Raw genomic sequence first — 130,480 nt, forward strand, 5'->3', positions numbered from 1 at the left:
ATTGGCATCGTTGTAAACAATAAATTAAAACGACAAAAATTTGAAGCCTTTCTATATAACAATATAATAGCTGCTAAACTTTTTACTTATAAAACGCGGAGTTACCTACAATCACTGCAAGCAAAAGATACATTTTATTGTTTTTAAAAAATTAATGAATTTTGTCCGTGGTAATATAGATTTGTTCTACTACAATTATTATTCAGTAGCATAATATCCACTCGGGATATACTTCTGAAAAAATAAAAATAAAATAGCGGATTGTTAAGATTTTTTGATTTGATATTATTTCGTTTTTACAGATTTTTGAGACAGAAAGATTGTAAATGGTGGATATATTTATCGACTAGAATAATTTAGAATTTAGTTTATTAAAAGACACAAGCAATTCCCCACAGCAAATAAAACGGCAAACAATTAAAATTTACTCAATTTATTAATCATTTTCAATCGCATTTGAATATTCCGCAACCTCTCTTCATTCGACGTCGGCTTCTTTTTCGGTGCATCCTCTTCAAAACTGAGTTTATCGACTGCCTTCTTGTCCCTTTTGATTCTTTGAACCAAAGTTATTTCGAAAAACATTCGCTTACACTTCGCGCACTTATGCCTCACACCCATTTCATGAAGGCTTCCCACGATGACGTATTTCAAATTAATTTTCTTTTTTAAAAATGGCATGCACGTCTGACATATGTTAAAAACTGACTTTGACAGCTGTCTGCCGTTTGGCAGGTTGACGTCTTGCGTTTTGGCGGCAAAGTCTTCGTCGTTTATGACTACGTTTGGGTGATAATTTAACAGATGTCGAATATATTTGTGATATTTTAGTCCGCACATTTTGCAAACTGTTTTTGTGCGTGGCCGGTTAGTGCGGTGCGGATGTTTCTCCTCAACGTGTTTTGTTAGTTGCCAATGATTTCCCGCTATGTACATATCGCAAATCGTACATAGCAATGGGCGGCCTTTTTTGAACCTCATGTGTGTTGCTTCGTGTTCTATTGACTGGAATCTGAAATAAAACAAAAACTTCTTTAGGCGCGTTGAGAGTAAACTTTCAGGATCGCCTCATGGCAAAACCGCCACGTCATGTCATGGAGGCGTATTTTGTTATCTTTGACTCTTGCCAAAGAAGTTTCACTTCTGAAACGTGTGCTCATAATCATCATCATTATCAGCCTACATATTTTGTCCACTGCTGGACATAGGCCTCAGTCATGGCACGCCACTGAGCACTGACATGTGTGCCCAGCACACGTAAATTTCAATGTAATCGGTTCAGTAGTTTTTACATGAAAGAATAACAAACACTCATCAATACATCCATCCATCCTCACAAACTTGCATTTATAATATACTAGCTTAGCGTCCGCGACTTCGCCCGCTTTGTCTATACCCGGCGCGGCGAATGATGATCCCTATGACAGTTCGTCTTAGATATGATGAGTCGTGTCGATACTTTACTATTTTATAGGCAAAGGCGTGGTTTGCATTCAGCCACGTCGGTAAACATGTTTTTACAAATATTATAAAATGAATTTTTAACGTCTATTATGTTGTTGTTTTTTAGCATAGATTAAGTAGGTAAGTAAAACGAAAGTTTTCCAAAACATAAAAAAGTGCCTTATCATTTTTCTAAAAATCTTATACATATTTGATATTATCATAGGTAAGTAAATTAACGCGAACGGTAATTTATTAATTAATTATGCTGCGATCTTCTGTTCCATTCCATAGTGAATGAACTAAAGCTTAAGCATGGAAAAAATGTGAACTCGTTTCCATTATCGAGATTTGTTTATCGATACTTTCCGCACTAGTCGATAAATGCCAACGATGTAAGTTTTGTAGGACGTAAACGTAAAGTCAGATTGATATAATTTCTCGTAAATGATAAGAATTGTTATAATTCCAACGGAATATCATTGTTATGGCATAAAGCTACGTAAAAATTAATAAATGCCATTTTTAGACGCCTCCAATACGTTTCTAATTTAATGGTGACGCCATTACAAGTTTGTCTCTTGAGAATAACTGTCAGTGTCATAGGAATCATCATTCGCCGCGCCGGGTATAAAATCTAATAAATTATATACTAAAACCTTCCTCTTGAATAACTCTAGCTATTAAAAAAAAACTGCATCAAAATCCGTTGCGTAGTTTTAAAAATTTAAGCATACAAAGAGACATAGGGACAAAGAAAGCGACTTTGTTTTATACCATGTTGTGAAGTAGGATGTATTGATAATAATTAATTTAAATGGAATAATCATACTTACTTAGTAACAAATTGCTGTCTACAATATTTACACCTATACAACCCAGGCTGTATCAGCTGATCGTAATGTATTGATAAACTCGGAGGTTCGACAACTTGTAACTGTGTATCACATAGTAAAGGACTAGTTCGTATTGGCACTCTGCACACATCAGGCAATATATATTCATCTTCTTCATATTTAGGCTTAAGCCCATCTATACACGACTCGATTTTAAAAGTAAACGGCAGAAATATATCTCGATATTCTGTTTCTGGTTCTATTTTAATAGACTGTATGTTAATTATATTTTCTTTGTGTTTGTCTTGCTTGTGGTCGTTTAGTTCGTAGATGGATTGAAAGTAAAAGAGACATTCTGGGCATTGGTGGAGATCTTGCTTTATTAGAGGTATGACTATGTGGTATGTGTTGTGGATTATGCTGGCATACCTGAAACATAAATGTAAATTTTTAATATAAAATTCCATCTCCTGGAAATTTACTCAAATAAGTTTGGCAAGTGGTAGACATTTCAATAAAATTGGGAAGATTGGTCTGACAATATACCATAGAGCGGCCGTACACGGGCGGCCCGAGCAGTTAACGGCTGAGCGACGTACACGGACTGCTCAAGTCGTTGACTGCTCGAGCTGTCGACGGTTTGAAGCGGTTGCGACGGCTCGAGCAGTCCGTGTACGGCAGTGAATAAATGTTCATAGTTCACCGCGCGGTCACGGCTTCAAGCCATTGGTCAAGCCAAGCAGTCTGTGTACGGCCGCCGTTAATGTTAATACTACCATGCCTAATATATTATGGCATAGCAAAAGGAGGGTTATTAGATGACTGGGAATAAGGGACATGACAGATTAAACACCAACCCCAAAACAGTCTTATTGCATAACTGTTGTTTGAGGATGGTGAAGGAGGATGGCATTCTTAAAATAATTTAACCAGATAGAGTAAGGGCCGATTTTTCAATGCTTGGATAAAACATGCATTAAGATATTATATAGATTAACAATGTATATATGTGCATTTGTGATGAGAAAAAAAAATAAATAAATTTAATTTAATTTAAAAACATATCCGTCCAATAAAGTATTACACGATAATATTAAAATGTCACGTAAACTGTCAAATACGGGCAATTAGAATACGTTTTTAAAATGGTAGTTTTGTACATTATTCGACGCATAAGTTTTATCCAAGCATTGAAAAATCGGCCCTGAAATAACTCAAGAGTGGATATTAAATCTTCTATACTAATATTATAAAGCTGAAGAGTTTGTTTGAACGCGCTTATCTCAGGAACTACTGGGCCAATTTGAAAAATTCTTTCGGTGTTAGATAGCCCATTTATCGGGGAAGGCTAAAGGCTATATATGATCACGCTAAGACCAACAGGAGCAGAGCAATGCGGGTGAAACCGCAGAGCACAACAAGTTTTAAGATAATATCATCAACGTTTGATGTCCATGTTTCGATTCTTTTACTTGTATTCTTAAAATAATATGAATAACATATACATACCTATTATCAAATGTTCTATCACAGAATTCACACTGTATCGACAAGCCCTTTTTCCGCAGCACACTATATTCATTATCGTCTAACTTATTTACCCTTACTTGCAACATTGTGATGACCTGAAACATAAAAAACACAACATGAGACATTTTTTAATTTTCTTTGGTTTAATGATTATTCATTTTATTGTTCTGAACGACAAAAGAAAACAAAAATGTATCCCTTACATAATAAGCGTAGTATTAGACATTTTTTAATATACAATAATTTAATAATAGTTTTCTTTTTATTGTTCCGAACCATAAAAGAAAAAAAAACATAAGATCTTTTTTCTCATCAACTGAGACATCAAGCTGACATATTGAATACTCAAGTCTACTGACTCTGGAATCGGTGAAAAATTCAAACTTCTGTCAATGCTATCAATAGTTACAGCTGTTTATGCTGCAAACGTGGCATTCTACAAACTATACATTAGTGACTAAATACTGGTGGAGTTTAATAAATAAATAAATAAATGAATATTATAGGACATTATTACACAAATCGACCTAGTCCCACAGTAAGCGCAATTAAGGCTTGTGTTGTGGGTACTAGGCGACGATAAATATAATCTTCTTATATATAAAAATGAATCGCAAAATGTGTTGGTAAGCGCATAACTCGAGAACGGCTGAACCGATTTCGATAATTCTTTTTTTTATTATATTCCTTGAAGTACGAGGATGGTTCTTATGTAGAGAAAACGTAAATATGTACCACGGGCGAAGCCGGGGCGGACCGCTAGTATTTAATAAAAACATACAACCCTGTAACCCTGTATAGATAATAACAACCAGACCCAAGAACAAATAATTGAGTTCATCACACAAATATTTGCCCTGACCGGGGATCGAACTCGGGACCGTCGGCTCAGTAGGCAGTTACTTTACCACTGCGCCAACCGCGTCGTCAAAATAATAATAACTCACAAAAACTTTGCCATAAAGTATATGGTTGTTAATAAGTACATATTAACCAACCATCAAAGGGGGTGTTCAAGAATTATGTAAGTAACGCAATTTGGGGGAGGGGGGTCTCTTAAAACTTTACGATGTATGTACTAGTTCAGAGAGCGTACTACAGTATTCAGGAATATATGGACGATAAAGACCCATGGAGGGTTGTCGCGTAAAAACCACAGGACAGTTCTTTGGCATATTATGTAGTTAGATATAAGTTACATATTATGTAAATTTATTGACATTATTTTAAAAGAGCAACTAAGGAGTTTCTTGCCGATTCTTCTCCATAGATACTGCTTTCCGAATCGGTGGTAAATGTTAAAAATACTATGTAATGACGATTCGAAAGTGCTACTAAATAGTAGTCTAATTGAATAAATGAATGTTTGAGTTTGAGTTTGAGTTTGAGTTTGAGTTTTGAGTTTGATGTGTTACTGGGGTACAGAAAAAATGCTGCATACAAGAAAAAAACAGTGCGTTACAGGGGGGAAGGGGGGTTCAAAAATCTTGAAAAATTATGTTACATAATACTAGAACGCTCCCAAAGAGGAAATATGTAACATTCTTCAGATTTAAAAAAGTACATAATATTAAGAGCGTTTGGCCCCCAGCTTGGTATATTTATAGCCCATAACAACAGCGATCACAGACATACTAAGAGCACGAATTATTTTTTAAATAGATTCAGTAAATCCTGAGATTAGCATGTTCAAACATACAAGCAAAATTTTCAGCTTTATAATATTAGTATAGGTTATTGCTCTGTTTTTATAATGAAATCTAACATGATTGATATCAATCTCATAAATTCTTATAAGCATTTAATATGCATGGAAACTTTTCAGACCTTGAATAAAGATAATATAAATTATCATTGTGAATAATTATTTTTTTTTTTACTGTTAGTTTCTATTATTAGTCTGTGCTATTATTATAAAGCAGCATTCGCTTTGGCATTCGCTATAATAATATTATTTTGTTAAGAAGCTGTATGTATCTACTGGTTTTCTAGTTAGAATAAAAGAAAAGTGTCACGCGCCTAAGATCGTCCAAGCGTGATTAAAGTCGTAAATATTTAATTACAGACCATACAAAATCGATACCTACAACATGTTGCGATATTTAGAGTTTTATACCTCGATGAAGTACTTTTCTTATTAAGAACTTCAAGCTAAGCTATTAACAAAATTTGGTAACAAATAATAATATACTTACTTCGTAATAATTTAATAAATAAATTAATAATTCCACTTTATTACATTATATTACGACATTATTGCTTTCTTCATAATATTTACAATTACTCCATAATTACACAAATTACACAATACACAAAAAACTTACGACGTCATTATTATAATAAATATTGTTTATTCGCATGCGCGCAAAAGCGACGCGATGGCTCAGACAAAAGATGAATTGTCAACCATATTGTCAAGTGTCAAGTCACAACTGTGTAGTGTGTTGAAGTCACAGTCCACCAATCAGTCCACCGCCCCCTGTGACCAGAGATATGTTTATTTACCATATTTGGCCAGAGATATGTTCATCTGTGATGTTCATAATATTTAAAGTTTCTGATAATAAAGTAAAAATCGCGGCGTTTTAATGAAAAACAAATTTTGTTGAAAAATAGCTGATCAACTCAGAATAAATAAGAGATGGCAGGATTACATTATGTATTACCTGTATACTACTCTTTGATATAACGGAACTTGATCGGAACACAACCAGCCAATTTCACTGTCAAAAAACATATTGTAAAATGTCAATTGTCAAACTTTGTTTACGTTGAATGAACCGCAGCAAGAATTAAAAATATTTCCAAATTCCATTATAATTTAGTTATACACCTTTAGATTATAATTATATTTTTATAGCAAAGTATTATTAGATACCTCAAAGAGTTCTAAGTGGTTAAAAATGGTACAAAATATTACTCATGATGTTTTTTCCTAATCACTGAATGTTTTTAACTTTTTTAAACTCAAATTGTTTCCAGGATTTAAAAACATTCGCCGAAAATGACTTTAATCCCAAGGATTGGATTAACCGAGCATGGAATATCAGTGAAAATCAAGAAAAAGAGGTACTTGCACAAAATATAAATCTTATTTGGATTACTTGGCACTGCTTTATTTTACCTCCTATTTTAATGTTCAATCTATAAGTTACTAGAACATGCACTAAAATAACAAATATAAAACACATTTATTTAAACACGACTTAAGGAAGCTACAAATAAAGAAAGATCATCATTATCTGAGACTCTACAGCCACGAGTGGGCCTTGGCCTGGTCCATAATTTTCTTCCAGATCTTTCGATCCTTTGCCCAGGTTCTCCAATTTTTCACACCCATTGTTTTTAACAAAAAAATATACGGCAGAATACAAAAAAATAAATAATAATCTTTGTTAATTGCAGATATTTGTTGCAAACACAGTCACAAGGCTACAACTGTATATGAAACAGCTCAGCAACTCTTTGGATGAAACAACTACACAGGTATTGTTATTAAACATAATATTAGTCGATTATTTGCAACTAGATTTCCGCCCGTGGCTTCGCCTGTATTGTCTAAAACTGAATAAATTATATTCTAATACCTTCCTCTTGAAGAACTTTTCATATAAAAAAACGCATCAAAACCCTTGCGTACCTAGTTTTAAAGATTTAAGCATACATAGGGTCAGAGAAAGTGACTTTGTTTTATACTATGTAGTAGGGCATGCACCCGGGTTTACCCGGTTCCGAAAAACCCGGGTAAACCCGGGTTTTTTGATGATCTTGAGAACCGGGTCTGAATAGTATGAAACCCGGTTCTCCCGGTTCCGACCAGAATATTAAAATATAAAATTTTATTCATATTTTGCTGCATTATTTTAACAAATTTATTCTATCTGGCAACGTCGGACTCACGTGCATCGCGAATTTTCGTACCACGTCTCAAGCTTGGCTCTGATTGGTTGTCTAACCTTAGATGCTATAAGTTTCCTACGGTTGTAAATTACCAAAAAAAAAATTGGCTTCGAAAATTACAAAAATTAGGCTACTGAAATATTTTTATTAGATTTGTCGTGAATTTGAAAAGATTTGATTTTACTGTTTCATATAATGATCCAGTCATGTTTTTGTTTTTGGTATCAAGCTGAAATTAATATCGAGTACTCAAATCTTCGGTCCCTTGATGCTGTGAAAAAGTCAAACTCACCAACGAATCAAAAGATACAGCCGTAAATGCTGAAAATTTTCGAAAATTCCGACATTCGCATTGGACTCAAAACCTACAGGGTACTTCTCATAAACACAGAGCCTTTAAATTTGGTAACAGTAACGTCTTATAACACAGATAAAGGAAAATTTAGAAACATAAATTTTAAAGTTATAACATTATAAAAAATAGTGCCCTCGGAGCGCGAGTCCGACTCGCACTTGGCTGGTTTTTTGCTTTACAGTTTGCAGTAATCTGCCGCGATAACTAAGAATGCAGTAATCGCAAAATGGCGGTTTTGAGATAAACGCGGGAAAGACATTTTTACATATTTGAGGAAGATGTTTATATTTTATAGCCCTTGAAATCTATCAATAAAATTGGAAAAAATACAAGCTTTACAAAGATAATTATCTTATATTTCATAAATTAGTATATCCAATAATAATGCGTATTATTGCGTTTAGTTTTAGCATCAGGCCATGTGAAAATCACAGGACACTAAGTCTAAATACAGTACTTGCGCTCATTACTGCATTATGTTCTAGCACATGTTGATTACTGCGTTATTGTTTAGTATTTGATACAGGTTTTTAATGTCCGGGGCTAAGTAGATGTACACATAATATCTTCTCAGTTTTACACAGATTTAAAAAAAATGCTCTACGGTTGAAACCTACTGCGGGGATATCAAAATTAAACAATTTGTAGAAGAAAATTAAGTTTTATTATGGCAACATTTATTTTAACATCAGTTAAACTGACAAGTATATATTTATTTAATAGTAGGAACAATATTTTATTAATCTCTAAGTAGGAACAATATTTTCTATATTACCTGCTTAATTATAGACATTTTCTCAATTTATAAAATAATAATGCCTCAATCTAGTTCTAATAGTAATCAGTCTTGGGTAACTTAACAGCAAACAATTTGGTGGGTAAATACGGACGTAAACGTAAATCTTAAAAAAATAAATATCAGATACACAATATATTGCTTGAACATAATAGTTATACATTCTCAAAACAAATTACCTACATATTATATTTTTGTGTATCACTCCTAATCATATACTTTACAATACTTTAAGACATAATAGGACATAATAATAATAAAAAATGTGTTTATCTAGAAATAGACTATATGTTGTCCTATACAGTTTCATTATCTGTGTACTATTATTTAATTATCACAGAATAATGCACATTGTTACATAAAGGCATATTCATAATCCAAATATTAAAATATAAAATTTAGGTAATCAATACCCATAAAAAACTAAAATAACTCTTGTAAAAACAATAAATCTTATAAAATTAGAAAATATTCTTATTCTTGAGGCTCTCTAGTTATAGTGAGATCTACAGACTCATCGTTAACAGGGAGGTTTTCCCAAAATAACAGTCTATTAGGAGGTATTATGTTACCTAGTTTTCTTAGTATACCAGTCTTTCTCTCTTGGGTTATTCCCCTTGCGGTCTGATTTCTCTCTGGTTCGGGTATTGCATTATTTTTTATAACTTTGTTCTTCAGAAAATCTATTTCTATCATATTGTTGTCATCATGGCTCGTCCTAGCAAATAGTTTCATGCTGTTTCTGTGTACCTCGACACAAACAATATCTTTTAAATATGTTCTCTCTTCACATTTTTTCAGTTTATATTGTGAAGAGTGATCTTTGTATTTGTAGAAATCACTTATTTCCATGGGTTTAACATTAACTTTTCCTGAGTTTGCTAGCTGTACACAATCTATAAAATCCGAAAAATCATATACCTTCTTGGCTTTTTGAAGCTGGTTTTCGACTTGGTGATGAAAATTGTCTGCAGACATAAATGTATGCCCAGGTTCGAAATATTTTATTGTAATTTTAGTTGCTCTAATTATTTGGCTGTTAATTATTTGTACCAGAAAGGTGAAAAATGCCCAATTTTTATTTTGGCTAGTGCAGTTGTCTGTCCAAACAATGATTTCATCGCAATCACGTTTATTTTCAAAAAAAGACCTGTACGTACTTATAATATCTTCCTGTTTTCTGCCACATACTGCTTCATGCCATACCGCTGCAAAAGGTTTTTCTTTACTAGTCGAGCCCAAAGGCACAAAAGTTTCGTTAAACGCTATAAGTCTCGGACAGAACATTACAACTTTAAACATGTCTAGTCTGGGTAACATAATGACCTTTTGCAAATCAGCGGAGAAGTAACATTTGGAAGATTCCAAACTATTCGTAGATTGTATTACATCTTGTTGGTAATAAGATCGTGCTTTTTCAAATTTTTCACGATGGCTCTGGTAAGTAGTACAATCGGTACAATGTTCTGTATCCTTGCATGAAATTTGATGTAGTTTGAAAGTTTCACATTGTTCACACTCTTCGTTACCTAGCTGAGCAAAAGATATGTTCATATCTTTTTTTAAGAATTTCCTGTAGAGATCATATGATACCTTAAAATTAGGATTTTTTTCCATAAAATCAGCATGCATCATGGTCGCATTCAAATCACTCGGGAGGTATCTTCTATTTGGGGCATGTGCTCGCCTATAATGTGCAATAGCTGGTTTAAAACTCTCGATATGCTGTTTAATCGTTGCTCTGTCCAATTGTTTTGAATTATCATGTTTCCCGCGTCGATCCCCTTGAGCTTCAGGTAACTTTTTCAAAATGTCAAGCACACGTCTATCATTATTTTTGTGGTATCCCAGAGTCGTGAGAAAGAATATTTTACAAACCTCCTTCTTCTTATTCTCTTTTTCAAAAAAATACATATACGTGTGCTTCCGCATCATCTGGCTGTCTTTGATACGTCTTTGTACTTCTTTTTCAGTAACCAACGACTTTACATATAAACCTTGTGCTTCATAATTAAAATTCCAAAATGTTTCATTTATGCGTATGCGTTCTAATTCCGTAAAAGAAGACATGCATTTCTTAGTACAGGTTTCGTTGCATCCAGGTTTTACCGCCATTTTATCTAGCTTTTTCTTTTTCTTGTCTTTTAATCTTGTTTCTAACGTTTCCTCAAATTTGCGCCTCATTCTTGGTTTGCCTGATTTAGTTTTTTCCTGTGTAGTAACTTGTTCTGTATTATTTTCGGTCTCTATATTTACGACATGACTTGATTCAGTTGTAGGTGTTTCATAATTCAAATTGTTATTTTGGAGCTCTTCAGTCCTTTCCTGTGGAGTAACTTGTTCTGTATAATTTTCGGTCTCTATATTTTCGACATGACTGGATTCAGTTGTAGGTGTTTCATGATTCAAATTGTTATCTTGGGGCTCTTCAGTTTTTTCCTGTGTAGTAACTTGTTCTATATACTTTTCGAACTCTATATTTACGGCATGACTGGAATCAGTTGTAGGTGTTTCATGATATAAATTGTTATCTTGGGGCCTTTTGTAGAATGGTTCTTCTATTCCAAATGCTAGATCTGTTAGTGATATATCCATCAAAGAACTTGGGAAGGTTTCATCACATAACAGACTAAATGATTCATCTTTCTGATTTGAATTAAATTCTGTAGAAGTAGAAGGTTCTGTTTGACGATCCAGTTTACCCAGCACCATGTCTAACATGCTTCTTCCGCGTGAATTTTTGGCAGACATTATGAAGAGAAATGTTCTGAAATAAATATAATAAATCTACATTGATTAAGCAGGAAATATTTATAGTAATAGTAAAATTTAAGCTATATATCATCATCACACTTAGGAGCTGAGCAATAAGCAAAAATGTGTTAGAATCCGCGGGCGCCACCTAAATATTCTTATGCTTATACGTACTGTAAACTACCTAACTAATGGGAACTAGATTTATCCAATAAATACCTAAAGTTACCTATCGTTGGAAATATTAAGTACAGTCAGCATGAAAATGATCTGAAGAACAAAAATTCAATTTTATCTTAGCACTCATACCTTAGACTCACACTATTCAAATTTTTCTTAGCATTCAAAGTACCAAAAACATCTTAGCGTACGCTGTTTTTGGTACGTTGAATGCTAAGAACAATTTGAATAGTGTGAGTGCTAAGATAAAATTGAATTTTTGTTTTTCAGATCATTTTGACCACTTCGTACGCTCAGATTTTTCTGATGCTGGCTGTACCTACATATTACGATTTTAATATTTCTGTCAGATAGGTAACTTTATGTATCTTTTAGGTATACGAATATGCAAACAAAGTTATTGAAAACCTACAGAGTACCTACATATTTATACTTAGTTAGATGCATTTGTAGTCCTGTATTTTTAGGTTATAAAAAACTAAAATCTGACTTGTCACGTCAGATGATAGCTTTTTTATTTCAAGGTCATAATGCTATGTAATACATAATACAATATATATAAAGATAGACTTTAATTTATAACAACTCACCAAAATTTCGTTCCTTAAAAAAAAACAGCGCGCCGGAGCAGCACACGTGCCGCACGTCTCACTTCACGGAACGACGACGACGCACTGATTTGCTTCAACAAAACGCAGCAATGTATCGTACGGTTACGATCTCGCGAACTTTTACTACACACAAATGCAGTAATGTGGAGAACTGCGTTTTGACGTAGCAATTGGTCTACAGACACTAGAATAAAATGTTACAGTAATGGCTATTACTGCACTTTGTTTTAGGGTATTTTAACAAGAACTGCATTATTTTTTAGCACATGTTTAATACGGCGCTTTTTCTTATCATTGATATAGTTTTCATGTAAGTACTGCAAAAATCGTTAGCTAAAAAACATACTTCCGGGTACTTTTTTCATGAAATTATTTTTTTTTCATGTTAATAAACCCCTTGGGATCCCATTTCTTGCAAAAAGTAAAAATCCCAAAAATGTCGATTACTGCATTCTTTGTTATCAGGGCAGACTGTTAATGAATCAGGTTAAAGTTTATATGTGATATTATGATAACAAGGTACTTTGATAAATACCTAAAGGGAAGTATTGAAATTTTGTTTCTTTATTAATTTAATAAAATAAGACACAAGCCGCGTAAAATAAAATGCCCATTAGGTACTTTAACAGTTACTTTTGTTTAATTTCGTATTTTTTCCGAGGTATTATAAAAGAACCGGGTAACCCGGTTCTACCCGGTTCTGAGGTCGATTTGGAACCGGGTTTCAGAAACTTGGAACCGGACTCGGCTCTGCATGCCCTAGTGACACCCTGTATAAGTATCATACAACATACTTTAGGATCCCATTTAAGAAACACATTCACATGTTTTGAAAATGCTTTCTTTCACCCACTCATTCACTCAACCACCCACTCACTTAACCTACCGACTCACTCAACCCACCCACTCCCTCTACCCACCCACTCACGCTACCCATCCACTCACTCTACCCACCCACTCACACTACCCACTGACTCACACTACATACCCACTATATCTACCCACTCACTCCCTCCCTCTACCCACTCACTCACACTACCCACTCACTCCTCTACCCACTCAGTCCTCTACCCACTCACTCCTCTATCCACTCACTAACACTACCCACCGCTCACACTACCCACTCACTCCCTCTACCCACTCACTCACACTACCCACCCACTCACTCTACCCACTCACTCACACTACCTACCCACTCCCTCCTCTACCCACTCATTCCTCTACCCACCCACTCCCTCTGCCCACTCACTCCTCTACCCACTCACTCACAATACCCACCCACTCTACCCACCCGTTCTCGCTACCCACCCGCTCACACTACCCACTCACTTCCTCTACCCACTCACTCCTCTACCCACCCACTCACTACCCACTGACACACTACATACCCACTATATCTACCCACTCACTCCCTCCCTCTACACACTCACTCACACTACCCACTCACTCACAATACCCAGAGTGGGTGGGTGAGTGAGTGGGTAGTGTGAGTGAGTGGTAAGTGTGAGTGAATTACCCACCCGTTCAGGCTAGCCACCCGCTCACACTACCCACCCGCTCACACTACCCACTCACTCCTCTACCCACTCACTCCTCTACCCACTCACTCCTCTACCCACTCACACCTCTACCCACCCACTCCATCTACCCACTCATTCCTCTACCCACTCACTAGAGCATGCACCCGGGTTTACCCGGTTCCGAAAAACCCGGGTTAACATCGGTTTTTATGTTCTTGAGAACCGGGTCTGAATAGTATGAAACCCGGTTCTCCCGGTTCCGACCAAAATATTAAAATATAAAGTATTATTCATATTTTGCTGCATTATTTTAACAAATTTATTCTATCTGGCAACGTCAGAATGACGTGCATCGCGAATTTTCGTGCCACGCCTCAAGCGTGGCTCTGATTGGTTGTCTAACCTTAGATGCTATAAGTTTCCCACGGGTGTATTACTTTGAAAAGCTGTTGATTTTACTGTTTCATATAATGATCCAGTCATGTTTTTGTTTTTGGTATCAAGCTGAAATTTATATCGAATACTCAAGTCTTCGGTCAAGCATCAAGTGCTGTGAAAAAGTCAAACTCACAAGCCAACGCATCAAAAGATACAGCCGTAAATGCTGAAAATTTCCGCAAATTTCGACATTCGCATGGGACTCAAAACCTACAGGGTACTTCTCATGAACACAGAGCCTTTAAATTTGGTAAAAGTAAAGTCTTATAACACAGATAAAGGAGAAAATGTTAGAAACATAAATTTTAAAGTTACTACATTATAAAAAATAGGTTTGTGCGGAGCCCTCGGAGCGCGAGTCCGACTCGCACTTGGCCGGTTTTTTGCTTAACAGTTTATGAATAAGGAATGAATAAGGTTTAAGTTTATAATATGTGATATTATGATAACAAGGTACTTTTATAAGACTGATAAATAAAAAGAAGTATTGAAATTTTGTTTCTTTATTAATTTAATAAAATAAGACACAAGCCGCGTACAATAAAAGGCCCATCAGGTACTTTTACAGTTACCTTTGTTTAATTTCGTATTTTTTTCCGAGGTATTATAAAAGAACCGGGTAACCCGGTTCTACCCGGTTCTGAGATCAATTTGGAACCGGGTTTCAGAAACTTGGAACCGGACTCTGTTCTGCATGCCCTACTATGTAGTGATAATAAACAGCTTATTCAGATACCATTATTATTATTTTCAGGTAAATCTGTAACACTATTTAACTGCATATTATAAAACAAAGTCGCCTCCGTAGACCATCTATACCTATTGATTAAAAACACGCAATAGTCTGATTTGTAATTTTTAATAATATGTATCTCAATGAATGCTTTAGTATATAATCTGTTAAGTTTTAGACAAACCAGGTGAAGCCGCAATCTTCTATCTATATTCTATACTAATATTATAAAGTGAAAGAGTTTGTTTGAACGCGCTAATCTCAGGAACTACGGGTCCGATTTGAAAATAAAATTTTGGTGTTAGATAGCCCGTTTATCGAGGAAGGTTATAGGCTATATATCATTACGCTAAGACCAACAAACAGGAGCGGAGCCACGCGGGTGAAACCGCGGAGCGCAGCTAGTTTTTAATAGTGTGCATCTCGATGAACGAATTAGTTTATAATTGAAAGAAAATTATAGACAAAGCAGGTGAAGCCTCAGACAATAAGCAACTTAATAAAATAATCTATAAAGTATAATATTGAATTGTAGATCCTCACATCCATCCCTAGAGTGCTGCAAGACGTTCAAGGTCTACAACTCGAGGGTGCGCTACTACAACGCAAGCTGGTGACCCTGGAACAGCAGGTGGAAAGTGTGGAGGAGGAAACGGGACAGTCCATTGAGAGCTTGCAGAGGATCGATCAGTTGAAGAGTCGGTTGGAGGTTGGTGTTCATTTATTTGGGTTGAATTAAACCCTTTTTTTAACTTGTGGCATTAAATGCAATTTATAGATATTTGAAGGTATTAAGAATTGGTAAAGGTGATCATGCGAGATGAATAAAGTCTTTTTAATGGATTTTAAAGACAAATTCATTTTATTCCAGATTAATTCTCATTTCTCATTGTATTTAATAGCCAATTGTGGGTGCAATTTTGCGCTTTATATTACATATTTCTCTAAGTTAACGATTGTTTATCGAATTTATTAATTTCTCTCAACTATGCACATCACCATGGTAAGACGCAGGATGAGGCTTCGAATCCCGCATATACAGCAATTGAATAGCATGTCTGATCAAGTTTTATTGTATGCTTTAAATTCTTCCTACTAATATTATAAATGCGTAAGTTTGTGAGGATGGATGTGTATGTGTATGTTTGTTACTGTTTCACGCAAATACTTCTGAATCGATTACAATGAAATTTAGCACAGGGTAACTTGGATTAACATCAAGGATAGGTTTTATACCGGAAATCTCACAGGAACGCGAACTATGCGGGTTTCTTTTTAAACGCGGGCGAAGTCGTGGGCGGAAAGCTTGTATATTTATGAGTTAATTTTTTCTCTCAGAATGCAGCGTCAGCATTACGCGAAGCGGACAAATGGGCAGCATTAGCGACATCCTTGGAAGACATCTTGGAAGCGGGAATACCTTCGCAATTGGACAAATTGAATGAACTAGCCGATTTAGTTGTGGGCATGACGGAGAGTCTGGAGGTTAGTTATTGTTTAAACTTTTTGCATCTGATTTACCTGGAAAAAGGGTTATGTCACTTGGCAATTTTTGTTGAGTACTGACAGACTGAAAATAGTGCTTGTTTATAATTACAAAAGAAACTGTACATATATTTATTTTATAGTTTATGACCAATATCATAGCTTCTGGATAATTTGTTCTGTGTAGCTAAAATGACAGCTATAGTGACTTTTTCAGCGTTTTGAAACTGGCTCTTAGTCTATAATTTTTATGATAATTTCGAATCGCTATTTCTCTCAATTGAATTACAAGCTAAAAGTTTTTAAGTCCTAAAAACTTGAATGGACTAAAAAGTTAAGTTTATTGTATAAGTTTAATATGGTAATATTTGTTTGTTTTTTTTTTTTGTAATTTCATTTGCCTTATTTATGACTCGCCATTTTGTTACAGGTACTCAGTGATGCGCCAGACTACGAGAAAAAATGTACACAATTGGAATTATTATACAACAGATTGGAGGCGGCCATCAGTCCACCATTTATAGAAGCGCTGACACAAATGGATGCGGGTAGGTGGCAAATTAAAGAAAAAATAGGCGGGTAGTTTTATTTTTTGTGATAAATATTATTTTTTTAGTTTTAAAGGTAGAATGTTGGTGTTGAGAATAATTGTTATTTTCATGGCAATTAGGATGGTAACATAAATAAAATTACTATTGCCAATTTAATTCTAACATTGTTAAGTCAGAACAATGATTGCATTTATTTTAATTTTACACATAAATTATATGTAAAATACCTCTAGAAATTTAAAATACATTTTATTTTTGTTTCAATATATTATCTTTGATTATATTTTATCTGTGTTATCGTAGACAATATCAGTATTTTCAAGAGACATTTTATATGCGAAAAAATTTACTTATTACTGTTATATTATTGCGATTTACCATTGTAACTTATCCCATCCAATTCCTTCTTACTCTTTCCTAAACTCTATAAACAGTTCTTCTAATAAGCATCTAAAATGCTCTTGTTTCTACCCAAAGAGCGCACAACCCCCCGTGTGTGTACCCGCTCTCTATCCGACCACTTACCAATTAATATTGGTTATAATTTCCGCTACTTTCCATTCAATCTGTATTCATTTCATGTTCTATCTCCACTGAACCACAACATACAGATACAACCAGTAGGGAAACTTCATACAAACGGTTGAAAAAGCTCACACATACAAGCAAGCGTGTCTACGAGAATCGAAAGGGCAACAGATAACAAGACAATAAGAATACCCTTACGATTCTCATGAATACGCTTGCTTGTGTGCGTGAGCCATTTCAACCGTTTGTATGAAGTTTCCCTACTGGTTGTATCTCTACAGGGTGTCCCACTGTTGGTATACTAAGCCCAATTGAGGTTATAGATTTGCATACGCTAAGTACGTAAAAAATACTTAAAAAATTCCAGACGCATTTTTTTTTCAAGTAGATGAATTCTTAAAACTCTATGTGTACACCCATAACAAGCAACCCGCCCATCTTTGTCACCAGCACATGAGCTATCGTTTAATATTATGTTTTCATAGACAAAATGCTCACATTAGAGAAGCGGTATATGCCGGCTGCGCGAAGCTAGAGAAGAAAACATGGATTTTCAGGAAAAATTTAGCAAAAAATTTTTGACGTAATTTTGTTGTTTAAGTATTTTTTACGTGATCAGTGTATGCAAAACTACAAGTCTCTTCGCGCTTAGTATACCAATAGTGGGACACCCTGTATATTGTGACTGAACGTAGCATTTTAAGACGTTTTTTCTCAATTATCTTTCTGATATTGTCCCAAAGAGCGCACAACCCCCTACGTGTGCATATACCGCGGTATGTCCCGGTCTCTCTCCGCTCAACGCTGTTGGCGCCGGGCAGCAGCAGCGAGACACGTGGCCGCTTGGAGGCGGTTGGATAGTCACTCGTTGAGTGGGTTGACGAGGATGTTGGTTGGCGATGTTGGGAGACAGGTTAGTATGGGTAATATAAGCCTAAAATGACGCCAAAAAGTCTTTGAGAGATTTCTAGCTAAAAAGGGATGAATTTGCTACTTTCTTCTAGCAATTTGACAGATTTGACCTTTCTAAGTGGAATGGTTGGTAGAAAAGCGTCTGACCAGATCTAAGTAAAGGCCGCGTGGCACGTGGCTGTTTGGAGGCGGTTTGATTCGCATTCTCGGAGTGGGCTCACGAGACTGTTTAGATACAGATTAGTAGGGGATAAATGTGGACTGGGGCAAAGTTTAGGGAGATTTCTAGGTGTTGCTGGTGGGTTAAGCAATTTGACAGACTTCCTAAATAGAAATGGTTAATAGAATAGTGTCTTACCCCGTTTCGGGGACGATTCTTTTCTAGGCAAATGCTTCTGTTACCCGAGTACAAAAAGCAGGTAGAGACGCGTCTCACTGTAGGTAACATTATTATTTTAAAAATTATTATTAAAGTACATAATTTTATTAACATTGTTTGTTGTTTTTTTTTAACTACCGCATACAAAATGTTGTAATTTTAATGGAAACAAACTAATTCAGATTTTTCTAATTTGTGTATAAAAAAAATCAAATAATATAATAGGTACTGAATACTTAGTTAATAAAATAATAATAAATTAAAGTAATTTATACATAAAAGTTTTAATAAAACTGCCAATCTCATTCCAGGTCGAATGGTTAACAACGGTCTTGAAATCTGAAACACCTGTGTCAGAATTGATAAAGCTCTATACAGATTTGCTGCTATCGCTGGATCCATCACCTACTAAGGTATAGTAGTAAAACGTTATAGATCAAAATCATCTGCCTAGCCTTTTGATTCATGATGATCATGTAGTAAAGGGCCTAGGCATTTAATTAAATGGCTGATTAAGCTGATTAGCTGAAACATTGATTATAGTAATTTTTACGTAATCAATTATTCCTAATATTAAAAATGTTTATTACTTAATTTCAGATAGTAACAGCGAATTTTAAGTTATGTCAAAATGCTGAAGAAGGTATAACAATGTTAATAGATTTGAAGTTTGATATAGACGAATTTATAGACTGCATCATGAGGATTATTGACGGGTCTGCTGGGAAAGGTAAATATTATCATTTTAGAATATCCCATACTTACATATCCCATCAGTCAAAAAGTTTATGTTATAAATGATTTCACAATTTATTTTTTCAGAAAAAATATCAAATGCGACATTAAAAGAACTAGGCAAAGTTGCGTACGCGCCGCTCCGTGAACTGATGCCGAACTACACAGAACTGCAAACGCAATTGTTTTTGGCATATTTGAACGATCCGCAGTTGAAACAGGTATAAACAATAAGCTTCTTAAAGAAAAACCCGCATTATTCCCGCTCCCGTGGGATTTCCGATATAAAACTTATCCTATAATTTTTCTCGAGCTTCATCCGAATCGGTACATCAGTTTTTGCGTGAAGTAGGATAATGTATAGAATTTGAAATGTTTTTTATTATTGAAGTGAAACTTCTTTATCGGGGTTGGAAAAAAATTTACTGTAACATTTTTTCGTTACGCGTGACCTTTTTTCGTTACGCTCCATCTTTGATTCGACGTACTTCTGTAAAGTTGCTTATAGTAAAAGCTGTCATAAAGAAGTTTCACTTCTTACGTGTGTAAACTAGTACACGCACACATTTTTATTTTTGTAATAAAACAAAACTCCGACGTCCGACTCGCGCTTGACCGATTTTTTTTTTCTTTTTAGGAGAACCTTCTAGATTATTCTAGAGCGATACAGTTTATAGCCGAAAGAAGTGAAGCGTGGTTGAATTCAGCTTATTTGAGAGGCGAAAAAATTGCTGGAGACGCTATACAAGCATATTATACGCCTGCTATGGAGGTTAGTACCTTATGTACCAGGTTTTGCTTGTAATTATCTTAAATTTATTATTTTGTTTGTATGTCTGAATCTATACTTAAAACTATAAAGCTTGTTTGTTTGAGCGCGCTAATCTCAGGAACTACTGGTCCGATTTAAAAAAAATCTTTTGGTGTTAGATAGCCCATTTATCGAGGAAGGTTATAGGCTATATATCATCACGCTAAGAGCGTAGACGCACTATGCGGGTAGCCGCATTGCGGGTAGCCGTCCGGCTGACCGCAAGCACAATTATGTACGTAATATTCATTTCTATGCGCACTGTGCGGTCTGCGGTTGCGTACATAATTGTGCTTGCGGTCAGCCGGACGGCTACCCGCAATGCGGCTACCCGCATAGTGCGTATAGGCTCTAAGGCCAACAGAAGCGGGGCCATGCGGGTGAAACCGCGGAGCGCAGCTAGCTAGGGTCTTATGGACTGAGTGTAAAGATGTTTTTTGTGTTTGTGAACAATATATTTTGAGGAATTTTTGTTCACTGTTTTCGGTTTTGTTCGGTTTAAGAGTTTTTAAAATTATTTAAATTTTACTATTCCGGTTTATGATTAGTTATGTACTTAAATAAGAAGTTATTTGAACGTTATTAAAAAATAATTGATAGCTGACAAATATAATATACTAGCTTCCGCCTGCGGCTTCGCCCGCGTGGTGTTTTGATAAAAGGTAGCCTATGTTCTTTCTCAGGGTCTAAAGATTGTCTGTGCCAAATATCATCAAAATCGGTTGAGAGGTTTAAGCGGGAAAGCGTAACAGACAGACAGAGAGAGTTTCTTTCGCATTTATAATATTAGTGGGGATTTCATATAAAATAGGTTGTTTTAAAATTTATTAGGACTTCTATAATTATTAATTATTATAAACAAGAAAAGGGAAATTTTTAAACCTTATTATTTTCTTTCAGACGTACATAACAGCAATTTTAAACTTAATAACGACACACACACGGCACATAGAAGCTACATTCCTCAGTTTATCAGCGCGAGGTCAGCATGAGGGAGTTCTCAGCGAGGGTTTCTCAGCATCACTGATACTGGAGACAGCCACTGGGATATTAGTTGATTTGCTGGTGGAAAGGACAGCGGGTGGGATCGGTATGGGATTGTGTTATCAGCATGTGATTGTTTTCAGCGTGGGTTTCTCAGCGTCATTCGATTATCTAAAACTCGGGGAAACTCAGTTTAATGAAAACAATATTACATTATTGAAATTTTAATTGAAAAAGCTAGTCTCCAGCCCCCCTAGTCAAGTGGCTTTCTGTTAGCGTAGCGTTCAATAGAATAGACTACGAATGTATGAGATTGACGTAACCTGTAGATACGTTTATCTACAGCCTACGTCAATCTCATACATTCGTAGTCTATTCTATTGAACGCTACGCTAACAGAAAGCCACTTGACTAGGGGGGCTGATTAGGACTAGATCAAATTTGATTTTGATAAAAGGTCTAAATTATCTATAGGCCCTGGAGGGGAAGTATTTAAAATACTGGAGATTTTTTTTTCTGAAAAAAAGAAAACATTCCCTTATTTTTTTTTTAAATAGAACTGCATTTAAAGTTCATTGCAAATTTATTTACCCTGCCCATTAAAATTTTAATCTAAAAGCATCCAATTATTTCACCACCACACATACATATTCCAATATTCGTTTTTATTTTTAGATAACATTGAATTTTCTTTAACAATTATATTCTAATAATATTTTATTTTTTTCATTCCAGAGAAAGAAGACGCCCACCCACTCTACGATTTGTTCTCTATACTGGACCAAGACCCCCGCGATATTAGCGCTTCGCCCTCACTCGCAGGGCTCCGCAGGGCACGAGACACTTTGAAAGCCCTAGCTAGAACGATTTTGAGACACCCTGTAGATGTGCAATTGGGTGAGTGTATTTTATAGTAGTGAGTTAGTTGTAAAGGTATAAATGAGTTTGTACTAAAGTAGTGAGTTAGTTTTGGTGTATTTTTAATAATGTAATAACTAAGTTATTAAATACTAGATATCCGCTCGCGGCTTCGCCCGCTTTGTCTAAAACCTAATAAATTATACAGGGTGTCCCCTAAGTAGTGGACCAACAATAATAGTGGGTTCAAGTATCGTCTATGATTGGCCAGAAACAATACAAAAGAATTCCAGCGCGCGCCCATAAAGGCAATAATTCTCGGAATAACTTAATGAGTTGACTACCTGATAATTTCTAATTTGAATGTTGTACGCCAATTTAACATTTTTTTAAATACTTTATACCACACAATTATACCTTTTTGTAATTTGTATGAGATGTAGAAGTTTTTAAAATAAAGTTCCACAGTGTAACCATACATTTTTTTTACACCAGCTTTGTTCAAACTTCAGTCCGTAAATTTGTAAAACGTAAAATTTTACCTATTTTTTGGTCTAATTATGTTGTTGTTGTTAATTATGCTTGAGTATCATTTTAATTAGGAAGACTTATGTATTCTTAACAACCTTGAACAAAAAAATAAGAATAAAATAAAAACAGAAATGGTAAAAGTTCATATTAAGCTTATGTGGATGATATTTTTATCAAATTTTGAAAATAATGCATAAATCAAAAACTTTATGATTTAGGACAATAAATTTTAGTATTTTTGTTAGATAATAAGTCCCTCTACTCCCCATAACCCGTTGGTCCACTACTTACGGGACACCCTGTATACTAAAACCTTCCTCGAGAATCACTCTATCTATTAAAAAAGAGCATGTGTGCCGAGCACACGTGTCAGAAGTGAAATTTTTGCAAGATTCAAAGATACCAAAATCGTTACCTTACTCCATGACGTGACGGTATAGCCATGACGCGACCTTGTAATTTCTTACTCTACGCGCCTAAAGAAGTTTCATTTTAATAAATATAATTTTGAACACCCTCTATTATTCTGTAGATGTGTAACCTAATTGAAGTTAATGTGTTTCTTGTTAATAAGTAAATTTTATAGTTAGAGGATTTTTACTAGGGATGTAACGATACATGATTTTGCCGATACGATACCGATACCGATATTTGTAATCAAATATCGGCGATACCGATACCGATATCGATGGCTTGGTAGAAAAATAAATAGTGAATTATGCATAAATGTTACCAACATTTAACAGAGACTCAACTGTAAATCGTTATCTTTTAAATAACAATGCCAAATCAAAAAACAAGAAAACCATTTATTTTAGTATTATTATTTTGCAAAGTCAGATAAACTTTAAGTTATACACATACAATCAGTTCCTAATAAAAGTTTACTATTGGTAGAGTTTTTTCAAAAAACAAAGTGCGCACGCGCGGGCGGCCTCCCGCATCGTTCATTGGGCGCGGTTTTTTGAATTGTTTGATATCGGTATCGGTTGTTTTATAATCGGTGATACCGATATATCGGCTTGCCGATTATATCGGCCGATATATTGGTATCGGTATCGTTACATCCCTAATTTTTACACAACCTGTAGATGTGCAATTACAATTAGGTCAGTATGTTTTAAAGCTTTATACTATTTAATGAATTAGCTTCATAGATAAAGCCTTTTTACAGCCTCTAGTTTATTTCATATAAAAAAAAACATGTGAAAAGTGTGTGTTAAGTTTTCACTTTTTATACATGTGCTAGTTTAAGAGATAATGAATTTTAAACACCCTGTAGATAGGCAATTGGATGACTGTCCTAAACGCTGTATAACGTAGTAAGTATGTAGTTTAAACAGTAAAAATCGTTTTAATATTAAATGTATTATGTTCACAGATAAAATACCACAACTAACAGTGTGGTATAACAACGACGCTCTTTCCACTGATCTGCCAGATTTCGCGTTGTCACCACAAGAATATATTACTGAGGTAAGTTTTAATACAGATTTTCTATAGAATAATCGTAAATTTAGTAAAAAAAACGTGTGTGCTAAGCACACGTGTCAGAAGTGAAACTTCTTTGGCAAGTTTAAAAAACATCAAAATCGTCGCCATACTCCATGACGTGACGGTATTGCTATCACGCCACCTTGAAATTTTACTCTCCAAAAAAACGCTATAATCATAGAATCAACTAAAAGAAAAATTTTTTTTTTATTTATACAGGACAATAAGACAAACTTTACTACAACAATTATTATATTGTCACCGATCCTTGATAAGTGTACAAAGTTTGAATTAAATCTGTCCGTTTAAAGTTCAGTTTCGCTAATAAAAGCGTGTTGATAAAAAATTAAAAATGTTTATTTATATTTATTAGAAAACGATATTTTTATATTGACTGTTTTTATATCGACTTTTTCGAAGTGAAACTTCTAGGCGCGTTGAGAATAAAAGTTCAAAGTCATGGCAATACCGTCACGTCATGGAGTAAAGCGACGATTTTGGTATCTTTGAATCTTGCCAAAGAAGTTTCACTTCTGACACGTGTGCTCGGCACACACTCTCTTTTTTTAATCTATGAATTTGTAAAATTAAAATGTGTTTTATTTATTTTTAGATTGGACAATATTTGATGACTCTACCTCAACATTTGGAATTACATTTGTCGGAGAAGCAAGCACCGTGGCATTTCTTATCTGAGGTTTGTATGTTGTTAATTATAATAATAAATTATTTATTTAATGTATATCTTTGTTGTTTTCAGTTTGGTACGATAAATTGAAAAGCTATAGACTGTGATTTTAAAAGATTTTTTAAGAAATTATCACAAATATTACTGCTTGAAAACTTATAAAAAAATCTTTGTTATTTTATATCCACATCTGTCATAATTATTATTCAAATAAACAAAGATATTTTATTTCTCTTTAAAAGCCATTGGTTGACAAAAGAAAAACTAATTGCAAAAAAAAAAGACGGGTTGCACTCCGGGAGTGCCGGCAGAAGTGAAAACTTGATTATTAACGTTCAGCATGTTTATATATTTTGGAATGGTATCCGTCTTACGCCTTTTCGATCAGGTCACGTGTCCTGACGCGAGTTTAAGATTTTATACCCATTACAGAAAAAGTGCTCAACGCCGGTAAAGAAGTTTTCACTTCAACAACGAAAGACGTTTCTTATTTTTTAAGATATTTGTATATTGTTAAAAATGTTTTTTTTTACCAACTACCCTCATATCTATCAGGTATGCACGCACACATGTGAAATGTATGCTGAGAAAATCATCAACATTCGCAACATGGACCCTCTTGGTACCAAACGGTGTTTAACAGATATAGGTATGTATTTTTGTTTGTTTGTATATTTGTATATCTAAACTAATATGTGTTACTAGATTTCCGTGTTTTCAAAGAAAAACCCGCATAGTTCCCGTTCCCGTGGGATTTCCGGGATAAAACCTATCCTATGTGTTAATCCAAGTAGCCCTCTATATGTGTGCTAAATTTCATTGTAATCGGTTCGGTAGTATTTGCGTGAAAGAGTAACAAAGATATGCACACACACATCCATATATAATATTAGTAGGCTAGATTTTCGTCCGCGGCTTCGCCCGCTTTGTCTAAAACCTAAATTATATACTAAAACCTTCCTCTTGAATCATCTCTATCTATTAAAAAACTGCATCAAAATCCGGGACATAGGGACAGAGAAAGCGACTTTGTTTTATACTATGTAGTGATTATAGTGGGGACTACGAACACAAAATCATCAACCAATTAAAAAAAAACAGTACAAAATAGGATTTTTTAAATATGTTTTAATTTATTTTATTTACAGTATACTTATCGAGTGTAGTAGAAGATTTGGGTACAAATGTGACGCCGGCTTTGAAGAATTTAGAGAAATCCTTGCGAGCAGCTACTAGCGGTCAACATTAAATATTATTATTATACAAAACTGCTGTGGTGATTTCGATGGAACTTTGTGGACTGATAGCTGGTTTAAAATAATGTGACTTGTATATGATCTAAGAGAAGTATTCGAACGTTATTGTAATTAAAGAATTATGTTATTAATTTAATTATGTACAATTGTTTTATTTGTTTGTTAAAATAAGTACATAATAAATAATTCATATTTATTATTGTTTTTTTTTAATTGATCCTATTTTTTCCTTCTAGATTACTAGCTAGCAGTTTATGCCAATTTCACCTATTTTCCTGGAAGGAACCAATAAAAACCAATACATTTTTTTTCTTTTCTATTTTCGAAGTGAAATTTCGTGTCCCTTCGTCCAGCATACTCACCATGGAATCCTGATATTTCATGAATGTCAAATAACTGTTCTGAAATAGTGCTAAATAGTGCCCAAAGGAAAAAAATAGTGCTCTTGTACTTGCGAAGTTATAGCCATAGTTCGATGAGTATGCTGGACGAAGGTTTCGCCCAGCATACTCACCTCCGTCCGGAGAATCTGTATACGCTTCAAACATAATTCATACTTCAAAAAATAGTTCCCAAATAGTGCCAAACGGTGCCCAAAAAGAAAAAACAGTGCTCGAATAACTTCGGAGTTACAGGCTTCGTTCAGTGAGTATGCGCCCAGCATACTCACCTCAGTGCGCGAATATCGAACGAGCTATAGGTACAATTTACGTCTCAAAAAATTGTGCTTGAAATAGTGCCCAATATCAGTCCAATTTTTGCTTGACTTTTGACCTAGAAAACCATTAAATTTGATTGTAAACTTCTACACACACGAAGGGACACGAAATTTCTTAAGCGTGTTGAGTAATTGAATTTTTACTCAACACGCTTAAGAAATTTCAATCGCGTCATGGAAATACCGTCACGTGACTCACGTCATGATTTTGTTATCTTTGAATCTTGCCAAAACAGTTTCACTTCTGACACGTGTGCTCGGCCACACGCAATTTTTTTGGGCCTATGACTTATGTTATTTAGGATCCAAGGGATATTTATGATTCAGGTTAAAATAAAAAAAAAAATTTGGTTTAAAATTTTTAATATCACAAGGATAACTAAATTTATTTCCTTATATCTTAAAACAAAATAATATATACTGTAATTATTAATTTGTCAAATCACATTGTAACATTTAATTTTAAAAATCACTTTTGATCAAACAGTTTGAGAGAAAAACCGTAATGTAAGACTGATTTACATCAAACGAGCAAATGCTCATTCTAACCCCACTATGTCAAATTTAAGTGTAAACAGGCGTAGAGCATTATTTCGTTGTTCTTAGTGCGTTCAAAAAGATTCTATGTAACATTCTAATACTGAACAACACTGAATATGAGTTTTCGTTTACCGAGACCAACAGGAGTGGAGCACTGCAGGTAAAACCGCAGGGCACAGCTAGTTGGTTATACACCAACACTCGTAAAAGTTTACATGGATAAATTTTGAGTTTGATTCTAACTTCTAAGTACATAATAAAAGGCAACTTAATATCTATTAAATCTTATCTTTATCTTATTATAATAAAAGTAACAATTATCTGTATGTCATACTACAGAACTGTGTAACTATAGCTTGATTGCAGTGGCTGTACCGCGCCATAGGTATGTGCGCAGCGAGGCGAGAGAGAAAGAAAATACATTTATTTGTACCGATGCACATTAAAACATCTATACTAATATTATAAAGCTGAAGAGATGGTTTGTTTGTTTTAATGCGCTAATCTTAAGAACTAATGGTCCAATTTGATAAATTCTTTCAGTGTTGGATAGCCCATTTATCGAAGAAGGCTAAAGGCTATATATCATCACGTTAAGACCAACAGAAGTGGAGCCACACGGGTGAAACCATAGAGCGCAGCTAATAAAATATAAAATAACTAGTTACATGGTACAAAATGTATAATATCCACTCAGTGGTTTGAGAATCTAAGGACATATAAGACACTTAGATTCTTCACTGATTTTCTGTGAATACCACATTGACACCCTAGAGAGTACTGACTGTTCCGTTTCTTTCTAACTTCTAACTTGTGCTCTTTCTTACCTGGTCCTGCTTCAACGCACATACCTAGGGCATGACACAGCCACTGTGGTCAAGCTATGACCGCTTCTAGAGAATTCTTACTTTAATCATCCCAAATCTCATGATTAGGATCCGTCTCTGGCAAGTATTCTCTTTGTAATATCGGTTTAGGAGCCACTATAGTTGAATTTACAACCGGAGGCTTATTTTCAGGATATATAAGGAATTTTGAAGGGCAGTCTTCAGTGTGTTTGAGTATATCTTTAGTAGGCAAGATGTGAGTAGCGTTGTAGGGACAAAAACTAAAATCTGGACTTTTGTCTGGACATTTTACTATGTGCCGCTGTATTCGAGATCTCGGGATTCTGTGCATCTTGTTATATGGACAGGTGACGAACGGATCCTCCATGATTCTGTAATGTATGCATTTTAAATTTTAACACAAACATATTATGAACATGTTGCTTATCATCGTGCTTGGATTTTTGTGTTTGGTAATGAAAGTGAATTTTTTCGATGACTAAGAACAGCTGCAGTAGGAGTTAGGACTAATGATATAAAGAACGGCATTAGCAAAAGTTTGCTATGATGTAAATAATTTTTAATAGGGTTTTAGGATAAGGTATTTTCAACTTAATTCAATTAGATTTATTAAAAAAAGGCAATTTTATTTTAACCTACCTAAGTTTGTCAGTTCTTAATAATAAATGATTAGTTTGGTTTTTTTTTAACCTATTTCTTTGTCTTCAAAAAGTGTAGATTGTGGCTCCAATCAAAGTCTTCACAGAACCTCCACCCCCTTTTATTACTTTACTCTTTGACCTCCACAGAGCAAGTAATACCGATAACCGAACCTCTTTCAATTATTTTGTTTATAAAAAATAATAACGAGTCGCCACTCGCCGAGTCGGTGTCTTGGTCGGTGTCATATTCTGCTGTCAAAGTGCTGTCAAACAGTTAAACTTTCAAACTCAGATAAAATAATAATTAGTTATCTGTAGTTTGTGGATAATGCACGGATAATTCAAATTCAAATATTAAACTCAAACTCAAACTAAAAAAAAAATCTTTCCCCTTTTAATAAAAAGAAAGATTATGTAGATTTTTTGCTTATTACGAACTCAAAGTATCATATTATGTAACTGGGCCTACTAGAAAAATACAACAGCTTCAGATACCTACACTTGCCCGCACCTGAAAGAAAAGAGAAGTTACGAAATCTGGTTTTATAAATTATAAAAACGTTAAATTCAAATAACCGATCCGAATGAATAGTAATATGTGGATAGTTTAATATTATAATATTATTGTAGATTTCATCATTAAAAGCTCCAACGGAAACGGGAACTCCGCGGGTTAAATCACTACTCGTTTAAAACAAAGTCGACGACCGCAACCATTACAATATGGTATTATCAGAATACTTATTTATAAGCATTGATGTATTATTACTACGTGATTACTACGTATCACAGACTACGTATAGAGAGGACACCACGAACAAAATCTGTGTGACAAGCGCGGCCGCGGCGGCGCGGCGCGGGGCGGCTAGTAAGTCATACACTTTTTAGATATTCTGCCTCTTATCACTACATAGTATAAAACAAAGTCGATTTCCCTGTCCCTATGTCCCTATGTCCTTATGTCCCTATGTCCCTTTGTACGCTTAAATCTTTGAAACTACGCAACGGATTTTGATGCGGTTTTTTTTAATAGATAGAGTGATTCAAGAGGAAGGTTTATATGTATAATAACATCCATTAAATAGTGGAGAAGTACTGTTATTTTTGAGGTTTCTAAAGTGATGTCGTAAAAAATTACATTTTTTCCGCTTACATTGCAAACGCAGGCTGAACCCTACGAGTTTTATCAAAATAATGTACTAAGTATTATACACATTGAAAAGGTCTATAGAAAAGTCCGCGATGGTATATGTCTATCTCTTATGGATAACCCACAATAACATTTTTTTGTCATTTACTTTTTACGAAAAATGATGGCTAATTTTCGATGCGATTTTAACCAATACAGCATTAATCCTTAACCAATTAAATACCTTGAATACATTGTTCGTTTAATATAGATCTATATGGCCCTTTACACCGTATGATTTAAGTGAATATTTTCGAAGATATTACAGATTTAAAAATTGCGGGACGTAGCGTTTGCGGCGGTACCGGCCGGCCGCCAGGCTATCTATACGAAGTCGGAGCGGGCCGCTATGTTTTTATATACAACGTTCACAGTTTTTCTGTAGTGTATTTAGTATCAGCATTGCACCCGTGCGAAGCCGGGGAGGGTCGCTAGTTACTTATAAACTAAAACCAATCAATGAAACAAAAAAAATGTGTGCGTGTACTAGTGTACACACGTAAGAAGTGAAACTTCTTTCGTTTACTATATTCAACTGTACAAAAATAATACGTCGAAATACGTCGAATCACGCGTGTTAGGTATAAGAAAAAAATGGCGCGTAGCGGAAAAATGTCACGCGTAACGAAAAAATGTTACACTACATTTTTTTCCAACTCCGATAAAGAAGTTTCACTTCAAAAAAATTTATGCGTGTACTAGAGTACACACGTAAGAAGTGAAACTTCTTTATGACCTTAAAAATGTCACGAGTATGGCGTAACGCAAAAATGTCACGCGTACGGCGTAACGCAAAAATGTCACGCGTACGGCGTAACGCAAAAATGTTACACTAAATTTTTGTCCAACCCCGTTATAGAAGTTTCACTTCAATTGGTTTATGACGTTTGCCTCTATTTCGTGTTACAAAGAGTGTAGTAGTGACGCCCTCTCTAGTACGTAGTACATAGTAACTCAATGTTTATAAGAATCAATAAATTAATTAATAATTTATTGATTACTAACTGCATATTGACTAGCTGCCCCAGCAGACGTTGTTCTACCATATTTATGATTAACCATTCTCGAGTTTCACTCATTTTTTACAGCACATTTAGTGATTAATTTTTATTATAGATAGAAGATTTACTTTAGTGCTAAAAATATCTACATTGTATGAATCAAATCAATCAAACAAGACGTGTATTTGAAAAGTGGGTGTATCTAGTTACTGATAAAAATCACTATCACTACATACTTAGTCTCAAAGTCCTAATCTTTAAAACTAATGATGCGGTTTCTTTTAATAGATGTGATTGAAAAGGAAGGTTTTAACTTTTATTAAACAGGGTGATTGGGAGATGGATGCAAAGCTTTAAGGCGAAGCTAGTAGAGACAATTACTTACAACCTTTTAAGGCATGGTTGTCTAAGACGAAGTCTGACTGGTTTTTTAAAGTGAAACTTTTATCATCGCATCGTCTCAAACTTTTTGGTCTGTGTAGCGCGTGTCGCGTGTATCGAGGCTGCCGAGTAGGTATACCTACTCGGCAGCCGACCGTCACGCGACATGCGCTACACAAAGCAGTGTTCGGAACCGTTCGAACAGTTTCACTTTTACCGTGGTTTCATAAAACCACACAACATTTTTTTTTTTTAATAATTTTTATGTCTTTTTTACAAAAAAATAGCAATTATTTTACATTTTTCGGCTATTTCGCGGCGCGGCGCTGGTGGAAAGCTAGTATATATTATTAGGTATAATGTTTATACCGTAGTTTGTGGGCACTAATCTCTGGAACTACTGTATCCCGGACTTAAGCATATAATATTACATAGTCTATAATATAATCTGTATAGGGGGGAGAAAAGCGCGGGCCGGAAATTTAAAATAAATTTAAACTTATTGATTGAATATATCTCCTTGATACAATAATTGTAGAAACTATAGTCTGTCCACTATAAGAATTGCTTTTTGACAGCTCGACGGGTGATACCAGAAGTGATGTTCAAAAGATTATCGATTGTGATACCATTTCAATTATAAATTCAAAATATTATCATAAATCGAATCAGGTACGTAAATAATAATTACAACGTAAACGTACTAATAAGATATGTAATAATAAGACCACATATCTATGCATTGTATGTTAAAACTAAACTAAACTAATATTTTATTATTTATTGGTTTGTATCTTACAATTTGGTTGTCTTTACGTTTAAATTATATAACATAATAGAAGAGTTTTTCTGTATCGGATATATTTTACAGAGTATTTCTATCGATTATTATAATCTATCGACCCATCATTGAATAATTCTGTGTAGACATCACTAAGTGGGCGGGACCTGTCCATGAAGAACGATAATTATTTGTATGACATTTTAACATAGACAATACAATCCTTCATAGGCGTGAAGCTGTCAAAAAGCAAATAATATAATGGACAGAGTATAGAAAGTAGAATCGTTGGGTCCTGGTCCCATGAATAAAAATATTTGAATTTGAATTTGAAATGTACTCTACACTTTACTAGATAACCTTTTAAACATTATTATAATAAAATAACAATATTATAAAAAAGTTGTGTGGTTTTATGAAACCACGGTAAAAGTGAAACTTAGGCACAAAATCGTATTTGTACGATAATAATTATTATCGTATGGTTCGATCGTCACGCGACATGCGCTACACAGACCAAAAAGTTTGAGACGATGTAATAAAAGTTTCACTTTAAAAATACTTTAATTTTGAACTTAAATTATTCTAGTTACTTAACACAAACAAAAATCAATAATAATATCTGTGATAATTTAACAGTCATTATTTTAACATTATAAAACCAATAAGTTTCAATAAAATCATTAGATGATGTCACATCTAGTTTAATTATTATTGTCTAATCTAATATCAGTGGGTTGCCATAAGTTTGAAATGTGCTCAGAAGTAGGGACTTTATTATTCACATACCTACCTACATTTGGGAAAAGATAAATAAAAGGAATGCTTGAAATAAATGTGAGGTCACTGAACTCAACTCTGAGGTCACTGAATAGTAAATAATTCTTATTCAGTAACTATAAGCTGTGCACGTGTATGTCAGAATGAATGGGAATTAAATTTTTAAGCTATTGCATAGCTTTTATCTCAGACTTTGAGCGCGGCGACCGAATATAAAAATTCCGTAAAGAAAAAACCTAACACTTCCCACTCCAACCGGCACGACGATGCGATGCTATGCAATAGCTTTACCACGGCAGTCCTCGAGTGCCACACGTATTTTTTTATTAGCGCCATTTAGATAAGATTGGTTTCTCTGTATTTCAGATAAATTTATGATGTTCAAATTTAACATTTGTATTTTCCAATTCAATCAATATTATCAACTCATTGCTCCTGCTTTGCATACTACCATGATACTACTTAGTTAGTTTGTCATAATATATAGGAATACCTTTTACAAAATGTTATGTATTTGCAATGTTTGATAAGTGATTCCATTCTTCTAAACAAACAAAAAATTTGTAACACCTAGATATTATAGTATATCCACTTATTGTAAAAAAATATCTAAGACCTCCCACTTAGGGAAATTTGATTCTGACACTGGCAACATTCACAAACAAGTTGAACCATTATTTTTTTCACTGTCTACTTTTTAGTCTGTGTTCAACCTTTTAACGAGAGACAGTGTCGTTATTCTAAAAGAAAAAGTACCTCCAATGTCAAACAAATAAATTGCGTAGTGTTGTATTAGTTTAAAAAATTTTCAGTGTTAATAAAATATTAGTTTAGTTATGTAATATTAAATAAACAAGGCGTTCATGGTAAGCAACTCTGTGACCTTAAGCTTAATGCTTTTAAAGTTCATTTTCGTGCAAAACTTTTGCAAAGTTTTGATTTTACAAATTATTATGCATAGAATAGAATATAAATAATACGTGAGTACAGCTTTATCACTAATGCATATTCTTAAAATCTTTAATTGGTGAACCACTTAACAAATTTTATTTTTGTGTGTGTTTCTGTGTACTTTCGATTATGATGAATGAATAAAGACCAAAGAGTACATTTCGTAAATAAATAAATATAAATAACTAAATAAAAATTACTTATAGGACATTATTACACAAATCGACCTAGTCCCACAGTAAGCTCAATTAAGGCTTGTGTTGTGGGTAGGTACTAGGCGACGATAAATATAATATAATATTTAATAAATACATATATAGATAATAACACCCAGACCCAAGAACAAATAATTGTGTTCATCACACAAATATTTGCCCTGACCGGGGATCGAACCCGGGACCGTCGGCTCAATAGGCAGTTACTTTACCACTGCGCCAACCGCGTCGTCATAAATAAATCGAGGGTAGACTACCTAGTGTAATATGAGCACTTGTTTTCTATTCAATTACCATAGAATCGCAATATTTTATAAATAATAGAACTGTCAAAAACTTAATAAGTACCTAGTTGTTACCGAAGAGTTCAAGAGCGGATCCAGTTCTAGCCGCGCAAAAATAGCGGAAATTATCGATCTCGAGCCTCCGTTGCAAGAGAAAGAAAAACAAAAACATATTATAATCCTATCCTATCCAATCCTACTAATCCTATCCTACTAATCCTCTCCTACTAGTCCTACTAATACATATTAACTATACTAATATTATAAAGCTGAAGAGTTTGTTTGTTTGTTTGTTTGTTTGAACGCACTAATCTCGAGAACTACTGGTCCGATTTGAAAAATTCTTTCGGTGTTAGATAGCCCATTTATCGAGGAAGGTTATAGGCTATATATCATCACGCTACGACCAACAGGAGTGGAGCCACGGGGGTGAAACCGCGCGGAGCTGCTAGTTGTAAAATAACATTCATTCGTTTAATTCGTTCTTAGCATTAGGCAATAATAGCTGAAATACCTAATTGAGAAGTTAGTAACGATGAGAAGTGAAGAAATGTTTGTTTGATTGTTCGTTTGCATGAACGCGTTAATCTAGGAACCATTAGGAACGGAAAAATGTGGGTAAAACCGAGCGGCACGGCCCGTAAAATATAATATAACACAAAATTTCGGGTCATTTGTAACAGGATGGCGGTTCTACAGGGGTCTTAGTACGCAATGACAAAAAGAAAAATGATGGTCAGAACGCTGATACCGGATACCTTAAGATACTGTAATATAAAATATAACAGTATCTTAAGATAAAATATTATAGTTACATAGTATCTTCATCGTGTGTGACGCGCTTAATACGTCACCATGGTCAGTCAAAATGTAACCGCGTATGAAAAACCCATACTTATTTTAAAATGATTCGTAATCACAGTTATAAAACTATATCCCTTATAATATTGACATTCCCTGTACTAACAGTAGACCGTACATTTATATCTCAACAAGGAAAACCGCGGTCTTTACGCAATATGATTCATACTGTCTGTATATTCATTATTATTTATAACCAGCTGACCTAGCGAACTGTGTTTTACCTTACATTACTTGTTCAGCCGCGCGGTTTTACCCGTATTAATTTATGGGATAACTAGAATTACGCCCGCGGCTTCGCCCGCCTTTTCCAAGAATAACCCGCATAGTTCCCGTTCCCGTGGGATTTCCGAGATAAAATCTATCCTATGTGTTAATCCAAGTTACCCTCTATATGTGTGCTAAATTTCATTGTAATCGGTTCAGTAGTCTTTGCGTGAAAGAGTAACAAACATACATACACATACATCCATCGTCACAAATTTTCGCAATATTAGTAGGTTAGTAGGAAGTAGGATAAAAGGAATAAGAAGTCTTGGCACCCTCATAAATTTTCCGCCCGCGTAGTATAGGAAATCCCCATGGGCATAAAATGTTTCCCCGCGGTAAAAGTAGCCTATGTCACTCTCTAACTTCCTAATTATGTCCAGACACAAGAATCATAAAAAAACGTTTTTATTGTGACGTGAAACAAACATACTTTCAACAATTTTCGCATTTATAATATTAGTATAGATACATATGTCGCAGGAAAATTGTATTATTTCGCTGTTTACAAACGCTCGGCATTTTGTAATATGCTGAGGATTTACTTTTTCTTAACTTCCACAAAAATACAGTTGCCAGCCGACGGAGTGCTGCTTCGGGGGGCTCCTATTTCTGTATGGTTAAAAAAAATATGAACCTTACCTAACCTACCCCCTTATCCAGACAAAAAATTTATGATGAAAATGCCGAACGTTTGTAAACGGCGAAATAATACAATTTGCCTGCGGGCTGCGACAGATAGATAACATACAAACATAAGGTCATAACCGTTTATGCAGTGCATTCAACAGAAGCTAATAAAAAGGAATATATTTTAATTCTTGCAAAATTTTTCATTGCTGCTCCCTTCCTACAGCATAATATTAATAAGTCTATAACACTTCCTTACTCGATAAATGGACTATTCAACACAAAAACTATCAATTAGAACCAGTAGTACCTTTCTTAGACCTAAGTCCTAACGAAAATAAGTACTCCGAATTATTATGTATTAGGTGCTACTCAATTAATTAAAAAAAAAATTATCACCTCTTAAAAAGATCTCGTTAACTCGGTCGACGTTCTCGAGGAAGGAGGTACGACTATTCTAAAATGGGACAAATCAAACACAAAACAGAGTTCAGTACATATTAAAAAAAAAACAGTCGAATCGAGAACCTCCCACGTTTTTTCCAACGTAGGCTATAACGTAGCAAGGATTTGAAAAGCATTAAAGTGACACAATTTACATTTGATTTCAGATGTGGAGATACCAAGCTACTTTTGCGACGCTCCTTTTGGTGGTGTCAGGTTTGAACCTTGACCCATCGCAGCCCAAAGATGGCAATGAGGGTAAGATATTATTACCACTAGCCGCTTGTCCCGGCTTCACCCACTTTTGAAATAGGCTATATCACTCCCAAATACCTTTATGTAAGTGCATTCACGCAAATAGAGAACACAATCACGTTGAAAACTTGTCCTAAGCAAAAGTCTGCCTATACGTGTATTAAGCAGAGTTTTCTTATGAGCGATACAATAGACTTTGAACATTACTACGACGAAATAAGGAGCTAATTTGAATGAATAGTTTAAATAACATCTCGGACATTTTTGTTTTTTTTTTAGGCGATTGTTGGTCTAGTTGTGTATAGAAAGTACGTACGTGTACGGGAAAGTATTTTCTTCATCATATCAAGATTTCCGAAGATTTACCCTTTTTTTTACAAATACGAAAACCTCTTTAAAATATTAGAAACTAGCCGCTCCTTCCGACTCCGCACAGCCCCCCTAGTCAAGTGGCTTTCTGTTAGCGTAGCGTTCAATAGAATAGACTACGAATGTATGAGATTGACGTAAGCTTATCTACAGCTTACGTCAATCTCATACATTTGTAGTCTATTCTATTGAACGCTACGCTAACAGAAAGCCACTTGACTAGGGGGGCTGGTTCGGGATAGACATTACAATAAGCTAGGTACTCGAGAATAATGTAGCATTTTGCTGGCTAAAGTATTTTTTAAATCGATAGAATAGGTACCATTTACATCCAATACTTAAATTTTTAATATCTCTTCCAGTGACGCCGGACACAAAATGTATGACAAAGGACAACGAGCCAGGCGTGTGCGTGGTTTACTATTTGTGTAATGAAAACGGCACGTTGAATACAGATGGCGCTGGTATTATAGATATACGGTAAGAGTATTTAATACATTGAGATATACATAATATGGAGACGACACCGCCTACATCACTTAAGTTCCGCTCAACATACGCCATATGGCGTAACTGCACGCTCATTTTTTATTTGTTTTAAAGTGAAACGCATCAAATATGCCTTCGTGTGTGTTACGATATTGTACAAATAATACGGAAAAGTGCAAAGGAATAACTTTTATCCGTAAGTACCTAACTAGATAATAATTTTTAAAACTTAGTTAGAGCAAAAAAATGGCGCACAGATTTTGTTCGTGGTGTCTCCTCCATACGTAGTAATATTATCTCAATGATTTAATAAGAGTATTTCCAAATAAACTTAGGTTTAATGAAAACTTAAACTGAAATATGACACTCGACCAACCCAAAAAACTAATTTTTCCTTTTTAAATCTTACAGTGTTCTGCATCATTTTTTTATAACCAAGTATATTTATCTTATATTACAAGTATTTATGAAGATTTTATAAAAAAACAAAGAACTAGACACAATATTGCTCAAATATCTCGGAACATAAAGTTTTAGTAATGAGCATGACAATGTTTGATATGAAGAAAAATATAAAAAAAGACGAGTGGCACTCGGGGGACTGCCGCGGTAAAGCTATTGCAATTTTCATGCTATGCCTTCAAGCCACACCTCCGCGCCCGTTGGAGTGGGGAGCGTGAGGTTTTTTCGTTTCGGAATTTCTCGATTCGGTCCCCGCGCTCAAGGCCCGCGATAGAAGCTATGCAATAAATGATATTCAATTATACCTTTCGTTCAAGGTCAGTGAGATGGATATTGCTCTAGAAAGGCTCCATGAAGACTTGCATCGCATATCAGTATGGTCAGAGTCGAATTGCCTTGCTCTTAATTCCAGTAAAACCAAGTATATGGTCATAGGTTCGCCTCATCAAATTGGTTCAATTGTAGCTCAAAAACCTACTATATTTCTTAAGGGAGAACCTATCGAAAGAGTAACTGAAGCGCGTAATCTCGGTGTTATATTCGATGAGGGTCTGAGATTCAACAAGCATATCTTAAACATATCAAAAAATTGTTTCTATCGGCTAAAACTGCTCTATCGTATTAGACATTCATTAAGTGTTACTGTTAGAAAATTGCTATGTGAATCACTTATTTTATCCAAATTTAATTATGCTGATACGGTAGTTGGGCCTAGATTGCTTACATCCACGAAAAAAATTGCGCAACGGGTGCAAAACGCCTGTGCCCGTTTTTGTTACGAAATACCCTACCGTGATCATGTAACACCATTTTTGTCGAATAACAATTCACTAAAAATGGAGTACCGTACCCACGTGCACCTGGCTACGCTCCTATTTAATGTTTTAAAGTACAGAGTGCCTGTGTATTTGTACGATAAACTGAAATGGCTGGCGGATCATAATACAGCCTACCAGACTCGTCACGCAGGTTCTCTATTAGAAATACCTCTTCACAGAACATCCGCATTTAGGGGGAGTTTTAGATTTCAAGCTTCAAAATGCTGGAATGACCTACCGCCGCCTATTCGTTCCCAACAAAGCGTATTCTCTTTTAAAAACAAACTGAAGTCTTATCTTCTCGACATTCAAAAGCGCAATCAGAAATTTTAACCCCATCCAATAGCCTTTTATTGATTAGTTTTTTGTTTCAAAATATGTATACACTCACTTATACAAATTTCATATACAGGGTGTCCCAAAAAGTAGTGATGAACGCAAGTTGGGAGGTAGAGGACCTAGAGGGCTATCCGAATCACCCCCATGTATGTTATGCGATTTTTCGTATTTTCGGAGTTATGACGTTTTTTTCAATTTTTCTGCTATCGCCGAGTACGATGATATTTTCACTCATGGTGACGTCAATTATTGCGGAATATGCTTGATTTTTTTTTGTGTGCTAAGCTGAAAGATAGGCCAATTCAGTATGGTAACATTTACTATAGTTAGAACTTTGAATGGAATAAAAAAAGAATTAAATGCCAAGAAAGATAAAATTACCGAGTATGTTCACCACTTCAAGGGCCCGTAAAAAAATAAAATCACATAAAAAAAGTTTTCCATTTGGCTTTTAAAAACTTGCTCTATCTATCAGGTAGCTACCCTGAAAATTTCATTTTATTATTCAGAAGGCTTCAATAGAAAAATTTAAATCTAAATGAGGCAAGTGAAAAAATTGAATTAACATGATGATTAATAAAAACAAATTAAAACCAATAACAAGGTGTTTAATTACCAGAAATTTTTAAAATAACCCTGCTGTTGCTCAGTGCAAGTGCGACATCACCGTAAAAAGTTGTCTTTTAAATGTCTGAATGCCCTTTTATCATTTTTAATGGTTTCTTCTGCTACTATGAATTTCGGGGTTATTTCGTCCAAATTATGGCAGTATCTCGTCTTTGTAGTATCCCCACGGAAAAAAATTAATAGGGTTTATGTCCGGGGACCGTGGAGGCCAGGCTAAAGGGCAAAGATACCCTGAAAGATAGATTGGTCGTTGCAGCCTGCGCATGCGCCGGTAACGCCTGCCTTAAATCCTGGCCTCCACGGTACCTCGACCTAAGCCCCATTGAATTGTTTCAATGGGGATACTAAAAAGACCTCGGCTACTTGAAAGAATGCCACAATTTGGACGAAATAACCCCGAAATTCATAGTAGCAGAAGAAACCATTAAAAATGATAAAAGGGCATTCAGACATTTAAAATACAACTTTTTAAGGTGATGTCGCACTTGCATTGAGCCACAGCTGGGTTATTTTAAAAATTTCTGGTAATTAAACACCTATTTATTAGTTTTAATGATCATCATGTTAATAAAATATTTGCACTTACCACAATAGATTTCAATTTTTCGATTGAAACCTTCTGAATAATAAAATGAAATTTTTAGGGTAGCTACCCAATAGATAGAGCAAGTTTTTAAAAGCCAAATGGAAAACTTTTTTCATGTGATTTTATTTTTTTATGGGCCCTTGAAGTTTTGAACATACTGGATAATTTTATCTTTCTTGACATTTAACTCTTTTTTTTATTCCATTTGAAGATTTAACGATAATAAATGTTACCATACTGAATTGACCTATCTTTCAGCTTAGCACACAAAAAAAATCAAGCATCTAGCGCAATAATTCACGTCACCATGAGTGAAAATATCATCGTACTCGGCGATAGCAGAAAAATTGAAAAAAACGTCATAACTCCGAAAATACGAAAAATCGCATAACATACATGGGGGTGATTCGGATAGCCCTCTAGGTCCTCTACCTCCCAACTTGCGTTCATCACTACTTTTTGGGACACCCTGTATATATGTATGTATCAATATGTAAAATGTAAGTATATTAAATTTTATGTGCACAAATTTAAATTTAATTTAATACACAATATACGTATATTATTCATATTCATTTACTTATTATATTTATAAAGTATATATATCGATTAAATTATATTTAATACAGTTTGCATACCGAACGGAAATACATCCACTGTCAATAAGACATCCTAAGGCGGCCACTGAAAATCAGTGATGACACACTGAGTGGTTGGCCTAATTATGGCATATGTATTTTTTTTAAGTTCCTTTTTTTTCATCTATATTGTATCTTTTTTTTCATAATATTATGTCCATAATAAAGTTATTTCATTTCATTTCATTTCAATAACTTAAAAAGTCTGAGCAGAGTTGTATGTACACTAATTATGCATTAGTTATTATGCACTAGTTATGTTAAAAAAATTTACTATATAGCTCATTAGAAAACTCTGCCTAATAAACGTATAGGCAGAGTTTTGCTTTGGACAAATTTGGAGCGTGATTGTTAGTCTAATTGTTTATGGTATGCCAATCTGATATTACGAAGAAAAATTATAAATGTTATGCATTTAAATGCTAAAAAATCTAACAATAACAAAAGGGAGATATTTTTCAGAATCGGAGAAAGCGCGTGTCCATCATATTTGGACGTGTGCTGTCGATCTTCTAACATCAGAGATAGTGACGATCCAATCACTCCGAAACCGGAAAATGTAAGTTCAATACTTGTCTTCGTTTTAGTTAAAGTATCCTATCCTACTTCCTATCCTTCTTACTAATCCTACTAATATTATAAATGCGAAAGTTTGCGAGGATGTGTGTGTGTTTGTTACTCTTTCACGCAAATACGTGTTAATATTATATGTGTGCTAAATTTCATTGTAATCGGTTCAGTAGTATTTGCGTGAATGAGTAACAAACACACACACACACATCCCCACAAACTTTCGCATTTAGATCGTTTCTAAATGATACAAAAAGAGCGTGTGTGCCTCACACGCGTTTCAGAAGTGAAACTTATTCGGCCAGATTCAAAGATACCACGTCGTGACCTTGAAATTTTACTCTCAACGCGCCTAATGAAGTTTCATTTCAATAAGTTTTATACATTGAGATATACATATGGAGACGACACCGCCTACATCACATATGTTCCGCTCCGCCATATGGCGTATGTTGAGCGGTTTTCGGTTTCAAATATGCCTTCGTGTGTGTTACGATATTGTACAAATAATACGGAAAAGTGCAAAGGAATACTTTTCATCGGTACGTACCTAACTAGATAATAATTTTTAAAACTTAGTTTGAGCAAAAAAATGGCGCACAGATTTTGTTCGTGGTGTCTCCTCCATACGTAGTAATATTATCTCAATGGTTTTATAATAATGGTTACAGCATGACGGTTGTGGTTGGCGGAACCCAAATGGGGTCGGTTTCGTATCGACCGGTGATCCGAGCGGGGACTACGCGAAATTCGGGGAATTCCCCTGGATGGTGGCTGTTTTAAAGTAATATATGTTTATTTTTGTCGTATAAAAATTACATATATCTAAAGTTCGATAATGAAATCTTCTTCTTCTTCACAAACACAAATATTTTCGACAAACTTTATGTTTCTGTAATGATTTCGACCTCAGTTAAACCATTTCCTACATTTCTTCTTTACCTTACTGATTGAATTGTTTTTCATTTATCACACATCAGAATAACTCCCTTCTATAAATTACTAGCTGTTCGCCCCGACTCCGCCCTAATTATTTTCTTTTTGTTTTTGAAAATCCTTACCCTAGCAAAAAGAGAAGTCCAAACATTAAAACGTGGATTCGAAATCTCGCTTCGTGATCATTTTTTTTTCTATTTAAAAATTTAGTATTTTAACATTTTCAGAGAAGAACCAGTAAACGAGAACGACGCGAACTCCCTACTATTCAACCTATACAAAGGTGGAGGTTCCCTAATCCACCCTAGTGTTGTGCTCACAGCGGCTCATATTGTCGATGAAGAACATCACTATCGAGCTAGAGCGGGAGAATGGGATACACAGACGAAGAAAGAGATATATCCTAATCAAGAGAAGAAAGTGCATAGGGTGGTAATACATGAGGAGTTTAATAAGCGTGAGTATTTCCAGGTGTTCTAGGTATAGTGGTTAAAGGCTATTAAATCTTCCTAGATTAAGCCTAGACTAGCTTTTCGCCTCTGAAGAGAAAGAAAATTACCATTTTAACGAGACTACGTCACTTTATAGCCTCTAAACCAAATACTAAAATCATACCCTAAAATCGTTCTGTTGCGTCACAATAGATAGATAAATAAAAATTTTATGGGACCAATTCGACACCATTCCGCATCAAACAAAAAAAGAATCACGTAAATCGGTACAGAAACCTCGGAGTAATCGGTGTACATACATAAAAAAACATACCGGCCGAATTGATAACCTCCTCCTTTTTTTTGAAGTCGTTTAATAAACAAACACACATTCGTATTTATAATATTAGTGTAGTCTGAGGAACATCACTATAGAGTTTAGCGGGAGAATGGGATACACAAACGACGAAAGAGATATATCCCAAACAAGAGAAGAGAGTGGATAGGGTGGTAGTTCATGAGGGTTTTAATAAGCGTGAGTATTTTAGGGTTAACTAGCTTCTAGGGTCGAAATTAGTATTAAAAAGACTAGATTAGGAATGATGGGAATATAATTCTTCAGGACTTTAATATAAGGTCAGTTTTAGGGGTGTTTTATCGAGTTAAAACTATTATCTAGACTTGATAAGGTATACAGGGTGTAATCGTTAAGTGTGCACAAGCGATTATTACGAATCTATTGCAGATATCAAAAAACTTTAAACTGATATCGAAAGTACTTAACCTAATGAGTAAAATGGCCATAATAAATTTTTAAAGATAAAACGAGAAATATCCAAAAATGTTACATTAAACGCTCCCATACATTTTATTTCCCATACATTTTGTATTCATGTTATAGTCAAAGTCCGATACACAGTCTCTTCGCGGAAGGACTGGTTTATCCTAGGTTTGGCCAAAGCCATCAGGCAATCCCCGAAATACATTTCAATTTCGCCCTTTGCCTGAAGTATTTTTAGTCAAACCCAGGAGCTCCTAACTTTTCAGTCAAACGTCGAAAGTAAATTATTCTGTTTCGGTTTTGGCCTAGTCAATCCTAGAAGCGACTGCAATTCTCGGTCAAACGTTGATCTGAACATGTTTAAACAGGTTCATAATGTCTCTCGCGGACCGCGGTGTTCCTCTTGCTCTTCAAAATTATGCAAATGTAAAAGGTCTAATGTATTGTGCAATTCTAAATGTCATAATGCCTCACCATGCCAGAATAAAGATTAACTTTTCATTTTAATTACCTAAGAAATTATTAAAACAATTAACATTAAAGTTAATGCCTCACCATGTCAGAAAAATGATTAATTTTTCATTTTAATTACTTAAGAAATTATTAAAACAATAAAAATCAAAATTTTAAAAATGTTATTTTTTTATACTTAATCTTAAACAAACTAACCTCCGTATATTCCAAAGCATTTATTTATTTATTTTATACTTTATTGCACATCGTACAAAAGGCGGGCCTAATGCCACACGGCATTCTCTCAAAGCATCTCAAATATAAAAGTGAAAATCACGTAAGCTGACCAATCAGGTGTCAGAACTGGCAGAGTTAAGCGGTTCTTAAGACTTGAAAGCTGCTTAAATGATAAAATGCTTCCAAATATACAAAGATAAGACACTTCATACCTATATCGGAGTTTAACTCGTCAAACCCCGATTTAATAAAATTGTGTTTTGACGTTTGCCTGACCAAATTAGTCTCTCCCAGGTTTGACGAAAATTGTTTAGTCAAAGGCCGAAAATTTACATTTGTTTGGGCTTTGACTAAGTCATTCAGTCTGACCTGAGGATTGACCAGTCCAACCTAGGAGCGCCGGAGCTTCGGAGTTTGCCTATAACATTCATATCAGATTCTCGAAGTGATGTCCTCATTGTGCAATACAATGAGGAGCTCTATTTACGGTTTCTAAATGAACTCCCCTTCAAATTTGCGCAGTAATTAAAGCAGAAAACCAAAAAAAGAAAGAAAAACCTAAAATCTTTCATATTAAATGTACTGGTTAATCCAAAAGTAATGATAATTGGGTATTTCCTGCGCACATAAAAATATAAAATAAATGTTTTTTGCTTGCTCATGTACTCACTAAATTATCACAAAAAAATCATATCAACAGGCCACGTTTCCAAGTACATATTTACATTAGTTTGAATGTGAACCGTGGGTGCCAGAATGTTTCCCGACGAAAAGAAGAAACAACGATTCGACATTTAGAGGGTGAATTTCTAAATTTTTAATGAGATTAGGATAATTTTTGTCACGATTTGTGATAATGGACGTTACCCGGGTTCACCATGTTTATGCTGAAACCAAGAAACAATCAATAGCCTGCGATGGGAGCTTCCAAAGTGACGATGAAAAAATTCAAAGTGAAAATTAGTGAGATAGATTACAGCGGTAGTTTTTTTGGGACGCTGAAGGAATAATTATGGTGGAATATTTTAAGAAGGTAGCCACTAAATATTGGGCTACTACTACACAGACCAAATTAAAAGATTGCGGTAGGTTAGTAAGGAAAAGAGACATGGTAAAATGCGGGCTTGAATGCTGTTTCACCCAGACAACGCACCAGATCACAAAGCGTCAGTTGCAATGGCTGCCATTCAAAAATCGGCATTCCAAATGCTTGAACACCCACCCTATTTGTTAGATCTAGCTCCTAGTTATTTCTATCCCTTTCCTCGGCACAAGAAATACCGTCTTAGCAAGAAATTTTAAGACGACAGCGAAGTGATGGCCGCAGTAGAGGGGTTTTTGTGGATTAAGTCAAAGGTTTTTTTTTAAGTTTAGGAAAAAAAATCGAAGTGTATTATCTAGTTAAAAGACTATCTAGAGAAATACATAATTATTTTAACTGTAATGACCTTGTTTAATATTGATTATCATTACTTTTGGATTTTCTCATACTAAATGTATGGGAGGGTTTCAAGTTATTTTTTTAGATATTTCTCGTTTTATTTTTGAAAATTTATTATGGCCATTTTACACGTTAGGTTAAGTACTTTCGATATCAGTTTAAAGTTTTTTGATATCTGTAATAGTTACGGAATAATCGCCCGTGCACACTTAACGATTACACCCTGTATATCACTTTCTAGCCTCCTAACCATCTTCAGACACAAAAATCATATTATGAAATAGATATTACGACGTGAAAGAAAGACAAACCAACAAACACGTTCGTATTTATACGTTTTTTAGGGTTATTTATTTTATCAAGACTTCAGTAATTTTAACTTCCTGACATTGGTAATTTAGACTTGTATCATTAAGGTACTCAGGTGGTTAAGATTGTATGAATGACGTAATAACATTTTCCTTCTATGCTAATCTATGTTAGGTACTTTTTACTTTTTTTACGGTTACTTGGATACTTCGTTTAACAATTGACCTACATTATTCAGGTACAGGTAAATTAGCTTGGAGAAATTTTTGCGTTTGTAGTAGTGTATGGTCAGCAAATAAAATAAAACAACATTTTATTTTTAGTTTTTATTTTATACAGGGTTACTTGTAAAACACCAGCAACCTCGCAGGACAAGATAGCTAACATCATAAGTAACAACATTTGTTCTACGACTTTTGGCATAACGCAATAAATTATTTTTAAATGATTTTTTAAACTTTTATTGTACTCTCCTTACATTATTTTGTAAGTCTATGTTCTATTAATTATCGGATGGACGACGCGACGCCCCCTTCCCCCTCTCGTTCGCTTTTTGTTTACGTAATTTTTGGGAGGCGTAGAGTTTATAATATTCAGACGGAAAATTAAATGAATATTTATTTTTGTATGAAAATAAAATCTAACAAATTATCAAAAGTCGAAATGTTGTTACTTATGATGTTAGCTATCTTGTCCTGCGAGGTTGCCGGTGTTTTACAAGTAACCCTGTATATATAAGGGATTTTAAATTAAACTATATGTGTTTCTCCTCTGAAAAAGATGAGACTTTATTTTAATATTTGCACATTTAACATACATATAACTTTTACATTAACAATGTTACTAAAATGAAAAATTTACTAACCTGAAAAAGAAACGACATTTAAAGTTTAATTCTTTAGTTTGAGAAGTCAAAGGCTTGCCTCGACCATGTTTTAACACTGGAGCCATATTGAATTAACAATATAAAGTTACAACACTTACACACAAATTAAACACTAGTTATGGCCCTGCCTTCATACAAAACTGCTGAATACGCCGTTCGCACGGGAATAGAATGTGGATGCGATTTCCCTTAGTTAGCATCCAAGCTTACGTCTTTATAATTATTAAACTGTATAAATTCATTCTTTAACTCCGGTCTGCATCGTGCAGACATGGGTGTAAAAGTCTCATTTTAGCTATTAAATGTAGTTTTTAAGTACATCTGAGTTTTCATTTGGGGCCTCCGGCTGCGGGACATGTAATTCACTTCAACAAATATTATAACAATAATAACAAATAATAACAACAATCAACAAATACAAAATTTATCAATTAAACTACGTACATAATAATTATAATTTTTGAATGAAATGTGCTTTATGTTCTAACGCTACCAAACGACTGCACGTGGCACCTGCGGACAGCGTAAACTGGTTTATTCTGGTTTTGTGCGTGTTTCCACTTTCCACTATCAAGTGACGATTTATTTATTTGTTTTGTTTCGTAATTATTATGGTCAAATATTAATTATGAAACAAATTATTATGGACACGATATTTTATTGTTTCACGGTAGTCGCCTTGTCGTTTGCTCAAGAACGTAAATATGGAATGATATATTTTTTTTTATAAAGTCAAAACCATTTTCTTTCAAATAAAAACTTGTTTTTATTGAAAACAAAAGTGTTGCTAGGAATAAGTATAAAATTAAATAGTAATGTTAGGATATCGAAACATTTTTGTATAGGCCAGAACGATATAGTGGAAACGCGCTCTAAGATCTGAGTAATATACACACCACTACATATGCAAAAATTTCTCCAAGCTAATTTACCTTGTAAATGTGTCGTGTCTGATCCCGTAGCATGTCTTGCACATTATTATTTACTGGGAGGAAAAAAAACAGCGCTATAGGTACACGGTCCCCTGGACTTTTTGACTTATAAAGATGGTTAATTAGGTGGTTAAGTGTCCTATTCTATCCTACTTCCTACTTTCTATCCTACTCCTACTAATATTATAAATGCGAAAGTTTGTGAGGATATGTGTGTGTGTGTATTTGTTACTCTTTCACGCAAATACTACAGAACCGATTACAATTAAATTTAGCACACATATAGAGGGTAACTTGGATTAACAGATAGGATGGGTTTTATCCCGGAAATCCCACGGAAACGGGTTTTTCTTTGAAAACGCGGGCGAAGCCGCGGGCGGAAAGCTAGTAATTTATAAGGAAAATTAAACATGCGAATATTGTTTCATCTAGGTCAAAATCGAACTTACAGGGGCGTGTCAGTGTAAAAACCCCTTTTTGACTCTATAAAACACTAGAATTTTCTTTACATTTTGTAGCGTTTTATCACGCTTTTATTAGCTTCACCTGTATGTTTGTACTTTGTATGTAACCGTCTCCTTCAGACTCGATTTTGGCCGACTTTAAACGGACAGATGTAATTCAAACTTTGTACACTTTATCAAGGCTACTACAATACAATAATTCCATGGGCTTATCTTATTAAAGCTTGTTGTATTTAAGATATTTTTTAATTATATTTATTTTTATACAATTATGTAGGCTACATGGGGACATTTTTATATTTTTTTTTACCATACCATAGAGTTTAAGCGTGTTTTTTAGTATATTATTACCCCATACAGGAAACCTTCACAACGACATAGCACTCCTATTCCTAGCGTCCCCAATGCAACGTGCCCCTAACGTGGGTTTGGCCTGTTTGCCCCCACCGGGGTATGTCCCCACTACGGGGGCACCTTGCTTTGCCTCCGGATGGGGTAAGAATGAATTTGGGGAGAATGGACGGTACCAGGTTATATTGAAAAAGGTAAGATATTTTTTCTATTAATTAAAAATCCCTACTAATATTATAAATGCGAAAGTAACTCTGTCTGTCTGTCTGTTACGCTTTCCCGCTTAAATCCTCTCAACCGATTTTGATGAAATTTGGCACAGACAATCCTGACAGAATTTAGACCCTGAGAAAGAACATAGGCTACCTTTTATTGCGAAAAAACACCACGCGGGCGAAGCCGCGGGCGGAAGCTAGTAAAAAATAAAGTCTTAGGAATGATTGCTTTTTTGAAATTGGTTCATTTTTTTGCAAAGTTTTGATTTTTGCTCAATCAACTCATGGCCTCAAATTTTATATTGTAGATATAATGTAGTTCAGTTGTTATAATATAGTTACTATTATTATCTAGCTGTCATTTTTTTCCATTTCTTTTTTTTTAGTTAGGAAATTTTGCATAAGGCTATTTTTTGGATTCAGGAATCAAATGAAAGACCGTAAAAGTAAAAATATATTTATTTAACACTTCAATGTTGTACACTCAAAAACCTTAAAATTAATTACAGAAATAGAAATTAAACTTATTTAACTGCCTTCTCACTTATTAGCGATCTCTTCCAGGCAACTAGGACAAAAGATTCCAAACAATTAATTTATGAATTAAACAAATATTAATATGTATTTTCAGGTAGAAATTCCAGTAGTAGAGCAGGGCGATTGCCAGGAACGACTGCGTCACACAAGATTGGGGAAATTCTTCAAATTGAGCAAATCTTTCATGTGTGCGGGGGGAGTGGAGGGGAAAGATACGTGCAAGGGGGACGGGGGGTCGCCCCTCGTGTGTCCTGTACGGGTAAGTGGGGGGAGGGGGGGAATTACGCTTATTGGTTGATGTACTACCACAGAATACATAATAGTAGCTAAACGCTACAGAACGGACACTCTCCGCCTCCCGCCAAAATTAAACACTTACCTCACCCCGCACGATCAGTCTATTAGATGGCCCGCATTTTTTCGTAAGGACGATACACAACGTGGATTTGTGAATATCGTTTTTCGTAGAAAATGGTTAGATATTGTTCTGTTTACGGATTTCATCAGAAAAACGCGAATTTTTTTTTCGCTAGACACAAATGTGCCAACCATAAAGCGTTAACACACACATTTGCAGTCTCTACAGTGTGACTGTCAAAACGATAATTTTGTATGGAGTGTCCGGGGTGTGGTACTACTACAATGTACTATGACTGAGGCCCGTAAAAAATGGATCGCCAAATGTGTTACTAAGCGCAAGACTTGAGAACGGCTGACCCGATTTCGTTAATTGTAATTCTATAATATTACTTGGTTGTGGTTCTTATGGAGAGAAAAATTAACATATGTAATAATATAAAAAATATACCGGCCAAATTGAGAACCTTCTCCTTTTTTTAAGTCGGTTAAAAATTACATTTATTTTTATTCCAGAATCAAGAAAACCGGTATTACGAAACCGGTATTGTCTCATGGGGTATCGGTTGCGGGCAAGATAGTACTCCCGGGGTCTATGTAAATGTTGCCGTATTTAGAGATTGGATAGATCGAATGATGGTACTCAATGGATATGACACTGCGACGTATTCTTTAGATAATAAATGATTTTAATAAAAATATTGTTGTTTTATTTGTGACTAGTTAACTGTGTTAGTGTGTAAAAACTTTTTTAAACAACTCAACGTACTCTGTAAATTAAGTATTATAAACGACTAGCTATTCCCTGCGGTTTACCCGCAATACTCCGCTCCTATGGGTCTTAGCGTGATGATATACCTAATAATTCTATAAGCCTTCCTCGATAAATGGGCTATATAACACCGAAATAATTTTTCAAATCCTACCAGTAGTTCCTGAGATTAGCGCGTTCAAACAAATGTTAACTATCATAATATTATCTCTGATGGCAGTGCGTCCGCGTCTGCTCAGCTATATACCTAGGAATTAGGATACACGAAGTATACATATAATATATTTCCATGGGATACATATACATAAATCAAAAATATAGCTCATATACCTATATTAAGAAGAGCTGGAACGTCAACACATTTACACATTGCACATGTTAGGCCGGGAGATACTGACACAAAATTTCGGGTCATTTGTAACAGGATGGCGGTCTAGAGGGGTCTTAGTACGCAATGACAAAAAGAAAAATGATGGTCAGAACGCTGGTACCGGTGGACTAGTCGCGTGGGCGTTAGTCACACTCGTCGGATAAATAGCGAAAGTCCAACGATTTGTAACACAAAAATTTTAGAATTTACCGATAGCCCTTAAAAAAGATGTAGGCGGTAGTGTCATGCCATACTTTTACGATGTGACTTACAGTCCGCCTTACCGACGTGAATGCGTTGATTTAAAAAAACAATTCAAACATTTGTACCGCGCTAACTTTTGCACAGGTAACCATCGTCGTGCAGCCATTTACTAAAATCGCCATGCCATACTTTTCGGACGATTCCAAATAGTCGCCATAAAAAAATTTTTTGCAGATTTTCGGCGGTATGGTGGCCATTTGGAAACGTCCGAAAAGTATGGCATGGCGACTAACGCCCGCGCGACTAGTCCGCCGGTACCAGCGTTCTGACCATCATTTTTCTTTTTGTCATTGCGTAATAAGACCCCTGTAGAACCGCCATTCTGTTACAAATGACCCGAAATTTTGTGTCAGTATCTCCCGGCCTATGTGTAGCTTTTATTTTGCAATTGTTTATAAATACAGGGTGATGTAATTGGTGTAGTACGAATATCTAAAAATCTATGAAGAATTTTGTGATACAGTAAATGGAAGAATTATAGACTATTTTACAGTATTTAATGTTAAAACTGTTAAACTGTTATGACGATTCAAAAGTGCTTCTAGAAGAAGTCTAATTGTATAATAATAAATAATAAATAAATAAATGTTTGAGTTTGAGTTTTGAAAACCAATAGTGTGAAAATTATACAATAAACATGTAGGTAACACATATTTGTTAGCGCGTATTGGTAGGTATTACGTACTTACTACAAATATAATATTTCTTAGATATCTTTACTCGACCAAAGTCAGGACAAGACTGCTCCGCAACTGCAGAAGACGTCCGTTATATAAATCAATATCAAAACAACCATCCGTGTGTTGGGAGTGAGCGTACACGTGTTATTTGTATTGTTTTTATGACCTGAAATTTAATTATTATTTGATAATTGAATGATTATTAATACTTTTATCCAATTGATTATTATTAGAATAAATAATTAAGTTCATCAATTGATTTACTTTTAAATTTTAATTTTACAGGTAAATTATGAGAGCTTTCATAATTATATTTGCATATATTTATCTACAACGCACCGTTTTACAATTCAAGTCTAAAATGAAACTAGAGTCGCATTTATTTTTGAACATACTGTAAGTGAAATTGCATAAGTGTGAGTACTGTGAACATGCCAGCTTTCCTTAATTGTGTCCCTTCGTCCAGCATACTCACCATGGAATCCTGATATTTCATGAATGTCAAAAAACTGTTCTGAAATAGTGCTAAATAGTGCCCAAAGGAAAAAAATAGTGCTCTTGTACTTGCGAAGTTATAGCCATAGTTCGATGAGTATGCTGGACGAAGGTTTCGCCCAGCATACTCACCTCCGTCCGGAGAATCTGTATACGCTTCAAACATAATTCATACTTCAAAAAATAGTTCCCAAATAGTGCCAAACGGTGCCCAAAAAGAAAAAACAGTGCTCGAATAACTTCGGAGTTATAGGCTTCGTTCAGTGAGTATGCTGGGCGTAGGTTCTACGCCCAGCATACTCACCTCAGTGCGCGAATATCGAACGAGCTATAGGTATAATTTACGTCTCAAAAAATTGTGCTTGAAATAGTGCCCAATATCAGTCCAATTTTTGCTTGACTTTTGACTTAGAAAACCATTAAATTTTAATGTAAACTTCTACATACTAACGTAAAATGGGGTACAGTCGTCGACACATGTTTTTGGACAAAAATATTAAACTTTCTAATTGTAGACTTCATGTTATTGGAAATAATTATTTTCTCACATGTCAAAAACTTTCGATTAAATGCATTATTATATATTTTATAAATAATAATAAATGAATGAAACTTTAAGCGTAAATGAAGTCTATTACTTCATTGCATTGTGTGTTTGTCTGAATAAAAACAGTCATTTGCAGCGAATAAAATTAATATCTTGAAAAATTGTAAAAAGGAAATTATACAGTTTCCTTTTTACAATTACATATATAAATTATACAGTTTTACAGTGCAATTAATGAATGAGTGTAAAATCAATTTAGTTAAATGCCACTATTATAAATTGAAATATACTTACTGATTTGGGTGCAGCTCCTATATTGATTACGTACTAGATACACAATTTTATATAGGTAAATAATGACATCACCAACACATTGTTTGGTTTTGCAACCCACTATGTAGTCAAACTCAAAAGCCGGCGTTATTATAATGATGTGCGACGAAGTAAACAAACAAAGAAACTGAGAAGCGCTTGTTCGTTTCGATTGCTTTGTGACACAAAATGGACCCTTATCACCTTCAAAATACAGATCAGTCTTGTCTAATAATCGTAAGATGTTAGGGCAGCGCCATCTAGTATTTAAACATAAACATATTCATTTGCGTCGCGGGCGCCGCGCGTCGTAAGCCCCATACCTATTGACCGTACGTGCATCCATTACTGCCACACTATATTGAACTTTATCACATGAGGAATACAGGTCAATTCCGTAAACGTTGTGGTACCGTCCTTGATCCGGAAAATGATTATTTTGAATAATTTTGTCAGTTGTAATGTAAGCATTAATAACAGCAACTTTATTTTTCATGCATGATTTACTTCATTTGATATCTTAATCCTTCAAGCGCCGTGATCTAGACAAAATATATAAAATCATTGTTCCTAGCTACCGGGGTCCCATGCGACGCGCGAAGGCTTAATCATATTATTATAAAGTATTATTAAAATAATGTGTAATTAATAATATTGCGATTCTAAAGTAAATACTCCCTTACATAGACAATTAATAATTTACACAAGACAAAAATTGTTAGAAAGAAAGTTAATAATATTGTATTCGACTGTACTCAATGTAATGTATGTAGAAGTTTACAATCAAATTTCATGGTTTTCTAGGTCAAAAGTCAAGCAAAAATTGGACTGATATTGGGCACTATTTCAAGCACAATTTTTTGAGACGTAAATTGTACCTATAGCTCGTTCGATATTCGCGCACTGAGGTGAGTATGCTGGGCGTAGAACCTACGCCCAGCATACTCACTGAACGAAGCCTGTAACTCCGAAGTTATTCGAGCACTGTTTTTTCTTTTTGGGCACCGTTTGGCACTATTTGGGAACTATTTTTTGAAGTATGAATTATGTTTGAAGCGTATACAGATTCTCCGGACGGAGGTGAGTATGCTGGGCGAAACCTTCGTCCAGCATACTCATCGAACTATGGCTATAACTTCGCAAGTACAAGAGCACTATTTTTTTCCTTTGGGCACTATTTAGCACTATTTCAGAACAGTTTTTTGACATTCATGAAATATCAGGATTCCATGGTGAGTATGCTGGACGAAGGGACACCCTTAATTGACCGCGGATACCGTCATACGGTCTTTCTAATCTAATAATGTAGGTACCTATTAAGGTACCTAACTTGATAGTTATAGTTGATACCTAAGTGAGTTGAGCTGTAAAATAATTTTTGAAATCGGTATACACTATAGTTACCTACTTAGTAGTTTTTGAGACTTCGATAAAAACATTTAAATATATAAAATCTTTCCTCGTTATAATATTAGTATGGAAAAAGCCTTGACGATTTGATCAAATTATGAAAAACTTGATAATTAAGACGAGAATTTTTTGTGTTAGGTAACTACCTAACTAACTAGGTAGTTAGTTAGTTACAAAATTAAATATTGATGTATGATTTTATAACATGGTTATCATACTTTCGTATCTTTTTGTTATATTTATAACTTCAATATAAAGAAATAAAAGATCCTATGTAGTATGTATGTTATTCACACTTCGCACATATTATCATACCTACAGGCTACAAATTAATTTCTTAATAATTATTATGCTCCCGCATATGATGAATTTCTCCCCGGATGAATTTCATCGTAAGCTTTAACTCCTATGATCTATTCGAAATGAGATGAATTTAGAATTTGCATTCAGGCTGTGTGGGGTCAGCCCTCATCATCACTACATACCTAGTATACAAAGTCGCTTTCGCTGCCCGTCCGTCGTTTTATGAAGCGGTTTTTAATAGATACGTAGCTTAGATATGTAGTGATTCCTGTGATTCAAAGTTTTAGATAATGGGCGCTAAGCCACGAGCGGAAGCTATAATAAGTGAAGTCCCGTGTCCCCGTAGTGGGGTAAGGGGCAGATGCATTATTCATACATCTGTTTCACTGATCGATTTTCTTTAGGGACAAGTAGGTGATCAGCCTTCTGTGTCCTGCCAGACCGAGATATTTTTTTTTCTTCGTCTCCACCGGGAATCGAACCCAGGACCCCTCGGTTCTGCGCTCAAGCAATACATAGGTATTAATTAAAAATTAAATAATTGTAACCAAACTCTTCTGAAATACATTGACCGATTACCTAGCCATATACATATGCTTTCTGCCCGCGGTTTCGCCCGCTTTGTCTAAAACCTTATAAATTATATACCTTCCTCTTATCTATTAAAATAAACGCATAAAAATCCGTTGCGTAGTTTTAAAGATTTAAGCATAACTAGGGTCAGAGAAAGCGACTTTGTTTTATACTATGTACCTATGTTCGTGTACCTAACTATATATTTTGGTAGGCCTGAAAATAGGTAGACACTATTTTTATACTTACCACTAAGTGAGGATGTCCTCACACACCAACAGCTTTGAGTAGGTATATTTAAGTACTAGTTTTTTTATGCTTTCGAGCTCAGCAAGATCCCAGATTTTTTTTTTTTGTTAATCAACTTCGATCAGACGTAATTCCCCTTACTAATGTAGCTCAACTCAACATCAATATTAGCTTTTTTCAGGCTTTAGATTTAGCAAATGCGAGGAAAATTAATTGAATGCATTCCAATTTTTTAGGTATTTTAGCGTAGTTTGCTAGGTTTTTGAGTTCATAGATGGCGTCCTTATTATTTTTAAAGAGTTCAAATTGTAGTAAGTACTATGTACTTATGAACATTCAAATTTCAATTCGACCAGTAACCTCAAAGATCTAAATAGGATATCGAGGTCATGTTTAGCGCTATTGCATAACGAGATGACATTGGGAGAATATTCTAATTATTTTCCCTTACTAAAATAACCTTGTAACTATATCGTGTTTGCCTGACTGAATTTTAGATCCTTAACACCTAACAGGAATTTTTCAGTTGGTCTTCTTTTATAAGCAATTTTGAACAATCATACTAATTAGGTAACTACTTAGGCACTTAGTTTTTAATCAATGTTCGGAAAAAATTGAAACTCTTAAACTCTTTAATCCTTAGACCGCCTAACCTTTTTGGTGAAAAATGAAATGTTGAAAACCTAAATGCACCAACACCATATCATGATTTTGCATTTATTTGGTTCTGGATGTTGAACATTCACCATTACCTATAAGTAGGTATGTACTATGTAAGATATTTTCGATCTATTACCGATTCATCCGCAAAACTCATCCGAATTATTTTAGTTCCCGATTCATCCGAAAAAATATTCCCGATTCATCCGAAATCCAAATTATAATTATATAATTACCAATTCATCCGAAAAAATATTCCCTTTTCATCCGGCATGAAAATATCCTTAAATAAGACAAGAAAAAGTATAGATAGCAGAAAAAATATTTTAAAATATATTAACTCATATTTTTAATATACTGTATTAGGTATTACAAATTATATGTATGTATAAATACAAGTACTCACTTTTTTACAATATTTTTTCACTTTTTAACTGACTTCCCAAAAAGGAGGAGGGTCTCAACTGCCGAGTTGTGTTTTTTTGTGTGTTTGTACATCGATAGCGCCCAAACGCGTTGACCGATTGATGTGATTCTTTTTACATTCGACCCGAAATATATTCCGAGTGGGCCCATTTCAAGAATATTTGAAATCGATCCAGTAGTTTCCAGGCGGAGACAATCGGTCGATTTCTCGAACTTGCGAGACGATGTACACTAACTTCTACTGCACGTATCGTGTTGTAACTTTGCATACGAATGTAGATAGAGACTAACCGACTTTTAAAAGAAGAAGAAGTACCTACATACGTAACGAATTCTCGCTTGAAATTTCGTGTTGTACCCTTCTTACAACACTAAAAAGTGAATTGAATATACCTGTCCGACTTCTAAGTACGTGTTAGAAGTCGGGAAGGTTTATTATTTTTACCTTTTGGAAGTCGGTTTTTTTTAAATTTATTTTTATAAGATAAACTGTACGAATCTATTCCTACATTATCTAAAATGCCCAAAAAAAAACTAAAAAGAAAAACATTACCTACTTACTACAAAAATAATATCTTCTAATATTCAAAATCTTTTATTTGTCGTCGGTCAGGTGACACGACCAACCTGTAAAAAAAAAATATATATATATATATAGGTAGATACCATATTTTTATAATACCTTTTCCCTTCTTCCATTATATATTAACAAAAAAATGTTAATAAGTGTGCCTAACCAATTGTTCTTATTACGAGAATTTTGCAGTCGGCAACCGAACAAAAGGGCTACAGAGCGTCAGGTAGGTATTTAAAAATACGAGCTCTATATTGCATAAAAGGGGTTTTATGATGGGATAGATAACACTGGTGAGAGTTTTCGGAATGGATTAGTATTTGTTAAAATATTGTTATTTAAATGTAATTGTTAATTTTAAAAAGACAATGTAAAAAGTTTTTAACTTTGCTTTTGTCGGCATCATAACGCAAAACCACCCTTCTTTTTAAAAATTATGTCACATATTTTGCATAAATGAAAATTTAGTTGACTTTTCGCTCGCGATCAGGAAACATCTCTACTATCACTTACTGTAATCACTTTCTGAACATTTGACCCTTGCTCGTGATCGGATTTGTTGTTTTGCCTACGATTTGGATTAGTTTATCATGGATTCTACTTGTGAACCTAGTAGTTCCAGTCAGACTCAATTAGTTTTTGAGCAATCAGAACGAGGAGGACTTCTTTTATTGCGTGGTGGCTATCAGCATAACAAAAAACGCGAAAACAAAAACGGTACAACTGTTTGGTGTTGTGTGAAGTGGCAAACTCGGAAATGTCGTGGACGTGTAGTCACAAAAAACAATCTAGTTGTGAGTGATGATCCTCATACATGCCAACCAAATTTTGCTGCCAACATAATAAAGAAACAACTGAACCAATGCCGAAAATTAGCTGCAACGAAATCAGACCCAATACCAACGTTATTCAACAATGAGATGTCTTCGCTCGCTGATTTTGGCCTCGACCTAGTAGCAACAATACCGAAGTTTACATCAATAAAGAACAGTTTATACCATTCCAGAAATAAAGCACTGGGAGTGAAAAGAACCACATTTCAAACTGCTTCTGCCGTTGAAATCCCAGATGCATATAAAGACAAAATATTGCTGGCTGACTATACAGACCAAAGGAACAGAATCATAGTATTTGGAACACATAATGCGAAGCACTTACTAGCAACAGTTGAACATATTTTTGCAGATGGTACGTTTAAAATATGTCCTAAGCCCTTCTACCAACTTTACACAATCCATGGAGATTTGGGTAGTTCCGAAGAAACATCTAACGTTGTCCCGCTGGTATACGCGTTATTATTAAATAAGAAACAGGCTACTTATGAAATCCTTTTTCAAATAATAAAGTCGCAAGTGCCGGATTGGAATCCAAAAAAATTTCAATCTGATTACGAGGCAGCAGCTATGAACGCAATGCAAAAAATAATGCCTAATTGTAAAATTGTAGGTTGTTATTTTCATTTTAAAAGTGCTCTAAGAAAAAAAGCAAAAGAATTAAAATTAAATAAAAATCCCGTACATAAAGCTCACGTTGCAATCTGTGGCGCTTTATCACTTCTGCCACAACACTTAATCAGTGATGGTTATTTATATATAATGGAAGATTGTTCCAATAACGGGCAAATATTAGCTTTTAATGACTACTTTGTGAACGCCTGGATTGAATCTAGTTTTTTCGGAAAATGGTCATTCTACGGTGAAAGATTCAGGACCACAAATCATTTAGAAGGGTGGCATTCAAAGTTAAATAAAGGAATATCGAATGCAAAACCGTCATTTATTAAATTTTTAGATCTCCTATTGAAAAATATAAAAGAATTTGATCTCAAAATAAAACAATTTGAACAGGGTATTCCAATTTCATATAGAAACAAAAATGTCATAGATTTTGATAAACGTCTCGCTCATATAATTACGCAGCATCAAAACTGTGAAATTACCTTGGGTCATTGCTTAGAAAAAATTTGCAACTTAACGTAGTTATTAATATTAAAGTCTGAAATTTATACATCATAGGCTTTCGATTTATATGTATCAAACCTATACAGGAAGAATAATAGATAAGTCCTAAAGTTGATTTTTGTGTGTATTACTTAAAAAATATTATTATCCAAATCTGTATGTATCAAACCTATACAAAAAGGGTAATAGGCATTAAAGTTGATTTTGTAACACTTTATTACTAATGTAGTAATTTAAATATTGTATTTGTTACTGTTTACAGCTTAAAAAAGAATTAACAAATAGTTGTATATCCAGATTTATATGTATCAAACCTATGCAGGAAGAATAATAGATAAGTCCTAAAGTTGATTTTTGAGTGTATTAGTTAAAAAATATTATTATCCAAATCTGTATGTATCAAACCTATACTTACAAAAAGGGCAATAGGCATTAAAGTTGATTTTGTAACACTTTATTACTAATGTAGTAATTTAAATATTGTATTTGTTACTGTTTACAGCTTAAAAAAGAATTAACAAATAGTTGTATATCCAGATTTATATGTATCAAACCTATACAGGAAGAATAATAGATAAGTCCTAAAGTTGATTTTTATGGTACTGTATTACTGGTGTTATATTATATGTTACATCTTACTATTTAAAGTTTTACAAAGAAATAATATATATTTACATAATTAAAATATTTGTTTTATTTGTCAACCCTCCATCACTTTTTTTATTAATAACTATCTTTAAAACTCTCGGATGAATCGGACATACCATTTACTCTTCGGATGAATGGGGAAAATATCATAGGTATTTCAATATTTAATCAAATTTATCCGGATGAATCGGGAATAGATCATATTTTCGTATGAAAAAATATAAATAGATAATTAATAAATATACATATAACTATTATTACTTTGCTGTTTCGGAGTTTTTAGACTTCTCGGATTTTGGGTTTGTAATATAATAACCATACCATTGTAATAATAACCATAGGTATTTGGTAATAATAACCATTACATAAAACAAATGTTTCTAAATATAATTAAGCTTTATTTTCACCGAATATAACATGTTTTTCAATACAGTCACTAAGAATACTAGAATATCTTTATAAAATGTTAGTCCTTACATAGGAACACGTAAATCTGAAAGAAAAAAGAAAATAAAAAAAAACAAATTGGTCTCACGATTTAATACTTGTAAAACAACAAAACAATATAGAAACGCTGTAAAATAAACATCGGAAATTATATTTACAAGAAAATAAATCAATAAACCATATAATTATTTGATTTCTGTAATATTTTCGCTTACAACTAAGTTTTGACAGATTACATTACGTCAGCCATGTTTTATTTTTCCCGCGTTATGTCCCCTTTGACGTTAGTTGTTTTTTTTGTAGCCTGAATTTGTTCGAACCATGGCTTACGTAATCCATCTTTACAATAAATTATTTATCAACAATCAATAAATACCATCCATCTGTTACAATTTAGAATTATAGTTTACTTTATTATTGTGAAGGTCACTTAATTACAATTCTTACACATAATACATAGTTTTTAGACGAAATATATGGAATGAAATTGGCACTAGCATGGAGGGCACACATTTCTCGACGTTAAATAAAATCGATTATACGACTATGCGAATACGAAAGCTCGGAATTATTGAAATCGTTGTCTTTGAAAATATTCGGGTATTTAAATTTTAGGCCTAAGCGCTCTAATCATTTCTATGTGCATACATATATACTTTTATACGCTTCAACTATTATATACCTAAGCTACTCTATCACAAATATACAATAGAATAAATGTTTGAAGATAGGCACGTTTTCGGTTTTTATTAGTAACTTTATAATTCAATTATTAATCTGGCAACGCCAGTCTATTCTATACTCCATGGTCAGCACCAAAACAGTTAAAAAATTTATTAATTAATGAATTTTTTGTCTGTTCACTTTAAAGCAATAAAAATAAAACCATATAAAGCGTAATACGACTAAAAAAATATTTTGGTAAGAAATAATTACTGTTTTGGCCCATCAATATTACTCAACGGGAACTGACTTTATAAAAATGCTTTCTACAATCTGTAAGTATTATACTAATACTATTTCACTTGAGCTAAATTTGTTACCTCTTACTGTTAAAATTCCCTTTTGTACCATCACATTTCATCGCAAAAAAAAATCGCGCCAATATCTCCAACACAAATGTCAAAGTGACATTTTAATAAAACGAATCCGTCAAAACAACTTTTTAAAATTTTCGGCCAGCAAAAAAAAATAATGTATGGCACAAAAGAGGTTCTAACCAGCTTATTCTGCGTTGATGGTGATAGTTTTGCCCTTTGGATCGTCGAAGCGGTCCATAGTTCTGATGTCCATCATCATCATGATGCCGTAGAAGGTGATAGCTAGGAGAATGAACACAACAAAGAGACCGGACCAGATCGGGACGGAGAAGAAACCGACGCAGTTGAAAGAATCGCCGAATGGTGGCGCGTCGCTCGAGTTTGTTTCCCTGAAGAATGGTTGTACCTGAAATGAATAAAGACATATTTTGAATGATACGTTATCTTATTTTCTTGTGTTAAATTTCTGCTAGTTTTTTTAAATATTACAATGCCCATTATTAGGTTTTAGGATGATCATAAATTTTGATTGCAGCTATTTGTCGATTCAAAATGAAATTTAAAAAACCTAGGCGCGCCCTAGGTACAGCGGTTGCGGACAAGCTATACTAATAATATTGTATTCGCAGTAAAATCTCTCACTAATAAATGCAAACTGTTACTCCAGTCATTTAAGACATTCAATTCACAATAATTCCAAAAGTTTTCAAACTTGGGTCAAGTGATTGGTACATTGGGACGACAATAAATCTCATTTTGCAACCTTGTCCGCAGTCCGGAACTGCAATTAAATTATTTTTTGCTGTATGGTCGTGAAAAAAATTCCAAAAGTTCTGCAAACTTGGGGAAGTTTTCGAGATAAGAACTTTTGGAATTTTTTTCACGACCATACAGCAAAAAAATCATTTAATTGCAATTTTAACAATGTTCCGGACTGCGGACAAGGTTGCAAAATGAGATTTATTGTCGTCCCAATGAACCATTCAATTGACCGAAGTTTGAAAACTTTTGGAATTATTGTTAAATTTTCGATTTCGAATGTCGATTCTGACTGATGTATGTTTGCATCAGTCTCTTACTAACTACACTAGCCTATACAGGGTCTCCCACCGTTGGTATACTAAGCTCAAAGGAGGTTTTAGTTTTGCATACGCTGAGTACGTAAAAAATACTTATAAAATTCCAGACATGCCTTTTTTTCAAATAGATGAATTCTTAAAACTCTATGTATAGACATCAAGCAGCCCGCCCACCTTTGCCACCCGCACGTGCTCTATCTTTTATTATTATGTTTTCATTGATAAAATGCTCACATTTATGAAGCGGTATATGCTGGCAGCGCGAAGTTGGAGAAGAAAACATGGATTTTAAGGAAAAATTTAGTAATAAAAAATTGGACGTAATTTTTTTGTTTAAGTATTTTTTACGTGATCAGTGTATGCAAAACTACAAGTCTCTTCGCGCTTAGTATACCGATAGTGGGACACCCTGTGGATATAAAACCAACTACAAAAACAGAGGCAATCCTCAATACCCATGCACCATCACATATGTCAACATACCTTCAAATCTTGGAAAGTGAGCGTCATCTGATTGGTATCATTGCCGCTGTTGAAGGTCGCGTTCTGTCCGCAACGGTACGAGAAGCCCATGAGAGCGTACACGTCAGACTGGCCCATCAGTTCCTCGGTAAAGGCGGTGGGTTGGGTCTGGCTGTATGTGATTGTGTCTGTAAATTTGAAAAAAGCGGTTTTAATAATGGTAAACATAAAAGTGTCTGTAATTCATGGAATAAGGGGATTGTGTCTATCCTACTAATATTATAAATGCGAAAGTTTGTGAGGATGTGTATGTGTGTGTTTGTTACTCTTTCACACAAATACTACTGAACCAATTACAATGAAATTTAGCACACATATAGAGGGTAACTTGGATTAACTATTAGATTTTATCCCGGAAATCGCACGGGAATGGGAACTTTGCAGGTTTTTCCTTGAAGACGCGGGCGAATCCGCGGGTGGAAAGCTAGTGCTCTATAAGTTATCTTACGGGTCATTTATAAAGTTGTGTGTGTGATTGTTATTCACGGGATAAATGTTAATTTTAGATAGGCACATAAAACCGAAAGAGTAGAAGAATGCAGGTTCGAATCCTGCTTCATAGTTTTTTCTTTATACAGTGAAAATTGAAATTATAATGTCCATTAGATATTAAATTTGTATAAATTTCTGTGAATAAAAAATTAAGTTACTGGTTAGCTCACTGTATGAAAAACATTACATATAGTTTATGTGAGTTTAACATTTGTTGAGAAAAGCCACAGTCTCCAGTTTGTACTTTAAGAAAAACATTACATATTTCTAACTTCAAAGGAAAACAGAAATATGCCAAGTTTGAAGTAAGGGCTTATAAGCAAAAATAATTGGTGCTTCAAACTACAAGTGTGGTAGTGTCATCTTGACATGTAAAGTTTCTGTTGTCTTAGAAATTAACGATGTGCTACTAAAAATAACTATGAACATCATTAAATTACTTCATTATTTATTAATTTTTAATAAGCTTTCCATTAAATTCAAACATTTTAAAAACTTTTAAAATAAACATATTGTATTTTGTTTGTGAAATTTATTTTTTACTAGCGGTCCGCCCCCGCTTCGCCCGTGGTACATATTTCGCAATAAAAGGTAGCCTATGTCCTTTCTCGGGTATCAAAATATCTCCATACCAAACTTCATGCAAATTGGTTCAGTAGTTATTGAGTAACAGACAGACAGACAGAGTTACTTTCGCATTTATAATATTAGTATGGATTTTTCAATTCAATGTTCATGTCATCTAAATTTTAACTTTATCTCTGTTTTTGGCATTGGAGTTTTTAAATTAAATTAATGAACTCATTTATATTATTTTTTTTAAGCTATTGCATAGCTTTTATCTGACTTTGAGCGCGGCGACCAAATGTAAAAATTCTGTTACGAAAAAACCTAACACCCCCCCACTCCAACCGGCACAGCAATGCAATGCTATGCAATAGCCTTTACCGCGGCAGTCCTCGAGTGCCACACATATTTTTTTTAACATACAAATTATCTTTTTTAGAAAAACAAACTACAACAAATGATATAATGTTCAACTTTAAATATAAAATTCTAATTTATTTTTACATAGCATAAACTTCTACTTTAGCAATTCAAAATAGATTATTATACATGTTCACTGATGCAGAAACAGTCATTGTAATAAATGAAGTAAAAACCAGTATTGGATGTTCATTGTTCAAATCTATGGTTCAACTATAATAGCAATAGCATGGCAAAGTTTTGCCAGCATACCCGCATAATTATTTAGAGCAGGGGCGTAGCTACCGCCGTATCTGCCGTATCAATTATACGGGGCCCCCGCGCCAAGGGGGCCCCCAACGTGCGCTTTTGTAAGAAATCTTTACCCTTCCTAAGGGCCCCCAAACAAATTTTTATACGGGGCCCCGCCAAGGCAGGCTACGCTTCTGATTTAGAGTTATAAAAAGAGTTTTTAAGCTATACTGAGACATAACAAAATTTACATAAAAAAATGGTAAAAAATTAATTTGTAAGATTTTGAGTAGATATGTAGGTATTTGTTGAATGTAATAAATATTATTATACTGAAATATTTGATGTTCTTGATTCTTATAACATCCCATTTATTGACTTGTTGATATCATATTACATTTTAGAATAGATATCAAATACAAAATTTAGTTTCATATTGGATCAAATTTAAAATAAATTATTGTATAGGGATAAAACCTTCAACCACATCAAACTTATTGTTGTGAAAAAACATAGCAAAATTGGAATTTTTTAACTTGTATACAAATGATAATTAATTTTTGTTAAGTATTTCAGTTACAGGAATTTGCTTATAACTACAATTATTTAAATGAAACATACCCATAAACCAGTATCCTTGGTTCTGCTTGAAATACAGAACAATAGATTGATTGCCTCCAAAATCCAAGGTTGTGTTCATTGCTGTAGCGTCAATTACTGAGTTGCTAGCGGTGATTCCATGTAAATGAGTAATGCCAGTCTTGGATGTGATCACAATGTTCTTAGTGTAGAAACGGAGACCGTTAAGCTCAGGGTTTTGGTAGGTAGCTGGTGCAGCTTGACGACGGACGCGGGAGTGGGCTTCGGGAACAGTCCATGAAGGAAAGCGACCAGTGTACACAGACACAACATTGTCATAGTTCTTTTGCAGTTTCATGACCATTTCCTCCATAAAATCGTTGTGGCGGCGCAACATGTCAGCCCTGGATTCACCTTCCCGTGCGTCCTTCAGCGTTATGAAGAGGAATTTGCCGCTGTCCTTCTCGATTTCGGCGGATAAGCCGTTTTCGGTTAACGTCACATGATCAGCTTTGTTGGAGTCGGAGAACTTATTCAGGACGTCCAAAGCGTTCTTTACGGACGGTAAGTACACCGCGGAACCGATGTTAGCGTGCAAATAGGGGAACGGTGTTTCTCCTTCGGAATTTTTGCGAGACAGATCCTCGACGGAAAGGGTCTCGTCGACGAAAACAACCGTGAACGGGTCATTGTTCAACTGGCTCTTCAGCACATCTTCGAATTCGAGTTCGGATACCTCGGATAGGGGGTTGGATTTTATCGAGGGTTTAGCGAGATCCCCCCATAGGATTACGGGCACACTCACCGATGCAAAGCTAGATGCGACACTTAACACTAAAAAAGATAACACTAAACGGCTAAACGCCATTTTTAATGACTAATATGTGGACGTAACGGACTAAAAGTAATGTTTTAGCCCAAAACTGTCATAAAAAGACGAAAAATGGGCGATGACGAGTGACCATGGGTCATGTGAAAAGTGATCATATGATTGATTTGACGCTTGTCTTTGACTTCTGTGTTACTAGATGCAAAAAAAATTATTATCTTTTATTTTCAAAATTTTCCCTAAAAATAAAGGTTACCATACACGCTTGTTAAATAAATAAATAATATTTTTATATCTCTCATTGAAAATATTTTGCGGCTAAATCAGAAATGTAATTTTAGTAATTTTTATTGAAGCAAAGAACATGAAAATAATAATAAATAAGATACAATAGTTCTTAATCTTGAATATTAACTTTTTCTATTGTTTCTTGGTGACACAGAAAAGAAAAGAAGAATACTCGTGTTGTCAAATCGCAGCAAAATACAATAGAGTTAAAATTAATAAAACCTGTGCAAAATGTGGCTCAGACTTCTTATAGGTTTAGGACTACTAAATTATGGTTCTGCTATGGATTCTGTGCCAGTATTCATATTGGATTTTGAATCAGTTCTACCGCATGTTATCGTAGACCCAAATCCATTTTATAAAGTAGACTCTATCGTCTTCTTTGATATCATACACGAAGCGCTAAAAAATGGCAGAATCGTCATAATGTTCATAGAAGAAAAGTTTAGTGTCGAAGATATAAGTATAAAGGACACTCACGGATCCCCGTTTTTTAACTTACGCCAAGGTTTGATTGATGGCAAAGTAAAATATTTTCCTAGCGTTGCAGAGCCATACAAACAGTTAAAACAAGTTTTTCAGCATGAGAGACACAACGTGTTTTACTTACGTAGTACGAGTAGCAAAATTCAAGTACACAAGGACCGTTACAAACATTATTACATTTATTTCATGGATTCTTCGAATGAAACTAGAGCGGAGGCGTTAAGACGTCATGATTTAATAATGCGCGAGGTATATTTTGTTATGAGGCGAATGGCTACGGGTCCCATTGTGGCGTTTTATACTGGAAAAATGAATCCGATTGTTATAGATAAAATTAATTTTATGTCCATAAAGCCGGCCGTTGAAAAACGTGCGCCTGGTGTTACCATAACTAGTACGGGAGGTCTGTTTCGTTTGATTGGTACGTGCTTGTTATTTTAATTCATTCTATGTAGCTTATTTATAAATTACAGAAGCAACAAAATATATTCAGAGCATTCTTCATACTCCTGCTTAATAATAACTCATTTAAAATTTTGTCGCGAACTTTTTAAATGAAACTTCTTTATGAGTGTTGAGAGTAAAATTCCAAAGAAGTTTCACTTCTTATAAGTGTGCTGGGCACACACGCCCTTTTTTTGTTACAAATAGTAAAAAATACAAATATTTCCTCTTTTATAGTAGTTTGGTTAACTGCTATAAGATTATATTGTATCCTGTAGGTGTATATTCAACCTTGGGTACTCGCCGCTCCACATTGAGTCAAATACCACTCGTAGCTGAAGAGACGTGGACGCGCAGACATCTTAACACCAGAATGGCATACACTGACTTCGAATTGGAGTTCACGTTTTCTTTTAAAGATGAAGGATGGATTGTTGGTAGGTTTATTATGCAATTGAAGCTTTTGACTTACCGAACGAATTTTGTTTAAACTTTAGGGTGCTTTTCCACCAGAGATGTGCTATGCAACTATGCTATGAAACTATGTGACCGTTTCCACCATTGCTAAGCTATGTAGCGGTGCGAGTAATATGTGCTATGAAGATGCGCCGCCGCAAAGTAGAGCCGCAAAATAATAAATAATATCTAAGAATCCATTTTCAGAATTTAGTAACACTAAACATCATAAATGCAACATTTTTACATAAAGATCAAACATGATTAATTAATATACAATTGGACATTGCGTTTTATGATTTCAAAAGTCAACGTAACAAGCACTGGTTTTTGCACAGATAATGTAGCCCTTCTCGAATACGGTGAAGAAGTTGGTCGCACGAAGCTCGGTGTCGGTGCACCGTGGCGCTGGTCCTATGTTTGTGGAGAACCGCTCGTTTTGGTCAACACGAGGGATGGTAGCTCTGTCATCATTTCTCAATATCAGGTGAATATAAACTTGTGTTTTTTTACTCGTTCGTTACTATTTCTTTTTGTTATAACTCTGTTTTTTTTTCTCTTTAAACTATTCAAAAATGCGTTTTTTAACTGTTATTTATTTACAGATACAGCCGTTCCACACAGATCTCATTCTCCGAAATGCATCAGATGGCAACGACACACACTGCTTCGGCCCAGCGGTGCACTGCGGGCCATATTTCAATTCGCAAATTCTGGCCGGTTTGATGATAACATTCTTCTGTCTCGGGATATTGACGTACGGTGTTACCAGTCTCTATAATTGTCCAGCGAATGACAGATATGACGACCCTCAAGGAAAGCAGCTGGTAATTGTGTCTGATGGCTCTCATTAAGTTTTGTACTTTTTTTAATTAAAGATAGTTCTAGGGTCGCTTAATTTTGTTTTGTGTAAGAGATAGAGTAAAGATATTTTATGGAAATTGTTATAAGATTGTCTTTAGTTTTAATGTAAGCAGTGACTGATGAATAAAATGGTTTGAATGTGTTTCGTTTCCTTTCAATAAATAAGAACAATCTTTTGTAGCAATGGCAACACTGAAACCATAAACTTGAGACTTTCCCGTTTGCGCCACGAAAGAAGTCTCGTAGATGCGGCGCTGCCAGTGCTTTATATAATATGTTGCCAATATTATTTTATTCAATATCCCTAGTCATAATATAGGGAAAATTCACTGTTCAGCACAGCACTGGAAGTTTTAGGTACTACCTATGGAGGTTTGTTTACTTGTTTTACGCAAGAGTTATAAAAAAAAAAACGTTTTCTATTAGTATTTATCACTCATAGTTGAGTTGGCAATTTTATGAATTTCTTTCGTTAATTCACCCGAGGCCCCATTTTTTGATTTTTCCATAGATTCACCGTTCACAATGTTAAAATTAATCAGTTGGTTGTATGAAGCTGTTAATATTCATCTACTCAATAGTCAATACTCATGTGGGTATATCAAATTAAATTAATGTTTTGAACCAGCAAACTGTTACCTGCATTTCATTAAAAATTTGCTTCATAACAAAAAATCTTTTCACATAATTTTTTTATTGAATTAGAATCGTAGGTTAAAAAAAAGACCAATTTTTTTCATAATAATATATTTCGCTAATCTAATAGTCGGACATACAATTTCCCACGGGTTTGCTCACAAAAACCATCAGATTACAATGTTTATATTTTAATTACAACATTTCATCACTACTATATTACTTATTTATTTTAACAAATATACTTTTAAGTAATAATTTTCACAGATAAAATTAGTATGGATGTTTGCCAACTCCTTTAGTTTAGATACAAAATAATGCCTAAAAGAACATTAGGTATACATATTTATATAATTAATTGTATATTTTCGGCATTCACCTTATTATAATTGTAACATGCTAAAAAATATACCCATTATAATCTTACGCACGTGTGAAATAAACTAAAAAATAACAACAACTTTAATTATTACGAGCGTCTTGTGAATGCATCTCTATATCTATACTAATATTATAAAGCTGAAGAGTTTGTTTGTTTGAACGCGCTAATCTCGGGAACTACTGGTCCGATTTGAAAAATTCTTTCGGTGTTAGATAGCCCATTTATCGAGGAAGGCTATATATCATCACGCTACGACCAACAGGGGTGGAGCCACGGGGGTGAAACCGCGCGGAGCAGCTAGTAGCATATTACTTTATATTAAAACACTTTTATTATCTATGTTTGTATGTAACCGACTCCTTTCGACTCGACTTTGTCCCACTTTAAACGGACAGATTTAATTCAAACTTTGTACACTTATCAAGGATCGGTGACAATACGATATCATGAGTTTATCTTACTCAAGCGTGTTTTTAAAGTGAAACTTTTATTACATCGTCTCAAACTTTTTGGTCTGTGTAGCGCATGTCGCGTGACGGTCGGCTGCCGAGTAGGTATAAAGCAGTGTTCGGAACCGTACGATAATTATTATCGTACAAATACGATAATTTTGTGCCCAAGTTTCACTTTTACCGTGGTTTCATAAAACCACACAACATTTTATAGTTTTTTTAGAACTATATTTAGAGTACTATCGCGTAAATAAGTACTCATATTCATTAATATCATAGATATAATATATTACCTTGTGTCGGAATTAGGCCACAGAGATCAAAATAACGACCTCATCCAACGCCAGTAATATAATTAATTGATTTTTAGAGTTCCGTAACATTTATAGACAGTTGAAATTTTGAGAAATATGTATGCCTGTTGCCGCTATAACAACAAGTAATAAAAATACAGCTTTAATAGCAAAATAAATGCAGATATACGCACGGACGCACTCACAAAACGCAACACACGCACACAATCACAAAATAAACATACATTGCAGTAATATTATATTATATACGATATACAACAACTTAACTACGGGGGATACCAGTCCTTCCTAACATTTTAACAACAAAAAAGAAATTTATGCGCCTAAAATCTTAAATTTTATTCCAAATTCATGTATAGCCAGTTTCACGACCTCTGGATATCTTCCAGTTAGCTTATCAGGGACTTTATCGGCAAGTCTTGAAACTTACACAAAGGAAAAAAGGAAATTTTTCATCATCTACCGTTAAAACTTTCTATCACTACGTGAAAGCGAAATTTGAGATTTACACAATAGAAGAATAAAAATAATTATCAACGAACCGGGCAATAGATTTATTATTATTAAAGAAAAAATACTATTGTCAGTTTTTTTTAATTTTCAAAAATATGTACGCATGTCAAAATCACAAAGTTTTTTATCTGTTTCATTTAAGCCATTGCCTCGGTGCATTAATAAAAATTAAGAAAAAAAAATCATCTATTCGCCAAGTAAAGGAAATTGCATTTTTGGCATAACTACTGTATATACAACTATATTGGAAATGCCGCTACGAATAAACTGAATACACTATAGAGGTTTTTTAATAGTATATACAGGGTGTCCCACTGTTGGTATACTAAGCTCAAAGGAGGTTATAGTTTTGCATACGCTGAGTATGTAAAAAATACTTAAAAAAATCCAGACGCATTTTTTTTTCAAATAGATGAATTCTTAAAACTCTATGTGTACACCCATAACAAGCAACCCGCCCATTTTTGCCACTAGCACGTGAGCTATCGTTTAAGATTATGTTTTCATAGACAAAATGCTCACATTAGAGAAGCGGTATATGACGGCTGCGCGAAGCTAGAGAAGAAAACATGGATTTTCAGGAAAAAAATATCAAAAATTTTTTAACGTAATTTTGTTGTTTATGTATTTTTTACGTGATCAGTGTATGCAAAACTACAAGTTCCTTCGCGCTTAGTATACCAATAGCGGGACACCCTGTATAGAAAAAACAAGAAATCTGTCTGTCTGTAAGTTGAAACATAAATTTAAAATGTCCACCTATATATGTATTTTAATAATATTGGCGTTACCAAATTGAATTAATTTTATAAAAACTCATGTGCGAAAGAGACATATACATATACCTCCATTTTTTCCAACTACTTATAAAAACCTCCAAGTTAGGAAACTAAAATACAATAAAAATTACCACATTCGAATCCAATCGTACATTATTTTTATTATTTTAAGTGATTGTGATACAATTGAAAATATATCACATTTTTTCCATACATTTGACATTCACTGCGCAACTCAAAAGAAGCAATATCTATAATAATTAAGCTTATAAATGGATTTTAATAAAACGTTACTCTGTCCGTCTATACCTGTGCAATGGCTGTGCAATCCAATCCTTATATATATTCAAATAATCTACACACACCATAAAAGCTTCCGCTTTAAAAAAAAACTATTTTGATATATCAAAGATTTCCTTCCTTCAAGTTGCACGAGTGAAGTCAGAAACATCGTAACGGAAACGTTATAACGATAACGTTGCAACGTAACATTATAACGGTTTCGTCACAACGATATCGCCATAACGTATAAATAATAACGGTATCATCGCAACAACGACGTGATATCGGAAAAACGGTTTTGTCGCAACGATAACTTTACAACGGTATCGTCGCAACGATAACGTCATAACTATAACGTCGCATCGGAATTATTATAACGGTATCATTTCAACTAAGAAGTCATAACGAAATCATTACAACTGTATCATAACAGAAACGTTACAACGGTATCATCGAAACGATACCGTCATATCGGAAAAACGGTTTCGTCGCAACGGAAACGTGTGCAAATTAAATATATTTAATTCTTCTTCTCTTCCTTCTTATCGTCTGCTGGCTGTTCGGTTTGTTGCTGGCTCGATTGTTGGCTGTCGCGTTCTGCGGCCATCTGTAAAGAAAAGTATCGATTAACTCGTGTTTTCCGATTCGTAATGTCTGAATGTAAAACCAATACAATTAACTTTTTTCGATTTTAGAGTGGTATTCACATAAAAATGGCGTGTGTGCCGAGAACACGTGTCAGAAGTGTAACTTGTTTGGCAAGATTCAAAGATACCAAAATGGCCCCCGTACTCCATGACGTGACGGCATTGCCATGACGCGATCTTGTAATTTTACTTCAAAAACAGCACTCATATTAGTTGCTTCTTTTTCTCATATTAGACTCAAGGAATGTTCTTATGGAGATAAAAGGTAAAAGCGGCAATAAGGCAGAAGTGCAGAACAATGTCTGCTTTTCTTATTATAAATTGTACTGTTATATTATAATATGTCAACGACTTTTTTATGACTTTTACCACTCATTCTGAAATAAGTGAATTATTTAACATTTCATACTTTTTCTTTAAGAAATATTGCCCTTACAAAAATCTCGTATAGTCACTTGAGATGTAAAATTACAAAGGTTGATTTTAACAAAATTTTACGATTTTTCTTATTGCTAACTTATTTTACAGTTAAATGTAGGAAGCGTGAATCGTCCCCAAATATACGAATAAGCGGGGCTGATAACTGTCTTCCGTTACTATAGCACAATTGCTTGACCAATGTGAACACTTGGCTTACACACTGGCTCAAATATGTGCATACAAAATATGTTATTATTTACTTTATAATTTTTAGGGAGCCTAATTGTGGGTGAAATTTTTTTTTTTTATTTACGTATATCATAAGATTTTTTCTCATAATGATTACCTTCGTATACTACTACGTATTATTACTGAATCGATTACTTTTTCAGCCTGATAAACTAAACTTATTTTTTTTAATTTCGTTTCTTTTTAATCTCTTTTCTCTTACCTTCTTATACGCCTGTTCGAATAGCTTCAAGCTAGCTTGCTGCAGCGTGCTGGTCGCCGTGCGGATAGCTTCCGGGTCGGCGGTGTCCTTTTGCGCTAATAGCTCACGAAGTTTGCCGATTTCGACGCGCAGTTTCTCACACTAGAAACAAAATTATTTGTTAATTGTCGTTTATATAATAACATTAAATCCATACTAATATTATAAATGCGAAAGTAACTCTGTCTGTCTGTCTGTTACTCAATCACGCCTTAACTACTGAACCAATTTTCATGAAATTTGGTATGAAGATATTTTGATACCCGAGAAAGGACAAAGGCTACTTTTTATCCCGGGAAAATGCCGCAATCCCGGAAATCCCACGGGAACAGGAACTATGCGGGTTTTTCTTTGACTGCGCGGTCGAAGCCGCGGGCGGAAACCTAGTCTATTATATGGGAAAATTTCAACTGTCCAACATATAACAGTTCGTGAGATATGGCATGACAAATGGACAGCGAAGTCGCAGTAATAGGGTTCCATTTTTACCGGTTGGGTATGACACGCTTAAGTGGTTATTTTAATAGAATCAAGTAATAATAATTGGAAAAAAATATTGAACGATAGAAATGTTTAATTTATTAGAACATTGGGTTCTCAACAATAAAATTTTAACAATGTGGTGCAAAGAAAACAAATATCAGTCCTTAGAAATAAAAAAAAAAAAAATTTAGTAGTGATTTTAAAAGTCACAGTATAAATATTAAATAGTATAGGTAAAGTTTGAGTGAACATAGTGCAGTGTGAATAATTAAACTGTATCGCAGTATCTAGGAAGGCGGGGGCCATGGAGACCTGAGCCAGCTGGTTCTGCGAGTCGCTCTCGCATCGCTGCAAAACCCGACACGCACTGGCGTGGTAGGTGATCGACGATGCGTATGTTTTTAATACAAATAACAATCCCTACTAATATTATAAATGCGAAAGTAACTCTGTCTGTGTGTCTGTTACGCTTTCCCGCTTAATCTGTCTAGCCCCGGAACCACAGACACAATAGAAAATCTATTGTGTCTGGGACCGATCGGGCCCCTTGGGGCTCAATGGGTTAAACCTCTCAACCGATTTTGATGCAACTTGGCACAGACAATCTTTAGACCCTGAGAAAGAACATAGGCTACCTTTTATTGCGAAATATGTACCACGGGCGAAGCCGGGGCGGACCGCTAGTAATTTAATATTAATTCATTAAATTTTTACATAAGTATTACATAAAATTATTAACGAACACTAAATTTGTTAACATTTTGTTACCAGCATAACCTTTAAATAAATGTGTTGAAAACAATTCTTCAACAGTATGCAATCACGCGAAGCAGACCGCCTCCTCGGTACAGTGGTTGACGCGTGAGCGTAACACCAAGGGGTACTGATTTCGATTCCCGGTGTAAACAAAGAAAAAAAAATATCTTGGTCTGTTAGGACACAGAAGGCTGAAGGAGAACCTTGCTAGCTATCGGAGATAGCTGTCCATCTATAACCGTAGTTTGAATATTGGGAACGGCCATAAAAGATCACGAAAGAATACTCCTGCTCTATGTTCGTTTGGTCTAAATGCACCGTAAGACATGCGACACGTACATATCTGTTTATCTGTCTATCCATCTCACCTCATCCTGCGGCAGCTGCTCCTTGTACTCGTCCATCTTGGTCTCAGTGTCGTGCAGTACTCCCTCAGCCTGGTTGGAAACTTCGACCCTTTCGCGTCTCTGTTTGTCCGCGGCGGCGAATTGTTCCGCTGCTTTCACCATGTTCTCGATTTCGTCTTTGGATAGACCACCGGACGATTGGATCACGACTGTGGAAGGAGAATTAATGTTTTAGTTAAGAAGGGAATAAGTTTATATTCGCTAAAAATTCAATAAAATACCAAAAGTTTGAATTATTTTTGACTTTATTATGGTAAGGTGTAAAAATTCAAATTCAAATTCAAATTCAATTTTATTCAAATTATTGTGTTTTATTAATGTGTGTATGTCTTACTTTTAAGTGTCTTTTAGTGCCACTCACTCACACTGATTAAGTGTTTTGGAGGTTTCTTTGCGGTTTAGTAACTTAAAATGTGTTTTCTTCCACGTTGCGTTCTTAAGCGTCTTGTTCGTGTTTGTTGGTGTAAAAGCGTGTGTTTTGGCTCTTTATCTGTTTTTTAGCGTGTAATTTTGCGACTTCTCGCTAAATATCCGTTTCCCCACCCCCCACTCACTCTGCTGCTCCTTGCCGGTGCCCTTGTCCCTAGCGGACACGTGCACGATGCCGTTCGCGTCGATGTCGAACGTCACTTCAATCTGCGGCACGCCACGTGGCGCTGGCGGGATACCGACGAGAGAGAATTGCCCGAGTAACTTGTTATCGGCGGCCATTTCACGCTCGCCTTGGTGCACTTTGATCTCGACTTGCGTTTGTCCGTCGGCGGCTGGAATGGAGAATCATTGTTTAGGTAAATCAAACTACAAACTATATTAAGAGGCTTAAGTGGAAGATCATTTAATGGGTATAATAATATTGTCTTAAAGTTATAGTACAATAATAATTAGTATATTCAAATTTTGCCCTTGTGTAATTTGGTGTTGTTAAGCGTATAAAGGCGGCAATACACGGGCAGCTCGAGCAGTTAACGGCTGAGCGACGAACACGGACTGCTCGAGCTCTAATGGTGTTAGTTTAAAGCAAATTTAATAATGATCTAATAAATAAACTGTATCGCAGTATCTAGGAAGGCGGGGGCCATGGTGACCTGAGCCAGCTGGTTCTGCGAGTCGCTCTCGCATCGCTGCAAAACCCGACACGCACTAGCGCGGTAGGTGATCGACGATGCGGTTGTTTTAATATGCTATAATATTAAACATAAATAATGGTATTTTAAATTTTTATTGAAGTGTTTACCCTTTAGAAGGGTTAGTTTCCCAAAAAAGATAAAGTAGTATTAAAAAAAAGTTCAAAACTTTAAAAATACATTTACAGGATGTCTGCGACATCACATGAAAGCACCAACGCACCAACTTCTCCAGAAGATTCTGCATCTTTTTCCCTCGCTTGCATACCTACCTTGATACCTACCATCTATTCAACCGCCACAGCGTTCTGCACTGCAAATCGGCAGAATTCTTATTATTATATTATTATTGATACTGCTTGGAGTTGCTATAGTATTTCCATTTTATAACAAAATATATATTAACAATGTCAAGTACCAGAAATAAATGTTCGGCTTGCACTAATACAATAAGTAATAGAGAATATTTGGTATGTTCGTCGTGCAGAAAAAAATACGATCTTCAATGTGCGAATGTGACATCTAAGGCATTCCATAACAACATGAACCTTGATCAGAAAAATAATTGGATATGTCCTGAATGTGTGTGCAAACAGCCAAAATGCGATAATACAAATACGCCGATAAGAATGTCGAAAGCTGAGTCGTTGATTGACACTCAAAATATCACTCAAACTTCTGCATCTGGTGAAGGATTTATAAATATGCGGACGAGAGGCCAGCGTAAAAATTCATTCAACTCTGAAGCTGACAGTAATGACTATGTTACTAAAGGTTGTTTGCGGGATATATTAAAGGAGGAGTTATCCAAATCTCTCAATGTAACTATGGGAAATATGGTATCCGATCAGCTTAAAAGCATTCAACACGAAATCTCATCGTTTAAAGAATCGCTAAATTTTTTCAATGCACAATTTGAGTTACTGAAAACATCGTTGGATGAAAGAAACGTCTTAGTTGATGAATTAAAAAATGAGAATAATAAACTAAAGTCCACCGTTCTTGATCTCGGCACAAGACTGCATATTGTCGAACAGCAGCTTCGTGAAAATAACATCGAAATCAACGGTATTCCTGAAAACAAGGGCGAAATTCTGTCTAACACCCTAGGCCAGCTAGCGAAAACTGTGGGGGCGCCACTCGATGACAGTGATATTCTGCACGTAACCAGAGTTGCTAAGTACAATAAGGATAGCAGCCGTCCTAGGTCTGTTATAGCCAAACTACGTAGCACTCGCATTCGTGATACAGTACTAGCCGCCGTTTCTAAATACAACAAAAATAATCCTGAAAACAAGCTCTCATCGCAGCATCTAGGTATCGCTGGGCGGAAGTCTCCCGTCTTTGTATCAGAGCACCTAACTCCGGCAAATAAACAACTCCATGCCGCTACACGACAAAAGGCTAAGGAGCTCGGATACAGATTTGTGTGGATAAGAAACGCTAAGATATTTGTTCGGAAACACGAGTTTGGCCAGGTCTTAACAATACGTAATGATGACAGTCTTAAAGCTCTTAAATAAGTCCATTTATTAATATTATTAGTTTATTAACCTATGTGAATGTTGTAGAGTTTTAAAATACTATAATGCTTGATATATATTACCAGAATGTAAGAGGGCTTCGAACAAAAACGAACACTGTCTATAGTAACATTCTACTTTGTAATTATGAAGTAATCATATTTACCGAAACCTGGTTAAACGCTAAAATCCATAATGGTGAGTTCATTGATAGTAATAGATACACAGTCTATCGTAACGATCGTAACAGTTCTGTTAGTTCATCTAAATCTGACGGTGGCGGTGTTATGGTGGCTGTTTCAAATGATCTAAACTCCTACCGTGTTTCTAAATGGGAATCAAAAACTTGTGCTGCTGAAGATTTATGGGTGGTTGTAGAAGTTACTAGTAGTGATAACAACAGATCATGTCTAAAAGTTGCAATTTGTGCGGTATATCTGCCACCACCTGTAAATTTACTTACCTTAAGTAATTACTTAGATAACATAAATAACTTGGTATCTGATAATTTTGATGATATAATTATTATTGGTGATTTCAACATGGGATTTGTTAAATGGACTGTACAGGGTGACAATTATTTTCCAACGCCCTCTGACTTTCAAAATTCCTTGGGTTACTGTTTGATTGATTTTATGTCTGTTAATAATTTTAATCAGCTTAATACAATCCCCAATAAGGATGGTAAGATTTTGGATCTTGTTATAACTAACATGTCAAATGCTCACGTATCACAGCCTACTGATATTCTCAGTAAACTTGATCCATTCCATCCTCAATTAGTCGTCACGCTGTCACTTTCAAAAAATAAAAACCTTCACGCTCGTAGTCAGTCACATTTAAATTTTTACAAAGCTGACTATCCGGGAATAATAAGTTATCTAAAGTTGATTAACTGGACTGATGTTTTTAATAATTGTATAGATGTTGACGCAATGGTTGAGAGATTTTATGATGTATTGTATAATGTTATAAATAAATTTGTTCCGAAACGTTGGTCTGTCAAAAGTAAATATCCACCATGGTACAGTCACAGTATTACCATTATTTCCTACAGTAGTGCGACGAATGTACTTGTGCAGAGAAACGGAGGGGAACTGGCGGGGGTCGGGCGACGCGGGCCGCGTAAAGCGAACACGCTTAGTTTGCTTTACCTAGCGCGAAAGGATGACGCAGTCGTATTTTTTGTGTAATAATTTTATTATACATAGGTACTTACATATTCTATTATGGCGCGCACAAACTGTTCGGTTTACGGATGTAAATCTACATTGAAATCCCAGAAGGAAACAATATTTCAGAAAGGTTGTATTAATTGTATCTGTTGAATTAAAATCAAAGCTATGTATATATGTTGTCCTCATTATTTTCTAATCAGATTGTACATCCCAATGCGAATGCATTACTTAGTTAAATGTTATAATATACAATTAAGAACATCCAAAAATAAAGTGTCCACGTAAATAATATTTAGCAGTGCAATATCTGTAATTATATATTTATGAACAAATAATTACATCAGATTTAATAATCGCAATTATTTTGAATGTACATATGAATAAAGATTTCATCATAATATTAATAATCACAATTGTTTTATTTCCCATTTGTTGCAACCCTAGCGTATTTTCGTGTGGCAGCGTCATTACCTACGCTGGCGGCGGCATCGCGCGACATCAAAGGCGATTCCTTACTGTAGGATATAATGGTAATACTGTGGTACAGTCATGCACTTATAAGGCTATTGAAAGAAAAACACAAATTGCGCTTGAAGTTCACAAAATTTAATAATCCCCGAGACAAACTAGAATTTGATATTGTAAGAGAGCGTGCTCACAAACTACTCGATGATTGTCTGAGCAAATATAAACGTAATCTTGAGGAAAATATTCAATCTAACCCTAAACATTTCTGGAAGTTTGAACTCTAAGCGCAAAAATGTATCTAATATTCCTTCTTGTATGTACCTAGATGATCAAATCGCGAAAAGTGGGCCTGATATTTCAAATCTATTCGCGGAGAAGTTTTCCTCAGTTTTTGCTAATTTTTCTCCTACAAATCCAGTATTACCTGTTTCTAGCTGTAATATTCCGATGTTATGTAAGTTGCAATTTACTGAAGCAGAGGTCGCGAAAAAATTGAAACATTTAGACTCATTCAAAGGCGGCGGACCGGATGGTATTCCATCTCTATTTTTCAAACGTTGTTATGTCGTGATGGCCTTACCTATAAGTAAGATTATTAATCGTTCCTTAGACAGTGGTACTTTCCCTTCTGAGTGGAAGAAGGCCAGAATTGTGCCTGTCTATAAGAAAGGCGACACCGACAATGTGCGAAACTATCGACCTATCTCTATTTTATCTTGCTTAGCCAAGTTGTTTGAGTCTCTCCTATGTCCTATAATTACCAGCCACACGTCCTGCTTCATTAACTCAAATCAACATGGGTTCCTTAAGGGACGATCTGTGGAAACTAATCTGGTTGAGTATATCTCACATATATCTAGAGAGATAGATAAAGGTAATGAGGTCCACAGTGTTTACACTGACTTCTCGAGTGCATTCGATAGAGTTAACCACGACCTCCTATTGCTTAAACTCGAATCATATGGAATATATGGTTCTCTGTTATGTTGGTTTGGTTCTTACCTAAAAAATAGAATACAGATCGTTACTGTAAAAGGATATGAGTCTCATCCTTATACCTCATCCTCCGGAGTTCCACAGGGTTCTCATTTAGGACCGATATTGTTCAGCTTGTACATTAACGATATTAGTCGCGTTATCTACCACTGTAGCTTCTCTATATTCGCCGATGACCTCAAGATATTTAAAACGATCAAATCTCAACATGACGTCTCATTAATGCAATCAGATTTGGATAGAATTGTAGAGTGGTGCATTGACAATAATATGGTTCTGAATGCTGAGAAATGTTTCTTAATTATGTTAACCCGGAGAAAGAAACGTACACCAGCAATTTATACTATAAACAAAGATATTGTGTGTGAATGTAATGAAATCCGTGACTTAGGGGTTCTTATTGATAGTGAATTAAAATTTTGTTCTCATGTTAATACAGTTGTAAAAAAATCGTCACAAATGTTAGGCTTTTTAAAAAGAAATACCAAATCATTTAGTGTAAAAACGAAACTGTCTCTTTTTAATTCATTAGTACGATCCCAACTAGAATACGCCAGTGTGGTTTGGAGTCCCCTCTATTCAGTGCATTCTCAACGTATTGAAAATATTCAACGTAAGTTCACCCGGCACATTGCGTTTATCTCTCCAGGTATATCTCATAGAAATCCTTACGACACCCGATTAGCGTTCTTCAATATGATATCTCTTCGTAATCGTAGGCAACAAAGGGATATCTTGTTTTTATACAAAATAATTAGAGGTTTTATTGTATGTCCACAAATATTAGAGCAAATTAGGTTTACAGTGCCTAGTAAAATACCCCGTCTTCCTATTTCTAGAGTTTTTGATCTCCCGCTGTATCGAAACAATGTTGGTAAAAACTCGCCAATAAATAGAATGTGCAGTGAGTTTAATGTTTTGTGTGCATCTCAGCCTAATTTGGTGGATATTTGCTTTGATTCGTATTCAATTTTTTCTAAAAATATTGTTAATTTCTTTAAATATAGTTACGTTAGTCATAAAATAAATTAACATAAGAATCGCTATGTTGATTTAGTTGGTACAATTTAAGTAAGTTTATGATATTCTAAATGAATTGTCCTTACCTATAATTGGTAGATACATCCTTACCATTTATATACTTCTAGATTTAAGCTTGCAATGATTTATATGTATTTACTGTTGGTTTGGCGTAATAAATAAATAAATAAATAAATCTTTTTTTTTTGACAATTTTTACACACGGCACGATCTGATCCCATAATAAGCTTTCGCTTGTGTTATGGAAACCAGATGGTTAAACATACATATATAACTTTAAATAAATAATTATATAGATAATTAACACTCATACACAGAGAAAACATCTATGTTCATCACACAAATATTTATTATCGAAAATCGGGAATGCTTGGAAGGCAGGGTCACTACCAACCAAGCCAACCGGTCAGTCAATACTAAACTCACCAGTAGAGAACACCTGGCTCTTCTTGGTCGGTATGGTCGTGTTCCTCGTGATCAGTTTAGTGAACACCCCCCCCAGGGTCTCTATGCCCAGGGACAAGGGAGTCACGTCGAGGAGCAGGATATCCGTGACGTCACCGGCTAGGACTCCGCCCTGCACTGCGGCTCCGACGGCGACCGCTTCATCGGGGTTCACCGCGCGAGATGGAGCCCTACCGAATATCTCTTGGACCGTTGATTGTACCTAGAAAGAGAGGTTATTGTGAGTTTTAAAAAGAAGTAGCTTTCCGCCCGCTTTGTCTAAAACTTAATTAATTAAAACCTTCCTCTTGCATCACTCTAGCTATTAAAAAAAACCGCAATCAAATTTTTTTTTAAGATTAGTTTGATTTGACTTTTATAAAGACTACCTTATAACTATCCCTGTGTGTAAGTTGAAGGGAAAAACTTATTAGATAAGTACATAACCGTTTACGCAGCCAATGCAATGGAAGCTTTCGAAAAGGTATTTTTGATTTTAAGATCCATGATTTGACATTTATAAAGACTAGCTATGCTTACGTGTAATTTAGGGCCGATTTTTCAATACTTGGATAAAACTTATTCGTCGAATAATGTATAACACTACCATTTTAAAAACGTATTCTAATTGCCCATTTTGACAGTTTACGTGACATTTTAATATTATTGTGTAATACTTTATTGGACGGAGAAGTTTTATCCAATCATTGAAAAATCGGCCCTTAGAGGACAAAAAACTATAAGATAAGTACATGACCGATTATGCAGTGAATGCAATGGAAATTAGAAAGGACGTTTTTTATGAACAATAGTTAAGGATATTGTAATTTCAATTTACTGATAGCGAACTTTTATAGTATAGTATATAAAATTTGTCTGAGAGATTATAATCTGAGTGCACACATAGTGCAGCCAGTGAATATGTCCACAGGTTAATGTAGCACCCGGTCAGAGACCTCGCCCGACCAACGATTGCGTTGGCCGTAGCTTGTGCTAAAGTGCAGGATATTTAACGCCTAAAGCCCGACGCCACTGTGCGTTGATGACGTCACCAACGATATTTCAAGATTTTGTCTAATGTGATTTTTGAAGTGAAAACTTCTTTAGCGGCGTTGAGCACTTTTTCTGTAATGGGTATAAAATAAACTCGCGTCAGGACACGTGACCTGATCGAAAAAGCGTAAGACGGATACCATTCCAAAATATCAAACATGCTCAACGTTAATAATCAAGTTTTCACTTCTGCCGGCACTCCCGGAGTGCAACCCGTCTTTTTTTTACCTATAGCGCCCACGATGACGTCATAAACTAGATATATATGCCATAGAGACTTTTGAGCTTAGATTTCGATTAATACAATTTTAACGTGATTTTTTCAAAATTTTCACATTTTTTGTGATTTTTTTTGCTTTTTTTTTTCAAATTTTCCTTACCTTAGGCATCCTAGTCATTCCACCGACGAGTAAGACTTCGCCCACATCGGTTCTCGCGACCTCCGCGTCTTGCAGGGCCTTCTGACACGGTGCAACCGTACGCTTGATTAGATCACCGACTAGGGACTCTAGCTTCGATCTCGTCATCTGTGAAGAAATTTTAATATTTAGTTACGTCCAATCTATTCAGTTACACTAGCTATGCGGCGCGGTTTTACCCGCATTGCTCCGCTCCTGTTGGTCTTAGCGTAATGATATATAGCCTATAGCCTTCCTCGATAAATGGGCTATCTAACACTCAAATATTTTTTTAAATCAGACCAGTAGTTCCTGAGATTTGCGCACTCAAACAAACATACAAACGAACTCTTCAGCTTTATAATAATAAATTTTCAATGTTTATTAACATATAATACATATAATACTTCTTTAGTTTTTATAGTGTTTATGATGTGCGTGTTATTTACATAAAATTGGTTTAAAACTCAAGAATGTTTGGTTTGTCGATTACTCAGTCCAAGTAGCTTATAAAACAATTACAGATATTCAAGATATTTGTTACAAAATATTTTTGGTCCATCATTCACAGAGAATGGCAGATGGTTTAATTCTGTTTTTATATAGCACTGAAATAAATACTCAAATCACAGTAATTTGAATAGACATAAATTTTCAGTGCAACTCAAGATTTTTATTAATTTCTTTATAAATTTATACTAACAAACACAATATGATGAGCCCCTCGTTTTTACCCATATTGCTGCGCTTTTATTGGTTTTAGTGTGATGATACAAGCTACACTATGATCGTTGCCTTCCTTGATAAATGGACGATCTAACAGTGAAATCAAATTTTAAATAAAACCCATGGTTCTTGTAATTTGCTCTTTCAAACAAACAAACAAAGCTTTTTAATATAGTATTTGTAGAAATTACACGCGAGGACGGATTAAATATTAGTTTGAATGTAATAAAAATGTACTGCGATTCTACACAACTGCCTTATTGATGTAGACAGTTGATAATAAATCACAGCAAGTCAACGACTATTAACAAAGTGAGGGTAGTTGGGTCAAACATCGTATCAACAACGTCTGAGCCCCTAGGCACGATTCGTACGAATGCCCCACGATTCAAAGGAAGCCGGCATTTTATAGTACTAGCTAAGCGTGTTCGGACAGTAAATAGTGACTACTATTCATCCACAAAAATATTAAATCAAAAGTTACGTCTAACAGTATAGATAATCAAATGTACTGTCCTTTACTGTACAACATACCTTCAAATTCATATGTTTAGGTCCGGAAGCGTCCATGGTCAGGTACGGCAGGTTGATGTCAGTTTGCACCGAGCCAGATAGTTCAATCTTTGCCTTCTCCGCGGCTTCCTTGAGACGTTGCATGGCCATCGCGTCCTTGCGAATGTCTATACCTTGCTGCAGAATAAAAATAATAGTTAAAAAAACTAAAAAACACGCTTTTTATAGAAAACCGAACTAAAAAATAGAAAATTTTATCAAATTAGTGTATTGTCATCGGACCTCAATAAATCTACAAAGTTTGAACGAAATCTGGCCGTTTAAAGTGGGTCAAAATCGCGCCCAAAGAAGTCGGTTACAAACAAACATACAGGTGAAGCTAATATAAAGCGTGTAAAAAATAGGTTTTAGATAGATAGACATTTATACACAAAAAAAAAGCGTTGGTGCCGAGGACACGTGTCAGAAGTGAAACTTCTTTGGAAATAATCAAAATCGTCGCCTAACTCCATGACGTGAAGGTATTGCCATGACGGGACCTTGAAATTTTACTCTCAACGCGCCTAAACACGCTTCACTTCAAAAACTATGGTTAAAATGTGAATAGTTTAGAAGGATATTGTGTTAAAATGTCTTTTTCATGTATTGTTTCTAAATTCAATGTACGATTTAGTTTAATTACTGTAAGTACAATGAATAATTCTGTTTAAATAAATAAATAAATAGACACATAAAACTGAAAGAATAGAATAAATTCAATTGCTTTGGCGGATCACGAGTGGCTGAGTTGGTCAGGCATCCGCCCCGGAATGGCGCGAAAGGATGCGGGTTCGATTCCCGCCTCGTGATCGAATTTTTTCTATTCTTTATATTAAAAAGCATTTGAATGCCATAAAACCAATAATATCAATTTCAAATAAAATATTTAGTTTTATTGAGCAAATGTGGCTATTTGAAAAAATTGTGTTCTTGTAAGAAATAGTAATGAACAAATGTGGTGTTGTGAGACATTGTGTTGATTATTTATTTAATATTGAAATAAACTGTATCGCAGTATCTAGGAAGGCTGTGGCCATGGCGACCAGAGCCAGCTGGTTCTGCGAGTCGCTCTCGCATCGCTGCAAAACCCGACACGCACTGGCGTGGTAGGTGATCGACGATGCGTTATATTTGTATTATTTATAGTGTTTTTCAAACTATATATATTTTTTATTTATATTTTTGAAGTATAGTAGGTATCTCAACACAGGTAGCTTTATCCAGGTTCAGCCGGGATAAAGAAAAAAAACTTTAAAATACAGCCTTAAATGTTACTCAGTATATTTTTTTTATGGCAAACAAAAAAATGCAAAAAACAGATTAGATTCAGTGCCATAATAATTGAATCGATTTACTTATTCTTTAAAATTTAATCCAAGCGACTAGCAAAAAAAAAAATGTGTGCGTGTACTAATTAATGTACACACGTAAGATATATACCCCAACTTTCACTGCCCATTTTCCTCATAAATACATACAAAACATAAAACAATACTCACATCCCGTTTAAATTCATCCACGAGGAAGTTAACAATGACATTGTCAAAGTCCTCGCCACCAAGTAAAGTGTCACCGTTGGTCGACTTGACTTCAAACACACCCTTCTGTATTTCGAGTACGGATATATCGAAGGTACCACCGCCGAGATCGTATACCGCTATGCTGTGAACAAATGTATGTGTTAAAAATAGAAAAAAAAAATGTGTGCGTGTGCTAGTGTACACACGTAAGAAGTGAAACTTCTTTATGACCTTTTTATTCAAAAAATAATTTACTATATGCAACTTTACAGAAATACGTCGAATCACGCGTGATAGGGATAAGAAAAAGATGGCGCGTAACGGAAAAACATCACGCGTAACGAAAAAATGTTACACAAAATTTTTTCCAACCCCGATAAAGAAGTTTCACTTCAAAAAATAAAAATAAATAGTTTAAAAAAAAACCCCATTGCCCGGTGTGACGTTTCATCTCTCGGCCACCCGTGATCCCGCTAGAGCAATCGAATACTTTTTATTCTTTCATTTAACGCTTAACGGACACTGTACGTATTATAGTTAAAATTTCAGATATATAACTACTAAATGCCTTTGCTACAAATCTATAAAATACAATGAATCGCAAAATATGTTTGTAAGCGCATAACTCGAGAACGGACTTAAGGGGAGGCTCCCTAACCTAATTTCTGGCACTGAGAGACCGGTTAGACCGCTACGGTGCTAGACGCTAACACAGCCGTAATAAAGTTGAATATCGCGTGCGCTCTTTGATCGCGTTCGAGCTCGAAACTAAATCTCGTAAGTCTCAATTCTCTTATTTCGTTTATAACTAAAGTAATAATTGATCTAGAGAAAAAATATCTTGGGATTGGATAGTAAACTATATTTTCTTACTGTTAACATTTATTTTAGACATAAAGTCCAAGTAAATCTTTAAAAAAATGTAATAATCCTTAAAAAAGGCATAATTTTTGAATAAAAAATGAATTGAGCGATAATGTTACAATTACGTAACTGTCTTGTACATGGAAAGAAAAAGACCTAATAAATCATATACTAAAGTTCCATTTTAATTATATGTGTGACTGTTTCCGAATATTAATGCAAATTCCCATGGCCTAAATTTTAGGGAGCCTCCCCTTAACCGGTAAACATTATACACTCTAAGACCAATAGGAGTGGAGCAATGTGGGTAAAACCGCGGGGCAAAGCTAGTAAAGTATAAATGGGAAACAAATGTCTGAGAGATTATAATCTGAATGCACACATAGTGCAGCCAGTGAATATGTCCACAGGATAATATAGCACCCGGTCAGAGACCTCGCCCGACCAACGATTGCGTTGGCCAAAGCTTGTGCTAAAGTGCATATAATTTAAAACTATATATAAAATAATAAAATCACAATAATATTATACGTGAAAAAGTCTATCTGTTTGTTTTTAAATTAATATCCACTGTAAAGTCAAGAACCTGATCAAATTCAGAATGAAAAGAATTGAGAACTGATATCAAAATCAATCTCTAGAAATGAAAAACATGATGAATGAACGGAAACAGGAACTATGCAGGTTTTTCTTATAGAATGTTGGCCAAGCTGTGGGCAATAAACAGAAAACTAGTTCGCCTATAATAACTAATGGTAAATACACACAGTTTTTTAATAGTGAGCTCATGAATATATAAATTAGCATTTCTAAAAAATATATCTTTTTTAAATAAATTAATGAAACAAACTCACATTTTATCATCAGTCTTGTCCATGCCGTAGGCTAGAGCGGCGGCCGTCGGTTCGTTGATCACACGCAACACGTTCAAACCAGCGATTTGGCCTGGAAATAACATATTTATGTAGTAAATAATATTATTTTTTAACAAGTAGATGGGTAATATAAATCGTGTAATAGTTTAGTCTAGCAGCTAGCTGATTCGGCAAACATTATTTTGATACGCTCACTCACAAATAAAATCTATACTAATATTATAAAGCTGAAGAGTTGGTTTGTTTATTTGAACGCGCTAATATCAGGAACTACTGATCCGATTTGAAAAATTCTTTTGGTGTTAGATAGTCCATTTATCGAGGAAGGCTATATATTATCACGATAAGACCAACAGGAGTGGAACATTGCAGGTAAAACCGCAGGGCACAGCTAGTGTATGAACAAACTATATTACATTACAAATTAACAGAAGAAACATATTATTACGAATTACCATATACAATTTACATGCATTACAAATTAGAATTTTTAGAAAATGTCTTTCCAATATTTTATTAAAACATAATTTAATGAAAACTCTTGTACGAAATGCATGCACTATTAACCATCTCAATAGCCATACTCCTTGAACAACTTGACTGATTTTTATGAACTTTAACTAGCTGCTCCGCGCGGTTTCACCCCCGTGGCTCCACTCCTGTTGGTTGTAGCGGGATGATATATAGCCTATTGCCTTCCTCGATAAATGAGCTATCTAACACTGAAAGAATTTTTCCAATCGGACCAGTAGTTCCCGAGATTAGCGCGTTCAGACAAAAAAACTCTTCAGCTTTATAATATTAGTATAGATATGTAATATGTTTTCTGTAGGTTTGAAAATATGTCATTACTATCTTCAATACCCCAAAGTGACAAGTACATAACTAACAAAAGAATATTTTCCGAGTTAGCTAGTTATAAATACATATAAATAAAGAAACTGTATCGCAGTATCTAGGAAGGCTGTGGCCATGGCGACCAGAGCCAGCTGGTTCTGCGAGTCGCTCTCGCATCGCTGCAAAACCCGACACGCACTGGCGTGGTAGGTGATCGACGATGCGTTTATTATTTTAAAGAAAAATTTACTTTGTGAGCTTGTTTCAATAGTCAGAACCATCCTCGTACTTCAAGGAATATAATAAAAAAAGAATTATCGAAATCGGTCCACCTGTTCACGCGTGATGCCGTGACCAAGGTAAACGGGTTTCATCGGTACATAGTATAAAACAAAGTCGCTTTCTCTGTCCCTATGTATGCTTAAATCTTTAAAACTACGCAACGAATTTTGATGCGGTTTTTTTAAATAGATAGAGTGATTCAAGAGGAAGGTTAGTATATAATTTATTATGTTTTAGACAAAGCGGGCGAAGCCGCGGGCGGAAAGCTAGTACATTATAAAAAAATAGAACTATAATATCAAGTATAAAAGTAAACTGACCAGCATCCTTGGTAGCTTGCCGCTGGGAGTCATTGAAATACGCCGGTACAGTGACCACCGCATTCTTCACGCTCGTGTTCAAATACGCTTCAGCCGTTTCCTTCATTTTGATCAGCACAAACGCACCGATCTGACTGGGCGAGTACACTTTGCCGTCGCTACCTGGAAATTAAAGCAATTATAAGAAAATGTTTTATTTTTATTTATTAAGCTATTGCATAGTTTCTATCGCGGGCCTTGAGCGCGGGGACCGAATCCAGAAATTTAGTAACGAAAAACCTCACGCTCCCCTCTCCGACGGGCTCGGAGGTGTGGCTTGAAGGCATAGCATGCAATAGCTTAATCGCGGCAGTCCCCGAGTGCCACACGTCTTTTTTATTTTTTGTGGCAGAGTGAGCAATGGAACAGGACTTGATTTTAAGATATAACTCTTAAGTGATTAGGCCGCCTCATTATACAATTTTTGGTAGCTGTATGAGTATAGTAAAAAACGTTAAAATAAGTAAGTATAGTTATGTTAAATAAATAGCCTATAAATACTTGAACATTGGTGGTGTTACAGGTGCTCTGCTTTTCATATGACTGAAAAGAAAGCTACTTTTATCATATCTAAACTAAGCACTATCAAATATTGTAAGTCAAGGAATTACATACATTCATCTGCCACTGTTCGTCTTTTTACCTGCCTACTGGTTTCTAAGGCTAATTGCAAGTGTTGTGTGTAATTCTTCGCTGTTTTCCACCACCTTGTGTGGTAGTATTTCATTCCCAACGCTATAAAGCACAAAAAAACAACAAAAAATGCCAAAAAATCTCACCTTGCACCCAAGCATCTCCATTCGACGCCCTTACGACCTTATATGACAGGTTTTTCATGTCTTTCTGCACTTCGGGATCGCCAAAACGTCTGCCAATCAGACGTTTAGTCGCATAGAACGTGTTTCCACTGTATGTGACCGCTTTCCAACTTACCTACTAGCCTTTAACCCTAGAACCGTACCCATATTAAAATTTCATTAACGGTACCCAGGGGTACAAGTGTACCCCAATGAAAAAAACAAGATTACAAAAAGATTATTAACTTTTATTAAATGTTGACTTATTAAGGTCATCTTAACATTCATTTAGGTCCTAATAATTTAATTTATCATGGCATTTTTATATTTTTTCTACAATTTACACACACTTTACGTTGGTGATCAAAATGTATTAAAAGTTTTCACTTCCTGCACTGTGTGCGGGACTGACGGAATTTTAACGTGGATATTCACAGTTACATCTCAGATTTTGAAACAGCAGTGGTCCCTGCAGTTATTGGTAATTGTTGTCCTAAAATATCTCCATTACTTATTTGTAGAGACATTGGCAAAGTTATGTACTGAAATCGTTCTTCTAGGTGAAGTTTTTTATAATAAAAAATTAAAATTTTTTCGTCAAGTTCATATTTTGATGCCTCACCAAGTACCAGCTCTTCTTGTTATTCCACCTCCCACAAAAAATCAAAATTCATCCATCATTTGCCATCAAAAAAAGAAAATGAATAACTCAGGTATTCAAATCATGCAGCAAATCATAAATTTGTTGAAAGTACAAATTCTTACACTATTTAACAATAACAGTATGTATATAACATGAATGTAAAGTAAACTTATAATTGTACATTAAATTTATCAATAAAAAATATAAAATAAAACGACCAAAAGGCGAAAAAATAAAATAAATGAACCTTAAAATACTTACGTTCGTAGTACCCAGGGGTACTGGAGTACCCCGACAGGTTCGTACGACGTGTTCTCAATAGCTTGACCACTGATCGAATACGGTATCTACGTGTCTCCTCATCCCCGACAAATACACGAACGCGCAAAAGAAACCGTTGTTTAGAAAAAAAGATATAGAAGATTTTCTGAATTTTTTTTCATTTGTACCCCAGGGTACGGTTCTAGGGTTAAGGCTAATTGCAAGTGTTGTGTGTAATTCTTCGCTGTTTTCCACCACCTTGTGTGGTAGTATTTCATTCCTAACGCTATAAAGAACAAAAAACAACAAAAAATGCCAAAAAATCTCACCTTGCACCCAAGCATCTCCATTCGAGGCCCTCACAACCTTATACGAAAGGTTTTTCATGTCTTTCTGCACTTCGGGATCTTCAAAACGTCTGCCAATGAGACGTTTAGTCGCGTAGAACGTGTTTCCACTATTTGTGACCGCTTGCCGCTTTGCCGGCATACCGACGAGGCGTTCGCCATCCTTGGAGAACGCCACGTGGGATGGGGTCGTGCGGGAACCTTCGCTGTTTTCTACCACCTAGCAAGATAAGTGATAATTATTTGTATGGATTATATTTGTAGCAATGCAAAGTTGGCTATAAATGATATCGAAAATAATGAAATTATTATTCACTAGCGGTCCGCCCCGGCTTCGCCCGTGGTACATGTTTACTTTTTCTCTACATAAGAACCATCCTCGTAGGTACTTCAAGGAATATAATAAAAAAAGAATTATCGAAATCGGTTCAGCCGTTCTCGAGTTATGCGCTTACCAACACATTTTGCGATTCATTTTTATATATAAGATTTACAAAAAAATCTGTTCAAGTTTTCTAGCTCTCACTATCTGATTTTATAAATTTTAATTTTTTAAACAACCATACGTCATTTATTATCTTAAAATATATGCAAATCTTGTAAATGAATTATGTATTATCTAACTATGCTTGACTTTATAAAATGTATCAAAAAAGTTTCTTAAATCAGTTGAGATGCTTCTATTTATTATTCTAGATAAGATAAGCAAGCTATCTTTGTAAAATTTTTTCTTTTACACAAAATCATTCAATGATGGCCTTTTTACAAGGACCAGTAATATATTACACCTAAAATTGGAAGACCATATCACTATTGCAAGTTTTCTGAGACTAAAATTATGAAAAAAAAATGTATCGCAGTATCTAGGAAGGCTGTGGCCATGGCGACCTGAGCCAGCTGGTTCTGCGAGTTGCTCTAGCATCGCTGCAAAACCCGACACGCACTAGCGTGATAGGTGATCGACGATGCGGTTGTATATATAATAACAATTTAATAATTAATTAAATTGTTACGAATTTAACGTTATAAAGTAATTTTTGAATACCCATAAAAGTAACTACTCAAAAAAATATACAATTTTTTAGCATGACCTTTAAGTAAATGTGTTTAAAAATTGTAAAACTGTTGAACCGTGTAATATGTAAATTGAAGTAAATCCATATAAAAGTAAGTACATATTTAACTACAACATACAAGAGAACTGATAAGTATAATAAAAAACTATCTTTTCTATACCTACTATTAACAAAATATTCAGAAGTTTATAGAAGAAGGGATATTTTGAAGTTGGAAAAAAAATCAGAGACATTAACCTCCATCTTGGTTATCTCAAAATACGATGTGCCTTTTACACAGATACAACTATACACTGAGTTATTTATCTATGAAATAATATCATCATCATCAGCCCATATACGTTCCCACTGCTGGGACACGGGCCTCCTATGAGGGTACAGGCCATAATCCACCACGCTGGCCAAGTGCGGGTTGGCGGATGACACATGTCGTCGAACTTTTGATTCTTCGACATGTCGGTTTCCTCACGATGTTTTCCTTTCGAGTAATATGATTATTTTAATTATAGATCTACCAAATGTATCATGATAGTACAGTAGTGAAGATGACCAATTTTTGACAATCATCGTCAAATATCAATCAGTCATACAAATAACTTTCTGATGGGCAACATTTTAATTTTGATAATGTTTGTGTGCAATTTTCAATACCTTCATGGATAAATTGAATAGAAAGTAATGTCATTTTTACTTCTATACAAACTTGATCCTAAAATTATCTTCCTGTTTGTGTAACATTGATAACCCTAGTAAACATAGCTGACCCAAATTCCTAAAGAAAAGGTACTTTCACTTTTATATTCTTTCCTAGGCAAGAGAACATGTGGGTTGCCTATAATAGGGGAGCATCCACCACATCATTCAACTATTTTGAAGTAGGGCCAATACAATGTATATAGAAGTCATAAAGTAGTCTTAATTCCAGTGTGGACAAAAGACAGCTGCATCACTCTCTCATACTGGAAATACTCCTGCTTCAAAACATCATGATATGTTAGAATGAAAGGAATGACAATGGGAAATTTTTAATAATAATAAAATATAAAGCATTTCAGTGCTAAAAACTAAATAAATATCAAAGGAGAAATAAATCTTACCTTTGGCGTCTTTCCCTCCATGACTGCAACACAAGAGTTTGTGGTTCCCAGATCAATACCAATAACCGCGCCACGGACTCCCTCTGATCTGTTCAAAAGAAAAACGAATAAGAATAAAGCTTAATATTATAGAATTTTATTATAAAAATTTATTGGAGCAGAATAGCTTAATCATATTGTCTTTCGATATATATCCTAGACTTTTTATTATAATTGTAATAATATAGTTGGCTGACTAAGTAGAAAAATATATATGTAACAGCACCATTTAATCAAGAGGCTAGACTTTTAATTGACAACTGAAATAAATATATGTTTAAAAATAAAATATCTACCTTTAATGCAAATCAAGAAACTTTTCAAAGGAAAATTCCAGAGAACTATTTCATTTCACTAAACAAAGACAAAATTAAAAAATTATTCCTGGTCCAAATATCATTTACATTCGTTTTTTAATAGATGATAATGGTAAAATATATACAAGACGAGGCCACAGCTCTGTTATAATTACTCAATTTGTTATTATTATTTAACTATAAGTCTATTGTAATAGTATATTATTTAGTTTCTAGAATTAACCCATTGAGCCCCGAACGGCCAGATCCGACCGCGACACAATAGATTTTCTATTGTGTCTGTGATTCCGGGGCCTGATGGATTAAGCAACCAAACTTTTAAAGCAGTGGTTAGGTTACTTCAATATAAAACCAAATTTTTCAATTAATTTTCCTTAATTCATGTATTTAAGGGTATTTTTAACACACATAGACATTGCATCATGTTCACATTAGTCTATATTATCTTGTTTACAAATAAATTGGTAACTTACTCAATATTTTAGTTAAAGAATTTCGACGCAATAGTCAGTAACGTTTAAGCCACTAGGCTTGCCAATTTTGAATACTGAACATAACCAAAGCTAGTAAATAGTGTATGTTCGGGTAAACATAATACAAATATTTTAGTACTCAAAGAAAAAGTGGTTTAAAGTTAAACCTCTATGCTTACTAAAATTAATCATTGTCTACCAATATTGGGATGTTATTGTACCTATATTGCATAAGATTTTGTGATAAATACTTATTGTAAAGTAACTTAAATTATGGTATTTGAAAGATATGTTGCTTAAAAGGAGAGTTAAACGTTATCTTTCAACGATCTACTTAATTCTAAGCACAGCATTCGGTATCAAAGGTCGATAAGTTAGGTTATGTTACAGAATATTCTGTAGTGAAACTTTACTTACTTGTGTCTGTATTGTACTCCATGTCTCTGATAAATAGGAACTGTGGGTGCTGCGGTCTGAAATTCATTGGGAAAATGATAATTTTAAGGAAATTTATGTCGAAATATCTCACATGTGCCTCCCGGCTAATCGAATTCTTAACTGCGACATTTAATAAATAACAATTAAATACAAAGTAAATCTAGCGAAATACTAATTTTACTGACGTTAAAATAATTTGACAAACGATTTTCATTCGTTTTCTACTATAAAATGGTCACTTACATTTTTGAGAATTGTGGAAAAATTCCTTTGTGTATAAAAGTCTGATCCAATTCCTGAACACTCCAGAGCCTTTCGGCTGATCACTCGCGTCGCCGACAGCATGTTTATTAACGTTACTATCGAACTTATTAATTTAAAAGATATTTCAGCACACTACGAACAGAACCATGTGGATGACGCAACTTCACGAAAGAACAATTTTTTTAACTTTTTCTGGCACTCATCTCAAAGTATTGCCATAAGAAATAATACAAAAAGTCAGGAAATTTGATGTAGAATGTTCTCGTCACCGGGGAGGTTTTTATTGGTTAATATTGTATCTGCAGCAATGTGATTGGTTAGAATTTATTGTTCATGATCAGATAAAAGTATGTTGAACACAGATCTGTGATGTTGAACACAGATCTGTCGGTACCTAGCTATTTTAATGTAACTTTTCTTTTTGAATAAGCTTTGAATAATAAAATTATATTCATTTCTTGGCAATTTATTGTTAAAAATAATAATTGAATAATTTAGTTGATACAATTTTTCACTTAACTATATTATTTCTTTTTTTTTCCAAACTGAACTGTCGTAATTCGTATCATGCATAAAATAATAATTTTTGTTCTAATAAGATTCTAAATTGGACTACTTTTAGTTGGGAGATGATTAGCTTGGATTCACGTAATATTTAAAAAATAACGAAGCTTTGTGCCCCTGCAATTTTAAATTAATTTCGTTCCAAAAACGCACAAACGTATCTAAAATGGCATCGATACACGGCCGATCGGTATGCAAAAAAATAGAGTAAAGTAAAAATATGTATTTGACTTTCAAAGGGGTATTATAGTACCTGTATTAATTATACTAATCTTTGCAAATTATTCTTCGTTATCTCACCGTAATAGCGCTAATGTAGCAAATAGTGGGTTGAAAAATTTAATATTTCTAGGCTGGGAGATACTGACACAAAATATTGGGTCATTTGTAACAGTATGGCGGTCTCTATATTACTATACTCTTTGATGGCGGTTCTACATTATGGCCTGTCGATTTTCGTACATGGCTGCAGGACGATGATTAACTGTACAAAAATTAGCCTGGTACAAATGGTAGAATATATCTCCCGGTCTAGAAATTAATATACACATGGGTAAATAAAACACATAATAAGATACTTTTCTCAAATAATTTATTTCAAATTTTCAACCTTACAAACAACATTGCAATTTGCAACACCATCACCTACTACATATTAAAACCTTAATAAAACAGTTATTTTGAAAAGTGTTGAAATAATTGATGTAAATTAATAATTGGTCTAAAGTCTAAACATTGGAAGAAATTTTTAAAAAAGTTACATGCTCTTAATTTTTTTTTACTGAGAAAAAAAATGCCCGTACTTGAGTTCTATTCAGCGCGGTTATAATCAGTTATTCAAGATGCAAACAAACAAGTATTAATATTCACGTTGGTCATATTTTTTTTCTAATTAGCAAAATGCGCGCAAGGTGGCAACCACAGAGCAAGTAATATAGGTAGTGGCAACTGGCAACCCAAAATAAAAAAAGAAGGACGTTCGAATGTTCAAATTTCGAGCGGGCGACGGGCGTTAATTGTATAAAAAAGGTGCTTAAGGTGATGAATTAATTTTTCTAACATTTACGGCTCTTTTCAAACCTTCGTAATTTTTATATTATTAAAGTTGTCGTGATGAAAATTCTTGACAAGAAAGTTCAATACTTACACAATACGTCTACCGTTTTAGAAACATGATTCCATGATATTTTCTCGATAGAAAAAAAATACAAAGTTCTCATTGTTATTTTTTTATAATCTGTGGCCTCTTCAAAATAACAAACGTAAAGTTACGACTTTTTGGATATTAACTATAAAATATACAACCTATACGTCTACCGATTTAGAATTTTGAAATATGCGATGGTTTTGAAATAAACAAGAAATACTTGAAATTAGCGCGCGACCAGCCAATATAGCGAGAGCCGCCCTGTACCTTCCTACCCCGATCGCTGCACGAGTCATTCCCGCAACGGCCGTCACACGGGGAACTTGTGTCGCTCGCGCAATCGTAAAAAAGGGTGACAACACGATAAGACAAAATGAGACAAATGGGGACAATAAAGAAAATAAGAAGAAGAAACATAAAGGTTGGAGAAAAAAGAATGCTTACAATTGAAACAAATTAATGAAGAAGTTGGTTTTATTTTAAATTTGATGATAATTGTATTATAGACGATGTTTGATATGTACCCCTGTTTTAAGTACATAACGAATGTGTAAGATTTTTTTCATTTATAGCATGGATAATCTTTTCAGAAATCCGGAATCCAGAAGGAAAATAAACCCACTGATTGTTCACAATGTGAACCCACTCCTTCGTAAGTACCTTTATTCAGTCAAAAATGTATGTTATCAACGTTCTACTGGTTTTATCGCATGATTCCATTTTTAGCAAAAAGCAACAAAGTGCAAAGAAATAAAAAATCATGGTGAACTTAGTGGAAGTATGGCGGACGTGATATGGAACAGGAGCTCATTGGAGTAGTATTATATTTAAAAAAAGTACGAAAAAATTTCAAGAATTACATTTCTTAGTAGGTGGTAGATAAGTATGTTGTATAAAGAATTTGATGTTGATATTTATTTCATTTATACTTACTACACCTGTGCGGGAAATTGCTTAGTACTAAAACAGGTTTATATTCATATTTACATAGTAATGTGAGTTTTAATTTCAAAAAATTTTGTGTAAGTATATTAAATTGAGTTCCTGGGTGATCTGGAAACACAATTGGGCCCGGAAGATGGCGCTGCAGTCACTCCTCCTAATCACATGAACCGATTTGGATGAATATTTGTGTGCACATTTCATTGTTGTGGGATGATTGGTTGATTCGTTTTCACATTAGCTAATATTATGTATTTTTGTTGTAAACTTAATTTAATGTTTATAATACATTATTATTGGTATAAATAAGCCAGTGTTCGTCTCACATTGCTGTACCTGCCTACCTACCCTACCAGGGCCTAACTTTGTTCTGGCTATTTTATTTTGGTTATTTGTAATGAATAATTACAATTATAATAGAGTGCAAAAAATAAATACATGCGTCAATATATTTTGTGTTTTTTTTTTTAACCAATTTTTCTATTTAAAAAAATATCATTTCGACCGCGGCTTTGCCCGCTTGGAATTAGGTTATATCGTGAATCCTGTTTTATCCCACAGAAGTGTTCAGTTCGGATAAAAAGTATCCTATGTGTAAATCCAGGCAATTAGCTATATTTTATCAAAATTGGTAATGTAGTCTTGACGTGATTAAGTAACAACTAACAAAAAAATATACAAATTAACATCCAAAGTTTCGCATCAGTTTTACTGTATTAGTGATATCTTCCAATCTTGACTTTGACTGAGAAGAATTAGGGTTTATAACTTCTTTCAGAAATAGTACCTTTCATTTCTGGGCATGATGTAATATCTACGTCAGCATCAAATTCTATCTAAATCAATTCAGTAGTCCGCGTTATTGATTACCATTTCATTTTTTCAGAGTAACAATATTTTTTGTTATTTTAAAGATTATTTATAACCTGTATTATTTTGTAATAAAGTAAACATTACGAAATAATAATAATTATTAATAATGTCTAAGTAGTTGTTGGAAAGAAGATTATTTGTTTATAAGCAAGAAAATAAAACCAATAAATCAACAATTGAAGAAATGTATAACAATATTATAACTGTATGACGACTCCATACATGTTTGTCCCGAGTCGGCCAGCGGCAGCGCGGCGAATTTGCAAGAATGACTTCGCGCACACCCGCGTTCGCGATAGCGAGCTATTAGACTCCGCCCGCCAAGCAGTGGATTTTTTTTTGTGTATCGTCTTAAAATTTACCTAAATATTTACTATTTAGTTTATACGATTGTAGAAGACCGGATAAAAGGAAAATAAATTGTCTTGTGATTGTAAAAATGGTAAGTCCTATTTAGATTATTACCTATTTAGATTAGGTACTCCCGAGTCCCGACATCATAATCATCATAAACATTAGAATATACTGTATAGGTAGGTACTAAACTTTTTAATAGCTGTTACGTATGTTTTTTAAATAAGTAAATTCACAAATAAATGATTCGAGCAAGAATTGTGGACTTCTAATAAACGTATGAACACTGTGTCGTAGGTAGGCTAGGTAGGTATACCGTATACTAGGCAATCTTTGACTATAAGTACCTTTATTATGCACTAAAGTGCTAAATGTATTTCGTATCTTTCACTATAAGACTTAAAAATAAAACTTATAAAAATATAGTGCGTTCTAAATTCTAAGACAATCACGTTTTCATAAAACTACAATAAATATATTTTTATTTACATTAATATAATGCAAGTGCCAAGTACAAATGACTAGATTTAAAACGGACGGATTTAAAACATCACATTATATACTTACATATTATTTTTCAGATACATATGTAAGTATGTACCTTAAAAATTAATAATAGAAATCTGATGCCACGTTTGTGCTCAAAGACTAAAAGTAAACCTATCGAATATAATATAATATAATAAAAGTTATGGAACATAGGTAGGTATACTCCGGTCAAATTAGGTAGAAATTTAAAATAACAATAATTGCAGAAAAGTCAACCTTTGAGGGAGAGCTGCGGTGTCCCATATCAAATAAAGTTTTTAAAATCCCCATACTATGTGCGCAACAAACGTTATTCAGGGTCAAGTCAAGTTCTAGTACCTACTTAAAATTCTCCACAAAACTGTCTTCACGATTTCTTTTCTACGTTTTCTACGAGTAACCGTTACTAGGATATCGCGATTTTATAGCTCCGAGTCCGACCGTACTAGAGGCCTAACTATTACGGATTGGTCTTTGGACGTGGCGCATAGTTACGGTGTCGAGTGCGTTAACTTCAAACAATTTCATAGAAAGGATATTAAGCTGTATCCGCGTCCCCGTCCGACGAGGGCCCTTCCGGCCTCCTCCACTCCAACGGCAGCCCAAGTCGAGGTTAGAGATCCCCGTCAAGGGAGGACGCCCTTGAGCATGTCGATTGTCGCTACACGCGTTTGCGGATGTAGAAGCCTTTCTGGATAACATTGAGAGACACCACACAAAAAAAAAAAAAACAAAAAAAATGTGCCGCGTCGCGTCGCGTCGCTACGCTGCCACGGTGCCTATCGGTCGGATCTACGTCGGACCTATAGTAAAATTAATACCTAATTATACACAATATGACGTATGTTTTTTTAATCCGTCGTGGAAGATGGCACGGGCGCTTCGTCTCTGGCAGCCAATAGAGCGCGTAAAGCCATCGCTTCTTGTCGTAAAGCGGTTATATGGGCCCGTAGTGATGCATTTTCTTGTTCTAGTAGACACGCTCGCCACGCAATCTGTACAATGAGTAAAATTTGTGAGTATAGCAAAACTATGAATTCAGAATTTAATTGACATCTTTATATACAGGGTGTCCCAAAAAGTAGTGATATACTGAAGCTGAATTTGGACGAAATAACCCGGAAATTCATAGTAGCAGAAGAAACCATTAAAAATGATAAAAGGGCATTCAGACATTTAAAAGACAACCTTTTACGGTGATGTCGCACGTGCTTTGAGCAAAAGCGGGATTATTTAAAAAAAAATCTGGTAATTAAACACCTATTTATTGGTTTTAATGATCATCATGTTAATAAAAATTTTGCACTTACCATATTTAGATTTCAATTTTTCGATTGAAGCCTTCTGAATAATAAAATGAAATTTTTAGGGTAGCTACCTGATAGAGCAAGTTTTTAAAAGCCAAATAGAAAACTTTTTTTATGTGACTTTATTTTTTATGGGCCCTTGAAGTTGTGAACATTGGAACACTTGGTAATTTCATCATTCTTGGCATGTAATTCTTTTTTTTATTCCATTCGAAGATCTAACGATAGTTAATGTTACCATACTGAATTGGCCTACATTTCAGCTTAGCACACAAAAAAAAATAAAGCATCTAGCGCAATAATTCACGTCACCATAAATAAAAATCTCATCGTACTCGGCGATAGATGAAAAATTGAAAAAAATGTCATAACTCCAAAAATACGAAAAATCGCATAACATACATGGGGGTGATTCGGATAGCCCTCTAGGTCCTCTACCTCCCAGATTCCGTTTATCACTACTTTTTGGGACACCCTGTATAGAAATGAATCCCTATTTCTCTTTATCACGGCATCACAATATGTGAACGGGTGGACCGATTTCGATAATTCTTTTTTATAATATTCCTCGATGTACGGTTTATATTACATCGATAGTGGACTGTATATAGGTCGCGCTATAAATGCTGCTAATAATGCTATGATATTATGGGACAACTGGGAACAATTTGATTACTGCTAATAATTATATGTATATAATTTACGCGGATTCGAGCGGATAGAATAGCACTCGGGCGCTGCTATGGATGAACTGCGCTTTCCGGCCGGCTCGGCCGTCGCACGATAATGTTGATGCAGCTTGACCTGACTCAATTATTGTAATATGTAATGTAGCTATAGATAATAAGTAATAAATGTTTAAAATAAAATATTTGTTCGCTGCTCGAACACTCGAAGTACGAGGATGATTCTTATGGAGAGAAAATGTGAATATGTACCACGGGCGAAGCTGGGGCGGACCGCTAGTAGGATATATAATACAATAGATTGTAAAGCTAGTAATATTAAATAGTTTACAGCTGTCTACGACGGCAGCTTGTGGCTTGTCATTTTAAGTGTTATGCATTGCCCCCCAATTAAAAGTTTTATAAATTGCTACTAAAGGTGCTTCTCCACCAGAGATGTGCCAGGATGCGTAGCAAGGGATGTGTTTTTAAACAAGCAATCCTGCTTTATTCAACTCGCCTCGGTCAGCACGTCTCTGGTGGAAACGCAGTCTGATTCGTTAGTTTAATGCTTTGCTGTGGCTGCAGCCAGCTGACAGTTTGAGTGTACGTTCTCGCCAAGAAGCTACGATACTTCGAAGTTCGAAAACATTATTATGTTCTTGTTTGGAACGCATTTTTTCTAGATGTTCTTCACTGTCACTACATAGTATAAAACAAAGTCGCTTTCTCTGTCCCTATGTCCTTATGTATGCTTAAATCTTTAAAACTACGCAACGGATTTTGATTAGGTTTTTTTTAATAGAACGAGTGATTCAAGAGGAAGGTTTTAGTATATAATTTATTAGGTTTTAGACAAAGCGGGCGAAGCCGCGGGTGGTAAGCTAGTTGTTAAATTAATCTAGTTAACCTGATCTTCACGCATCCGCCTAGCGTCCCTCGACTTCTTAGCAGCCTGATTGTTCCGACGGCGTCTCTCGAAGTATTTCTCATCTTTCAATTCCGCTGGTATGGGTCGCTTCTCGCCTCTACGACGGTCGGTGTCGCATGCTGGTACTTGAGTGTTGGGGACTACTGGAAATAAGTGTGTATGTAAAACGTATATTATATTTATATTTATGTATTTATAATTTTACTTATATTTTAAAGAGGATTATCCTCTTATTGATTTTACTTATATAGATTTTATTAATACGTTTAAACTTAAGGTACCAAAACATTTTATATTTTACACCGGTGGAGTCTGCAGAAGTTTTACCATAAGTACTATGTACTATAGCTTCCATATTCGTATAGAAAGGCGAATTTACAAATAGGGTGACGCTGAATAGTTTGATGGCAAAAGGTAAATACCTAATATAATTTATTGTCTGTAACTTTTTTCATCAATTATTTGCAAGTGATGTCCCGTATCCTTTACCTAGTGGGGTAAGGGGCAGATGCATGATGCATACATTTGTTTAACTGATCGATTTTCTTTACGGATAGGTAAGTGGCCAGCCTTTTGTGTCCTGCCAGATCGAGTGATATTTCCGTCTCCACCGGGAATCGAACCCAGTACCCCTCAATTTTACGCTCACGCGCTAGAACCCACTTTCCATCGGAGGCGGTCACATACATCTATACTAATATTATAAAGCTGAAGAGTTTGTTTGTTTGAACGCGCTAATCTCAGGAACTACTGGTCCGATTTGAAAAATTCTTTCGGTGTTGGATAGCCCATTTATCGAGGAAGGCAATAGGCTATTATATCATCACGCTAAGACCAACAGGAGCGGAGCAATGAAGGTAAAACCGCGGGGAACAGCTAGTATATTATAATTTTATTACATAAACTTCCTGTGAAACACGTAATTTGGATTTGGTTGTACTACGAGCTAATAGCAAGCATTTTTTTTTAATCAGAGAGAAAAACATGCAGCTTTCGTTCTATTCCATAATAATGGAATGTTTCCCTTGAGTAAAATTATCTATTCCCTACAGATACAAAACACCATCCTGTATATCCGCGTCAGGGAAGTTAACACCACACTTTTATGTTACAAACATGTTCCATGTTATTCTATTTCCGTTGAAGAGTTTATAGGTTCAGTGGGGGCTGCATAAACAACGCAACGAGGCAATAAGCAACGTGAGGAAAAGAATTTGTCCCTTACGTGGTGGTCTCACTGGCAAGATGTGCTGGCAGTATGGTGGTAGACAGGATGGTGATGGTAGCGCCGCTAGCAGTGGTACCATCGGATGAGAATCTGTAACAACACAACATATTATTTATAAACTAAAATAAAGTTTAGTTTTCGGAAGGAAAGATTTCTTTCGAAAACAGAATGAAAATGGATGCAGTAGTTGCTGAGTTTATCGCGAACAGACAGACGCAATGGATGACTTTGTTTTATGAAATTATATTACATAACTTTAATAATTAGAATATAAATATGTAGTCACAATTTTATGGTAGAAGAGACAACGGAGCATCTGATGGTAAGTGACCATTGCGCGTGTGGGTAGCCTTTTAAATAATATAAGCTTTGTCAGTATTATCAGTGAACGTACATTGAAATCAGTTCAGCTATATCAGTAGGTACTGGTGAAATTCCAGTTAACATCGGTCCAGCCATTTCGAAGATTAGTCTTCAGGCAGTGACAATGACATACTTCGTAGGTAAGGATTGTGGCTGCAGGAAGCTGTTTCATTGCAGGCCACTGAGCTAGTGGTACCCCTGATGCTAAGTGAATACCACCACGAACATTTTCTGAAGGTGCAAGGGATAAAGAAAGGATTGATGACGAGAATAAAGAAATTGACATGGAAGTGTAAGAAAAACAAATATGTACCTAGCATAGATATAATAAATATATACACTAAATATATACAAATGATAATATATCTTCAAAGTTCAAACGCACTTAAAAACCGATCATATTGACCTCACAATCCGACATAACAAGTCTATTTAATCTGTATCATTTTTCACATCACCTCGATAAGCATCTGTAACCTTACGATAAATCAAAATAATTTATAACAAAACAGTGTTTATTATAAAGCAAATATTGTTCTGAAACGATTAGCTGTACTAAGGGGTCGCTCGTGCCGGCGATCAGGCGGTCGTCACCTGTATTCATAATTTATTATGTACCGTCAGCAAAAAGCGTCTGTATAATTCCAAATGTTACAATGTACTAATATAACTAGTATAGAATACTGTATAATATTATAGTGACGTACTATAATTATAAATAACTAGTGGTCCGCCCCGGCTTCGCCCGTGGTACCTACATGTTTCAACTATGCTATCTCTCAAGTTGGATCGAACTGCACATGGTGTGCGAATTTTATTATAATCGGTTAAGTGGTTTAGGAGTCCATTGAGGACAAACATTGTGACACGAGATTTATATATATTAAGACTATAACTTAGAAGCATAATCGCGGTTACAAATTGTCGACAGCAAAACTCTGCCTACAATTGTATTAGGCAGACTTTTCTAAAGAGCGATGTAGGCTATTTAAATATTACTCCGTTGAAATAGGGTGCAATTTGAAAAATTTGAATAAATATTCACTCGGACATTTTTTGATGACCTTTTTTTAATCGGTGATAGTGAGTCTATTTGTTTAAAGTATGTCGATTTTTAGTTACTAGAGTCTCAAGTACATAGTGCTTTAATATACATAGTACGTAGTTCATTAATAAAATTTCCTACAACAGTAGATAGAGTTTGATCGTTTGTAAAGTTGACCGATAGGGGAAGGTCTCGACCTCGATATGAGAAAATTTAAATTTACCTTATTTCTATTTTTATTTCAATCTTGTATATCTTAAGTAAATATGTCGTCGATATGTGAAATGTGTATATCTAAAGTAATGAAAAAATGTCGCAAATGAATAAGAAATTTTTTTTTCAGCAAAACTTTTTTTGCTGACTTTACTATTGCGTAGGGGAGATTGCACCTGCCAGTACTGATGTTACGGCTAATTGCTATCAATAATAAGCACTACAGTACCCGTCCCTCTTCGTTTAATGGTTTTTGTAAATATTGAAATTATTTAGTGCAAATGTGCTAGATTTTAGGATAAAGGGTTTTCTAGGATTATTAGGTGTATATTTATGAGGATGGATGGATGGCATCCATTCTCAAAATCTAATGAATGCTAGGCAAATACTTTATTTTTAATTCTAATATTAGTAACTTTGAGTAAAAGAGTTTTAAGCTTTGTCTCTCTTCTTCTTCTTTGTCTATCTTCCGATCATGAATATTATTTCACCAATAGGCGTTATCTTTTATGCCCATAGAAAAACATTATTCAAGGTTTAGCCGGGCCAAGCAGCTCGCCTTACTAACATTATAAATGCGAAAGTTTGTTCGTTTGTTTGCCTTTCTTTCACATCACAATGGAGTGATGTTTTGATGACCCGACAGACGTTGTCGTTTCTTCGCGCGAACTGTCAAACGTGAAGTTTAATGGCCATTAAGTTATCTTAATTAAGGTTTTCTTGCAAAATATCCTTCTCCTGACAATAATGAATACGTGAGTCCAGGAGATCACACGTGATGCCGCACCAAGGGAGATAGGGCTCATTTTTAAATAGAGATTTATTTGTCTGAGAAGATCGGAGGATAGAGAGTTATATAATATATAGGCTGCTATATTCACTTCGTTCTCTCATTTCTATGGAAATTTTCTTTGAATACGCGGGTGAAGTAGGAATACGGCTAGAAGGAAATAAATAAACGATATATGCATAATATTACAAGCAAATAAACCAAGGCAGTGTTACCCTCATACGATATGACAGAATGATCATTAGGCCGTGGGAGAGAACACCTGTAAGTGTAATGTTGGTAACATTTGAACTTAGGGAATTAGTTGTTTAACACTTGTTTTGTTTAACCGACTTTGTGGAAAGAGGACTGTTTTGTTGAGCGTATTTAAGTATGTATGAATGAATTGGCTTTTAGGGCAAACTGCAGTTCCTATATGTAAAAAATGTATTTAAAAATTACGAATTCAAGATATATCCTAATGGGCTAAATATATTGTTATATAATGTATGCCCATAATATGCCCGTTACGGCACGCATTCAATATCATTTTTCAAACGAGAAAAAAATAAATTGTAGTAGCGAGGACTAAGGAGGTTGCGTCAGCACTAGACACCAAAATATCAATTTGCACACCAAATCAATCACATCTAGAAACTAAGATTCTGTATATAGGTAACTAAATATTTTTTTCTTTGTTGTGAATGTGAAATTAAATTAAAATAAAGTTTATATATAGGTTTATTTTTAAGCCCTTTACAGCATAATATTATATGATTAAAAATTACGGGATGTATCATGTAGGCTACATCATGTAGCGTTTGCGGCGGTACACGGTATTTAGTACATATCAGCATTATTGCGCCATGATCGCATCTGTGCGAAGCTATTTTTCGGGACAATTTTTCATGGAAACCAGATGGCTGATAAACATACATAATATATATAATCTACCATATAAAAATAAGTCGGGTTTTCCTTCCTGACGCTATAACTCCAGAACGCACGAACCGATTTCCACGGTTTTGCATTCGTTGGAAAGGTCTCGGATTCCGTGAGGTTTATAGCAAAGAAAAGGTGTCTCTGGTTTGCTAGTTTTAAATAAATACTTACATAGATAATATACATATAAAATAAGCCTATTATTATTAACATTTCATTCAAATGAAGCAACAGAATTAATAACGTCAGGGAACTTCGCAATACACTTTTATGTTATTTTCTTTTCTTGTTCCATGTTATTCTATTTTCGTTGCAGGATTTATAGGTTCAGTGGGGACTGCATGGGCAACGCAACGAGGCAATAACCAACGGGAGGAGGATGAGAGATGGTTGCATCATGCAAGGGTTGCCAACTATTTTAGAAGAAATAGAGTATATCTGACTCTATTTTAGAGTACGGTTGGCAACCCTTCCCCTTGTTGCACCTAAAGTTTGTCGTTGTGAAAAGGAGGATGATATTAAAACAACCGTGTCATCCTGAATACTAATTTTTCGCCCGCGCTTTCGCCGCTGCTTTGTCTAAGATTTAATCCTAGATACTAATAGTATAAACGCGAAAGTTTGTGAGGATGGATGGATTAGACGAATGGATGTTTGTAACTGTTTCACGCAAATACTGAACCGATTACAATAAAATTAGGTATGTAGGTAGCTGAAGACCCAGAATAAGACATATTAGACACTACTTTTTATCCCGGAAATCCTACAGGAACTATGCGGGTTTTTCATTGAAATAGCGGGCGAAGCCGCGGGCGGAAATATAGTAAATTATATAATTAATCCTTCCTCTTGAATCACTCTATCTATAAAAAAACCCATCAACATCCGTTGCGTAGTTTTAAATATTTAAGCATAACATAGGGACAGAGAAAGCGACTTTGTTTTATACTATGTAGGATGATTTAATACTGCATATCCTAAACTAGCTGTTTAGGATATGCAGTATTATATTTTCATTAAATTTTAATAGTAAATTTTCATGGTACAAACTTTCATCCCCTATTTGATCCCCTTGGGGGATGAATTTTCTAAAATCGCCTCGATTACGTTATGACATCTACCTGCATGCCAAATTTCAGCCCGATATGTCCAGTGGTTTGGGCTGTGCGTTGATAGATCACTATATCAGTCACTTTTGAGTTTTAAATATATAGATTACATGCTGTTATGCACTAATAAGCTTATTAATGTTAAATACTACAGAAGCATAAGGCAAGTCAAGTTGACAAAATATGGGTTGAAATTATATTTTTGGTTTTAAGGCATTCAAATGCTTTATAAATATAAATTTTATAAAGAATAGAAAAAATTCGATCACGAGGCGGGACTCGAACCCGCATCCTTCGCGCCATTCCGGGGCGGATGCCTAACCAACTCAGCCACTCGTGACCCGCCAGAGCAATCGAATTTATTCTATTCTTTCAGTTTTATGTGTCTGAAGGGGTTACCTATCTTAATCTCGAATTTTAATATTCCGAATATCATAATCCAGAAAACGTTTGGACATTTTTTCATAACCCCGAATTTTAAAATTTCGAAGTTTTGTTTGCCATATAATCGCAACTCCGAATTTCATTTGCCCATTTCTTTATTTGTACGACGTTTTACAATCCAGACGAATGAGTTCCAGACATACGAAATCTAAATGCACAAAATCCAGATGACCGTAATCCATATGCACGAAAGCCAGATTTTTAAAACACAAATTTTTGAAATACAGTTGATTGATATCCAGATAAACAATGTCCAGATTTTTTAAATTCAAATAAACGATATCCAGCGAAACGAAATCCTCCCAGGGGGTCGCAGCACGAACCTAACCTAACCTACTGAATAGATTTTAACACTTTAACCTTTCTGTAATGGGAAAGTAAAACAATAGCGAGTCGGTTCTGGCACTCGCCGGCCGCTGCCGCGGCACGCTCGCTTCGCTCGCTCGGCTCGTGCGTGAGGGGTCGCAGTTCAAACCTAACCTAACCTACTGAGTCGAATTTGACACTTAAGACGATACACAAAAAAAAATCCACTGCTTGGCGGGCGGAGTCTAATAGCTCGCTATCGCGAACGCGGGTGTGCGCGAAGTCATTCTTGCAAATTCGCCGCGCTGCCGCTGGCCGACTCGGGACAAACATGTATGGAGTCGTCATACAGTTATAATATTGTTATACATTTCTTCAATTGTTGATTTATTGGTTTTATTTTCTTGCTTATAAACAAATAATCTTCTTTCCAACAACTACTTAGACATTATTAATAATTATTATTATTTCGTAATGTTTACTTTATTACAAAATAATACAGGTTATAAATAATCTTTAAAATAACAAAAAATATTGTTACTCTGAAAAAATGAAATGGTAATCAATAACGCGGACTACTGAATTGATTTAGATAGAATTTGATGCTGACGTAGATATTACATCATGCCCAGAAATGAAAGGTACTATTTCTGAAAGAAGTTATAAACCCTAATTCTTCTCAGTCAAAGTCAAGATTGGAAGATATCACTAATACAGTAAAACTGATGCGAAACTTTGGATGTTAATTTGTATATTTTTTTGTTAGTTGTTACTTAATCACGTCAAGACTACATTACCAATTTTGATAAAATATAGCTAATTGCCTGGATTTACACATAGGATACTTTTTATCCGAACTGAACACTTCTGTGGGATAAAACAGGATTCACGATATAACCTAATTCCAAGCGGGCAAAGCCGCGGTCGAAATGATATTTTTTTAAATAGAAAAATTGGTTAAAAAAAAAAACACAAAATATATTGACGCATGTATTTATTTTTTGCACTCTATTATAATTGTAATTATTCATTACAAATAACCAAAATAAAATAGCCAGAACAAAGTTAGGCCCTGGTAGGGTAGGTAGGCAGGTACAGCAATGTGAGACGAACACTGGCTTATTTATACCAATAATAATGTATTATAAACATTAAATTAAGTTTACAACAAAAATACATAATATTAGCTAATGTGAAAACGAATCAACCAATCATCCCACAACAATGAAATGTGCACACAAATATTCATCCAAATCGGTTCATGTGATTAGGAGGAGTGACTGCAGCGCCATCTTCCGGGCCCAATTGTGTTTCCAGATCACCCAGGAACTCAATTTAATATACTTACACAAAATTTTTTGAAATTAAAACTCACATTACTATGTAAATATGAATATAAACCTGTTTTAGTACTAAGCAATTTCCCGCACAGGTGTAGTAAGTATAAATGAAATAAATATCAACATCAAATTCTTTATACAACATACTTATCTACCACCTACTAAGAAATGTAATTCTTGAAATTTTTTCGTACTTTTTTTAAATATAATACTACTCCAATGAGCTCCTGTTCCATATCACGTCCGCCATACTTCCACTAAGTTCACCATGATTTTTTATTTCTTTGCACTTTGTTGCTTTTTGCTAAAAATGGAATCATGCGATAAAACCAGTAGAACGTTGATAACATACATTTTTGACTGAATAAAGGTACTTACGAAGGAGTGGGTTCACATTGTGAACAATCAGTGGGTTTATTTTCCTTCTGGATTCCGGATTTCTGAAAAGATTATCCATGCTATAAATGAAAAAAATCTTACACATTCGTTATGTACTTAAAACAGGGGTACATATCAAACATCGTCTATAATACAATTATCATCAAATTTAAAATAAAACCAACTTCTTCATTAATTTGTTTCAATTGTAAGCATTCTTTTTTCTCCAACCTTTATGTTTCTTCTTCTTATTTTCTTTATTGTCCCCATTTGTCTCATTTTGTCTTATCGTGTTGTCACCCTTTTTTACGATTGCGCGAGCGACACAAGTTCCCCGTGTGACGGCCGTTGCGGGAATGACTCGTGCAGCGATCGGGGTAGGAAGGTACAGGGCGGCTCTCGCTATATTGGCTGGTCGCGCGCTAATTTCAAGTATTTCTTGTTTATTTCAAAACCATCGCATATTTCAAAATTCTAAATCGGTAGACGTATAGGTTGTATATTTTATAGTTAATATCCAAAAAGTCGTAACTTTACGTTTGTTATTTTGAAGAGGCCACAGATTATAAAAAAATAACAATGAGAACTTTGTATTTTTTTTCTATCGAGAAAATATCATGGAATCATGTTTCTAAAACGGTAGACGTATTGTGTAAGTATTGAACTTTCTTGTCAAGAATTTTCATCACGACAACTTTAATAATATAAAAATTACGAAGGTTTGAAAAGAGCCGTAAATGTTAGAAAAATTAATTCATCACCTTAAACCTTTCTGTAATGGGCAAGTAAAACAATAGCGAGTCGGTTCTGGCACTCGCCGGCCGCTGCCGCGGCACGCTCGCTTCGCTCGCTCGGCTCGTGCATCGGGGGTCACAGTTCAAACCTAACCTAACCTACTGAGTCGAATTTGACACTTAAACCTTTCTGTAATGGACAAGTAAAACAATAAATTTACTTACTGACATGTTTATTTTCCGATAGTAAAGGTATAATCACGATTGTATGGAAATCAAATAAAAAGATTATGAAAATCTGGCAAAAGTTTATCTGTTATACGATTATATGGGAACCAAATAAAAAGATTATGAAAATTTGACAATAGTTTATTTGGAAAATGGTACGATGGGAAACAAAAAAAAGTATTCTGAGAATCTGGTATAATGAGATCTGTATTATGAAAATACGGGAAACAAAAAAATACTTTTTAAAAATCTGGTTTTGGTGCATCTGGAAATTGATTCATCTGGGAAATTAAAAAAGGAATTTTAAAAATTTGTCATTCATTACATCTGTCTTTTAAAAGTTCTAACAACCGTTTTCGGGGTTTTAATATTCGGGTAATAGAAATTCGAGTTTTTAATAGGTTACCGTCTGGGTTACCTATCTTAATCTCGAATTTTAATATTCCGAATATCATAATCCAGAAAACGTTTGGACATTTTTTCATAACCCCGAATTTTAAAATTTCGAAGTTTTGTTTGCCATATAATCGCAACTCCGAATTTCATTTGCCCATTTCTTTATTTGTACGACGTTTTACAATCCAGACGAATGAGTTCCAGACATACGAAATCTAAATGCACAAAATCCAGATGACCGTAATCCATATGCACGAAAGCCAGATTTTTAAAACACAAATTTTTGAAATACAGTTGATTGATATCCAGATAAACAATGTCCAGATTTTTTAAATTCAAATAAACGATATCCAGCGAAACGAAATCCTCCCAGGGGGTCGCAGCACGAACCTAACCTAACCTACTGAATAGATTTTAACACTTTAACCTTTCTGTAATGGGAAAGTAAAACAATAGCGAGTCGGTTCTGGCACTCGCCGGCCGCTGCCGCGGCACGCTCGCTTCGCTCGCTCGGCTCGTGCGTGAGGGGTCGCAGTTCAAACCTAACCTAACCTACTGAGTCGAATTTGACACTTAAACCTTTCTGTAATGGGCAAGTAAAACAATAGCGAGTCGGTTCTGGCACTCGCCGGCCGCTGCCGCGGCACGCTCGCTTCGCTCGCTCGGCTCGTGCATCGGGGGTCACAGTTCAAACCTAACCTAACCTACTGAGTCGAATTTGACACTTAAACCTTTCTGTAATGGACAAGTAAAACAATAAATTTACTTACTGACATGTTTATTTTCCGATAGTAAAGGTATAATCACGATTGTATGGAAATCAAATAAAAAGATTATGAAAATCTGGCAAAAGTTTATCTGTTATACGATTATATGGGAACCAAATAAAAAGATTATGAAAATTTGACAATAGTTTATTTGGAAAATGGTACGATGGGAAACAAAAAAAAGTATTCTGAGAATCTGGTATAATGAGATCTGTATTATGAAAATACGGGAAACAAAAAAATACTTTTTAAAAATCTGGTTTTGGTGCATCTGGAAATTGATTCATCTGGGAAATTAAAAAAGGAATTTTAAAAATTTGTCATTCATTACATCTGTCTTTTAAAAGTTCTAACAACCGTTTTCGGGGTTTTAATATTCGGGTAATAGAAATTCGAGTTTTTAATAGGTTACCGTCTGGGTTACCTATCTTAATCTCGAATTTTAATATTCCGAATATCATAATCCAGAAAACGTTTGGACATTTTTTCATAACCCCGAATTTTAAAATTTCGAAGTTTTGTTTGCCATATAATCGCAACTCCGAATTTCATTTGCCCATTTCTTTATTTGTACGACGTTTTACAATCCAGACGAATGAGTTCCAGACATACGAAATCTAAATGCACAAAATCCAGATGACCGTAATCCATATGCACGAAAGCCAGATTTTTAAAACACAAATTTTTGAAATACAGTTGATTGATATCCAGATAAACAATGTCCAGATTTTTTAAATTCAAATAAACGATATCCAGCGAAACGAAATCCTCCCAGGGGGTCGCAGCACGAACCTAACCTAACCTACTGAATAGATTTTAACACTTTAACCTTTCTGTAATGGGAAAGTAAAACAATAGCGAGTCGGTTCTGGCACTCGCCGGCCGCTGCCGCGGCACGCTCGCTTCGCTCGCTCGGCTCGTGCGTGAGGGGTCGCAGTTCAAACCTAACCTAACCTACTGAGTCGAATTTGACACTTAAACCTTTCTGTAATGGGCAAGTAAAACAATAGCGAGTCGGTTCTGGCACTCGCCGGCCGCTGCCGCGGCACGCTCGCTTCGCTCGCTCGGCTCGTGCATCGGGGGTCACAGTTCAAACCTAACCTAACCTACTGAGTCGAATTTGACACTTAAACCTTTCTGTAATGGACAAGTAAAACAATAAATTTACTTACTGACATGTTTATTTTCCGATAGTAAAGGTATAATCACGATTGTATGGAAATCAAATAAAAAGATTATGAAAATCTGGCAAAAGTTTATCTGTTATACGATTATATGGGAACCAAATAAAAAGATTATGAAAATTTGACAATAGTTTATTTGGAAAATGGTACGATGGGAAACAAAAAAAAGTATTCTGAGAATCTGGTATAATGAGATCTGTATTATGAAAATACGGGAAACAAAAAAATACTTTTTAAAAATCTGGTTTTGGTGCATCTGGAAATTGATTCATCTGGGAAATTAAAAAAGGAATTTTAAAAATTTGTCATTCATTACATCTGTCTTTTAAAAGTTCTAACAACCGTTTTCGGGGTTTTAATATTCGGGTAATAGAAATTCGAGTTTTTAATAGGTTACCGTCTGGGTTACCTATCTTAATCTCGAATTTTAATATTCCGAATATCATAATCCAGAAAACGTTTGGACATTTTTTCATAACCCCGAATTTTAAAATTTCGAAGTTTTGTTTGCCATATAATCGCAACTCCGAATTTCATTTGCCCATTTCTTTATTTGTACGACGTTTTACAATCCAGACGAATGAGTTCCAGACATACGAAATCTAAATGCACAAAATCCAGATGACCGTAATCCATATGCACGAAAGCCAGATTTTTAAAACACAAATTTTTGAAATACAGTTGATTGATATCCAGATAAACAATGTCCAGATTTTTTAAATTCAAATAAACGATATCCAGCGAAACGAAATCCTCCCAGGGGGTCGCAGCACGAACCTAACCTAACCTACTGAATAGATTTTAACACTTTAACCTTTCTGTAATGGGAAAGTAAAACAATAGCGAGTCGGTTCTGGCACTCGCCGGCCGCTGCCGCGGCACGCTCGCTTCGCTCGCTCGGCTCGTGCGTGAGGGGTCGCAGTTCAAACCTAACCTAACCTACTGAGTCGAATTTGACACTTAAACCTTTCTGTAATGGGCAAGTAAAACAATAGCGAGTCGGTTCTGGCACTCGCCGGCCGCTGCCGCGGCACGCTCGCTTCGCTCGCTCGGCTCGTGCATCGGGGGTCACAGTTCAAACCTAACCTAACCTACTGAGTCGAATTTGACACTTAAACCTTTCTGTAATGGACAAGTAAAACAATAAATTTACTTACTGACATGTTTACTTACTGACATTTACTTACTGTTGACAAGGGACACACCGCGCGCCATCTATTGAGATGATTAATAGTAGGGGAGCCCAAGAGGGGATTTTGGGATTTACTCGAGCGCGTCAGATTACTATAAGGGACGGTACCTTAGCTATTCATTAGTACCTCTAGTCAATATGAGCAGTTATGGTTGGTGGGTGCGCTCAGGGGCCCCGCTGGAAAATTTTAATAATCCATAATTCCCTAAGGTTGAGCTCGAATCGTCAGATTAGCGAAATGGGGACTTCTTATATTGTAATTAACCCCCCCATATATTAATCTGACGCGCTCGAATAATATTACTTTAATTTTTTACCCTTTCTTCATAGCGATTAAATCGCCACTTAAATCGTCAGATTAACGTATACTTTTTTTCAGTGACGTCCTGGAGCACGCAAAATATCAATATCTAACGCGCTTGAGTATTTCCAAGCCAATTTTTTTCTTTTTTAAATTAAAAAAAAATCAAAAAACCCTTCCCACCGCTAAAAGTGAAAACATTATAGGACCTTTTTTTTCTCGCTATGGTCTAATCTACCAATTCTAATAGGTTCCCGTGACGCTCGAGTAAATCCACATTTAGCATCCTGGGCTCCCCTACTATAACAACCATTTCAACCAATATGAAGCACTTTTCAGTGAATACAATATTGTAACTATGGAACACGACCTTTGTTGTTGAAATAATATTTTTGGTTTTAAGGCATTCAAATGATGTTGATATGGTTTTTACGATATATCTCTTAAACTATTTATTTGATGAAAAACATTGAGTTACATTATTTCTTGCAAATTAAATTCTCTACAACTTTGTTGCAGTAACTTTTTGTCGTAGAACTATAAATAAAAAAGTTATAAGCGAAAATGTTCAGAAATTAGAGATATTTATATTTTTCAATAAAACTTTTTTTTATAATTTTACGAAGAAATGATATCAGACCATTTTTGTAGATTGTTTTTCGAGGAACAACTTTTACTTACAACATTTTGTCATTAAGTAAATAGCTAAGGTTTTACAGCGCTCCGAAGTGAGTACTAATTTTCAGTACTCTGATCTATAGTATACTTATATTATGTGTGTAAATAATAATTTGTCATCAGTAATTGTTTTTTTTTTTTTTGTTATTATAATATTTTTAATAATTAATTTTGCAATATCATTAATAATTAATTATTGAATCTTTTCCCCACCACCCAGGAGATAGAGTCTGGAAGCGTGTTTTTTTTACGTCGAAAAGCAGGGCTGAAATGTTCTGCAGTGTGCTTCCATTGTTGTGGAGTCTGGGAAAAGAGCCAATAGCCAATATATTATGTATAGTTACTACTGAAAAATAGTACTCACTTCTGAGCGCTGTAAAACCTTAGCTATTGACGTAATGAAAAAATGTTGTAGGTAAAAGTTGTTCCTCGAAAAACAATCTACAAAAATGGTCTGATATCATTTCTTCGTAAAATTATAAAAAAAAAGTTTTATTGAAAAATATAAACATCTCTAATTTCTGAACATTTTCGCTTATAACTTTTTTATTTATAGTTCTACGAGAAAAAGTTACTGGACCAAAGTTGTAGAAAATTTAATTTGCAACAAATAATATTAACGATATTTTTTTATCAAATAAGTAGTTTAAGAGATATATCGTAAAAACCATTCCAACCGCTATTTTCAAGATGGCGGCCGTGGGACAAGGGTGGCGACCCCACAAACTTGGTTTTAGCTTCATACTGACCCCCCCTACATATCAAAAAAACAAAATTGCGTCCTCTAAAAAACTCGAGGTTAGGCCTAAAAAATGTAACATTTCAATGAACTATCCGGAGATCCCGGGATCGCCTCTATTTACTTGCTGGAAAAGTAAAAGCCTGACATAACCGCATTACGCCCTCGAAGTAGCAGTATGCAGGATTTCCTCAAGTTAAAAAAAAAACGGACAGTGAAAACTGTTTCCGTTAACCGTTTATTACTTTTGAGGAAATAATTTATATATGAGGACTCGGCTGAAACAACGTAAAACCACGACTACTCATATACGATTTGTTTGGCTTGAATCACGGCCTACCTATACGAAAATTCTACATATTATGTTATGATATTTGCTACTAAAAAAGTTCTCATAAGTGTACTTATTGTGCTTGAATAAAAATACATGCAATTTCCAACCTAGAAAGGTATTTTTGATCAATTTTGAATTTCAAGGCGAACATTTGTATGGGCACAAAGCAATGTTTTTTTCTTTCACGTCGCAACCGAGCGATTTAATGATATGATTATTGTTTACTCCGGCATCTGTGTCATACTATTTCTATACTGCTTTGAATCCATTATTCCACAACGCCGCGCCGTACAAAAATCATGGAGACAAGGGGAAAAAATCTCTACCTGTACTTTCGAATTCTCATCTGCACTCAGTTGGACAGCTTACAAGTGACGGCATAGTGCTGAATCTTATTATTTTATGCTCCTATATCGTTCTAGATAGGTTACCTGGTGGTTCAAATGACCCATAAATTTTTCAACATGGGCCTGCAGTCTAATAAGGATTATCTTTTAAACTTTTCATTATTTTATTAACACACTTTTTATTAACTTCACCTGTATGTTTGTATGTAACACGTGTATGTAAACGACTCCTTCAGACTCGATTTTGTCCTGCTGTAAACGGACATATTCAATAATTCAAACTTTGTACACTTGTTATGTACTGTATATACACGCCTTAACCATTAGAGGATGCATGGGCCACCCAAGAAGGACTTGCACCTGTTAGCAATTGCGACATCGCGCACACCTGCGATTCCTGAGAGTGTTGCGGCAATCATCGCCACCGCGACGCTGTAGTTGCTCCGCCGTGAACGACGAGCACTCTTTGTTCCAACATTGAACGGGAGGGACATAGTTTAAGTTAGGAATAATTTATCATGTAATTTTTTTTACAATAAATTATTAATAAGTAAATTTCGGTTTTTTTTGCGCCTTCGCGGGCCGGTCGATATAATTGGCGCAGTCGGTAGGATAATCCTTGAGAGCCGTCTCTCGGAACGCGAAACTACAGGCATCGAGTATCGCTATTCCATCGGAGGGACGACGACGGGGATCCAGAACCTACACCGTTGGCCGCCGCAACGCGAAGGGTATCCAAACATTGATACTGCAAGAAAGGCCGAAATTTAAATCCTGTAAGTACACTAATTCTCTTAGTGACTTGCCATTCCTAGATTTGTAAGTTTTCCTAGATTACCCATTCACGGGAACCGAGGAACCGTAGCGTGTAGGTTTAAAAAATTAATTCATCGCGAATTAATTTTAGAATTTTACAAAATCAATTTGTAAAATTCAAATATAGATTAATAAGTTTAAATATTAATTCATCACGAATTAATTTTCGAATTTTATAAAATCAATTATAAAATTAAAATATAAATCTATATTATTTTATTAAAGATTAATAAGTTCAAATATTAATTAATTATGAATTGAATTTCGAATTTTACCATTTAATTCATTTTATAATTTAAATTTAAATATATTAAGTAAAGATTTTTTTTTAATCTAACGAAGTTAATACTTAAATTTAATTAAGTTTAATATATTCCTAAAAGGAGTACAGATATTTAAAATGTCAGATTTGGATAAAATTTTTAATGCACTTAGACTTTTGCCAGAATTTGATAGTAATGTTAAATAAATTACACAAATTTTATGGCAAAGAGCAAATCCTTCAAGTTAATTATAGAGAATATATTATAGAAATATAGTTATAGTTTTATGTTCCCGGTTGTCCTTCCTGCTACCTTTGAATTATTTAAATTATCCATAGTTCCTAATAAAGATAGTAAAGTCCTAATTCCACCCTATCCTTTTGTGGCAATTCACGACGAGGATTTTATGTACATGGAGGCAGAATGCCCGAAGTCTGGCCTAGGGTATCTATGTGAGGACAAGCTGAACCATCATCGATCCAAAAATGACTGCGTGTATCACCTTATTACCACGCAACGAGTCGTCGCATCTTGTCTCTTCACGCCTGTGGAACTCGGAGCACCCGCACTAGAAAAATTAGACGACGCCCGCTACGTCATCAGTTTCCCCAAGCCATCAAAAATTCACCTATCATGCTCGCAAGATCAATATGACGTCATTAAAGGAAGCTACTTAGCCACAATACCCAAAAACTGCATTCTTCAAACGGAGGCTTTCAAGATAGTCAATAGAGAAGACCATATCAAAGGACAGATAATGAAAATTGCAAACCTGCCAGATTCCAGCCAATATAATACAGATGAAGAAGTTCTGAAGTTGAATTCGATAAATTTGGATAAATTACACGCTAGTAACAGAGCTATATCAATGGAAATGCCTATCAGTACTAACAACGGATACGAGATTCTCTATATGCAGCCTTCCATCATACCGATATATGTTATATTAATAACGAGTGCAGTTGCCCTAGTGACATGGTACGTCGTACGGAGAGTGCGTACATCAAAACCTAAAACTACGAGTGTTCATGGTAATCAAAAAGAAGAAATAGAACATCAATCGGCGGAGTGTGAAATTTCAGCGATATTAACGAGCCTTGCCCGCCAATAATCGCTGAACTTCAGGAGGGAGGTGTTATGTACTGTATATACACGCCTTAACCATTAGAGGATGCATGGGCCACCCAAGAAGGACTTGCACCTGTTAGCAATTGCGACATCGCGCACACCTGCGATTCCTGAGAGTGTTGCGGCAATCATCGCCACCGCGACGCTGTAGTTGCTCCGCCGTGAACGACGAGCACTCTTTGTTCCAACATTGAACGGGAGGGACATAGTTTAAGTTAGGAATAATTTATCATGTAATTTTTTTTACAATAAATTATTAATAAGTAAATTTCGGTTTTTTTTGCGCCTTCGCGGGCCGGTCGATATAATTCACTTATCAAGGATCGGTGACAATACAATAATTTCATTACCAACAATCAACATTTATAAAAGCATGTTTCTTACATTTTTAACCATTTTATAACTTCCCCTGTATGTTGATAAGTAATCAACTTCTATAGAAGCGATTTTGACCAACTTTAAACATCATCATCATCATCATGTCCACTGCTGGACGTATGCCTCTCCTAATGAACGATAACTTTAAACGATTAGATTTAATTCAAGCTTTTTACACTTATCAAGGATCGGTGACAATAATAATAGTTTAAGCGTGTTTTCTAGTGGTTTTTTTATTTCTAAATTAATCATTTATAATTCTAATAACGTAAATAATAAGGATTAACTATAAAAATGCTCTATACAAAAGTAACTTACCAGGCGGTACTACGAAATGGTTGTAGCTTCGTAGCAGGCGTAGCGCGGCGATAGCGCTACTGTGTTGAGAGCTACACATCGGGTCCAAATCGTAGGGGGTTTGGTCCATTGTCACTTTTTTGTTTTATTTTATTTATTTATTAGTCACATTTAATGTTTTTTTTTTGTTACACGTTTATCTGAGGAACTACAGGTCAGAATTAAAAAATGTGTTATTTTTGGAGAACTTTAAGAAGGCTATAATGACAACGATACGATGCATTATGATGATGAATTAAATTACATTTAATTTATTTTAATTATAAGTATTCTACATTATAGTGTAAATAATATTGAAAAGTGTTATTCATTAGGACATAATATTTTCTGTAATAATTGCTCCAACAAGTAATGACATCTGCAACCCGCTCTTGGCTAGTGTACTATATGTATTACCAAAAACGCATAAGACAAGCCTGTGAACATGTAGTGGAAAAGAAATGGGCTATTTTATTGTTTAAAATTACTGAAACATGAAAAGATAATTATCATCATTACTTATAAAGTGACCATAATATTCTACTAAATCCACGACTTTGCCGGGATAATTTTTTTTAAAAGTAGTCAGTAATTTTTTATTTTTTTTTTAATTCAATAGTTACATATACAGGAATACTTTCAAGGTACTAAAGTAGGAAGTAGGAGGATTTTTTTCGAAACGAGTAAATATACAGTGTCAGAGTTCTTGATATTTTTGGTGTATTCCATGAGTTATAAAGAATTCGTAACTATTCGTTTAAATAAAAACTTCGTATGAAAGAAAATGGTATTTTATTTAGTTCCCAATAAATATACTAACATTTTTATTTAGCCATATTATTATTTTTTTATCTGTGATTCAAAATAAAACGGGGTCTATGTTTAAAAAAGCATACTAGTTTTTAAAATTATTCACAATTAGCATACTATTTTACTAATGAATTTATAACTAAAAGACATTCACTTTTAACACATGGCAAGTTATATTCGTTTTTTTTTATCTGTTAAAAAACCGCGAACAAGATTCCACGTTCAAAACACCGCGGGCCGTACTTATGACTAACTGGCAGTTACATTAGCTGGAAAACTAATGTAATTTTCACGGCTTGTGATTGGTCGTTTGGTAATTGTTAGGTAATTTAGAGGGCTGTGATTGGTCCATTCCGCCCGCCTACCATTTTCTTTGCCCTTATGACACGCGCGGTAACAATGTGAATTAATAATGAGTTTTGGATAATTAACGGGCTGTTATTATCGTTTATCGACTAAATTGTAGATATATATGTTGTTTATGTTTGTATTTGAACTGATGTATGGATTTGTTATGAAGAAAAAGGAAGATTTTTGTGGAGCAAAACTTTTGTATGTCAATTTTTGATGTCAATGTAACTAGGTACTTACAGACTTATTAATGTTGAACTTAAAAATATGTAATGGAAATTCTAATCGTTATGAGCAAGGTGTGTATAGAGTATAGTGCATAGAACATTAGTAAAAACCGTATATAATAAACGTATATATGTATTTTTTGGTAAACATTAGATACCTACTTAAAATTACTACTACTTAGTAAAAAGGAACAATTCTTATCATGGTTGGTGTGTAGACCGTGGGAGATCGACCTACCCCTATCTGATAACTACTATGAGACGTATTTTTTAAGAAATATAATCTACTAGCTTTCCGCCCGCGGCTTCGCCCGCGTTTTCAAAGAAAAACCCGCTCGTGGCTATTTTTTATAATTTTAATAAATGTACCTAAATAATAAATAAATTTGATTTTAACAGACAACAAACTTTAATCGATTCTTTCAAAACTTTTTATAAACAAATGAATTTTATTTTTAACTGATAATTTTTAATGGGTACACAGAATATGAAAGAAGAAAGAAAGAAAGAAAGATCATTTATTTGACTCCACAATAATAACAAACACAATTGACACAGAATATTGACAATATGCCAAGGTAGATTTGCCTACTCATTTTTATGTCGTGCTCTATGTAAAATTGAAGACTCAAGTAGTTAGATAATTTTCAGGTGTATCGTCTTGATTATAAATAACTAGCATCCGCCCGCGGCTTCGCCCGCGTTTTCAGAGAAAAACACGTTCCCGTAGGATTTCCGGAATAAAACCTATCCTATGTCCTTTCTCGGGTATCACAAATTGGTTCAGTAGTTCAGGCGTGATTGAGTAACAGACAGACAGACAGAGTTACTTTCGCATTTATAATATTAGTATGGATTTCATCTCCATAAATATAAAAAAAATGTGTTGTAACTATATGTGTAAGAGACAAATTCAAAAACTATGAAATCGATTTTGAAAATTCGTTCACATGAAAGTTAGTATGTATGTACCTATGAAACATACCTACATTTTAATGGTTTTATTCCTATTCATAAAAAAGAGACAATCTCTTATGTTGTGGGTGCAAAGGGAAAGACAAGGGAAAGATAAGGTTGTCAAATTAATGAATAAAAATGCCGTAAATCTCAAAAGTTTATTTAAAAACTATTAAATACAATATACTTATTATGTACAATGTACTTATTGATATCACAATAATCTTATAAATAACACACACACACATAAGTACATAACACAAGAAGAAAATAACAAACAGGCTACGACGGTCTACGACATCTCTACGAAATTATTTTGATTGAAAAAAATATGCCTAGATTCACAAAGTTTAAAGCAAAGAAAGCAAAGCTATACCTAACTATTGTACATAGGTATGACAACTACATAATTATTATGTTCACACAGTTTATAATAATAATTTATCTAAATATATTGAACATTGATACACATTAAGTTTAACAAATAACATACAGATAGGTACCTACCTATATTTCTGTATGAAATCAACAATCCTGAAATCAATACATACAATCTCAACTTATAGACGAAGTCGCATTACAGAACTATGTGTATAGATAGCTAATATTATGGAGCGTTATAATTGGTGCTTACAGTGACGAACGGAACGAGTTATGAGCGACATAGTAACATGGAACATGAGTGCAGTGGAGCCGCTGATATTTTTTGTATAAAAATAAAAATAAAACACTAAAGCGCTTGTTTGTTTTCACTTTTCAATGAACGATCATCTCAGGAACTCGAAATCGAGGATGGCTACAAAAATGGCGCTACAGACCATAGTTTTTATGCCCATAGAGGAGCAAAAGTGGATAAAATTCCTTTATGCTTTATGCTTTTGCCTCCTTGCAGTTCTTTAATGATGGTCCCGAAAACGAGAAATTGCAGGGGCCATTCGGCTACAGACAGACGGCGGAATAATATAACAGACGAACGATATTTTAGTCGTTACGGCTAAGATTTTATATTAAGGTTAGGTTTTAAAAAGGCTTTGGTGAAATTATGAGATTACTCAAATTTAAAAAGTGGATTCTTCAATTCAACCTATTAATTAGCTGTATACCTATGGAAAAATTAAATGCTGTTTAGTTATCTTGCTAAAACTCGTGATTCACTGGACCGATTTAGTTTATTATAAAACTAGCCGCTCCGCGCGGTTTCACCCCCGTGGCTACTCTCCTGTTGGTCGTAGCGTGATGGTATATAGCCTATAGCTCTCCTCGATAAATGAGCTATCTAACACCGAAAGAATTTTTCAAATCGGACCAGTAGTTCCCGAGATTAGCGCGTTCAAACAAACAAACAAACAAACTCTTCAGCTTTATAATATTAGTATAGATTTGTGGAAGTTTAGTAAATGTTTCAACGATAGAAGATAGAACGATAGAGACACATAAAATAAATTTAACGGATAATACAATTTACAAAATTAAGAGTAATGACACTCCACAGTTTTCCATTTAAAGAGCTTTCTATTCCAAATAGCTGTTTAATGACAGTGGAACTTGCTTTGTAGCTCGGACATCGTGTTTTGATGTTAGAAAAATTAAAAAAAAGCACTCATTACCTACACAATAAAATCAAATCGAATCCTTTATATTATTTTTAACTTCAAAACTACTCGACCGACTGGTAAATTAGCATAAGCTATATTGCTGTTTAAAATTTAAACCGACAATTGCGACAAATAAATTTATTTGACTGGGCGTAGACGGGATATGCAAGTCCATTTCCAGCCGAAAACAAAGTTTTGACCTTTCTGGTGCACAAATCTACACCCACAGAACTATGTGTCCTCACCCCACGCATAGTCTATTTCTGATTTTGTTCTATAGGTAATCGCTTGTTTATCATCCAACTATAAAAGAACAGGCGTCAAGTGTCATTAGGTTCTACCTATATCTCGAATAGGTACATTGGTATTAGCAAGGCTAAAATTTCAGTTATGTATGAGAAATTTAAAAGTTAGTGACAAAATGCCATAAAATTACGATTTAAAAAACTTCTTATCAAATTATAATTTGTGAATAGTTGTTAATTGTTAACTTTTCATGCGTTTTTACTATAAAAACAAAATCCACTTGAAAATACCAAAATATAATTTACACAATTTCTTTCTTTAAAAATTTTCATACGCGTTTACTGAAGTAAATCAATGCAACGCTCAAGACCATCGAGTCGCGCTAGTCGTGTGAGAGCGCGCGGGTGTTGTCGACAATTAATCCTTTGATTTACATAAACCAACGTCATCGTTTGTGCCATACGTGACGGTAATTGTTCACTTCGCCATTAGCTTGGGGTTAAACGATGTAGAGGTTATTGCAATAGTCTATAGTATTTATATGAAGAAGGTAAAAAATCTGGATAGAGTATAAAGAAATATAAAATTTCAATAGTTTGGATTGGATAGACACCAAAAACATTTTTTTTTCACGCTCTTTTGTCTGACTCTGCAGACTAACTTACTTACTTCTGCTGATGTAAATAAAAATCGATCTTCACCCATTACTATAAGATAAGCCACTTTTTGATAGGTATGGTAGAACGTTGAGCCACTTTTTGATAGGCATGATATCATAGGCACATTTGTTCATAAATTAAATTTGATAAAAAATACTACTTATCTGGAAAAATGTGGGAAAAATCATTAACGATACGAAACTCCGAAATTGGTAATTCCAATAGATGGTGCTGAAAGTGGTGCTGTATTCAAAATAAAAAAATGTGTGAAAACTGAAATGGCACTTGACAACTGTAATTTTTTTTTTATTCCCACGAGTGAAGCCTTGAGTGTGTGAGTGACACTTATGAACATTGATACTTTTAATTTTTATTAGCACAAATTTTTACCAATAAAGAAAACTGGACCCTGTTTGTAGTTTAAAAGTAACTGCATTCTGCAGTGCTTAATAGTTCTTTACAATTTATTATAAAGCAGATGTTTGTTTGTTTGAAAGTGCTAATTTTATTAACTACAGGACCAATTTAAAAAAATTCTTTCACCGTTGGATATAATTATATGTACCACCGAGGTAGGGCGGGGCAGACCGCTAGTATTTATATTCATGATAAAAGTAATACAGGGCGTCCCAAAACTCCGAAAATACGAAAAATCGCATAACATACATGGGGGTGATTCGGATAGCCCTCAAGGTCCTCTACCTCCCAACTTCCGTTCATCACTACTTTTTTGGACACCCTGTATATTCAAATCTCTTCAGAATAATCTATAGATTTTAAAGAGGTTATAATAAGATCTAAGTGAGACATTTTATCCGATTTTGATAGGATTTTCATCGGATTTTAGATGGCTTTGCAGAACAACATACAGGGTGTACCAAAAAGTAGTGATGAACGGAAGCTGAGAGGTAGAGGACCTAGAGGGCTATCCGAATAACCCCCATGTATGTTATGCGATTTTTCGTATTTTCGGAGTTATGACGTTTTTTTAAATTTTTCACCTATCGCCGAGTACGATAATATTTTCACTCATGCTGACGTCAATGATTGCGGAAAATGCTTGATTTTTTTTGTGTGCTAAGCTGAAAGATAGGCCAATTCAGTATGGTAACATTTACTATCGTTAGATCTTTGAATGGAATAAAAAAAAGAATTAAATGGCAAGAAAGATAAAATTACCCAGTATGTTCACCACTTCAAGGGCCCGTAAAAAAATAAAATCACATAAAAAAAGTTTTCCGTTTGACTTTTAAAAACTTGCTCTATCTATCAGATAGCTACCCTGAAAATTTCATTTTATTATTCAGAAGGCTTCAATCGAAAAATTTAAATCTAAATGTGGTAAGTGCATAAATTGAATTAACATGATGATCATTAAAACCAATAAATAGGTGTTTAATTACCAGAAATTTTTAAAATAACCCCGCCGTTGCTCAATGCAAGTGCGACATCACCGTAAAAAGTTGTCTTTTAAATGTCTGAATGCTCTTTTATCATTTTTAATGGTTTCGTCTGCTACTATGAATTTCCGGGTTATTTCGTCCAAATTGTGGCATTCTCTCAAGTAGCCGAGGTCTTTTTAGTATTCCCATTGAAACAAATCAATGGGGTTTAGGTCGAGGGACCGTAGAGGCCAGGCTTTAAGGCAGGCGTCACCGGCGCATGCGCAGGCTGCAACGACCAATCCATCTTTCAGGGTATCTTTGCCCTTTAGCCTGGCCTGCACGGTCCCCGGACATAAACCCTATTGATTTTTTTTCGTGGGGATACTACAAAGACGAGAGACTGCCACAATTTGAACGAAATAACCCGGAAATTCATAGTAGCAGAAGAAACCATTAAAAATGATAAAAGGGCATTCAGACATTTAAAAGACAACTTTTTACAGTGATGTCGCACTTGCATTGAGCAACAGCGGGGTTATTTTAAGAATTTCTGGTAATTAAACACCTATTTATTGGTTTTAATGATCATCAAGTTAATTCAATTTTTGCACTTACCACATTTAGATTTAAATTTTTCGATTGAAGCCTTCTGAATAATAAAATGAAATTTTCAGGGTAGCTATCTGATAGATAGAGCAAGTTTTTAAAAGTCAAACGGAAAACTTTTTTTATGTGATTTTATTTTTTTACGGGCCCTTGAAGTGGTGAACATACTGGGTAATTTTATCTTTCTTGCCATTTAATTCTTTTTTTTATTCCATTCAAAGATCTAACGATAGTAAATGTTACCATACTGAATTGGCCTATCTTTCAGCTTAGCACACAAAAAAAATCAAGCATTTTCCGCAATCATTGACGTCAGCATGAGTGAAAATATCATCGTACTCGGCGATAGGTGAAAAATTTAAAAAAACGTCATAACTCCGAAAATACGAAAAATCGCATAACATACATGGGGGTTATTCGGATAGCCCTCTAGGTCCTCTACCTCTCAGCTTCCGTTCATCACTACTTTTTGGTACACCCTGTATAAGGGACTTTCTATCTTACATCTAATGGGTTAGGTGGTAAACATGGACGTATAAAAAAAGACGGACACCGTATTACGAACAAACAACGTGAAGCCACCATAGTAAGCTAGCGATCGTGTAAAGACAATAAACACGCACACACTCTCACCATAGTAAGCTAGTCGGCCGCCATTACGTCGTGAACTACCGACTGATTAACTGCGTCACTGTTTCACAAAAAATATTTAAAATGCCGTCTTGTGTGGTTAAATGGTGCCGCAACAGTACAATTTTAAATAACAAAACACAAGGGATTACATTCCACAGGGAAGCAAGTTATTTCTTTTATGTTTTAATGACAAAATTATTACGGCAAAATTTATAGAAAAAAAATACAGCCGCCATTGTCATCAGGACAGCTGTTGCCATGGCAACATGGCACACACACATGGATGTTTCGCCGCCATTACTAGGCTTCACTCAATGTTTAGGCGATATACCGTCCGTCTTTTTTTATACGTCCATGGTGGTAAAATAAAAAATAAAACAAAGCGACTGTAAAAATCACAATTTATTTAAATATTTACACATCACTCGTTCCGAACATAGCTACAAGTATAGAAAACAAAATTCACTAACATTACGTGTCTATGAAAATCATTAATTGATACCATAAACAATAGAGTTATATCATAGATAGAGTAGAACATTCATTGTCTCTGGATTAGAAAAAGACAGAGGATTGTTGTACGCTTTCTGTCCCTCTCACACATCATCTCACACTCATAGATGTTTATAAATTTTATTTTTAGTTATAGCATTCAAATGCTTTGTAAATTAAAAATTTTCTGGTTAGATTTTTTCAATTCTAAACATTTCGTTTTGGCAGCGCCATTTTCTCTTTCGCAAAGTCGTGCTTACTCTATCTATAATATCTCTATACGATAAACTCTTTCAACATGAATTCCTGATAATTATGCTGGATCCACACGATTTCCGTCAAATTTGCATGACAAGTAACATGATCAAATAAAGTTTGAGCTGTTCTATATTTTTACTGAATATTTCATAGTATTTATGCGATTAGTGATCTTTTAAAATTCAAATGACTGATTTATTTACAATATTCAATTTTGATCCAATCCGATTCCTTAATAATAAGTTAATGAAATTTAAATAATAAAAATAATAATAAATAATAATTTAATTTTATTTTTTAATTTTTCTATTTTGTTAATTTTTTTAATTTTTTTCATGTAAAACAAAGCATAATTACTTTTACTATTTTGCAATCAATTTTAATACTTACATTAAGTTTTTAACAATATTAAACGTCACTATAGTTAAATAATAAAAACAAATACATACGTGTAGACAATAAAAAAGTATAAAACGAAGTTAAAATACAATTTATTTATATATAAATGTGTTTTAAATTCGTTTCAAAGATTTTATATTACCAAAAATGCGCAACAATTAAAATTAAACAGTTGATTCTCTTATATGTATTTTACAAGTTAAAAAATGGATCAAGCCAATTACGTCATGCAAGTTGGACCGTGTATCCACAACATAACAATTTTTATTAACATTTACTTTTCTGTCACGTAAGAATTCCTTTTTCAGTAAAATCATTAAACCTAACTTCACTTGGAATGTGGAATTCCGATTTTTTTCATACTTTTTTTATGCGAAATCGTGTAGGATTCTCAACTTTCTTTGCAAACATATCTAAAATATCAGTTTTATTTATATGTATAAAGATCAGCTTTTTGTGCTAGACTGACTTATAAGTGAAACTTCTTTAGACGCGTTGAGAGTAAAATTTCGGTATCTTTGAATCTTGCCAAAGAAGTTTCACTTCTGACACGTGTGCTCGGCACACACGCTTTTTTTGTGTTAAGGATCCAACCTAGGCCTTCTAGGTACTATGCTCATGTACCTTAGTGTATTTTATTGACGTTAAATATACAACAGATTGACAAATACTCAAAAATTGACTGAAGCAAAACACTGCCTACACGTGCATTAGGCAGTTTTAAATGAAC

General features: G+C 34.7%; 7 protein-coding genes and 2 long non-coding RNA genes across 9 annotated transcripts; 5 read left to right on the top strand and 4 right to left on the bottom strand.

Annotated features, from left to right (window-relative positions):
* Positions 1–398: 398 nt before the first annotated feature.
* LOC149896146 (uncharacterized) lies at positions 399–6,243 on the bottom strand. Its single transcript, XM_090118250.1, has 4 exons — positions 6,134–6,243; positions 3,789–3,904; positions 2,280–2,708; positions 399–1,012 (listed from the first exon to the last, which is right to left on the bottom strand). The coding sequence occupies exons 1-4, from the start codon at positions 6,167–6,169 to the stop codon at positions 418–420; spliced, it is 1,176 nt and encodes a 391-aa protein (XP_089974376.1). The 5' UTR covers positions 6,170–6,243; the 3' UTR covers positions 399–417.
* Positions 6,244–6,571: 328 nt separating this feature from the next.
* On the top strand, positions 6,572–26,504 carry Cog7 (conserved oligomeric Golgi complex subunit 7). Its single transcript, XM_090118231.1, has 17 exons — positions 6,572–6,715; positions 6,792–6,878; positions 7,215–7,295; positions 15,632–15,805; positions 16,435–16,581; positions 17,012–17,129; positions 18,404–18,573; positions 19,263–19,364; positions 19,552–19,681; positions 19,774–19,907; positions 20,324–20,458; positions 21,398–21,587; positions 22,217–22,378; positions 24,252–24,346; positions 24,978–25,061; positions 25,608–25,701; positions 26,201–26,504. Exons 1-17 carry the CDS (start codon positions 6,713–6,715, stop codon positions 26,299–26,301), a joined length of 2,007 nt encoding a protein of 668 aa, XP_089974357.1. The 5' UTR covers positions 6,572–6,712; the 3' UTR covers positions 26,302–26,504.
* Positions 26,505–33,892: 7,388 nt separating this feature from the next.
* LOC149896148 (phenoloxidase-activating factor 2-like) lies at positions 33,893–51,021 on the top strand. Its single transcript, XM_090118179.1, has 9 exons — positions 33,893–34,053; positions 37,007–37,097; positions 37,826–37,943; positions 41,885–41,981; positions 42,664–42,776; positions 43,156–43,385; positions 49,223–49,407; positions 50,060–50,224; positions 50,839–51,021. The coding sequence occupies exons 1-9, from the start codon at positions 34,051–34,053 to the stop codon at positions 51,007–51,009; spliced, it is 1,173 nt and encodes a 390-aa protein (XP_089974305.1). The 5' UTR covers positions 33,893–34,050; the 3' UTR covers positions 51,010–51,021.
* Positions 51,022–58,508: 7,487 nt separating this feature from the next.
* LOC149896149 (uncharacterized) lies at positions 58,509–60,622 on the top strand. Its single transcript, XM_090118180.1, has one exon. The coding sequence runs from the start codon at positions 58,548–58,550 to the stop codon at positions 59,934–59,936; it is 1,389 nt and encodes a 462-aa protein (XP_089974306.1). The 5' UTR covers positions 58,509–58,547; the 3' UTR covers positions 59,937–60,622.
* Positions 60,623–61,091: 469 nt separating this feature from the next.
* Positions 61,092–66,926, bottom strand: VhaAC45 (Vacuolar H[+] ATPase AC45 accessory subunit). The gene is made up of 3 exons (XM_090118178.1): positions 65,986–66,926; positions 63,616–63,782; positions 61,092–62,459 (listed from the first exon to the last, which is right to left on the bottom strand). Exons 1-3 carry the CDS (start codon positions 66,809–66,811, stop codon positions 62,238–62,240), a joined length of 1,215 nt encoding a protein of 404 aa, XP_089974304.1. The 5' UTR covers positions 66,812–66,926; the 3' UTR covers positions 61,092–62,237.
* A 330-nt stretch (positions 66,927–67,256) lies between these two features.
* On the top strand, positions 67,257–69,300 carry LOC149896151 (V-type proton ATPase subunit S1-like). The gene is made up of 4 exons (XM_090117901.1): positions 67,257–67,967; positions 68,269–68,427; positions 68,785–68,933; positions 69,052–69,300. Exons 1-4 carry the CDS (start codon positions 67,292–67,294, stop codon positions 69,298–69,300), a joined length of 1,233 nt encoding a protein of 410 aa, XP_089974027.1. The 5' UTR covers positions 67,257–67,291.
* A 3,385-nt stretch (positions 69,301–72,685) lies between these two features.
* Positions 72,686–96,041, bottom strand: Hsc70-5 (Heat shock protein 70 cognate 5). The gene is made up of 14 exons (XM_090118171.1): positions 95,843–96,041; positions 95,579–95,634; positions 94,333–94,420; positions 92,142–92,379; positions 90,073–90,234; positions 88,613–88,703; positions 86,874–87,036; positions 85,357–85,512; positions 84,079–84,225; positions 82,628–82,868; positions 76,426–76,635; positions 75,833–76,020; positions 74,187–74,327; positions 72,686–73,275 (listed from the first exon to the last, which is right to left on the bottom strand). Exons 1-14 carry the CDS (start codon positions 95,942–95,944, stop codon positions 73,189–73,191), a joined length of 2,070 nt encoding a protein of 689 aa, XP_089974297.1. The 5' UTR covers positions 95,945–96,041; the 3' UTR covers positions 72,686–73,188.
* A 1,652-nt stretch (positions 96,042–97,693) lies between these two features.
* Positions 97,694–99,560, top strand: LOC149896153 (uncharacterized). The gene is made up of 3 exons (XR_016458397.1): positions 97,694–98,041; positions 98,165–98,226; positions 98,301–99,560. It is a non-coding gene; the product is annotated as an uncharacterized LOC149896153 (long non-coding RNA).
* Positions 99,561–109,977: 10,417 nt separating this feature from the next.
* LOC149896154 (uncharacterized) lies at positions 109,978–111,839 on the bottom strand. The gene is made up of 3 exons (XR_016458402.1): positions 111,497–111,839; positions 111,312–111,373; positions 109,978–111,237 (listed from the first exon to the last, which is right to left on the bottom strand). It is a non-coding gene; the product is annotated as an uncharacterized LOC149896154 (long non-coding RNA).
* Positions 111,840–130,480: the final 18,641 nt, after the last annotated feature.

This window comes from Colias eurytheme, chromosome 29, assembly GCF_061535395.1.
Source record: "Colias eurytheme isolate Ceu_HAF_F1 chromosome 29, ilColEury1 Martin Lab GWU primary, whole genome shotgun sequence".
In the NCBI taxonomy this organism is placed as follows: Eukaryota; Metazoa; Arthropoda; class Insecta; order Lepidoptera; family Pieridae; genus Colias; species Colias eurytheme.

Bases quoted from the DNA above. Each gene is read 5' to 3' on its own strand.
- LOC149896146 (XM_090118250.1), bottom strand. From the start codon at position 6,169: ATGCGAATAAACAATATTTATTATAATAATGACGTC. The intron at 3,905-6,133 runs GTAAGTTTTTTG...TTTATGTTTCAG, and splicing joins TTTATTATAATAATGACGTC to GTCATCACAATGTTGCAAGT. The intron at 1,013-2,279 runs GTAAGTATGATT...GTTTTATTTCAG, and splicing joins AGACAGCAATTTGTTACTAA to ATTCCAGTCAATAGAACACG.
- Cog7 (XM_090118231.1), top strand. The intron at 6,879-7,214 runs GTACTTGCACAA...TGTTAATTGCAG, and splicing joins GTGAAAATCAAGAAAAAGAG to ATATTTGTTGCAAACACAGT. The intron at 25,062-25,607 runs GTTTGTATGTTG...CATATCTATCAG, and splicing joins CGTGGCATTTCTTATCTGAG to GTATGCACGCACACATGTGA.
- LOC149896148 (XM_090118179.1), top strand. The intron at 37,098-37,825 runs GTAAGATATTAT...TATCTCTTCCAG, and splicing joins GCCCAAAGATGGCAATGAGG to TGACGCCGGACACAAAATGT. The intron at 43,386-49,222 runs GTGAGTATTTCC...TACCCCATACAG, and splicing joins ACATGAGGAGTTTAATAAGC to GAAACCTTCACAACGACATA.
- LOC149896149 (XM_090118180.1), top strand. From the start codon at position 58,548: ATGGATTCTACTTGTGAACCTAGTAGTTCCAGTCAGACTCAATTAGTT.
- VhaAC45 (XM_090118178.1), bottom strand. From the start codon at position 66,811: ATGGCGTTTAGCCGTTTAGTGTTATCTTTTTTAGTGTTAAGTGTCGCA. The intron at 63,783-65,985 runs GTATGTTTCATT...TCAAATTTACAG, and splicing joins CCAAGGATACTGGTTTATGG to ACACAATCACATACAGCCAG. The intron at 62,460-63,615 runs GTATGTTGACAT...TATTCATTTCAG, and splicing joins TCACTTTCCAAGATTTGAAG to GTACAACCATTCTTCAGGGA.
- LOC149896151 (XM_090117901.1), top strand. From the start codon at position 67,292: ATGTGGCTCAGACTTCTTATAGGTTTAGGACTACTAAATTATGGTTCT. The intron at 67,968-68,268 runs GTACGTGCTTGT...TGTATCCTGTAG, and splicing joins AGGTCTGTTTCGTTTGATTG to GTGTATATTCAACCTTGGGT. The intron at 68,934-69,051 runs GTGAATATAAAC...ATTTATTTACAG, and splicing joins TCATCATTTCTCAATATCAG to ATACAGCCGTTCCACACAGA.
- Hsc70-5 (XM_090118171.1), bottom strand. From the start codon at position 95,944: ATGCTGTCGGCGACGCGAGTGATCAGCCGAAAGGCTCTGGAGTGTTCA. The intron at 82,869-84,078 runs GTAAGGAAAATT...CTCTCTTTCTAG, and splicing joins GAATGACTAGGATGCCTAAG to GTACAATCAACGGTCCAAGA. The intron at 76,021-76,425 runs GTGAGTGGGGGG...CTCCTTCCACAG, and splicing joins CACCGGCAAGGAGCAGCAGA to TCGTGATCCAATCGTCCGGT.